The sequence below is a fragment of the Oncorhynchus nerka genome, linkage group LG22, assembly GCF_034236695.1.
Source record: "Oncorhynchus nerka isolate Pitt River linkage group LG22, Oner_Uvic_2.0, whole genome shotgun sequence".
Lineage (NCBI taxonomy): Eukaryota > Metazoa > Chordata > Actinopteri > Salmoniformes > Salmonidae > Oncorhynchus > Oncorhynchus nerka.
The window spans coordinates 43,687,164-43,831,342 of NC_088417.1; the positions used below are offsets into that span (position 1 = coordinate 43,687,164).

Here is a 144,179-nt window from a genome sequence, read left to right on the forward strand (position 1 = left end):
CAGTCCCTGGCTGAATCACATCTGGCAGTGATTGGGAGTCCCATAGGACGGTACACAATTGTTTGGCTGGGGTAGGCTGTCATTGTAAATAAGAATGTGTTCTTAATTGACTTGCCTAGTTAAATTTAAAAAGGGGGGAGGGTGTGCAATTATTAAAAAAATTACAGTAGAAGGGGAGTTTCATGTGAAAATATGTTTTAAGGTGGGGAGGTGTTTTTTTTTAATGACACCTGGAGTTGGACCTTATAGATAGAACCTGTTCCCATCTCAGTTACACTATGCTGAGTGGTTTCCCAGAGTCTTCTCCCTTTTGTCCTCCCCTCTCACCCGCCCATTCCTTACCTATATTTCTCCCTTTCTCAGTCCCCCTCTTTTCTTCATGAGAAGCAGTCACCTTGTGATGTGTGCTCACTCCGCCTCTTCCCAGCGGATGCTCGCTCCCTGTCAATTTATTTTCTGAGATGAAGAGTTGAGGAAGGGGGAAAAGAAAACAAGAGAGGGTCTGCGGGGGTAGCGCAGTTAAAACATCCATGGGTGGTTGTGCGGGCAGTCACCATGATTCTTCAGGCAGTCTAAACGAAAACTCTGACGGAACTGGAGGTAGGAAATAAGTTACATAACGTCGGGGTGGTATTTGGTCTGTAGTCTGTGCTTTTTGGTACATGCCAATTTCATGCGTCTTGCCTCCGGGTGTCTTCCTTTATTACAGCCGCCTAGAACATCGTGCGCGCCACGACTTTTCAGCTCGATAGCCCATCTGGCCCCGTGCTAATAGCTTCATAGCTAGGCAACATTTTATGATCTTGAAGATACCTACTGTTCGGTGTTAAATGACTGCCTTTGTCTGCTTTGAATGAAGGCGTTTGATGTTGTAGTTAGCCAGCCGGTTAGCATGCTAGCTAGCTATCTTGCTACATAATACGTCAAATGTGGGTCACCGTTTGGCTCAAGAATGTATAAAATCATAATGGTCAACACAAACAACAATAGTGCTTTGTTGTGTTCTCAGATGCATTTTTTTGCAATCCTGTAGCCTAATTCTGTTTCAATTTCATGCGTCTTTTCTTGGGGGTCGACATTCTAAAGTGGGGGAGCGTACAATTTTTATTCTCAACTAACTGCAGGACTCAAGAGGATGGGGGAGTTGCACCAAAAACACCGGTGGTGGTGGGTCTAGATTTCGAGAGAACGCCACCGCTTGGCCCGTTCACGTCTCCATTAACTGTACTTTATCTCTGTATTCAACATTAACCAATATCTGCATATCTAAGTGACGCATAGTTAATGTTTTTTTTTGTTGCCACGGTGTTCATTCGTGTAGCACACTGTATCCAAGGCTTTGTGAATGAGAGGCTGGTATTAATCTGCTGGTTGGTCTCCTATGACCCTCGGGTCCCTACTTCACGTTGTTGTTTCCTCACCTAGTCGGGATTTCCGGTGTCTAATGTTGCATATGTTGTTATTGTTATGATTGTAACGTGGTTTGATTGAGCTTGGGGTTGCGGGGATGAGGCTTGTACCGGCACACAAAGAAGAAGTGTAAAGGTTGTCTCCTTGCATAGATAACCGGTATCTAATTCATGTTTGCATGGCACACCGAGGCAATACACTTGTCCCTGAGGTGGGCCTCCCAATGCAACAGTGTCTTGGGATCACTGTGTTACCACATGTTATTAGGCCCACACTGTTATATTGCTATAACTTGGAAGCAAAGTTTTAGCCTGGGTACCTGTTAGTTTAGCTAACATTCCACTCCTTGCCATGAGGAGTTGGCAAGAGCACAGAAACAGACTGGCATGCACCCAGGCTAGTGATGTTTGTGTTGTAACCAAATGTACACTGCTGAACATTTGTGGAGCTAATGTAACTTGCAACTGTCAAGATTCTACATAATAATGTAGAGCGAGATGAGGAGAGCAAGATAGGGCTTCATCCAGGAAAAGGCTTAACTCAGGGGGGTTGTTCTATATGAATTCAATCACATTCTGACTGCACCCCTTTTGATTTGACAGAACCTTCCATACATGTTTGTCCATGGTAGAAGTGGTCAGAAAGTGACTTTTTGTACCTGAATGCCAAAACATTCAGGAGATAGAGGTGCTCAAAGTTGACCTATTTTCCATATCCCACCCTACCATGAGACATCTGTCTTAGTCACTGAAAAATATAAACAGTTGAGTTTTATTTCAATTGAAAGTTTACAGACAGGGTTGTCAAAATATTCTATGATTTTTTTTTTTTTTTTTACCAAGTTTTTAAATAAATGTCGTGTTTTTTTTTTATTTAAAGGGCCAATCCAGAGTTCGAACAACAACAAAGCCATCACTCCACCACTAGTTTTGGTAAATAGCTGAGGGAGGGACTTGAGAAATAAAACCACTCTCAAATTCATAGACAGAGTAATGGATGTAAGGACTGACCATCCATGAGATCAAAATTATAGTTTTAACCATGTAGCAGAATGAGCTCTATTTTAGTGGTACATTCTAATGCCTTGATTCCATCCGAAATACACAGCTAAATGATTGAATACTACTTTAACGACTTTATCTCCCAGATTGGTAAAAAAACTATTGAGTAGGAAGATGTGATTTTTAAAATGACTGAATTCAGTGTGGTGTTTTGGATATCGTCTAGGCCTATTTGATAATATCATTTTTTAACATTAAACCTGTCTTCTCTTGAGATTAAAGCCATATTTAGAGTTTTACTGCAAGATATGAATTGTCACAATGATGTTTGTTCTTCAAATTATGTATTTTATTGACTCTGTGGCTGTGGACACTTAGGGTAAGGCAACCAATTTGTAATTTGGGTGAACTATCCCTTTTAACACTTTGGCCTGTCAATCAATCACTGTGGGTGGGATTGTCAGTGAGGGGGCAGGATGTTTGAGTCAAAGTGGCAGGTCTGAAACCCTACCAAATCAATCACTTAATCTAGCCAGAAAAACTAGTCCAATCTATTCTTTGAATTTAATTTATTGTGGCAAAAACCTAAGAAAAAAGGTTGTGTTCTGTCAGTACACATGGATTCCCTGTTGAGAACAATATAGAATTGCAGGAAAATGGTTTTAAAATTGCTAGAACAAGTCACTTTAGCAATCACTAGCAAGTCTCGACGTGGGCTTAGAATCCTAGGACAATACAAACAAGATATTTGGTTTACTTGTCCCTATGCGATACAGTAACGGAGAAGGGCGACATCTTACGAGTTCCAACTTTGCTATATAGTTACTTTTGTGTTTATCGTTACTTTTTTTGTACAGTTCATACTATTATCACATATGACCGCCAAGCACTTCTCGACATCAGATCAACAGTTACTAACCTCAATTTCTACTTCCACTACAACTCGGCCTCAGCTGTTCCACTGTTCGTACCGGACCCTATTCCTTTGTTCCATGGGCTACCAAAACGCTACAGGGGTGGAGTCCTGGTGAAATTGAGGAGAAGAGAGAATCAAATGGCATTCCCCTCAGTTATATCGGCAAATGTCCAGTCACTCGAGAATAAGATGGGAGACTCTCGACCGACGCTTGTCATCATCAGCGAGACTTGAAAAGTTGCAATATTATGTCTTACTGAGACGTGGCTGGTTGATAACGCTATGCACGTAGTACTCAGTAGATTCTTCATGCAGCGACAGAAGCGAACGTCCCGGCTTCAGGGAAGTTAAAAGGAGGTAGTGTTTTTTTTCTCTTTTTTTCCCCTCATAAATAACAACTGGTGTTCTGCTTCAATTGTGAAGGAAATCTTGAGCTTTTGCTCACCTGATATAGAATACCTCATGGTAAGCTGCAGACCTTTTTTTTATCTACCAAGAGAGTTCTCATCTGTAATTATCACTGTTGTCTACATCCCTCCACAAGCCAACACCACGCTGGCACTCAACAAACTGTATGGAGCCATAAACAAACAAGAAACCGCTCACCCGGAGGCAATGTTTTGGTGGGAGGAGACTTTAACACAGGGAGACTTAAAACCGCCCTACCTCACTTCTATCAACAAGTCTCCTGCGCCACTAGGGGCGCTAAATACCACTTTTATTCTACCGACAGAAGCGCATACAAGGTCTCTCTCCTCGTTCTCTCTTTGGAACATTTGACCATGACTCCATTTTCCTGCTTCCTGTTTACAAACAAAAGCTCAAACAGGAAGTACCAGTGATATGCTCAATACGGAAGTGGTCGGATGAAGCAGTCAAGACTGTTTTGCTAGTACAGACTGGGATATGTTCCGGGACTCATCCGATTGCATTGAGGAGTTTACCACAATAGTCACAGGCTTCATCAAAAAGTGCATAGACAATGTCATCCCCGCAGTGACTATAAGAACGTATCCAATCCAAAAACCATGGATTACAGGCAATATCCACACGGGGCTAAAGGCTAGAGCTACCGCTTACAAGGAATGGGACAAGGACGTATTCAAGACCTCTGACCTCCGAGACATCAAACGTGCAAAAGGACAATATAGGAGGAAGGTCAAATCCTATTACACCGGTTCCGACGTTCGTCGTATGTGGCTGGGCTTGCATTCGATAACTGATTACAAAGGGAAACCCAGCCACGAGTTCTGCTTCACTGGGCAACTCCTAAATTCTTTTTATGCTCGCTTCGAGGAATATAATAGTCTGCTCTGCGTGGAATGCCCCTGTTTTTCCCGGATGACTATGAGCTCTCTCTCTGTGGCCGATTTGTGAGCAAACCGTTTACACAGGTTAACACACAAGGCTGAGACTGAATACCACAAGGCTGAGACTGAATACCACTGAGACTGAATACCACAGGGCCGAGACTGAATACCACAGGGCCGAGACTGAATACCACAGGGCCGAGACTGAATACCACAGGGCCGAGACTGAATACCACAGGGCCGAGACTGAATACCACAGGGCCGAGACTGAATACCAAGGCCCTTTCTCAAAACATGCGCAGACCAGCTGGCAGGCGTCTTCATAGACATTTTCAATCTCTCCTTGTCTCAGTCTGGAATCCCAACGTTTCAAGCTGACCACCCTGTTCCCAAGAGGTCTAACTTAACCTGCTTAAAGGACTATCGCCCTGTTGCACTCACATATGTAATGATGAAGTGCTTTGAAAGGCTGGTCATGACACACATCAACACCATCATCCCAGACACCCTGGACCCACTCCAATTAGCATACCGTCCCAACAGATCCACAGATGACGCAATCTCAATTGCACTTCACACCACCCTCTCCCACCTGGACAAGAGAGGAAATAACTATGTGAGAATACTGTTCATAGACTACAGCTCAGCGTTCAACACCATACTCCCCACAAGCTCATCACCAAGCTAGGGACCCTGGGACTGAACTAACAGGCTCCGAGACTCTACCTCAACCCATAAGACTACTAAATAGCCAGACTACTAAATAGTCTATTAATGGTACCCAAACTATCTTGCACTGACCCTACACACACTCTCACTAGACTATATACATATACTGTACACACACTACATTGACACTGCCACACAACCCACACACATTCACTACATACGCAAGCACACACACACGCATACCAACACAAACACACATGCATACACCATTTTTTAAATTTAACAAGGCAAGTCAGTCAAGAACAAATTGTCATTTACAATGACGGCCTACCAAAAGGCAAAAGACCTCCTACGGGGGCTGGGATTTAAAAAATTATAAAAAGACAAAACACACATCACGACAAGAGACAACACAACACTACATAAAGAGAGACCTAAGACAACAACACACCAAGGCTGCAACACATGTCAACGCGGTAGTAGCACAAAACATCCCACAAACATTATTGGGCACAGACAACAGCACAAAGGGCAAGAAGGTATAGACAACAATGCATCACACAAAGCAGCCACAACTGTCAGTGAGTATCCATGATTGTGTCTTTTGAATGAAGAGATTGAGATAAAACTGTCCAGTTTGAGTGTTTGTTGCAGCTCGTTCCAGTCGCTAGCTGCAGCGAAATGAAAAGACGAGCAACCCAGGGACCTGGGTGTGACTGGCAGAACGGGTGTCTCTGTAATCTAGCATGGGTAGGATGATCATTTGAATCAGGGTTAGTTTGGCAGCTGGGGTGAAAGAGGAGCTACTACGAGGAAACCAAGTCTAGATTTAACTTTAGCCTGCAGCTTTGATATGTGCTGAGAGGACAGTGTACTGTCTGGCCATACTCCCAAGTACTTATCTGAGGTGACTACCTCAAGCTCTAAACCCTCAGAGGTAATAATCACACCTGTGGGGAGAGGGGCATTCTTCTTACCGTTCTTACCAAAATGTCTATATATATTTATTAAACAATAGCACATTTTACATAAGTATTCAGACCCCCTTTTTTCTCCCCAATTTCTATCTTGTCACATCACTGCAACACCCCAACGGGCTTGGGAGAGGCGAAGGTGGAGTCATGCAACCTCTGAAACATGACCAGCTAACTGCGCTCCTTAAAACCTGCCAGCTTAACCCGGAAGCCAGCCGCACCAATGTGTCGGAGGAAACACCGTTCAACTGGCTCCCTGGTCAGCCTGCAGGCACCTGGCCCACCACAAGGAGTCGCTAGGGCACGACGAGCCAAGTAAGGCCCAAACTCTCCCTTAACCCGGACGATGCTGGGCGAATTGTGCTCTGTCCTATGGGAGTCATGGCACAGTCCGGGAATGAACCCAGGTCTGTAGTAATGCCTCTAGCACTGCTATGCTGTGCCTTAGACCGCTGCGCCACTCGGGAGGCCCTGATGCTGCAAGCTTGGCACACCTGTATATGGAGAGTTTCTCCCATTCTCTGCAGATCTTCTCAAGCTCTGTCAAGGTGGATGGGGAGCACCGCTATTTTCAGGTCTCTCCAGATGTTTGATGTTTGATCGGGCTCAAGTCCAGACTCTGGCTGGGCCACTCAATGACATTCAGAGACCTGTCCCGAAGCCACTCCTGTGTTGTCTTGGCTGTGTGCTTAGGGTCGTTGTCCTGTTGGAAGGTGAACCTTCACCCCAGTCTGAGGTCCTGAGCACTCTGTAGCAGGTGTTCATCAAGGATCTCTCTGTACTTTGCTCCGTTCATTTTTCTCTCTCCCAGTCGATGCCTCTGAAAAACATCCCCACAGGCTCATTATCCACCCTCCATCCCAGAAGCCCGGAAGGGATGACAGAGCCAAGCCAATGGGTTCGTAGCTGCTGAACTCCGCAGCACACACACTGCTGAATGTATATATTTTTTTCTCTTGCTTTGTTTTCTCTTTTCCATATTATGTCTATCTCTGATAAGCTACCCAGGAAAGGGCTTAAAATAGCCCATATGTAGCCTTAGAAATAAGGTTAATGAAATCAATAACTTTTTAACATCAGATACATTAATATATTAGCCATTTCTGAGACTTGGTTAGATGCTTGGTTTGATACTACAGAAGTAGCAATATAACATCTATATAAGAGACATAAATGCTTATGGGGGAGGTGTTGCTGTATATATTCAGAGCCACATCCCTGTAATGCTTAGAGAAGATCATGTGTTATTAAAGTGTCGTGGTTGCAGGTTCACTTGGCACATCTAAAGCCTTTTCTTTTGGAGTGTTGCTATAGGCCACCAAGTGCTAACAGTCAGTATCTAAGTAAATGTGTGAAATGCATGATAGTATGTGATGTAAACCAAGGGATCTACTTTCTTGGGAGCCTGAATATTGACTGGTTTTCATCAAGCTGTCTGCTCAAGAGGAAGCTTCTCACTGTAACCAGTGCTTGTAATCTGGTTCAGGTTATTAATAAAAGTACCAGGGTGTTTACAAACACTACAGGAACAAGATCATCCACATGTATCGATCACATTTGTAGAACTTTGTTCTAAAGCTGTACCCGTACCCATTGGATGCAGTTATCACAATCTAGTGACTATATCCAGGAAAGCCAAAGATAATACAAAATATTTTTGCCGTGACTTTTATGTGGATGATGTTAAAAATATTTGTTGCTCTGATGTGATTAATCAGGAGAATCCAGATGCAGCACTTGAGGAATTTATGAAATTCTTCTTCCAATTATTGAGAAACATGCACCTGTTAGGAAACTGATTGTTAGAACTGGGTTGATGAGAAATTGAAAAACTGTTTGGTTAAAAGAGATGGGGCAAAAGGAGTGGCTGAGTCTGGCTGGCACTCTGACTGGCTGACTTACTGCAAATTGAGAAATGATGTGACTAAACTGTATTATGACTCCAAGATGAGTGATAGATAAACAACTTTGGAGTACTTTAAATGAAATTATTTGAAAATTCAAATTGAACTCATCGAATCAGATGGCTTATTCATCACCAAACCATTTGTTGTTGCCAATTATTTGAATGATTGCGTCATTGGCAAAGTGGGCAAACATTGAGCTTTCGTATTCATGCATAAAAAGGAAAAGCATTGCAAGTTTTAAAGTTAGTGTGGGAGAAGTGGAAAAAGTGTTATCAATCAATAATAACAAACCTCCTGGCATTGACAACTTCGATGGAAAGCTACTGAGGATGGTAGGAATGGCTATAGAGTCTTATTCCTCGGGAATGGAGGGAAGCCAAAGTAATTCCGCTACCCAAGAGTGGTAAAGCGGCCTTTATTGGTTCTAACAGCAGACCTATAAGCTTGATGCCAGCTCTTGAAAAAGTTGTTTGTCCAAATACAATGCTATTTCTCTGTAAACAAATTAACAGACTTTCAGCATGCTTCTAGAGAATGGCACTCAACATGTACTGCACTGGCACAAATGACTGATGATTGGTTGAAATACATTTTTAAAAAGAAGATTGTGGGAGCTGTGTTGTTAGATTTCAGTGCAACCTTTGATATTATTGACTGTAACCTGTTGTTGAAAAAACATGTGTTATGGCTTTTCAACTTCTGCCATATCTTGGATTCAGAGCTATCCATCTAATAGAACTGAGGGTTTTCTTTAATGGATGCTTCTCTAATATCAAACATGTAAAGTGTGGTGTACTGCAGGGCAGCTCTCTAGGCCTTCCACTCTCTTTTTTTCTATTTTTACCAATGACCTGCCGCTGGCATTAAACAAAGCATGTGTTTCTATGTATGCTGATGATTCAAGCATATACCCATCATATACCCAACCACAGCTAATGAAGTCACTGAAACCCTTATCAAAGAGTTGCAGTCTGTTTTGTAATGGGTGGCCAGTAATATACTGCGCCTGACCATCTCTAAAACTAAGAGCATTGTATTTGGTACAATCATTCCTTAAGTTCTAGGCCTCCGCTGAATCTGGTAATGAATGTTGTGGCTGTTGAACAAGTTGAGGAGACTAAATTACTTGGCGTTACCTTTAGATTGTAAACTGTCATGGTCCAAACATATAGATTCAACGGTTGTAAAGATGTGGAGAGGTCTGTCCGTAATAAAGAGATGCTCTGCTTTTTTGACACTACACTCCAAAAAGCAAGTCCAGCAGGCTCTAGTTTTGTCTTATCTTGATTATTGTCCAGTCATGTGGTCGAGTGCTGCAAGGAAAGACCTAGTTAAGCTGCAGCTGGCCCAGAACAGAGCGGAACGTTTTGCTCTTCATTGTAATCAGAGGGCTGAGTATAAATACTATGCATGCCAATCTCTCTTCTTTAAGAGTTGAGGAGTTGTTTGCATAGTCAACTTACACACAGCTCTGACACACACACACTTACCCCACCAGACATGCCACCAGAGGTCTTTTCATAGTCCCCAAATCTAGATCAAATTCAAGGAAGCATATAGTATTGGAAATTAATGCATGGAACTCCATTCCATCTCATATTGGTCAAGTAAACAGCAAACTTGGTTTAAAAAAACAGATAAAGCAACACCTCGTGGCACAATGCCTCACGGTAGACTGTGTGCCTTTTTGGAAGAAAAAAATGTAGTTCTGTCCTTGAACTGTTGTCTAGTAATGTTTTGTGTGGACCCCAGGAAGAGTAGCTGCTACTCCAACAGCTAATGGGGATCCTAATAAAATACCAAAATACAGCATGATGTTGCCACCACCGTGCTTCACCGTAGGGATGGTGCCAGGTGTCCTCCAGACGTGACGCTTGGCATTCAGGCCAAAGAGCTCATTCTGGTTTCATCAGACCAGAGAATCTTGTTTCTCATGGTCTGCGAGTCCGTTAGGTGCCTTTTGGCAAACTCCAAGCGGGCTGTCATGTGCCTTTTACTGAGGTGAGTGTGGTGTCTGTGACGATTATTAAAATGTGTGGACTGTTATTTGTATCATATCAGTTCTTTAGGTCTAATTATTACGTGATTAATCATGTAAACTTGAAGTCGACCGATTTTTAATTAGGGCCGATTTCAAGTTTTCATAGCAATCGGAAATCTGTATTTTTGGACACCGATTTGGCCAGTTTATTAGAATTTTTTACACCTTTTATTTGATCTTTATTTAACTAGGCAAGTCAGTTAAGAGACTGCCTGTTATGCAAATGCAGTAAGCCAAGGTACGTTGCCAGCTCGCTTTAAACTTATCTTATATAAACAATAAATCATTATCACTAGTTAACTACACATGGTTGATGATATTACTAGATATTATCTAGCGTGTCCTGCGTTGCATATAATCGATGCGGTGCGTATCGTTACTCCAATGTGTACCTAACTATAAGTATCAATGCCTTTCTTAAAATCAATACACAGAAGTATATATTTTTATACCTGCATATTTAACTAAAAGAAATCCAGGTTAGCAGGCAATATTAACCAGGTGAAATTGTGTCACTTCTCTTGTGTTCATTGTACGCAGTGACAGTGTATATGCAACAGTTTTTAGCCACCTAACTTGCCAGAATTTTACGAAATTATGACATAACATTGAAGGTTGTGCAATGTAAAAGGAATATTTAGACTTATGGATGCCACCCGTTAGATAAAATACGGAACGGTTCCGTAATTCACTGAAATAATAAACGTCTTGTTTTCGAGATGATAGTTTCCGGATTCGACCATATTAATGACCTAAGGCTCGTATTTCTGTGTGTTATCATGTTATAACTAAGTCTATGGTTTGATAGAGCAGTCCGACTGAACGATGGTAGGCAGCAGCATTCATTCAAACAGCACTTTAGTGCGTTTGCCAGCAGCTGTTTATGACTTCAAGCCTATCATCTCCCGAGATTAGGCTGGTGTAACCGATGTGAAATGGCTAGCTAGTTAGCGGGGTGCGCGCTAATAGCGTTTCAAAAGTCACCCGCTCTGAGACTTTGAGTGGTTGTTCCACTTGCTCTGCATGGGTAACGCTGCTTCGAGGGTGGCTGCTGTCGATGTGTTCCTGGTTTGAGCCCAGGTAGGAGCGAGGAGAGGGATGGAAGCTATACTGTTACACTGGCAATACTAAAGTGCCTATAAGAACATCCAATAGTCAAAGGTAAATGGTATAGAGAGAAGTAGTTATGATAGGAATTATAGGACTATAACCTAAAACTTCTTACCTGGGAATATTGAAGATTCATGTTAAAAGGAACCACCAGCTTTCATATGTTCTGAGCAAGGAACTTAAACGTTAGCTTTCTTACATGGCACATATTGCACTTTTACTTTCTTCTCCAACACTTTGTTTTTGCATTATTTAATCCAAATTGAACGTTTTATTTATTTGAGGCTAAATTTGATTTTATTGATGTATAATATTAAGTTAAAATAAGTGTTCATTCAGTATTGTTGTAATTGTCATTATTACAAGTAAATTAAAAAAATCGTCCGTTTAATCGGCATCGGCTTTTTTTGGGGGTCCTCCAATAATCGGTATCAGTATCGTTGAAAAATCATAGTCGGTCGACCTCTAATGTAAATATTCGTTAACTAGGCACTCGGGGCACCACGGAAAATGTTAAGATTAACGTTATAATTTTCCGAATATAACTCTTCATATACTTTAATATCTGATCAATGAGTCTTCTATTAATTAATTATTAATTGTTACCTCATTAGTCTCATTCCAAACGTCATAAAATGATTGGTTATCTGCACAAACCCTAGTTTCCATAATGAATCAGCAATAGACAAATTGGCTTATTTACTAACTAAAAAATCACAGAAATACATCACAAACAAACTGTAGATATTGGTTACTAACAATGATAAAGTCCCTAGTGGGCTAAGCCGATATGATGGCTTGGTAGACAAAGGAAAGGGGTGGGGACTGCGAGACAGTGGGAAAGACAAAATGGAAGCCCTACACACAGTCTATAATTCTATTAATTGAAATGCTAATCCTTTGCACATGAATGGCCACTCAATCTGAAAGAAATTGCAATGTACATATTTATGCCTGGATGTCGTTGGTGTCTCTCCGCTAAACACTTGATCGTACTGTAGATTTCATCAGAGTCTGGTTAACTTTCCAAGAAGTCACAATGTCTTTCGTGGTTGTAGGTGGTTAGAATGAATACTTCAGAGTACCATTCGGAAATATTCTCATAAAATAGGTGCTTCGGTGGATGTTGGTATTCTCGTTCTAGACTTACGTAATTTCTTTCTGCAGACTAGTAATTATACGTCTAAGATTTGCTCTTATTCTGTAGTGATCGAGTCTCAGAGTTTAACCATTTCCAGCTGTATGGTCTCCGTGGCCTATAGAATTGTAGCCATTCCAACGTGGGGACTCTGGTGAGTAAGGTGGTGAGGGTAGATAACAACATCTCCACTCCGCTGATCCTCAACACTGGGGCCCCACAAAGATGCGTTCTGAGCCCTCTCCTGTACTCCCTTTTCACTCACGACCGCGTGGCCATGCACGCCTCCAACTCAATCATCAAGTTTGCGGACGACACTACAGTGGTAGGCTTGATTACCAACAATGACGAGACGGCCTACAGGGAGGATGTGAGGGCCCCCGGAGTGTGGTGTCAGGAAAATAACCTCACACTCAACGTCAACAAAACAAAGGAGATGATTGTGGGCTTCAGGAAACAGCAGAGGGAGCACCCCCCTATCCACATCGATGGGACAGTAGTGGAGAGGGTAGTAAGTTTTAAGTTCCTCGGCGTACACATCACAGACAAACTGAATTGGTCCACCCACACAGACAGCGTCGTGAAGAAGGCGCAGCAGGAGGAGGCTGAAGAAATTTGGCTTGTCACCAAAAGCACTCACAAACTTCTACAGATGCACAATCGAGAGCATCCTGTCGGGCTGTATCACCGCCTGGTACGGCAACTGCTCCGCCCACAACCGTAAGGCTCTCCAGAGGGTAGTGAGGTCTGCACAACGCATCACCGGGGGCAAACTACCTGCCCTCCAGGACACCTACACCGCCGATGTCACAGGAAGGCCATAAAGATCATCAAGGACAACAACCACCCGAGCCACTGCCTGTTCACCCTGTTACCATACAGAAGGCGAGGTCAGTACAGGTGCATCAAAGAAGGGACAGAGAGACTTAAAAACAGCTTCTATCTCAAGGCCAGCAGACTGTTAAACAGCTACCACTAACATTGAGTGGCTGCTGCCAACATACTGACTCAACTCCAGCCACTTTAGTAATGGGAATTGATGGAATTTGATGTAAAATATATCACTAGCCACTTTAAACAATGCTACTTATTACTCATCTCATATGTATATGTATATATACTGTACTCTATCATCTACTTATTTTCCACCATAATTTGCATATAAATTCATTAAAAATCCTACAATGTGATTTTCTGGATTTTTTTTCTCATTTTGTCTGTCATAGTTGAAGTGTACCTATGATGAAAATTACAGGCCTCATCTTTTTAAGTGGGAGAACTTGCACAATTGGTGGCTGACTAAATACTTTTTTGTCCCACTGTATATACTGTACTCGATACCATCTACTGCATCTTGCCTATGCCGTTCTGTACCATCACTCATTCATATATCTTTATGTACATATTCTTTATCCCTTTTTTAGGTAGTAGTTTTGGAATTGTTAGGTTAGATTACTCGTTGGTTATTACTGCATTGTCGGAACTAGAAGCACTAGCATTTTGCTACACTCGCATTAACATCTGCTAACCACGTGTATGTGACAAATACATTTGATTTGATTTGTCCCGGTGTTCTTTGACTTCTTAACCATTCAAAACGTCCGGCTTACCGTGGGTCTCTTTGGCATGAAATGTATATTTCATCACGGGTGGTTACTTCAGAGTAGAGAAGGGCGGTTCCATGACCCTGACTTTATGTCTATGCTCACGTGGGCTTGGCCATTGATTTGGTTAACTTTATATGAAAACCTTCTAAATGAGAGTATGGGTTAACATCACATGACATCTTTTCACAAATGGGTTCATGTTTAATCACATACGTTTCACAATATTTAGATGTAAACCTGACAGCTGGGAAATACAGAGATACAGTTGTCTGTTTCCTGTCCTTCATGAGATCACCAAATGAAACACACTTGTCGTAACTGTCCCTTAAGTCCTTAAGTGTCCACAGACCATTCTCACATTCTCAAAAGTAGGAGTATTGTTTAGTTCTCCCATTTTGGGGATTAGGAGTTTTGAACAAAATAAGGTCTTTGTTCTGGTAGACTCTCTCAGCACTGCATGGCAGTTTCTACCAAGTAGAAATGATCCTCCCTGCCAGGGCACGTCATGACATGAGGCTTCCGTCTGGCCACTCTACCATAAAGGCCTGATTGGTGGAGTGCTGCAGAGATGGGTTAACCTTCCAGAAGGACAACCATCTCCACAGAGGAACTCTGGAGCTAGGTCAGAGGGACCATCGGGTTTCTGGTCACCTCCCTCGACCAAGGCCCTTCTCCACTGATTCCTCAGTTTGGCTAGGCGGCCAGCTCTACGAAGAAAGAGTCTTGGTGGTTCCAAACTTCTTCCATTTAAGAATGATGGAGGCCACAGTGTTCTTGGGGACCTTCAATGCTTTAAACATTTGTTGGTACCCTTCCCCAAATCTGTGCCTCGACACAATCCTGTCTCTGAGTTCTACGGACAATTCCTTTTACCTCATGGCTTGGTTTTTGCTCTGACATACACTGTCAACAGTGGCACCTTTTTATATAGTTGAGATGGAGAAATAAAAAATAGCTATTTTTAATTGTGGCCCAAAACAGTTTTGACTGCACAAAAGCAGGTTTCACTCAAGTGAGGAGCTGCTCTCGCGCTGACTGACATTTAATAGGACATTCCTCTCCTCAAACTAGGCTCTGTATGCTGTGTGCGTGTGATAAATAGGATACATGAAGACTAACGAAAATTAGCACGCGCCAATTTAATTCCTCTAAATTATGCAAATTTACCGATTGACCAGTCAAATGTATTTTCGGCGACTAACCGATTTAACCTGTTGCTTCTACTCGGGACGCTTGCGTCCCAACTAGAGCTCTGGAAATGCGCTACGCTAAATGCTAATAGTATTAGTTAAAACTCAAAAGTTCATTAAAATACACATGCAGGGTATCGAATTAAAGCTACACTCGTTGTGAATCCAGGCAACAAGTCAGATTTTTAAAATGCTTTTCGGCGAAAGCATGAGAAGCTATTATCTGATAGCATGCAACACCCCAAAAGACCCACAGGGGACGTAAACAAAATAATTAGCATTTCGGCGTTACACAAACCGCACAATAAAATAGAAAACATTCATTACCTTTCACCATCTTCTTTGTTGGCACTCCTAGATGTCCCATAAACATTATTTGGGTCTTTATTTCGATTAAATCGGTCCATATAAAGCCTAGATATCGTTATATGTAGACTGTGTGATAAACGGAAAAAACATCGTTTCAAAACGTAACGTCATTTTTTAAAATTCAAAAAGTCGACGATAAACTTTCACAAAACACTTCGAAATACGTTTGTAATGCAACTTTAGGTATTAGTAAACGTTAATAAGCGATAAAATTCATCAGGAGGCGATGTAAAGATCATTAGCTGTCCGTCTGGAAAAATGTCCGGCTAGAAACTCAACGAAAATATCCGGTCCTAGACCAGAGGAGATACGGTGCCCTGCATGTGTCTGACCAAGAAAAAACTCGAAGGGAAATGACAAGACTCTAGACACCGTGTGGAAGCTGTAGGTACTGCAACCTCAGTCAATTAATTGTGGTTCACCTTTATCAATGGGTTCAAGTAGCGCATGGATATATTTTCCCATTTTCAGTGATCAGTTTTTCCTGTGCTTTTCGATGTAAATGCCGTTCTGGTAAAGCCACACCAGTGATTTAACCAGTTTTTTTAAACGTCTGAGTGTTTTCTATCCACACAGACTAAGCAAATGCATATACTATATTCCTGGCATGAGTAGCAGGGCGCTGAAATGTTGCGCGATTTTTAACAGAATGTTCAAAAAAGTAGAGGGTCGACTTAAGAGGTTAACCGTTAACTTTTAGTCACCCATGTTTAGGGATGTTAACTCAATCTTTAAAAAACATTTTTTTGCAGGAACTTAAGTGTTTTTAAGGTAGTGTGATAGATGTCCAGACTTTTTTTTTTTACACAATAAATATTATAATTGAATGTAAATAACTATACTGAACAAAAAGATAAACGCAACATGGAAAATGTTGGTCCCATGTTTCATGAGCTGAAATAAAAGGTCCCAAAACATGTTCAATACTCACAAAAAGCTTATTTCTTTCAAATTTTGTGCATACATTTATTTATATCCCTGTTAGTGAGTATTTCTCCATTGCCAAGATAATCCATCCACCTGACAGGTGTGGCATATCATGATCATTACACAGGTCCACCTTGTGCTGAGGACAATAAAAGGCCACTAAAATGTGCAGTTTTGTCACACAGCACAATGCCACAGATTTCTCAAGTTTTGAGTGAGCATGGAATTGCTGCTGACTGCATGAATGCATGCTGACTGCAGGAATGTCCACCAGAGATGTTGCCAGATAATTTTATGTTAATTTCTCTACCATAAGCCGCCTCCAACGTTTTTAGGGAATTTGGTAGTACGTCCAACCGGCCTCACAACCGCAGACCACGTGTAACTATGCCAGTCCAGGACCTCCACATCCGGCTTCTTCACCTGCGGGATCGTCTGAGACCAGGCACCCGGACAGCTGATGAAACTGAGAAGTATTTCTGTCTGTAAGAACTCTCCTTTGTGGGGAAAAAAATAATATGATTGGCTGGGTCTGGCTCCCCAGTGGGTGGACCTATGGCTTTCCATGCCCACCAATGCCTACACCCCTGCCCAGTCATGTGAAATCCATAGATTACGGCCTAATTTCCTTATATGAACCGTAACTCAGTAAAATCAATTAAATTGTTGCATGTTTTATTTTGTTTAGTATAGATTGTGATTATCCTCACACACACACAGGAGCTGGGATTTAATTCGAGCTTATTCCAGATGCTTCTCAATTGGAATTTGCATGTTCTAATCCTGCAAAAACATGTCTAATTCAGTGGGTCATGGCACAGTAACTATACAGCATATTCTTTAGTACTTTGTGTGTTTCAGTAATGATACATCCATTGCATATGTTCAGAAGCTGTTCTGTTGTTCAGGGTTTAGATGTCTGTGGTAGTGTCGGCATTCCTACTATTGAGCTGGCCATCTTGCATCCTCTAGGAGGCTGTTCATTCCGTCCATGCTAGGGGGCACAGATGTTGGCCGCGTCTATTTTAAGTGGAACACAATGTATTTGGTCTAAACCACATGCTTTTATCTCCATGACACACTGGTGTCTAACAGTAATTGCTCCTTACTCCTGCCAGGCCCAATGTGAATGGTGGTTTACCCCATCTCTCTGATCTCTACAGCTCCCTTAGCCCTAGTACCTCCTTCACTACACCTCCGCCAGTCAGTCAGTCTTACATCCCGTGGCCTCAGATACTCTTTACAGGGATGTTACGTCAGGGCCCTCTTAAGGTCACAGACTGTTCCCATATGGACCCCTGCTGTGTATTAGAGGTGTTGTTAACCTGTGTTTATTGAGTCCAGCCCATGCAGCTGTATCTCTGTCCATACTGTTGAGATCTTTCTGTTGTGATCGGTACTCTATGTTCCAGCCTGGTGATCCGGGGAGGAGGGCTATGCCTGCTTTGCCCAGGGTGACTAACAGCTAGGGTTGCACATTTTGGGCAATATTCAGAGGTGGAAACTTTCTGTGGGAAATAACGGGAACACATGGGAATTAATGTAAATATATGCAAATTAATAATAATACCATTTAAATGTAGATGTTTTTTTGCATTGGATATATTTACCATATCATATGGAGACAATCATAAACCTTTTACCTTATCATAAGTAGACATAATTGCAAATGATTAAATCCTTCCAATAGAAATTTAAAAAAGAATTAAATGAGTTGACTCTTCACATGGGATGATTTCACTGAACAACAAAAGAAAGAGAATATTGAATGATCCCCAATGATCCATCGCATCTCCCCCAAAAAATGTTTTCAACATACATTTGTGAAATGATAGTCTAGAAACTAATATGCTGACCAGACAGGACACGTCGCGTGCGCGAGCGTCGCAAATAAAATTTAGAAATCTATGTTATTCAATTATTGCACCCACACTGCTTGCGCGGGCCAACGAGCGTCTGCGACACCAAGAGTAAAATAGAACTCATTCCTATTTCTGACGCAGATCGCGCTGAAAGTCCTGCCTCTCCCATCTCCTCATTGGTTTATAGAAGCAGGTACCCACGTGCCATCTCCTCATTGGAAGCAGGTACCCACGTGGGTGACTGAAAGACTAACTGTTTTGCCGGTAGTCTGGTAATACAATGAAAGTTTAGATGCGATCACCATATAAGTTAAACGATGAAAAAGCCTGGAAAGAGGAGAGATGACTAGAAACGATTCGGTTGGCCGTTTTATGTGTGGAGTAATTGTCGGAGTAGACAAGTCGGAGTTGTCGGAGTTTCATTTCAGGTGAAATAACAACTCAATGTTTATATCCCAGGACAAATTAGCTAGCAACAGCAAGCTAGCTAAATAGGACAAATTAACGTTAGCTAGCAAGTGCAAGCTGACTAGCTAAATTGCCATACATGTTTAATGATTTTCGACCTATCCCCAAATTAATGTCATTGGTTCAGAGTTTGTTTTGATATTTTAACCTTCGTGATCGCGTTTGGTGTGGGGGGGGGCGCATGCCACCAATTTTTCAACCCTTGTATTGGTCAGCCTGTTTGTGTGTGTGTTTGTTTGTTTGTTTGTTTCCAAACAAGGACCAGTTGCGCTCTGAGGTGGCTGATGTTGGTGGGATTTGGAGGATGATTGAGGCAACGGGGGAAAGCGCCTCAGATCCACAAAGTCCCATCCACCAGGTGGCTGATGAGATATGTTTGCACGACTGCCATATTGCATCTCCATCCCAAAGCCCTTGCTTGGAATTGTACTTCGCCAGACAGCCAAGAACCTTGCCCTCATCCAGGCCAAGGTGGCGAGACACAGTAGTGATGACACCATAGGCCTTGTTGATCTCTGAACCAGACAGAATGCTCTTGCCAGCATATTTGGGGTCCAAAATGTACGCTGTGGCGTGTATGGGCTTCAGGCAGAAATCTGCGCGATTTTGATGTATTTCAGAACAGCAGTTTCCTCTGCATGGAGCAACAGTGAAGTGTGCAGGGCAGTATGGATTTCTTATTTTACATTTGCAAGCAGAGTCTGAACATCAGACAGGATGGCATTGTCTCCCTCAATCCGTGCAATGGCTACTGCTATAGGTTTCAGGCTGCTTACCACTCTCTCCCAAAATACATCATCCAGGAGGATCCTCTTGATAGGGCTGTTGGCAGACTGTGCTCGGCAGACTGATATGGCCATTTCTTGGAGAGACTCCTTCCCCTCCAGGAGACTGTCACACATGATAATAACAACACTCCAACGGGTGTTGCTGGGCAACTTCAATGTGGCTTCTCACTTTGCTTGGTGAGGTAGATTGCTGCTGTAACTTGATGACCCTTCACATACCTAACCATTTCCTTGGCTCTCTTGTAGTGTGTATCCATTGTTTTCAGTGCCATGATGTCCGTGAGGAGCAAATGCAATGCATGAGCAGCACAGCCGATGGTTGTGATGTGAGGGTAGGACTCCTCAACTTAAGACCAAGCAGCCTTCATGTTCGCAGCATTGTCTGTCACCAGTGCAAATACCTTCTGTGATCCAAGGTCACTGACTGCCTTCAGCTCATCTGCAATGTAGAGACCGGTGTGTCTGTTGTCCCTCGTGTCTGCTCTTGTAGAATACTGGTTGAGGGGTGGAGATGATGTAGTTAATTATTCCTTGCCCACGAACGTTTGACCACCCATCCGGGATGATTTCAATAGTCTGCTTTCACATCATTTGCTTGACCTTCACTTGAACTCTGTTGAACTCTGCATCCAGCAAATGAGTAGATAAAGCATGTCTGGTTGGAGGGGTGTATGCTGGGCGAAGAACATTCAGAAATCTCTTCCAATACACATTGCCTATGAGCATCAGAGGTGAACCAGTTGCATACACAGCTCGAGTAAGACATTCATCATCATTTCTCTGGCTACATTGCTACATTGCTTCATTGAGTCAAAACTTCTGATTCCAGACTGATATCGATAAGGTGTCTGATTCATAATTTTCTCCTCGAATAGAAGTAGAGGGACTTTTGTCAGATGTTTCTTGTTGTGAGTGCTGAGGGAACTTTATGCACTTGGCCAGATGATTCTGCATCTTTGTTGCATTCTTCACACAGATTTGGAACATGATTTGCAAATGTACACATGCAGTGAAATGTCTCCACACATCAGATGGTGCCCGTGGCATTTTCCTGTAAAGATTAGGAACATTTCGTAAAAAACCCCAACTACAATTACATGTACAGATTATTAGTTAAGCAGTTATATTAAACAACTCCTTTGTAAGATAAATGTTTTCAAATGAAACGCGTATGGAAACGGGGGAATAAACACTCCGTAGTTAGTTTTAGCTTGCCTGAGCCTGCTAACTAGCAGAAATTGTTAAGTTAGAAATGATTTAAACACACTTTGCTGTAGGATACTATTTACTAGTTAACAAAAAAATCATGTATGTCATGTAAAAAATATTCACCCCACCCAGTATTGTAATCAAAACCAGAAATCATGTATAGTTGAAGTCGCAAGTTTCCATGCTTAGGTTGGAGTCATTTAACTCATTTTCAACCACTCCACACATTTCTTGTTAACAAACTATAGTTTTGGCAAGTCGGATAGGACATCTACTTTGCATGACACAAGTCATTTTTCCAACAATTGTTTACAGACAGATTATTTCACTTATAATTCACTGCATCACAATTCCATTGGGTTAGAAGTTTACATACACTATGTTGACTGTGCCTTTAAACAGCTTGGAAAATTCCAGAAAATATTATGGCTTTAGAAGCTTTTGATAGGCTAATTGACATCATTTGAGTCAATTGGAAGTGTACCAATGGAAGTATTTGAAGGCCTACCTTCAAACTCAATGCCTCTTTGCTTGACAGCATCATGTTGCCACCCCAAATTATGTGGATATATTGAAGCAACATCTCAAGACATCAAGACATCAGTCAGGAAGATAAAGCTTGGTCGCAAATGAGTCTCCCAAATGGACAATGACCCCAAGCATACTTCCAAGGTTGTGGCAAAATGGCTTAAGGACAACAAAGTCAAGGTATTGGAGTGACCATCACAACGCCGTGACCTCAATCCTATAGAAAATGTGTGGGCAGAACGGAAAAAGTGTGTGCGAGCAAGGAGGCCTACAAACCTGACTTCGTTACACCAGCTCTGTCAGGAGGAATGGGCCAAAATTGTGAAACCGAGTTTAAATGTATTTGGCTAAGGTGTATGTAAACTTCTTACTTCAACTGTAGTCCTTGGCTCAGACAGTGTAGTAGTGTGGGCTCAATAGCATCTCATTAGTGTGCAAGATCTTGAGAATCAGCTGTAGATGTGATGGAAGAATGCACATGGGTATGCAGAGGGTAGCAATTCCATTGACTTGGGGATAGTTTAACCAAAATATGCTACAAGACCTGAAATTGCCTTGTGTATCCCACAAAAAAGGTTCACTGTTATAAGCTAACTTTTTTTGATGAATTCATGCAAAATTCCACAAATTCCCGGCTTAACTACCCATGGAATTTACCAGAAAGTTTCACTACCCTTTGCAACCCTACTAACAGCACTTGTAAATGCAACCGTGGCTCTGATAAATTAGATTAATGTGCCCGCCCATCTTATTTCAGTTCCAGTACATTAGTCACTGAACAGGAAATACGCCTGTGATGCTAATCAGAGCATGGATTTTGTGTCTGCAGCTGGAGTGTAAACCTGGCCTCTGTTTCGAATGAGGAATCACTTATCTACTGTTTTCATCTTAAAGCCCCGGTAGGCAGGGAACACAGCAGGCAGGCTCTCTCACACAACAAAGGAACTAATATTGAATGAGGAACTGGAGCAAAAGGTAGTGGTAGTAGTCATGGTCTTAGTAGTTATTGTAGTGGTGGTGGTATTAGTTGTTATGATCGTGGTGGTAGTAGGGTCATTCCATGAAATGAGTCCCTTTTGCACCCATTTAATACATATAGTTTTGTTTTTTCTCCCCAATTTCAATCTTGTCTCATCTCCCCAACGGGCTCGGGAGAGGCGAAGGTGGAGTCATGTGTCCTCTGAAACATGACCCGCCTAGTCGCGCTCCTTATTAACACCAGCCAACTTAACCCGGAAGCCAGCCGCACCAATGTGTCGGAGGAAACAATATGTCAGCCGCAGCCACCCAGCCCGCCACAAGGAGTCGCTAGAGAGCGATGAGCCAAGTAAAGTCCCACCGGCCAAACCTTCCCCTAACCTGTACTATGCTGGGCTAATGAGTGTGCCGTCCTAAGGGATTCCTGGCCACGGCCAGTTGTGGCACAGCCCAGGAATTAACCAGGGTTTGTAGTAGTGCCTCTAGCATTGCCTTAGACCACTGCGCCACTCGGGAGGCCCTCATTTTTTATATTTCAATTAGAAATTGTGCACCAATATTTTAAAAGCCTGTTATATTAAAGTGATCTAATAATTAAGTGAACTAATAATATAGTCAGACCCTTTACTTAGTACTTGGCAGATCTGTATTTGGAGAGTTTCTCCCATTCTTCTCTGCAGATCTACTCAAGCTCTCTCAGGTTGGAAGGGGAGCGTCGCTGCACAGCTATTTTCAGGTCTCTCCAGAAATGTTTGTCCGGGGTCTGTCTGGATCATTCAAGGACATTTGTCACAAAGCCACTTCTGCATTGTCTGTGTTCAGGATCATTGTCCTGTTGGAGGGTGAATCTTCTCCCCGGTCTGAGGTCCTGAGTGCTCTGGAGCAGGGTTTCATCGAGGATCTCTCAGCACTTTGCTCTGGTTATCTTTCCCTCAATCCTGACTATTCTCCCAGTCCCTGCCATTGAAAAACGTCCCCACAGCATGATGCTGCCACCACCATGCTTCACATTAGGGATTCTTCACACCAGGCTTCTTCCAGATGTCATGGTTGGCAAAATCAAAAAAGGCCAAAGAGTTCAATCTTGTTTCTCATGGTCTGAGTGTTTAGGTGCCTTTTTGGCAAACTCCCAAGTGGGATTTCACTTTTTATTGATCAGTGGCTTCCGACTGGCCAATCTACCATAAAGGCCTGGTTTGTTGGAGTAGAGATGGTTGTCCTTCTGGAAGTTTCTTCTCTCCGCCTGCAACAGAGCCTGGACTCGAACCAGGATCTCTCGTGGTGCCTTAGACCACTGCCCCAATCAGGGGGTCTCTAGGGGACCTTCAACGCTGCAGACATTTTGGTAACCTTCCCCAGAACTGTGCCTTGACACAATCCTGTCTCGGCGCTCTACGCACAATTCCTTCGCCCCCATGGCTTGGTTTTTGCTCTGACATGCTCTGTCAACTGTGGGACTGTTGTGTGCCTTTCCAAATCATGTCCAATTTAATTTACCACAGGTGGACTCCAAATCAAGTTGTAGAAACGTCTCAAGGATGATCAATCAAAACCGGATGCAGCTGAGCTCAATTGAGTCTCATAGCAAAGGGTCTGAATACTTAAGTAAATAAGCTATTTCTGTTTTATTTTTCATACATTTTCAAAAATGTAAATCTATTTTCGCTTCGATATTATCGAGTAATTGTGTGTCGATTGAGGATTTTTAAGGCTGTAACGTAACAAAATGTGAAAAAAGATCAGGGGTATGAAAACCGATGTCTGTGTACTGGGGTATTTGGAAATAGCCACTGGATGGTTTTTCAATACCGTTTTAAACTACATATTTGAAGTTTTTAAATATTTTTATTTGTAACTACATTTTAAGTAAACGCCTGCAGTCAACTTGTGCAATACGTTAGGAGATACAGTAGATCACATTCTTCATTTCACCTTTCACATTATGAAGCTTACCATAGTTTGTAAGCAGCACACTGGGTGAAAGTGGGAGCAGGTCCATCTGTGTATTGACAGGGGTTGCATTTTATATTGAAAGCCAAGTGTTTATTTAATTTTTTTGCTTCAATAGGGTGAACAGGCACATAAAGAAAATGCATTAGCGCAACACATCCAGCAGAAAATAGCTTAATTGTCATCCGATGAAAACTGAAGTGCTACGCTATTTGGCCAGCAGCCACACAAGTAAATGAGTTTACAATGAAAAAGCAGTAATTTTTTGCAAAAACGATGCATGACCATCGTATTTTGAATGTTTATCATATAAATAATGTCGCCAGCTACGTTTCATAATCTTTTGCTTAAAGTGAATCTTGAATTTTACAGGAGAAAAGTAGGTTGGCTACGCTGAGGAAAAGTCCGAGCACTGTCTGCTGATAAATGCCCATTTGTGAATTCTCATCTGAGTGGAGAAGTTCAACTGAAGCACAAAATGAGTCTGATGCAGAGCAGAAATTACAATGAGAAGCATTTTAGATCTGCATTTACCAAACGCAGCAAGAGATTTCTTAGTATGTGTTTTTATATTTTTTTCTGCACAACCCCTAATTTTAACTTGCTAGTAAATGGTGCCAGAGGAGATGGGTGACGTTTTTACGGGCTCCTAACCAATTGTGCTATTGTGTGTTTTTTTTCCCCCACGTTATTTGTAACTTATATTGTACATAATGTTTCTGCCACTTTCTCTTACGACCGAAAAGAGCGCCTGGATATCAGGAAAGCGATGACTCACCTCGGTAAGACATGGGCTCTCGGTCTATTTGTAAATAACAGCTGCTGCAGAATTTAAAAAATATATATTTTTTTTTTATCTAGGCAAGTCAGTTAAGAACAAATTTGTATTTTACAATGACTGCCAAACTCTCCCCTAACCCTGACGACGCTGAGCCAATGACTGCCAAACTCTCCCCTAACCCTGACGACGCTGAGCCAATGACTGCCAAACTCTCCCCTAACCCTGACGACGCTGAGCCAATGACTGCCAAACTCTCCCCTAACCCTGACGACGCTGAGCCAATGACTGACAAACTCTCCCCTAACCCTGACGACGCTGAGCCAATGACTGACAAACTCTCCCCTAACCCTGACGACGCTGAGCCAATGACCGACAAACTCTCCCCTAACCCTGACGACGCTGAGCCAATGACTGCCAAACTCTCCCCTAACCCTGACGACGCTGAGCCAATGACTGCCAAACTCTCCCCTAACCCTGACGACGCTGAGCCAATTGTGCGCCACCCTATGGAAGTCTCAAGGTTTTGCTCGCGGTAGAGTATCTAATGATAAGCTGTAGACAACACTATTTGCCAAGAGTTTATCTATATTTTTCGTAGCTGTCTTTTTACCGCCACAAACCCGATGCTGGCACTAAGACCATACTCAACGAGCTGTAAAACGCCATAAGCAAACAAGACAATACTAATCCAGAGGCGGCACTCCTAGTGGCCGGAGACTTAAATCCATTTTACCTCATTTCTACCAGCATGTTAAATGTGCAACCAGAGGGGAAGAAAACTCAAGACCACCTATACTCCACACACAGATATGTGTACAAAGCTCGCCCTCCATTTGGCAAATCTGACCATAACTCTATCCTCCTGATTCCTGCTTACAAGCAAAAACTAAAGCAGGAAGTACCAGTGACTCGCTTAATACGGAAGTGGTCAGGTGACGCAGATGCTAAACTACAGGACTGTTTTTCTAGCACAGGCTGGAATATGTTCCGGGATTCTTCAGATGGCATTGAGGAGTTCACCATATCAGTCACTGGCTTCATCAATAAGTGCATCGATAACGTTGTCCCCACATTGACCGTACGTACAAGAATCGTACTACACCGACTCCGATGCTCGTCGGATGTGGCAGGGCTTGCAAGCTTTTACAAACTACAAATGGAAGCACAGCCGTGAGCTTCCCAGTGACACAAGCCTACCAGACGAGCTAAATAACTTCTATGCGCGCTTTGAGAAAAGATCGGTTTCCACCTAATTTTGTGGGCAGCATGCACACAGCCTGCCAGGTCTGGCTATGGTGGCCTCTCAATAGCAAGGCTATGCTCAGAGTCTGTACATAGTCAAAGCTTTGCTTAATTTTGTCAGGTGTTCTGCCACTGTGTACTCTCTGTTTAGGGCCAAATAGCATTATAGATTGCTCTGTTTTTTTGTTAATTATTTCTAGTATGTCAAGTAATTATATTTTAGTTTTCTCATGATTTGGTTGGGTCTAATTGTGTTGCTGTCCTCTCTCTCTCTGTCAATGTATAGACTAGTTGTTTCTGTGTCATCTAGGAGTAAGGGCAGAAAGGTGCATCGCCCATGGCTGAATTATTGATACACAGCATGTGGAGTGGCCTGACAATGTATGACCCGGTGTCTCTGTCACTCACTCACTCACTCACTCACTCACTCACTCACTCACTCACTCACTCACTCACTCACTCACTCACTCACTCACTCACTCACTCACTCACTCACTCACTCTCTCACTGGGAATGCTGCAAACTGTATTCAGACTGAGGGATACCCACCAACTCTCATATTAGCACAGCAAAGTGTGTGTGTGTGTGTGTGTGTGTTGTGTGTGTGTGTGTGCGCACACACTGTGCGTGCAGACGACTGTCTCCCAGCTCTAACCTCAGAGGCTGTGTGTTTTTGAGACCCTAAACCTATGGAGGCTGCTCTCTGATAATACCATAAGCTAAGTCCCCGTTAAACAACTCACATCAGCCTGCCTCTGTCTGTGGCTAGGTGCCCATGGTAACGGTTATGGAACACATGTCTGCTGTGCTGTGAGGGAGACTATGTGAGACGATGTGCTGTTGGTACATGTGGCTGGAAGCAGCAGCACCCAAGGAGAGCAGGTCTCTCTCTCTGTCTCTGTGTCAGGGCAGGGCTCTAGCTATTGTTTGTCAGTCCCAGAGCCGAGCTGTTGAATAATAGCAGACAGATGGTTTCCCCAGTATACCTTCCTCTCCCGACCTTCCCTCTATTTTCCACATGCTCTGGGGCGGGTCAGGCGCAGCAGCCCGCTGATGTAAGGTTGCCTAAGATCTTGGCTTGGATGGCAACCCTGTCTGTCTGTGGAACAGGCCTAAAACCAGCCGTTTTTAAGATGAAGTTCAATTTATTCATCAGTTGTACATAAGGTCCAACCAAAATGTTACTTCTGCTTTATCCCAACCCCTCTAAAAGACACACATACAGTACACATACAGGTAGGAGAGGTTGGAGCAGGGGGCTGCCACAACCCTCCGGTTGCCAGCTCACTTCCCATCATATTTTTCCGGTCAGACCCAAGATTGAACTGGCAACCCTCCTGTTTCTGGTTGGTCTCTCTAACCGGTAGGCTACCTGCCACCTTATTCACCCCCAGGGCTCTCACGCGTTCCATGTTTGACGAGGGCTCAGGCTCAGCCAGTGTGTGGGTCTGCTGATAGCACAGTGCTTAAGGGTGATCATGACTATTGGGATGGAGCTCTGTGTTTACAGTGTGCCTCCATGCATGAACATGTTGCAGGGGCTGAGCTGTGGGCTCTGACTGTTGACACACTGGCAGGTGAGCGCACGTGTGTGACCACGTGTGTGTGTGTGTGTGTGCGTCTCCCAGCTCTAACTTCAGACAAACAGGCAGAGCAGCGTGAGGGGGAGGGGAGGGATGGAATTATTTAAGTTCAGTCAGTCTCCAAAACCGGAGGGAGGGACAGAGTGTCTCTGTCTGTCTCTACCCTCTTTGTTCTCTCTCACACAGCTTTACATGAATGCAAACAGCCAGGCAGGAGTTGTGCAACACAGTAGCCCACTCACTTTATGTGCACCAGATGCCTACTTCAGCAACATGATTGTAAAGTTATTATGGATATAAATAGTCGTTTTTATAAACCATTAAATCGTGCTTTAGCTGACCTCAGTGGAATTTAAGCAACATTGTAAAACAGGCAAAGTTGTAAATAGGCTGCAATTGCTATACTGAATGTTTCCAGAATGTTATGATGTCCAATTGTTACTACAATTTTCTTGTCACTACCATTTGTCTTTCTCGATTTCTCTCGCTCTCTTTTTCTCTTTTTTTTTCTTTCTCTCCCTTTCTCAAATTCAAGTGTTAAAATTCATATAGCTTTATTGCCAAAGCAGTATAGTGGTACAGTATTTCAGTAAATACAGTACAATGCAATGAAGTTAATGAAATACAGTTCCTTTCAGTAGTAGTAATAATAGTACATATATAATCATGTATACAGGTACAACACTACTGCTGTTGTACTGTGTAGTCTTCTATTGACACATTCAATGAAGAAAAAAGAAAAGAATGGCTAACAAATAAATAAACTGTACATGGATGATGGTTACACTATGTATTACTTGTAAGTTATATAAAATGTAAATACTTCAGTGAATTAATGGTCAAGGGATGTCCCTCAGGCTATGGCAATCATATACAGTCGGGCAAAAAAAGTATTTAGTCAGCCACCAATTGTGCAAGTTCTCCCACTTAAAAAGATGAGAGGCCTGTAATTTCCATCATATGTACACTTCAACTATGACAGACAAAATGAGGGGGAAAAATCCAGAAAATCACATTGTAGGATTTTTAATGAATTTATTTGCAAATGATGGTGGAAAATAAGTATTTCTGGCTCTCACAGACCTGTAACTTCTTTAAGTGGCTCCTCTGTCCTCCAGTCGTTACCTGTATTAATGGCACCTGTTTGAACTTGTTATCAGTATAAAAGACACCTGTCCACAACCTCAAACAGTCACACTCCAAACTCCACTATGGCCAAGACCAAAGAGCTGTCAAAGGACACCAGAAACAAAATTGTAGACCTGCACCAGGCTGGGAAGACTGAATCTGCAATAGGTAAGCAGCTTGGTTTGAAGAAATCAACTGTGGGAGCAATTATTAGGAAATGGAAGACATACAAGACCACTGATAATCTCCCTCGATCTGGGGCTCCACGCAAGATTTCACCCCGTGGGGTCAAAATGATCACAAGAATGGTGAGCAAAATCCCAGAACCACACGGGGGGACCTAGTGAATGACCTGCAGAGAGCTGGGACCAAAGTAACAAAGCCTACCATCAGTAACACACTACGCCACCAGGGACTCAAATCCTGCAGTGCCAGACGTGTCCCCCTACTTAAGCCAGTACATGTCCAGGCCCGTCTGAAGTTTGCTAGAGAGCATTTGGATGATCCAGAAGAAGATTGGGAGAATGTCATATGGTCAGATGAAACCAAAATAGAACTTTTTGGTAAAAACTCAACTCGTTGTGTTTGGAGGACAAAGAATGCTGAGTTGCATCCAAAGAACACAATACCTACTGTGAAGCATGGGGGTGGAAACATCATGCTTTGGGGCTGTTTTTCTGCAAAGGGACGACTGATCCGTGTAAAGGAAAGAATGAATGGGGCCATGTATCGTGAGATTTTGAGTGAAAACCTCCTTCCATCAGCAAGGGCATTGAAGATGAAATGTGGCATTGAAGATGAAACGTGGCTGGGTCTTTCAGCATGACAATGATCCCAAACACACCGCCCGGGCAACGAAGTGGTGGCTTCGTAAGAAGCATTTCAAGGTGCTGGAGTGGCCTAGCCAGTCTCCAGATCTCAACCCCATAGAAAAACTTTGGAGGGAGTTGAAAGTCTGTGTTGCCCAGCAAAATACTTATTTTCCACCATAATTTGCAAATAAATTCATTAAAATTCCTACAATGTGATTTTCTGGATTTTTTTTCTTCTCATTTTGTCTGTCATAGTTGAAGTGTACCTATGATGAAAATAAAAAAAAACAGGCCTTTCTCATCTTCTTAAGTGGGAGAACTTGCACAATTGGTGGCTGACTAAATACTTTTTTGCCCCACCGTATTTCAGTGAAATATGGAACCGTTCGGTATTTTATCTAACGGGTGGCATCCCTAAGTCTAAATATTCTTGTTACGTTGCACAACCTTCAATGTTATGTCATAATTACGTAAAATTCTGGCTAATTACTTCGCATTGAACCAGTCAGCCCAAACTGTTGCATATACCCTGACTCTGCATGCAATGAGCGCAAGAGAAATGACACAATTTCACCTGGTTAATATTGCCTGCTAAACTGGATTAGTAGTTATAACTATTGATTATGATTGATTGTTTTTTATATGATAAGTTTAATGCTAGCTAGCGATTTTATCTTTGGCTTCTACTGCATTCGCGTAACAGGCAGGCTACTCGTGGAGTGCAATGGTTAGAGCGTTGGACTAGTTAACTGTACGGTTGCAAGATTGGAACCCCTGAGCTGACAAGGTCGTTCTGCCCCTGAACAAGGCAGTTAACCCACCGTTCCTAGGCCGTCATTGAAAATAAGAATGTGTTCTTAACTGACTTTCCTAGTTAAATAAATGTATAAAAATAAATAATAATAATAATCGGATATCGGCGCCCAAAAAATACAGATTTCCGATTGTTATGAAAACTTGAAATCTGTCCTAATTAATCGGCCATTCCGATTAATAGGTCGACCTCTAGTATGTTTAGCAGCATGAGTGAAGGAGGCTTTGTTGCGAAATAGGAAGCCGATTCTAGATTTAATTTTGGATTGGAGATGCTTAATGTCAGTCTGGAAGGAGAGTTTACAGTCTAACCAGACACCTAGGTATTTGTAGTTGTCCACATATTCTGTGGGCAGCGATCGGTCGAAGAGCATGCATTTAGTTTTACTAGCATTTAAGAGCAGTTGGAGGCCAGGGAAGGAGTGTTGTATGGTATTGAAGCTCGTCTGGAGGTTTGATAACACGGTGTCCAAAGAAGGGCCATAAGTATACAGAATGGTGTTGTCTGCGTAGAGGTGGATCAGATTATCACCAGCAGCAAGAGCAACATCATTGATGTATACAGAGAAGAATTGAACCACGTGGCTCCCCCCCCATAGAGACTGCCAGAGGTCCTGACAACAGGCCCTCCTATATGACACACTGAACTCTATCTGAGAAGTAGTTGGTGAACCAGGCGAGGCAGTCATTTGAGAAACCAAGGCCGTTGAGTCTGCCGATTTAAGAATGTGGTGATTGACAGAGTCGAAATCCTTGGCCAGGTCGATGAAGACTGCTGCACAGTACTGTCTTTTATCGATTGTGGTTATGATATCATTTAGGACCTTGAGCGTGGCTGACGTGCACCCATGACTAGCTCGGAAACCAGATTGCAAAGCGGAGAAGGTACGGTGGAATTCGAGTTGCTGCGGAGGGTGCAGAGCTGTTGGCCAGGGTAGGGGTTTTTGAAGGCCAAATAGCAATTGAGTTTATTCTGTGATTTTGTGTAATTTTCCCAATTTGTCAAATAGGTTTTTATTTCTGTAACAATGTGATTTGATTTCCCTGTGTATGAAAAATAGGTTTGTTTAGTGTTTTTAACAGCTGACATAGGGGACTCTTTTCAGGGTTCAGGTCTTGGGTTTCTAGTGCTTTGAATTGGAAGGATGTTTTGGGGCTTCATTTCAAATGGTGCCAAAATGTTAGTCCTTTTCTTTATATTTACAATTATAAAGGGAATCTTCCGAATTCCGCTCTGCATGCATTATCTGGTATTTTCTTTTTGATATTTGAGATTATTCTCCAGATGTCTGTATGTAGATTTTCTTTAGGGTTTTTCTCCCAATGCTTATAATCGTAATTAGCGGTTGAACCCCCAAACCTCGCTTCCATTATAGTGCAAAAGTTAAAATTACACTTGAATATTTTGCACCAAAATTGGATAGGATTATTGAGAATTTTTTTTATTTTATTGAGTACAATGCTTTGCGGGCTGTCTCAACTTCCGGGTTGGAGCGAGCGGTCGCATTCGCACTTCGGTCCGCAGGTAGTATAACTCTTCTTTACATTTCATTACATTTCATTATAGTACAACGGTTTGATTCGTCTAATCTTAGCAATTTCTTCTTAGCTAGCTACATAGCCGTCGTTGTATCAAAGATAATTGCGTAATTATCGTATTTCGTCGTCCTAACGTAGTCTAGCCAGCTAGCAAACGTCCACTGTCTACCGAATAGCAGCACTGTAAAAACTATTACACTCAACTGAACGACTTGATTAGTGTAGTGTTAGCTAGCTACATAGTTGTCTTTGCTGTCTTCGTATCCAAGATAATTGTGTAGTTTAGAGTGTGTAGTCTTAGAGTGATTATCTTAATTTACCGAGGTTAGCTAGCCAGCTATTTGTCGTCCTTAACGTAGGAGACACTGCTAGCTAGCCAACAGCTAGCCAACGTCTACCGAATAGAACTTCCTCACTCAACAACCCGGTCGCATTCCGCTTCGCTCCACAGGTAGTATCACATTTTCATTTCATTTCATTACAGTACAACGGTTTGATTTGTTTGATCGTAGCTAGCTACATAGCTAGCTACATAGCCGTCTTTGTATCAAAGATAATTGTGTAGTCTAGAGCGATTTTCTAGGTTAGCTAGCCAGATTTGTCGTTCTTTTAACGCAACGTAACGTAAATCAACACTGCTAGCTAGCCAGCTAGCCCCGAATAGCAGCACAGTAGAAACCATTACACTCAACGGAACGACTTGATTAGTGTAGTGTCAACAACGCAGACACTGCCAGCTAGCCTACATAGTCAACAACGCAGCCTCTGCCAGCTAGCCTACTTCAGCAGTACTGTATCATTTTAATCATTTTAGTCAATAAGATTCTTGCTACGTAAGCTTAACTTTCTGAACACTCGAGACGTGTAGTCCACTTGTCATTCCAATCTCCTTTGCATTAGCGTAGCCTCTTGTGTAGCCTGTCAACTATGTGTCTGTCTATCCCTGTTCTCTCCTCTCTGCACAGACCATACAAACGCTCCACACCGTGTGGCCGCGGCCACCCTAATCTGGTGGTCCCAGCGCGCACGACCCACGTGGAGTTCCAGGTCTCCGGTAGCCTCTGGAACTGCCGATCTGCGGCCAACAAGGCAGAGTTCATCTCAGCCTATGCCTCCCTCCAGTCCCTCGACTTCTTGGCACTGACGGAAACATGGATCACCACAGACAACACTGCTACTCCTACTGCTCTCTCTTCGTCTGCCCACGTGTTCTCGCACACCCGAGAGCTTCTGGTCAGCGGGGTGGTGGCACCGGGATCCTCATCTCTCCCAAGTGGTCATTCTCTCTTTCTCCCCTTACCCATCTGTCTATCGCCTCCTTTGAATTCCATGCTGTCACAGTTACCAGCCCTTTCAAGCTTAACATCCTTATCATTTATCGCCCTCCAGGTTCCCTCGGAGAGTTCATCAATGAGCTTGATGCCTTGATAAGCTCCTTTCCTGAGGACGGCTCACCTCTCACAGTTCTGGGCGACTTTAACCTCCCCACGTCTACCTTTGACTCATTCCTCTCTGCCTCCTTCTTTCCACTCCTCTCCTCTTTTGACCTCACCCTCTCACCTTCCCCCCCTACTCACAAGGCAGGCAATACGCTCGACCTCATCTTTACTAGATGCTGTTCTTCCACTAACCTCATTGCAACTCCCCTCCAAGTCTCCGACCACTACCTTGTATCCTTCTCCCTCTCGCTCTCATCCAACACTTCCCACACTGCCCCTACTCGGATGGTATCGCGCCGTCCCAACCTTCGGTCTCTCTCCCCCGTTACTCTCTCCTCTTCCATCCTATCATCTCTTCCCTCTGCTCAAACATTCTCCAACCTATCTCCTGATTCTGCCTCCTCAACCCTCCTCTCCTCCCTTTCTGCATCCTTTGACTCTCTATGTCCCCTATCCTCCAGGCCGGCTCGGTCCTCCCCTCCCGCTCCGTGGCTCGACGACTCATTGCGAGCTCACAGAACAGGGCTCCGGGCAGCCGAGCGGAAATGGAGGAAAACTCGCCTCCCTGCGGACCTGGCATCCTTTCACTCCCTCCTCTCTACATTTTCCTCTCCTGTCTCTGCTGCTAAAGCCACTTTCTACCACTCTAAATTCCAAGCATCTGCCTCTAACCCTAGGAAGCTCTTTGCCACCTTCTCCTCCCTCCTGAATCCTCCTCCCCCCTCCCCCTCCTCCCTCTCTGCAGATGACTTCGTCAACCATTTTGAAAAGAAGGTCGACGACATCCGATCCTCGTTTGCTAAGTCAAACGACACCGCTGGTTCTGCTCACACTGCCCTACCCTGTGCTCTGACCTCTTTCTCCCCTCTCTCTCCAGATGAAATCTCGCGTCTTGTGACGGCCGGCCGCCCAACAACCTGCCCGCTTGACCCTATCCCCTCCTCACTTCTCCAGACCATTTCCGGAGACCTTCTCCCTTACCTCACCTCGCTCATCAACTCATCCCTGACCGCTGGCTACGTCCCTTCCGTCTTCAAGAGATCGAGAGTTGCACCCCTTCTGAAAAAACCTACACTCGATCCCTCCGATGTCAACAACTACAGACCAGTATCCCTTCTTTCTTTTCTCTCCAAAACTCTTGAACGTGCCGTCCTTGGCCAGCTCTCCCGCTATCTCTCTCAGAATGACCTTCTTGATCCAAATCAGTCAGGTTTCAAGACTAGTCATTCAACTGAGACTGCTCTTCTCTGTATCACGGAGGCGCTCCGCACTGCTAAAGCTAACTCTCTCTCCTCTGCTCTCATCCTTCTAGACCTATCGGCTGCCTTCGATACTGTGAACCATCAGATCCTCCTCTCCACCCTCTCCGAGTTGGGCATCTCCGGCGCGGCCCACGCTTGGATTGCGTCCTACCTGACAGGTCGCTCCTACCAGGTGGCGTGGCGAGAATCTGTCTCCTCACCACGCGCTCTCACCACTGGCGTCCCCCAGGGCTCTGTTCTAGGCCCTCTCCTATTCTCGCTATACACCAAGTCACTTGGCTCTGTCATAACCTCACATGGTCTCTCCTATCATTGCTATGCAGACGACACACAATTAATCTTCTCCTTTCCCCCTTCTGATGACCAGGTGGCGAATCGCATCTCTGCATGTCTGGCAGACATATCAGCGTGGATGACGGATCACCACCTCAAGCTGAACCTCGGCAAGACGGAGCTGCTCTTCCTCCCGGGGAAGGACTGCCCGTTCCATGATCTCGCCATCACGGTTGACAACTCCACTGTGTCCTCCTCCCAGAGCCCTAAGAACCTTGGCGTGATCCTGGACAACACCCTGTCGTTCTCAACTAACATCAAGGCGGTGGCCCGTTCCTGTAGGTTCATGCTCTACAACATCCACAGAGTACGACCCTGCCTCACACAGGAAGCGGCGCAGGTCCTAATCCAGGCACTTGTCATCTCCCGTCTGGATTACTGCAACTCGCTGTTGGCTGGGCTCCCTGCCTGTGCCATTAAACCCCTACAACTCATCCAGAACGCCGCAGCCCGTCTGGTGTTCAACCTTCCCAAGTTCTCTCACGTCACCCCGCTCCTCCGCTCTCTCCACTGGCTTCCAGTTGAAGCTCGCATCCGCTACAAGACCATGGTGCTTGCCTACGGAGCTGTGAGGGGAACGGCACCTCAGTACCTCCAGGCTCTGATCAGGCCCTGCACCCAAACAAGGGCACTGCGTTCATCCACCTCTGGCCTGCTCGCCTCCCTACCACTGAGGAAGTACAGTTCCCGCTCAGCCCAGTCAAAACTGTTCGCTGCTCTGGCCCCCCAATGGTGGAACAAACTCCCTCACGACGCCAGGACAGCGGAGTCAATCACCACCTTCCGGAGACACCTGAAACCCCACCTCTTTAAGGAATACCTAGGATAGGATAAAGTAATCCTTCTCACCCCCCCTTAAAAGATTTAGATGCACTATTGTAAAGTGGCTGTTCCACTGGATGTCATAAGGTGAACGCACCAATCTGTAAGTCGCTCTGGATAAGAGCGTCTGCTAAATGACTTAAATGTAAAATGTTTCTTTTAGTGCATTCACTGCCAGACCAAATCCACCAGAGGCACAGATTTTTAGTCCAAGGTAGTTGGGCATGTTCAACCATGGTATTTCCTCATTTGAAGGAGTGTCTGCTGCTCTGAATCCTGGCCTTTTACTTTTTTTTACTTTTACTGTTTCCTGAATGTTGATATGTTGATTGCCCAGTTGATGCTGTATTCCCAAAGAGTGTTAAGTTGTTCCTGTAGACATTGCTCTATTGGTGACAGTAGGACGAGGTCATCTGCGTAGAGGGTGAGTCCAGGGGCTACAGATCATTCCAACAACACTGCTAGTTCATTGATGTAGACGTTGAACAACGTCGGACTTAAACTGCACCCTTGTTTCACCCTTCGCCCTTGTGCAACAAAAACTGTTATTTTATTGTTCAATACTACATGTGTTTGTTTAATACTATATGTGTTTGAGTAAATTGATTTTGATGTTGTATACTTTCCCCTTTTTGGAGAGTTTTGTAGTATAATCCAGAATGCCATATGGAATCAAAAGCATACTTAAAATCAACAAAACATGCAAATTATTTTCCTCTTCTTTTCTGATGAACATGCTTTGTGTGTGTGTGTGGTCTGTTCTGTGTTTGGGTAGAGCCTATAATTTTTTTGCTGAGAGCATTGTTGTGTAAGGAAGGTCTGTATTTGGTTATTGAGAATACAGAAGAACAGTTTCCCCATGTTACTAGTGACACATAGCATCTATAGTTATTAGGGTCTAGTTTGTCACCTTTTTTTTTATACATGTGGGTTACGAGCCCCTGGTTCCAAATATCAGGGAAGCAGCCACTCTCCAAAACCAGGTTGAATAGTTTTAATAAGGCATCCTGCAGCTCAGTAGTACTGTGTTGAAGCATTCCATTCCTGATGTTGTCAGGACCACATGCCTTTCCAGGCTTTGTATTTTCTTTGACAGTTCAGCCTGTGTAATTTGGTGTTCAATTTGGGTTCTTGATTTTTTAAAATTGTGTGTTCAAAGGAGCTGAGATTTTCTCGCATATTTTTGGGGTCGTCTGATTGTATTATTCCATAGAGACTTTCAAAAATAAATCTTCCAAATGTTGCCATTTTGAATGGCTAGGTCATTCCTCTGTTTTCCATTTAGACCATTTAATTCAGAACTGGTTTCCATCAATGGGGTCTTCATTCTCTTTCAGAGTTCTCAAAATACTCAGAACGTCTCTATCCTGTGGTTGGTGACGTATTCTATTTGATCAAGGTCTGTTTTTTTCCCTTTATGAGATTACATTCAGCATCAAATCATTTTTCTTTTTTGAGGTTTCCAATTAGAACAGTTTAAAAACAATTTTTTTTAATGTTGCTTAAATGTGGTTTTGTGGCTGCTTTATGATAATCTAATTACATTTATTTACAGCCAAAGTTATGTTGGAAGTTTGGGCTGAATATAGTTGAATGGAAATCATTGATACAGGTTGTAATTTCTATGCAGCACAATGCTGTGTTTTAAGTGTGTTGAACTGTCAGGGGCCCATATGTATGTTTTATTTGCATGAATCAGTGTACGGGGCACTGTTAGTGTGGTCTTTGGGTGGAGAAGTCTTTTCAAAAAGACTAGCAGTGGTCAGACAATAGTGTCAGTGGTCCGACAGTGGATGCCCTAACGGAGGAGGGGTCCAAGTCTGATATTGCTTAGTCAACAACACTGGTCCGAAAAGCTGAGCAGTAGCTGAACCTTCCCAAACAATCCCCTCTAATCATGCCATTAATAAAATACAGGACTAAGGCTCGACATACTGTAGATGCACCAACTCCTTTCCATTTTTGTTCACTACCTGGTCAGGGCTATTTCTATTACTAGGGATGGGTATGTAGAGGGATGTCCAAATATATGTCTATAACCCTCAGGGTCTACACATTCAAGTTCAGAACCGGTTTTAGTATTCAAATATCTACACAAAAGCACATTTCACTCAGCTTGAAAGGGGTTGTTCTCTCTTTGGACATGATCAGAGAAGCATACACTGCACCTATATAGAAATCATTGTCACTAAGGAATGTGCATTTGAGTTTTAACCAACATTTTCCCTTTTTTGATTTGGCTCAGCGAAAGGACCTGTTAATACCATAAGATCATTCCTCCCGAGACCCTGTTCGGTTTTATATTTTACTGGTGGAAGTAGAATTTCCCTATAGCCTGAAGGACATTGAGTATCTATACTGAACAAAAATATAAACTCAACATGCAACAATTTCAAAGATTTCACGGTGTTACAGTTTATATTCGGTCAATTGAGAAATTAATTAGACCCTAATCTATGGATTTCACAGATACCCCAAAAAAAAGTAGGGGCGTGGATCAGAAAACCAGTGAGTATCTGGTGAGCCCACCATTTGCCTCATGCAGTGCGACACATCTCATTCGCTTAGAGTTCATCAGGCTGTTGATTGTGGCCAGTGGAATGTTGTCCCACTCCTGATCAATGCCTGTGCGAAGATGCTGGATATTGGCTAAAACTAGAACACGCTGTTGCACACTTCGATCCAGAGCATCGCAAACATGCTCAAAGGGTGAGCACCACCATGGGGCACTCTGACGTGACGCCATACACGTGGTCTGCGATTGTGAGGCCGGTTTGACGTTGGAGGCGGCTTATGGTAGAGAGATTAACATTAAATTCACTGGCAACAGCGCTGGTAGACTTTATTGCAGTCAGCATGCCAATTGCACGCTCCCTCAACTTGAGATCTGTGGCATTGTGTTGTGACAACTGCACATTTTAGTGGCCTTTAATTGTCCCCGGCACAAGGTGCACCTGTGTAATGATCATGCTGTTAAATCAACTTCTTGATATACCACAACTGTCAGGTGGATGGAGAAATACTAACAGGGATGTGAACAAATTTGTGCAAAAACATTTGAGAGAAATAAGCTTTTTGTGCATATGGAACGTTTCTGGGATCTTTTATTTTATCTCATGAAACATGGGACCAACACTTTACATGTTGCGTTAAAATTTTTGTTCAGTGTATGACACCATGTTTCTAGAAGTGTTATTATGTCTTAACCTTTGGTGTTAAGAAACTGGAATTGTGGTCGTAGGTCTTAAGGTCGAGAAGTACAAGCCCAGGATATTCCAATAGTTAATGATCTCATTTCATATCCGTGTATATATAGCCATATATCACATGGTTAGAGTTAAAGTACAGATGAAGTTGGAAGTTTACATACACTTAGGTTGGAGTCATTAACTTGTTTTTCAACCACTCCACAAATGTTTTGTTAAACAAACTATAGTTTTGGCAAGTCGGTTAGGACATCTACTTTGTGCATGACACAATACATTTTCCCAACAATTGTTTACAGACATTTTCCTTTTATAATTCATTGTATCACAACTCCATTGGGTCAGAAGTTTACATACACCAAGTTGACTGAGCCTTTAAACGGCTTGGAAAATTCCAGAAAATGATGTCATTGCTTTAGAAGCTTCTGATAGGCTAATTGACATCATTGGAGTCAATTGGAGATGTACCTGTGGAGGTATTTTGCCTCTTTGCTTGACATCATGGGAAAATCAAAAGAAATCAGCCAAGACCTCAGAAAAAAATGATAGACAAGTCTGGTTCGTCCTTGGGAGCAATTTCCAAACGCCTGAAGGTACCACGTTCATCTGTACAAACAATAGTACGCAAGTCTAAACACCATGGGACCACGCAGCTGTCATACCACTCAGGAAGGAGACGCGTTCTGTATCCTAGAGATTAATGTACTTTGATGCGAAAAGTGCAAATCAATCCCAGAAGAGCAGCAAAGGACCTTGTGAAGATGCTGGAGGAAACGGGTACAAGTATCTATATCCACAGTAAAGAGTCCTATATCGACATAACCTGAAAGGCTGCTCAGCAAGAAAGAAGCCACTGCTCCAAAACCGCCATAAAATAGCCAGACTACGGTTTGCAACTGCACATGGGGACAAAGATCATACTTTTTGGAGAAATGTCCTCTGGTCTGATGAGGCAACAATTGTTATGTTTGGAGGAAAAAGGGGCTTGCAAGCTGAAGAACATCATCCCAACCGTGAAGCACCGGGGTGGCAGCATCATGTTGTGGGGGTGCTTTGCTGCCAGAGGGACTGGTGCACTTCACAAAGATGGCATCATGAGAAGGAAAAATGATGTGGATATATTGAAGCAACATCTCAATACATCAGTCAAAGTTCAAGCTTGGTCACAAATGGGTCTTCCAAATGGACAATGACCCCAAGCATACTTCCAAGGTTGTGGCAAAATAGCTTAAGGACAACAAAGTCAAGGTATTGGAGTGGCCATCACAGAGCCCTGACCTCAATCCTATAGAAACATTTCTGGGCAGAAGTGAAAAAGTGTGTGCAAGCAAAGAGGCCTACAAACCTGACTCAGTTACACCAGCTCTGTCAGGAGGAATGGGCCAAAATGTACCTAACTTATTGTGGGATGCTTGTGGAAGGCTACCCGAAACGTTTGACCCAAGTTAAACAATTTAAAGGCAATACACTCAATTAGTATTTGATAGCATGTAAACTTCTGACCCACTAGGAATGTGATGAAAGAAGGGTTGAAATAAATAATTTCACTTTCTTAAAAATAAAGTGGTGATCTTAACTGACCTAAGACGGGGAATTTTTACTAGGATTAAATGTCAGAAATGGTGAAATACTGAGTTTAAATGTATTTGGCTAAGGTGTATGTAAACTTCCGACTTCAACTGTACATAAGAAATGAATACACAAACAAATGTAGAACTCTCTTTCTTTCTCAGTGGCTCTTGGGCGTAACCAGGCCTTGAAGAGAGAGAAGCCCAAATGGAAGAGTGACTATCCAATGACGGACGGCCAGCTGCGCAGTAAGCGGGATGAGTTCTGGGACACTGCGCCCGCCTTCGAGGGCCGCAAGGAGATCTGGGACGCGCTCAGGGCCGCCGCCCAGGCCTTCGAGAGCAACGACCATGAACTGGCCCAGGCCATCATCGACGGGGCCAGCATAACATTGCCACACGGTACGACACACACCAAACATATCTACTCCTTTATCAGCTCTGTCTATCTGCCCCCTCTCTTTGTTAGCCTGTAACATAACACTGCCACACGATACGTCACACATTCCATAGACCCCTTCCCTCTTTCAACTGTTATAGCATAACACTGCCTCACGTTATGAAACACACACACCATCTCTCTACAGCAGACATGACCCATCTATCAGCTCTCGCCCTCTGTGTTCTACGTCTGTCATGATGATTCAACACACACACACACACACAGCCCTCTTTTTCTGCACACCATCTGTGTCATACTTTTCTGACTATTTTGAGGTAGTGTATACTGGCTACAGCTTCTCAAAATGGACAAACTGTACTATTGCTCCTTTTTTATCTCGTTTTTCAAGTGAAGGCCCTTTCAGGGAATATGTAAGCACACTTGTTCGGCTAGCTGAAGCATGCTGACGGCTTAACACACCTAGCTGATTCGTGGTGTCCATTTTGGAGAGAGAAATGCCGTGGGATCTTTTGTGACCACAGGACCTCGGTTTAACATCTCATCCTAAGGACTCTGCAGGGCAGGGTCCCTGTCACTCCCCTGGGGCATTGGACTCTCCTTAGAGCAGAGGAAAGAGTGTCCCCTACTGGTTCTCCAACCTTACTGTGTCTTCACGGGTGGTCTCTCGACCAGACCCAATCCTGTTTAACTTCAGAGGAAAGCTGGCTGGGTGGTATGCCGGTTGGCTTTCCTGAGTCTTTTTGAGGCCTTCCTTTCTCTTATCTCGTCACACCATTACGTTGTCTCTGTTTTGCTTCAGTCAGTTCTGTCATCCAATTTCTCTGCATGCGAGGCAGCAGGCCCCCGCTTCCATATACTTCCCTACCAGCTGAAGCTGTCAGTCCGTGGTCTGTGGAGAGGAATATTACATCATCTCTTTAATCCCTCCTCCCAGACACACAGACAGACAGACCAACACATCCATCCGCCCCCCTGCAGCCTTGCTGATTGTGAGGCCGGCTGTTGAACAGAACCAATTAGCTCTATGAAGATAGTCCAACTGTCCTGCTCTGAAGTTACACTGCCGCAAAGGGCCAGAGGCCGGCCGGCAGGCTGAGATACTGTAGAATAGATGGAATGAGCCATCAAGGTTGTCAGCCTTGTGTTTGCCCATATTAGCCTGCCCTCTGCTCTCCTTCTCTTTTGACTTCTGCTTTGAAGTCAGGTTCCCCACCCTCTACTCATCTTTTTTGGTCTCTCACCAAAAACACTGCTAAAAGGTTTGTGTGGTGCCTGCCTTGGCGCTGCTCTAGGAGTGGTTTGAATCTGAGCCATAGAGACAGCAGGGGAGAGTGGTTTGATCTGTACAGTGGCAGACAGGGTGAGCTCACCTTTAAAAGTCCATGCACCAACACAGAGCCCAGAGAGAAAGAGAAGGAGAGTGAGAAAGAGTGCCTGTATCTCAAGAATAAAGTTTTTAATTTTTATTGTCCGTTTGTGGGAACAGCATATGTGGGAACTCCTTCAAGACTATTGGAAAAGCATTCCAGTTGAAGTTGATTGAGCAAATGCCAAGAGTGTGCAAAGCTGTCAAGGCCAAGGGTGGCTTCTTTGAAGAATCCCAAATATAAAATATGGTTTGATTTGTTTAACACATTTGGTTACTACTGTACATGATCCCATATGTGTTATTTCATAGTTTTGATGTATTTCACTATTATTTTACAATGTAGAAAATAGTAAAAATAAAGAAAAACCCTGGAATGAGTAGGTGTGTCAACTTTTGACTGGCACTGTAAGTATTCAGACCCTTTGCTATGTGAATTGAAAATGAGCTCAGGTCCATCCTGTTTCCATTGATCATCCTTGTGATGTTTCTACAACTTGATTGGAGTCCACCTGTGGTAAATCAAATTGATTGGACATGATTTGGAAAGGCACACACCTGTCTATATAAGGTCCCACAGTTGACAGTGCATGTTAGAGCAAAAACAAAGACAGGATTGTCTTGAGGCACAGATCTGGGGAAGGGTACAACAAAAATTCTGCAGTAGTAAAGGGCCCCAAGAACACAGTGGCCATCATTCTTAAATGGAAGAAGTTTGGAACCACAAAGACTCTTCTTAGAGCTGTCCACCTGTCCAAACTGAGCAATCAGGGGAGAAGGGCTTTGGTCAGGGAGATGACCAAGAACCTGAAGGTCACACTAACATCTGTGGAGGTGGGAGAACCTTCCAGAAGGACAACCATCTCTGCAGCACTCCACCAATCAGGCCTTTATGGTAGAGTGGCCAGACATGCCAAGCGTCACGTCTGGAGGAAACCAGACTAGGAAACCTGGGTGACTAGTCAGGATCGAGGCAAAGTACAGAGAGATCCTTGATTTAAAAAACCTGCTCAAGACTTCAGACTGGGGCAAAGGTTCACCTTCCAACAGGACAACAACCCTAATCGCACAGTCAAGACAGTGCAGGAGTGGCTTCAGGACAAGTCTCTGAATGTCCTTGAGTGGCCCAGCCAGAGCCCGAACTTGAACCCAGTTGAACATCTCTGGAGAGACCTGAAAATAGCTGTGCAGCGATGCTCCTCATCCATCCTGACAGAGCTTGAGAGGATATGCAGAGAAGAATGGGAGAACTCCCAAAATACAGGTGTGCCAAGCATACCCAAGAAGACTCGAGGCTGTAATCTTTTCCAAAGGTCATTCAACAAAGTACTGAGTATAGGGTCTGAATATTTATGTAAATGTGATATTCCTCTTCTTTATGTTTTAATACATTTGCAAACATTTCTGAAAAACCTATTTTTGCTTTGTCATAATGGGGTATTGTGTGTAGATTAGGGATTTTTTGGTGTGGGGAATAAGTCTAACGTAACAAAATGTGTAAAAAGTTAAGTGGTCTGAATACTTTCCGAATGCACAGTATTGTGAATTGCTCATAAATTAGAAAACTTTGATTTTTAGGCCTTATCGCCCAGCCCTAATAAACACATACGCCCCTTCATGAGGTGGAAAAACACTGCCCCCGCTTTGCCTGTTCTAAATGTCCGGTTATATGACCAGTGACATGACATGGTTGAAGCTGTTAGATGGTGTCTGGGAAGCTCTCAGCAAGGTTACCAACAGAACAAAGTACCAGAGTGCTGCCTCATCAGAACATGGATTTGGCCTGAGTTATTGTAAGACCTCTCCTGAGCCCATTCTCTCTCACGGCCCCCGGTCGCTCCATAATACACTGAGACATCCTTATCTCCCCCGCCAATCGTCTGCCATTTTGTCTCAGACCGGGTGTCACTGGGTTGGTGTAAATTAGCCTTGTGTATCCCCCCCGCCCCTGTCCAGATTAGAGGTAGATTAGCTGGGCTGGCTGGCTGCTTTAATGCGGTGCTGTGGAGCTGCAGCTGTGGATTCCTGAGGCCTGCGGTCAATGTCTCCTGAGAGAGCAGGGGAAAACACACCCCTCTAGTACATTGCAATCACTGGCAGACAGGCAGGGAGGGAGGAATCTCACAAACAGGCCTCTCTCCCTCTCGCTCTCCTCTCTCTCGGTCTCTCACACACAAAGAAAAATCAATCACCAGGGTTCAGTCAATATAGAATCTCTCCCTATCAGCACTCCACTGGCATTGCTGTCCGACTGCCAGGTTCATAGATTCAGGCCTCCTTTGTCTTGTCAACATACTTCTATTACTACAGTAGCTATCAACATTTCTGACTGCTAGTTCATGAACATAATACGGGCGATGTGATCAGTTTGAGATATGGGTTACATGTTTGGTTATGAGAGGGTCAGTTGGCAGTGTTCCAGTGTCAGTTTTCCGCTACTGTGCATTCCTTTTAGACATGCCAGTCTTGGGCCTGTATCCACAAAGCGTCTCAGAGTAGGAGTAGGAGTGCGGCCTGACGGGCCGCCCCCAGGTGGTGAGGGTAGGCAACAACATCTCCACCCCGCTGATCCTCAACATTGGGGCCCCACAAGGGTGCGTTCTGAGCCCTCTCCTGTACTCCCTGTTCACCCACGACTGCGTGGCCACGCACGCCTCCAACTCAATCATCAAGTTTGCGGACGACACAACAGTGGTAGGCTTGATTACCAACAACGACGAGACGGCCTACAGGGAGGAGGTGAGGGCCCTCGGAGTGTGGTGTCAGGAAAATAACCTCACACTCAACGTCAACAAAACGAAGGAGATGATTGTGGACTTCAGGAAACAGCAGAGGGAACACCCCCCTATCCACATCGATGGAACAGTAGTGGAGAGAGTAGTAAGTTTTAAGTTCCTCGGCGTACACATCACAGACAAACTGAATTGGTCCACTCACACAGACAGCATCGTGAAGAAGGCGCAGCCTCAGAAGGCTGAAGAAATTTGGCTTGTCACCAAAAGCACTCACAAACTTCTACAGATGCACAATCGAGAGCATCCTGGCAGGCTGTATCACCGCCTGGTACGGCAACTGCTCCGCCCACAACCGTAAGGCTCTCCAGAGGGTAGTGAGGTCTGCACAACGCATCACCGGGGGCAAACTACCTGCCCTCCAGGACACCTACACCACCCGATGTTACAGGAAGGCCATAAAGATCATCAAGGACAACAACCACCCGAGCCACTGCCTGTTCACCCCGCTATCATCCAGAAGGCGAGGTCAGTACAGGTGCATCAAAGCTGGGACCGAGAGGCTGAAAAACAGCTTCTATCTCAAGGCCATCAGACTGTTAAACAGCCACCACTAACATTGAGTGGCTGCTGCCAACACACTGACACTGACTCAACTCCAGCCACTTTAATAATGGGAATTGATGGGAAATGATGTAAAATATATCACTAGCCACTTTAAACAATGCTACCTAATATAATGTTACATACCCTACATTATTCATCTCATATGCATACGTATATACTGTACTCTATATCATCTACTGCATCCTTAGGTAATACATGTATCACTAGCCACTTTAACTATGCCACTTTGTTTACATACTCATCTCATATGTATATACTGTACTCGATACCATCTACTGTATCTTGCCTATGATGCTCTGTACCATCACTCATTCATATATCTTTATGTACATATTCTTTATCCCCTTACACTGTGTATAAGACAGCAGTTTTGGAATTGTTAGTTAGATTACTTGTTGGTTATTACTGCATTGTCGGAACTAGAAGCACAAGCATTTCGCTACACTCGCATTAACATCTGCTAACCATGTGTATGTGACAAATAAAATTTGATTTGATTTAGATCATAATGAATTAGACCTATTGACAGGTGGGGACCTGATCCTAGATCAGCACTCCTACTCTGAGAGGCTTTATTGGTACGGACTCTGATCTACAATGAGTGGATGGATCTCAGCTGGAACTACAAAGTCTTGTGATATTATATGCCGGCCATGATTCTGAGTTACACCTGAGCAACCCCCCCTCCCCCCTCCGTCCCTGCTGTCTGACACTGGTGCCGAAAGGAGGCCTAGCTATTTAGGGCATGCTCATGACTCCCAGAGAGAGAGACATGGTTATTTTGAAAGAGACTTCTCATGTGTCCTAGCAGGGAGACAGACGGCCAGACCGCTAGCTGTGTGTCATGTACAGTTGAAGTTGGAAGTTTACATACACTTAGGTTGAAGTCATTAGAACTTGTTTTGGTAAGTCGGTTAGGACATCTACTTTGTGCATGACACAAGTCATTTTTCCAACAATTGTTTACAGACAGATTATTTAACTTATTCGCTGTATCACAATTCCAGTGGGTCAGAAGTTTTACATACACTAAGTTGACTGTGCCATTAAACAGCTTGGAAAATTCCAGAAAGTGATATCATGGCTTTAGAAGCTTCTGATAATTTTAGTCTGTCAATTAGCCTATTGGAGGTGTACCTCTGGATGTATTTCAAGACCTACCCTCAAACTCAGTGCATCTTTGCTTGACATCATGGGAAAATCTAAAGAAATCAGACAAGCCCTCATAAAAAAAAATTGTAGACCTCCACAAGTCTGGTTCTTCCTTGGGAGCAATTTCCAAAAGCCTGAAGGTTCCACGTTCATCTGTACAAACAATAGTACGCAAGTATAAACACCATGGGATCACTCAGACTTCACACTGCTCAGGAAGGAGATGCGTTCTGTCTCCTAGAGATATCCCAGAACAACAGCAAAGGACCTTGTGAAGGTGGTGGAGCAAACCGGTACAGAAGTATCTATATCCACAGTAAAACAAGTCCTATATTGACATAACCTGAAACGCTGCTCAGCATGAAGGAAGCCACTGCTCCAAAACCGTCATAAAAAAGCCAGACTACGGTTTGCAACTCCACATGGGGACAAAGATTGTATTTTTTTGAGAAATGTCCTCTGGTCTGATGAAGCAGAAATATAACTTTTTGGCCATAATGACCATCGTTATGTTTGGAGGATAAGGGGGAGGCTTGTATGGCGAAGAACACCATCCCAACCGTGAAGCACGGGGGTGGCAGCATCATGTTGTGGGGGTGCTTTGCAGCAGGAGGGACTGGTGCACTTCACAAAATAGATGGCATCATGAGAAGGAAAATGATGTGGATATATTGAAGCAACATCTCAAGACATCAGTCAGGAAGTTAAAGCTTGGTCGCAAATGTGTTTTCCAAATGGACAATGACACCAAGCATACTTCCAAAGTTGTGGCAAAATGGCTTAAGGACAACAAAGTCAAGGTACTGGAGTGTCCATCACAAAGCCCTGACCTCAATCCTATAGAAAATCTGTGGGCAGAACTGAAAAAGTGTGTGCAAGCAAGGAGGCCTATAAACCAGTTGCACCAGTTCTGTCAGGAGGAATGGGCCAAAATTCACCGAACTTATTGTGGGAAGCTTGTGGAATGCTACCCAAAATGTTTGACCCAAGTTAAACAATTGAAAGGCAATGCTACAAAATACTAATTGACTGTATGTAAACTTCTGACCCACTGGGAATGTGATGTGATGAAAGAAATAAAAGCTGAAATAAATCATTATCTGTACTATTATTCTGACATTTCACATTCTTAAAATAAAGTGGTGATCCTAACTGACTTAAGACAGGGAATTTTTACCGGGATTAAATGTCAGGAATTGTGAAAAACTGAGTTTAAATGTATTTGGCTATGGTGTATGTAAACAACACCGGAAACTTTTCCCACACTGCAACAGTCCTCCCTTTCTGTGGAGTCTTATCGCATTGTGATACAATAAACATACCAGCACTGCAGTGCAGGGAGCATATCACACTGCATCACAAGACATATTCTACCTCCAGGATAAGACAAATAACAAGCTGGCACTTAATGGACTGTACAAGACTATAAACAAGCAAGGAAACCTACATCCAGAGGCTGCTGTTCTGGTTGCCTGGCGATTTTAATTCTGCGTCACTAAGACACATGATGCCCAACTTACTATACCTGTACTCAGCCAATCTGTAAATAGCACACTCAACTACCTCATCCCCATATTGTTATTTATCTTCTTGCTCTTTTGCTCCCCAGTATCTCTACTTGCACATCATCATCTGCACATCTATCACTCCAGTGTTAATGCTAAATTGTCATTATTTCGCCTCTGGCCTATTTATTGCCTTAACTCCCTGATCTTCTACATTTGCACACACTGTACATAGATTTTTCTATTGTGTTATTGTTTATGTGTAACTTTGTTTTTGTCGCACTGCTTTGCTTTTTATCTTGGCAGGTCGCAGTTGTAAATGAGAACTTGTTCTCAACTGGCCTACCTGGTTAAATAAATGTTAAAATGTCTTAAGGACAGCAAAGTCAAGGTACTGGAGTGGCCATCACAAAGCCCTGACCTCAAACCTATAGAAAATTTGTGGGCAGAATTGAAAAAGCGTGTGCAAGCAAGGAGGCCTATAAACCTGACTCAGTTACATCAGCTCTGTCAGGAGGAATGTACTAAAATTCACCCAACTTATTGTGGGAAGCTTGTGGAAAGCTACCCAAAATGTTTGACCCAAGTTAAACAATTTAAAGGCAATGCTACCAAATACTAATTGAGTGTATGTAAACTTCTGACCCACTGGGAATGTGATGAAAGAAGTTAAAGCTGAAATAAATAATTCTCTCTACTATTATTCTGACATTTCACATTCTTAAAATAAAGTGCTGATCCTAACTGACCTAAGACAGGGAATTTTTTACTAGGATTAAATGTCAGGAATTGTGAAAAACTGAGTTTAAATGTATTTGGCTAAGGTGTATGTAAACTCCGACTTCAACTGTACATAAATACAAATGAGTCTTAAGAAGACAGTGATAGTAATTGCAATGAGGCCAAATATTGACATAAATACAGTCGTGTATAGGAGTCTATAGTGTTTCTCCTGTTGGAACACTTACAACCAAGTCGACGTCTGCAGGATTTTAAATGAACAAAATATGTTGGGTGGGTGACTAAACTCCATAACTTGTTATCATGTGCAATAGAGTCTGCAGACTAGAGGTCGACCGATAATGATTTTTCAACGCCCATACCGATACCGATTATTGGAGGACTAAAAGAAGCCCATACCGATTTAAAAAAATAAATACAAAATACTAAAAATATTTGTAATAATGACAATTACAACAATACTGAATGAACAATACTGAATGAAATATAATACATCAATAAAATCAATTTAGCCTCAAGTAAATAATGAAACATGTTCAATTTGGTCTAAATAATGCAAAAACAAAGTGTTGGAGAAGAAAGTAAAAGTGCAATATGTGCCATGTACGAAAGCTAAACGTTTAAATTCCTTGCTCAGAACATGAGAACATATGAAAGCTAGTGGTTCTTCAATATTCCCAGGTAAGAAGTTTTAGGTTGTAGTTATTATAGGAATTATAGGACTATTTCTCTCTATATCATTTGTATTTCATTAACCTTTGACTATTGGATGTTCTCATAGCCACTTTAGTATTGCCAGTGTAACAGTATAGCTTCCGTCCCTCTCCTCGCCGCTACCTGGGCTCGAACCAGGAACACATCGACAACAGCCACCCTCGAAGCAGCGTTACCCATGCAGAGCAAGGGGAACAACTACTCCAAGTCTCAGAGCGAGTGACGTTTGAAATGCTATTAGCGCGCACCCCGCTAACTAGCTAGCCATTTCACATCGGTTACACCAGCCCAATCTCGGGAGTTGATAGGCTTGAAGTCATAAACAGAGCAATGCTTGAAGCATGGCGAAGAGCTGCTGTCAAACGCACAAAAGTGCTGTTTGAATGAATGCTTACGAGCCTGCTGGTGCCTACCACCGCAAAGTCAGACTGCTCTATCAAATCATAGACTTAATTATAACATAACACACAGAAATACGAGCCGTAGGTCATTATTATGGTTGAATCTAAAAACTAATTTCGAAAACAAAACATTTATTATTTCAGTGAAATACAGAACCGTTTTGTATTTTATCTAACGGGTGGCATTCATAAGTCTAAATATTCCTGTTACATTGCATAACCTTCAATGTTATGTCATAATTATGTAAAATTCTGGCAAATTAGTTTGCAACGAGCCAGGAGGCCCAAACTGTTGCATATACCCTGACTCTGCGTGCAATGAACGCAAGAGAACTGACACAATTTCACCTGGTTAATATTGCCTGCTAACCTGGATTTCTTTTAGCTAAATATGCATGTTTAAAAATATATACGTCTGTATATTGATTTTAAGAAAGGCATTGATGTTTATGGTTAGGTACAGTCGTGCAACGATTGTTTTTTTTTCTCGCAAATGCGCTTTTGTTAAATCATCCCCCGTTTGGCGAAGTTGGCTGTCTTTTGTTAGGAAGAAATAGTCTTTGCAATGAGCTAGGTGGCCCAAACTGCTGCATGTACCCTGACTCTGTTGCAAGAGAAGTGACACCATTTTTTCTAGTTAAAAGAAATTCATGTTAGCAGGCAATATTAACTAAATATGCAGGTTTAAAAATATATACTTGTGTATGGATTTTAAGAAAGGCATTGCTGTTTATGGTTAGGTACACGTTGGAGCAACGACGGTCCTTTTTCCGCGAATCGATTTATATGCAACGCAGGACACGCTAGATAACTACACATGGTTGATATTACTAGTTTATCTAGTGATTATAATTGATTGATTGATTGTTTTTTTAAAAGATAAGTTTAATGCTAGTTAGCAACTTACCTTGGCTTCTTACTGCATTCGCGTAACAGGCAGACTCCTCGTGGAGTGCAATGTAATCAGGTGGTTAGAGCGTTGGACTAGTTAACCGTAAGGTTGCAAGATTCAATCCCGAGCTGAAAAATCGTTCGATCTGCCCCTGAACAAGGTAGTTAACCCACTGTTCCTAGGCCGTCATTGAAAATAAGAATGTGTTCTTAACTGACTTGCCTAGTTAAATAAAGGTGTAAAAAAAAAAAAGTTAAATCGGTGTCAGAAAATACCGATTTCCGATTGTTATGAAAACTTGATTTCGGCCCTAATTAATCGGCCATTCCGATGAATCGGTCGACCTCTACTGCAGACACACAATGCATACAGCAGCAGAACGTGTAGTGTTTTTACAAGAGTAGGGAACACTGAAAGGTTCAGTTTACATATTTGACAAGCTATTAGCAAGTTAGACAGACAAACCATGACATTTTCCCCCATTCTGAAGTCCCCACATCAGGTATTGTGCTAAAAGTTAACTTTACCTTACATTCGCTATAAAGTAGTGCGTGGCGGTCACGAAGATGACTCGAGATTTGAAGTGTTGCCCCCTTTCGCAGTGACTTTTTTTTTTTTGGCATGTTCTGCAGACAGTGGGACCATCTTCAGTTATGTTTCCCTCAGCACTCTTGAAAAAAACCAAAATATGACCACACTTCAGATTTGGTCCTTTTGGAAGGCTGAAAAATCTCCCGATCGCTGTCACTGCCTTCCGCCATGTTTTCACACAAAACAAAACCCAGGTTGCATGCTGCGTCTGCGTCAGACTGTTGCTAACTTTGGTTGATGCTGGACAGTATTTACAGTGAGTTTTTCAAACCGTGATGATAATTAAAATTTGAAACTGTAATATTAACCGTTGGGAATTTTACCGTGGTTTATCGTGAATCTGGTAACCGTGTCTTCCCTAAGCACTACCCTCTAGTAAACTTGCAGTCGGAGGCTGAGCAGTTGCCATACCAGGCAGTGATGCAACCCGTCAGGATGCTCTCTGGTGCAGCTGTAAAACCTTTTGAGGATCTGAGGACCCATGCCAAATCTCCTGAGGGGGAATATGTTTTGTCGTACCCTCTTCACGGCTGTCTTGGTGTGCTTGGACCATGTTAGTTTGCTGGTGATATGGACGCCTAGGAACTTAAAGCTCTCAACCTGCTCCACTACAGCCCCGTCGATGAGAATGGGGGCGTGCTCGGTCCTCTTCCTGTAGTCCACAATCATCTCCTTTGTCTTGATCACGTTGAGGGATAGGTTGTTGTCCTGGCACCACACGGTCAGGTCTCTGACCACCTCCCTATAGGCTGCTTCATTGTTGTGATCAGGCCTACCACTGTTGTGTCATCAGCAAACTTAATGATGGTGTTGGAGCCGTGCAGTCATGAGTGAACAGGGAGTACAGAGGGGACTGAACACGCAACCCTGAGGGGGCCCCCCGTGTTGAGGATCAGCGTGGCAGATGTGTGGTTACCTACCCTTACCACCCAGCAGTGGCCCATCAGGAAGTCCAGGATCCATTTGCAGAGGGTGGTGTTTAGTCCCAGGGTCCTTAGCTAAATGATGAGCTTTGAGGGCACTATGGTGTTGAACGCTGAGCTGTAATCAATGAACAGCATTCTCACATAGGTGTTCCTTTTGTCCAGGTGTGAAAGAGCAGTGTGGAGTGCAATAGAGTGTTGCATCATCTGTGGATCTGTTGGTGCGGTATGCAAATTGGAGTGGGTCTAGGGATTCTGGGATAATGGTGTTGATGTGAGCCATGACCAGCCTTTTAAAATTATTTCATGGCTACAGACGTGAGTACTACAGGTCGGTAGTCATTTAGGCAAGTTACCTTAGTGTTATTGGGCACAGGGACTATTGTGGTCTGCTTGAAACATGTTGGTATTACAGACTAAGACAGGGAGAGGTTGAAAATGTCAGTGAAGACATTTTCCAGGTGGTCAGTGCATGCTCGGAGTACATCTCCTGGTATTCCGTATGGTCCTGCAGCCTTGTGAATGTTGATCTGTTTAAATGTCTTACTCACATCGACTGCGGAGAGCGTGATCACACAGTCGTCCGAAACAGCTGATTCTCTCGTATGTTTCAGTGTTACATTTGTCATTTAGCGAGCTTATAGATGACTTACAAATTTAGCTCATCTGGTCCAGTGGAACAGTAGTGCATCTAAATCTGTGCAGGGCTCCTATCCTAGGTATTTGGTGGGGTTTTGTAGTCTGTAAGGTAGTTTGACTCCGCTGCCCGTCGAGGGAGTTTGTTCCACCTCCAACGAACAGTTTTGACTGGGCGGAGCGGTGTACTTCCTCAGTACAATTCTATCTTAGTCCTGTATTGACGCTTTGCCTGTTTGATGGTTCGTCAGAGGGCATAGCGGGATTTCTGATAAGCTTCTGGGTTAGAGTCCAGCTCTTTGAAAGCGGCAGCTCTACCTTTTAGCTCAGTGTGAATGTTGCCTGTTATCCATGTCTTCTGGTTGGGGTATGTACGTGCAGTCACTGTGGGGGACGACGTCATCGATGGACTTATTGATGAAGCCAGTGACTGATGTAGTGACCTCCTCAATGCCATCGGGAGAGTCCCAGAACATATTCCAGTCTGTGCAAAACAGTCCTGTAGTTTAGTATATGCTTCATCTGACCACTTTTTTTTTATAGACCGAGTCACTGGTCCTTCCTGCTTTAATTTTTGCTTGTTAGCAGGAATCAGGAGGATAGAGTTATGGTCAGATTTGCCAAATGGAGGGAGAGCTTTGTACGCGTCTCTGTGTGTGGAGTAAAGGTGGTCTAGAATTTCTTTCCCTCTGGTTGCACATTTAACATGCTGATAGAAATTAGGTGAAACTGATTTAAGTTTCCCAGCATTAAAGTCCCCAGACTTTAGGAGTGCCGCCTCTGGATAAGCGTTTTCCTGTTTGCTTATGGTGCTATACAGCTCATTGAGTGCAGTTTCAGTGCCAGCATCGGTCTGTGGTGGTATGTAGACAGCTACGAAAAAAATACAGATGAAAACTCTAGGTAGGTAGTGTGGTCTACAGCTTATCATGAGATACTCTACTTCAGATGAGCAAAACCTTGAGACTTCCTTAGATATCTTGCACCAGCTGTTGTTTACATGTATGCATAGGCCCCCGCCCCGTGTCTTACCAGAGGTTGCGGTTCTATCCTGCCGATAGTGTATAACCCGCCAGCTGTATGTTCTTAATGTCGTCATTCAGCCAGGACTCTGTGAAACATACGATATTACAGTTTTTAATGTCCCGTTGATAGGATATACTTTCTTTTAGTTCATCCCTTTTATTAGCTAACAGGATGGAAGGCAAAGGCAGATTAGCCACTCACAAGGCACCCTGATCTTTTTCTGCGAAATCTCTGTATCTGGGCCTGGTCGGGCATCTGTAGTATCTCCCTCCCGTCTGACTCATTGAAGAAAAACTCTTTGTCTAATCTGAGGTGAGTAATTGCAGTTCTGATGTCCAGATGCTCTTTTTGGTCACAAGAGACGGTAGCAGCAACATTATGTACAAAACAAGTTACGAACAATGTGGAAAAACAAACAAAATAGCATGGTTGGTTAAGAGCCGATAAGACGGCAGCCATTCCCTCCGGCGCCATCTTCATGTCCAAGGGCGCGTTCTGAGAGCAGGCGCAGAACAGCTGGCTGGCATATTCACAGTAATTTTCAACCTCTCCTGGTCCCAGTCTGTAATCCCCACATGTTTTAATATGACCACAATCATTCTTGTCCCCAAGAACTCTTAAGGCTTCGTGACACAATGACTGCCGTCCTGTAGCTCTCACTTCTGTAATCATGAAGTGCTTTGAGAGGCTGGTTATGGCACACATTAACTCCACAATCCCAGACACCCTAGACCCACTCCAATTTGCATACCACACCATCATATCCATAGACGATGCGATCTCAATTGCTCTCCACACTGTCCTCACCCACCTAGATAAGAGTGAATAAAACAGTAAATAAATACCGCACAAAACATTTTCTGATAGGGATTTATTGATACAAGTGATGCGTGCCGGCAGTCAGTCACGTAACCCCTCTCTCCCAATCTGAGCCATTCGGTGTTGTTGTTTATGTATGTAGCTAGTGAGCTAAGCGGTAGCATTAGCAATGTCTTTCAAAGGGAGACGACTCACAAATGTGGAAATTCTAGAGATTTTTATAAATGAGTATAAAAGTCCGGAATCAGATTCTGACAGTGAGGAGCTGCCCCACCAACCTTGTAGCCATTGAGAACCCTGAATCTGAGGACCCCTTGTCCACTGACGAAGTCCCAGGTCCCTTCTGAAGATGGTGGTGGAGGCTATTTCACCCCTCCTGGCCCTGCAGTTTGCTTTGAGTCCCAGTCTGGAGTGCAAAGCCCCTTCCCATTTCCCTCTGAGGCAGAGGGCTTCAAGCTATTTCGGACAGAGGAGCTGGTGGGAGACATAGTAGAGGAGACCAATCGCTATGCCTTGCAGCTACATGAGAAGAGGGATCCAGGAGTGAGGGGGAAACTCGCTAAATGGGTGACAACCACAATTGGTGAAATGTATATCTTCCTGGTGACAGAAAGAAGTACTCCCTAAGGGAATACTGGAGCACAGATCCTATGTTTGCAGCTCCCTTCTTTGCCACCCTCTTTTCCCAAGACCGCTTCCTAGTTCTGCTGCAATACCTGCATCTCGTCAACGATGCTACTGCCGACCTAAATGACCCGTTACACAAAATAAGAAATATTCTTACCAGCCTGACATCAGAATTTTGTTGGGTCTTTGTGCCATACAAGGACCTATGGGTTGATGAGTCCCTGATGTTATGGAAGGGTAGGCTGGTGTTCCGTCAATATATTCCCTCCAAAAGGCACAGGTTTGGGGTCAAGTTCTTTGTCATGTGTTACGTGAAGACCGGATTAGTCCAGGACATTATAGTTTACACAGGGTCCACCACTGACATCCAACATTATGAGGGGCTTGGGGTGTCCAGGTCTGTGATGACCACGCCGGCTCCACATCTCGGCAAGGGACACACTTTGTATGTGAACAATTGGTACAGCAGTCTCACACTCTTCCAGAATCTGCTCTCCAACAGCACGGGGGCCGGTCAACAGGAAGGGGATGCCGGCATTCGGATGCAGAGAGGGGAGGTGGAGTTCAAGAAGAACGGTTGGCAGTAAAGTGGCATGACAAATGAGACGTCCATGTCCTCTCCACTGTCCATACAGCAACCATGTCGGCCACAGGGAAGGTGGACCACCTGACAGGAGAGAGAGATTAAACCAGACTGTGTGCTTGACTATAACCTCAACACGGGGGCAGTGGATAAGGCGGTATAAACAGCTTTGTGGAATGCGCTCGGAAAACTACCAAGTGGTATAAGAAGTTGTTGCAGTTGTTGTTCAGTCACTGCATGAATATGAAATATGGGTTATGCATATTCATAAGTTGCCAGTCTCTTCTTGCTGTTTTTTTTTCCCTCTAGTAAAACAAGTTTTTGTTGTTCAACCACCACCCAATACTTCAATAAAATTGATGACAATTCCATATAGTCCTGTGTGTTAAGAAACAGTAACTGTTAAGCTCCACAAGGGGGCAGGGCAGAGCTATGCTAAACAGGCAAAATGAAAACATAAGGCCAATGTAGCGTCAAAAGACAACACAAGATAATACCTCTCTAATGCAATTAGCATTGTTTTACAGCGCTAATGGAAGAATGTAGCTAGCTACATAAGCACGATTGAGTATAACATAAAGGATATGAAATTAGTGATGTTACCTTGCGCGTCTGCGGTTATCAATCAAATTCAAATTTATATAAATAGCCCTTCTTACATCAGCTGATGTCACAAAGTGCTGTACAGAAACCCAGCCTAAAACCCCAAACCGCAAGCAATACAGGTGTAGAAGCACGGTGGCTAGGAAAAACTCCCTAGAAAGGCCACAACCTAGGAAGAAACCTAGAGAGGAACCAGGCTATGAGGGGTGGCCAGTCCTCTTCTGGCTGTGCCGGGTGGAGATTATAACAGAACATGGCCAAGATGTTCAAATGTTCAAAGATAACGAGCAGGGTGCAACAGGTCAGCACCGCATGAATAAATGTCAGTTGGCTTTTCATAGCCAATCATCTCTACCGTTCCTGCTGTCTCTAGAGAGTTGAAAACAGCAGGTCTGGGACAGGTAGCACGTCCGGTGAACAGGTCAGGGTTCCATAGCCGCAGGCAGAACAATTGAAACTGGAGCAGTAGCACGGCCAGGTGGACTGGGGACAGCAAGGAGTCATCAGGCCAGGTAGTCCTGACGCATGGTCCTAGGGTTCAGGTTCTCCAAAAGAAAGAAAGAGAGAGAGAATTAGAGAGAGCATACTTAAATTCACACAGGACACCGGATAAGACAGGAGAAATACTCCAGATATAACAGACTGACCCTAGCCCCCCGACACATAAACTACTGCAGCACATATATTGGAGACTGAGACGGGAGGGGTCGGGAGACACTGTGGCCCCGTCCGACAATACCCCCGGACAGGGCCAACCAGGCAGGATATAACCCCACCCACTTTGGGAATACACACACATATTATGCTCCATACATACAGTGGGCACTTACTTTGATAGAAACTCACCCATGTCCAAAGTTATTATCATGTAGTAATGAAAACAACAATGAAGGCAACGCGAGCACCAGCCAGAAAATGTGAAAAAGTTTATGCAGGTCTTTTTCTAACTGTTTGGGGTCTTGCTGTCAAGTTGCAGTCTATAATTACTTGTAATTATCTTCCGGCACCCCGCCCATCCACTCAAGATAAAACTGTCCCGTGGCTGAATCTAGTTGATGATCCCTGCTCTGATGGGCCCTAGTGCACTAAATAGGGAATAGGTTGTCATTTGAGACATGGAGCTGGGTGGGAATGAGAAGGGTCAGTGCTGCTATAGCTATAGCATAACCAGTCCATGGAGACTTCATTGCTTTACAGTACTGTAGCAACATGCAGCCATTAGGCCTGTACAAGCTGAACACTCCATTCAATAGCTCTGAAATATCACACATTACACTTGGCAAGGGCCAGTTTCCCTGCGTCATTTCATAAGCAGCGCCAATGTGTCTCTAAAGGGGGTTAATGTAACTCCTGTTCTGTCAGAGCTGATCTTGTTAAGTCAGTGGGCCTGTGCGAGAGAGAGAACACACTTTACCGTGGGCATCGTGTGCCCCTGAACACTGCTCCTTTACACTCAGGTGAACATTAAAGGGGCATCTCAAAGACATGCCAGCACTGCCTCTATGTCTGATGCATGGTGGTAATTGAGTGGGCCTGTCGTCTGGCCTTGGCTGGCGTTTTGATGGTCCAATTGTTCCCAGCCATCTGGTGTCATTGAGGAGCTGTTGTAGCGCTGAGTGTAATGGCTCTGGTGGGAGGCCAGACCCATCGCTCTTTAGGATGCTTTCGGGGGGGGGGGGGTGTATTAAAGAGAGAAGTGTGCGTTTGTTTACCAACTCGCAGAAGAAGAAAAAATGACATGGAGATGGCCTCAATGGTGCTGGCCATGCTCTCACAGATGCCATAATGGGACAGATACAATGTTGCATCCTCTAACTAGATATTGACTACTATTCTCGCTCTGCCTTTTCATCTTCATCTATCTATTCTCCATCTTTCTATACTGAACTAAAAATACAAAACACAACATGTAAATCGTCAGTCCCCTGTTACATGAGCTGAAATAATAAATCACAGAAGTGTTCCATACATACTTATTTCTCTCAATTTGTGTACATTTGTTTTTTGCCAAGATAATCCATCCACCTGACAAGTGTGGCATAACAAGAAGCTGATTAAACAACATGCTCATTACACAAGTGCACCTTGTAATGGGGCCCTTAAAAGGCCCCTCTAAAATGTGCAGTTTTGTCACACAACACAATGCCACAGAAGTCTCCACTTTTGAGGGAGCGTGGAATTGGCATGCTGACTACAGGAATGTCCACCAGAGCTGTTGCCAGATAATTTAATGTTCATTTCTCTACCATAAGCCACCTCCAATGTCATTTTAGAGAATTTGGCAGTACGTCCAACCGACCTCATAACCGTAGACCACGTGTAACCATGCTAGCCCAGGACCTCCACATCCGGCTTCTTCACTTGCGGGATTGTCTGAGACCAGCCACCCGGACCGCTGATTAAATTGAGTATTTCTTTTATAATAAAGCCCTTTTGTGGGGAAAAACTAATTATGATTGACTGGGCCTGGCTCCCCAGTGGGTGTGCCTATGCCCACCCATGGCTGCGTCCCTGCCTTGTCATGTGAAATCAATAGATTAGGCCTAATTTATTTATTTCAATTGACTGATTTCATGCTTACTGTCCTCCCATTACTACTGCCTTCCTTTAGAAGGATAAATTGTTTCTCTTCACTGGCCACTGTACATTACCACCTCTGCTCCTCCAATCATCACTCATTTTCTCTCAATGGGAAATCGAGAGAGAGAGAGCTACCAAACATTGGAAAGAGACCACTTTAGCTGAATAGTTAACCAGTGTAAAATACACCCAAACAAATAAAAACCTTAACCAAATACAGAATTAGTGATCATAGCCTGGCAATTGAAACCGGACACCATCAAAATACATGGTTGGCCAGAGAGGACAGACTCATCACTGTGGGTCAGGAGAGATACAAAGTGGAGAACATCACCTGGCTCAAATATATATGAATTAAAGTTTCCTTCTTCGCAAATTCAAAATGAAAAGTTCTACATTCACAAAACAATCAAACAATGATAAACGTTGTATACTTTTGGGGAAAATTCCACAAGGAAGGAAACAAAGTGTACTATTTTCTCCATATATTATAAGTAAGGCAATAGAAGTACCAGCAGTCATTTGACATTTTATTTGTTGAATTACATTCTAAATGTTGACCATTATTATATTTCTGTATTGGATACTTATTTGCGATGTATATACAGTACCAGTCAAAAGTTGACACACCTACTCATTCCAGGGTATTTCTTTATTTTTACTATTTTCTACATTGTAGAATAATAGTGAAGACAAAACTATGAAATAACACATATGGAATCATGTACTAATCAAAAAAAGAGATTCTTCAAAGTAGCCACCCATTGCCTTGATGACAATCTATATGCGACTGCTCTCAGCTGAACAACAGCCTATCGACTAAATAATCCACCAGTCAAATAAAATGGGGTCAGCGCTAATATAATACACACATATATAGTATACACTCAAGGACATTCAGAGACTTGTCCCGAAGCCACTCCTGCGTTGTCTTGCCTGTGTGCTTAGGGTCGTTGTCCTGTAGGAAGGTGAACCTTCGCCCCCAGTCTGAGGTACTTAGCGCTCTGGAGCAGATTTTCATCAAGGATCTTTTCTCCAATCATCTTTCCCTCGATCCTGACTAGTCTCCCAGTCCCTGCCGCTGAAAAACATCTCCACAGCATGATGCTGCCACCACTATGCCTCACTGTAGCGATGGTGCCCAGTTTCCTCCAGACATGACGCTTGGCATTCAGGCCAAAGAGTTCAATCTTGGTTTCATCAGACCAGAGGTCAGAGTCTTTAGGTGCCTTTTGGCAAATTCCAAGCAGGCTGTCATGTACCTTTTACTGAGGAGTGGCTTCTGTCTGGCCACTCTACCATAAAGGCCTGATTGGTGAAGTGCTGTAGAAATGGTTGTCCTTCTGGAAGGCTCTCCCATCTCCACAGAGGAACTCTGGAGCTCTGACTGAGTGACCACAGGGTTCCTGGTCACCTCCCTGACCAAGGCCCTTCTCCCCTGATTGCTCAGTTTGGCTGGGTGGACAGCTCTTGGTGGTCCCAAACTTCTTCCATCTAAGAATGATGGAGGTTAATGTGCTCTTGGAGACCTTCAATGCTGAAGACATTTTTTGGTTCCCTCCGGATCTGTGCCTCAACACAATCCTGTCTCGGAGCTCTGACATGCACTGTCAACTGTGGGACCTTGTATAGACAGGTGTGTGCCTTTCCATATCATGTCCAATCAATTTAATTTACCGCAGGTGGACTCCAAGTTGTAGAAATATCAAGTATGATGGAAACAGGATGCACCTGAGCGCAGTTTTGAGTCTCATAGCAAAGGGTCTGAATACTTATGTAAAAACAACATTTTTTGAAAATATTTTCTCTTTGTCATTATGGGGTATTGTGTGTAGGTTGAATAATAATTTAATCAATTTTAGAATAAGGCTGTAACGTAACGAAATGTGGAAAAGGTCAAGGGGTCCGAATACTTTCCGAATACACTGTATATTCCAAAAAAACAAACGCAACATGCAACAATTAACAATTTGACTGAGTTACAGTTCATAGGAGGAGATGAATGGAGAGAATTAGTCTCCAGTCCCGCCTAGTCTCAGCACGCACCGCACCGCCATGTCCTTCACAATCACTTACCTCATTCTCCCCGAGAACGCATTACATTTATACATAGGAAAGAAAAATGGTCTTACCACATCCTGTTATGTTGTGCACATAGAACATGTCCAGGAGTAAAACAGAGAAAGATGTTTGGCTGGCTCTACACTACCGTTAAAAAGTTTGGGGTCACTTAGAAATGCCCTTGTTTTTGAAAGAAAGCAACTTTTTTGTCCATTTTAAAATAACATCAAATTCATCAGAAATACAGTGTGGACATTGTTAATGTTGTAAATGACTATTGTAGCTGGAAATGGCAGATTTTTTAATGGAATATCTACATAGGCGTACAGAGGCCCATTATCAGCAACCATCACTCCTGTGTTCCAATGGCACGTTGTGTTAGCTAATCCAAGTTTATCATTTTAAAAGGCTATTTGATCACTAGAAAACCCTTTTGCAATTATGTTAGCACAGCTGAAAACTGTTGTTCTGATTGAAGAAGCAATAAAACTGTCCGCCTTTAGACTTGTTTAGTATCTGGAGTATCAGCATTTGTGGGTTCGATTACAGGCTCAAAATGGCCAGAAACTAAGATCTTTCTTCTGAAACTCGTCAGTCTATTCTTGTTCTGAGAAATGAAGGTTATTCCATGCAAGAAATTGGCAAGAAACTAAAGATCTCGTACAGCGCTGTGTAATACTCCCTTCACAGAACAGCGCAAACTGGCTCTAATAGAAAAAGGAGTGGGAGGCACATTTGAGCAAGAGGACAAGTACATTAGAGTGTCTAGTTTGAGAAACAAATGCCTCACAAGTCCTCAACTGGCAGCTCCATTAAATATTACCCACAAAACACCAGTCTCAACGTCAACAGTGAAGAGGTGACCCCGGGATGCTGGCCTTCTAGGCAGAGTTGCAAAGACAAAGCCATATCTCTGTCCAGTGTTTGTGTTCTTTTGCACATCTTAATCTTTTGTTTTTATTGGCCAGTCTGAGATATGGCTTTTTGGCGTTTCTGTGACATCAGGTTCTGTAGCGGCAGGTAGCCTAGTGGTTAAAGCGTTGGACTCTAACCACTTGGACTTGCAAGTTCGAATCCCTGAGCTGACAGGGTAAATATCTGTTGTTCTGCTCCTGAACAAGGCCCACTGTTCCTAGACCGTCATTGAAAATAAGAATGTGTTCTTAACTTGCCTAGTCAAATAAATGTTTTTTAAAAAATGTAAAAAATAATAATAATATTGTCATGGAGGGCAGGTAGTTTGCATCCGGTGATGTGTTGTGCAGACCGCACCACCCTGTTGTGTCATCTGCAAACTTGATGATTGAGTTGGAGGCGTGCATGGCCATGCAGTCATGGATGAACAGGGAGTACAGGAGGGGGCTGAGCATGCACCCTTGTGGGGCCCCAGTGTTAAGGATCAGCGATGTGGAGGTTTCCTACCTTCACCACCTGGGGGTGGCCTGTTAGGAAGTCCAGGACCCAATTGCACAGGGCGGGGTTCAGTCCCAGGGCCTTGGGCTTAATGATAGCTCGGAGGGTACTATGGTGTTAACTGCTGAGCTATAGTCAACGAACAGCATTCTTACATAGGTATTCATCTTGTCCCGATGGTTGTGGCCTTCAAGCTAAACTGATGTGATTTGATTGATGCCTGACAGTGAAGAGGCTGTAGTTAATCTCCATAACTGAACAGTAGCATACTACACACTCTGCATAGTGAAAAGGATCGCCTTTTTTTACCCAATAAATTATTTGAAATAAATTATATGTAGGTCTCTCCCCACTACCTGCTGGCTGTGTGGGACTGACTGACTGCACTGCAGTGACTGGTCTGGTCTAGAGAGGCTGACTGGGGCCAGATGTACTGTTTGCTGAGCCTCGGTAAAGACAGGGAGACTGAGTAATAATGATGGTAGTGTCTCCAGAGGCCAGACATCGCTCACTCTCCTTTTTATACCATTACTACCATGTTGACATAGATCAAATAAGTCTTATATGTATGAGGTGGATGGGCTTTATAGTTTTCAACAGAGAGAAACGCTTAGCTGTTTTTAAATGATACTCAAGGTAAAATCAAGCCTTTTTTCTAATTGGCTGAGGAGAAATAGACTTGGGGGGATGTTGTACGAAAAAAAGCAATCAGCGATTGAATCGTCTTTAACCAGTCAGAGTATCAAAGCCAATGACACATTTTCATTTTCACATTTTACCCACGTGCGTTCTGGCTCGGGTCTAATCCATCGGTTTCTGGACTAAGGGTCGGAAAGATACTCCGATTCAGACTCACTGCTGAGAAGGAACTAATGTCCGTAGCCGTGGGTTAGCGTTTGGCCGGAGCATGGAGTCTGGGTAGCATGTAGGTAAACGGATAGTATTTTTCTAACCTGTCTGTATCTCCATTTTCAACCCCCTGAAGACTACAGTATATCAGTGACACCATTTGACTACCGTATGTTTTCTCTTCACACAGTGATGCTGCAGCCCTACAACATAGGCTACAGTCCAGTCATCATCTGTTCCACAGCCCAGGCTTTCTATAATGTAAGACCCTTGGTCGTGTCTTGAAGGTCGTGTCTACAATTGACACTTACGTACGACTTCTGCTATCAGAAAAACAAGATCGCGTTGAAAAGACGGGTCTGGGGCCTCCCAGGTGGCGCAGTGGTTAAGGGCGCTGTACTGCAGCGCCAGCTGTGCCACCAGAGACTCTGGGTTCGCGCCCAGACTCTGTCGTAACCGGCCGTGACCGGGAGATCCGTGGGGTGACGCACAATTGGCCTTGCGTCGTCTGGGTTAGGGAGGGTTTGGCCGGTAGAACGCACGTGGGTAAAATGTGAAAATGAAAACTTGTCTCATCGCGCACCAGCGACTCCTGTGGCGGGCCGGGCGCAGTGCGCGCTAACCAAGGTTGCCAGGTGCACGGTGTTTCCTCCGACACATGATGTGGCTGGCTTCCGAGTTGGATGCGCGCTGTGTTAAGAAGCAGTGCGGCTTGGTTGGGTTGTGTATCGGAGCATGACTTTCAACCTTCGTCTCTCCCCGTACGGGAGTTGTAGCGATGAGACAAGATAGTAGCTACTAAAAACAATTGGATACCACGAAATTGGAGAGAAAAGGGGGTACAATTCTACCAAAAAAAAGACTGGTCTGGACTAGAGGTTGACCAATTATGATTTTTCAACGGCGATACCGATTATTGGAGGACCAAAAAAGCCAATTAATCGGCCAATTTAAAAAAAAAATTGTAATAATGAAAATTACAACAATACTGAATTAACACTTATTTTAACTTAATATAAAACATCAAAATCAAATTTAGCCTCAAATAAATAATGAAACATGTTCAATTTGGTTTAAATAATGCAAAAACAAAGTGTTGAAAAAAGTAATATGTGCCATGTAAAAATGTGTGCCATGTAAAATATGTGCCATGTAAAAAAGCTAACGTTTAAGTTATTTGCTCAGAACATGAGAACATATGAAAGTTGGTGGTTCATTTTAACATGAGACTTCAATATTCCAAGGTAAGAGGTTTTAGGTTGTAGTTAATATAGTATTAATAGGACTATTTATCTCTATACCATTTGTATTTCATATACCTTTGACTATTGGATGTTCTAGTTAAATAAAAGGTATATATTTTTTTTTAACAAATTTAAGAAATAAAAAAAATATTCAGATATCGGCGCCCAAAAATACAGATTTCCGATTGTTATGAAAACTTGAAATCGGCCCTAATTAATCGGCCATTCTGATTAATCGGTCGACCTCTAGTCTGGACGCACAAAAGTCATCTTGTGGTCTGATTGTGTTCAGGTCTGGCTGACCACTTCAGGAGGTGGTCAGGAATGCATTGTGTTTGGATTTCTGCTCAGTCTGGACGCAATCAGGCTACCGAAAGCGCATACAGTTGGCGACGTCATCAGCACTCCTCCCACAAGTTTCCAGAGAACTTCTGATTTGGGACCAAGAGGCACCTTTTCATTATAATGTTGGAGGAATGCAGTTGCTGGCCTCATAAATGCTAGCCAGCTAGCTAATATTTAGAAAAACAATGTTTTATTTGGCTAGAGTTATGCTAACCTGTTTGCAATCCCTTTTGCGTTGCTTTCTAGCTTGCAGGCTAGATACAGCCTGCTAGTTAGCTACAGTAGTTAGATACTGCCATCAGTTGTTGTGTTATTATATTCTGCCTATTCCACCGTTTGTAGAATGCATACTCAAAATTTGGGGACGCATACCAGCAAAGCCACTACACAACACTAAACAATACATTAATTGCACTTTAACTGTGACAAGCGGTGTCCACAAACTGTTAGGGCCTCCATAAAGCTGTCCCAACAGCAGAGCTTTCTTTTCAGCACCATGGAGTGAATCCTTACCACTGCTACACCTGGCTGCCAGCAGAGCCTTGTCTGGCAGCGAAACAGTTAATTCAGCCTCATTTACTGCCTTTTTGAAAAACATAGCTGATATGGCTGACTTGCTTAAACAAATGTGGTTTCTACTGACAATTGAGATGCACAAACTATGCTCCCGTGTAGCTCAGTTGGTAGAGCATGGTGCTTGCAATGCTAGGGGTTGTGGGTTTGATTTCAGTAATAGTCTGCGAAATGACTCAAATGTAAAAAATGCATAAGAGAACAATGAGGGGAAAAAAGTCAAACTGTCATTTCGATTAAGACATTAATGAGCAAACAAAGACGGACATAGTCAATATAACTATTTATTTAGCACTTTTGAAATGTACAGGGACAGAATTCAGAACATGGGCCATTCTTACATTATTCTCCCCGTAGGATAAATAAATGCGGCATATAAGCATACAATGAAAGCTCTTACAATATTTGATGATGACATTTCTCTAAAACAGGCTATAGGCTACATAGTAGGCTAAGTTATGGGGGAGAAAGTGACCAAATGATTACAGTGAGGCACATGGGCTACTAACAGCTAACTCCACAACATACACTTAGTATTACTTTCTTAGCTACAATCTGCATATCTCCCTGGCATATTACATCATTTATGCAGCAGCATACAATACATTGATGTTGACATGATCAGTCTAATCAAAGCCACGGTAGATATAACGTGAATTGACGTCATTTTATCTGTGGCCAATGACCTTGAGCCTTCAAATGTAAATCTGTGAACTTTCTAGCTTTCCCTGTAGATTTTGCGGTGACGTCGTGTCCCCATGAGTGACAGAACACTGAGCCAATCACGGCGCAACTAGAGAGAATTGCCAACCCATTTCTCTGTATTTTCCACTGTCTGCTCCTCCACCACAGAAAGCACTGAGCTAGGCTGAAACACCTGCATTTTGAGCTGCCTTACACAAGAAAGCAAAAAAGAGACCATGTTTATATGCAGATTTATTAACTCTGTTTATTTATTTTTACATTGTTTGCAAACTGATATGTGACAAAATGCCAAAATAACATGCAAAGCAGGCAACAACACTTTATTTTTAAAGCTAAACAGGTGGGGTTCAAAACAGGTGGGGCTCTGCCACTGCACAGCACAGAGACAGAGGCAGGCTGTTTGAATGGGATTTGCATCTAGAGTGAAAAGTGTTGTCAAAAAATCAGACGGCGTGATAAAGAAACTGCTGAAAGCTGTATTGTTGTGCTTCTGCCTGTCATTGACTGCTCGCTGAGGAGAAAGCCATGCGTCACTCAATGCCCCCTCACTCAGCCACTCGCACAATCTTGAGTGACAGAACTGGGGTGCTAACTGTAACACACCCTCTCCAATCACTGCGAACACAACTCCTTACAGACACCCTTCACCCTCCTCAAGATTGCTCTTTCCTTATCAATCCTTTTTCCTTTCATTCGTTCTCTCTCTTTCTCTTTCTACCTCTCTCCCCTCTCTGTCTCTCCCCTCTCTGTCTCTCCCTCTCTCTCATTCATATGAAGTACTCCTGTGATAAGAGCCGTTGAGAGTAGAAAGCCAGTACTTAATGATCCTCGTCAAATCAACATGCTTGCAGAGAGTCTCGTGGTGCTTCTGAAGTGCTGTTTCCATTGTTTATTCTGGTGACATTATTGAGTGTGTCGTATTGTCAAGTAGCCTCTGTATGATGAGTGGTGACTGGAGTATTGACATGGTCTGTCCCAACATAAAACAATGATCAACTGAGACCCTGCTTGACACCGTTGAGTCTTTGTTATTCATTTGGTATTTTCTTTATAGTCCTGTGTGCTGATGTGACAGAAAAGTGTGTGACATAAAAAGAGACCTCCAGATAATCCCAGCTTTGATCGAGGGGATTGGGAAATAAAGGTGAATCATATAATATTATGCCATTTTAGTAGACACCTTTATCCAAACAGAACTGGCTTTTATCTCTAAATGTACACTGTCTGCGAGACATCTGTGAATCACCTCACCTCCACCACACAGTTTATCATTTTATCACGACAGTGCTGTTTCTCAGCCTTTGCACTAAACCAGATTCTACGTGTGCCTGTGTGTGCTATTGAAAGGGGTGTGTGGAGGGTTGGGCTGTTTGTAGGGCTGGCAAATATGGCCCAAATATCATCGTTTCTTTCCAATTTTGACGGTATTTTATGTTGTTTTGAATAATACAAGTTCTACATTTGCTTTGAGTAGCTTTTGGAATCGTTAGCTTAGCGCATCCAACTTTCTCTGACATCACACTAATATTAGATTGACCTGATATCGTCGGATGGCTAACATTCGATGTCTGCGGATGCGTTGTCTTCTAGCCAAGATATGAAATGCGATCATAATTGACTGTAGTGCATATAAAGCACACAATAGCTACCGGTGGTTCCACGATGACTGAAAACACAACCGTGGGACGAACGAGTGACACATTTCTGGGCAAGGGCTATCCATTTAAAATGAATTCATTCATTCTTCCCTTGCCCTGCAAGTGTCAACTCATCATACGTCATCAGAAGTGTCCACCATATTTGAGGGCTGAGGGGAGAGGATGTCTTTTTATGTTTGGAATGCAGCCAGTGTCGTTTGACATGAAAAAGAATGAAAATGCCAGGGAGGAGTTATTGTGACAGGGGTAGGAACCAAAAGTGTTGGTCAGTGTTTCCTACGGGAACCTACAATCTTGAGCTACATTAAAAAAATATATTTTAATGTATTAAAACGTTAAATGTTTTCTTTTTTAGAACGAACGCCAAAAAATGTATGCTAGGCTGTTTTCTGGCAATTGTGCCCGATGTTAAGACTACAAACCGTTATAAATGGCCCATTTGCGAGATTGACTTGTCATTTCAATAGGCACAGGCTACAGACTAAAATCTGGGTTTATGATTGCAACTATGCCATGGTTCGCTTATATAAACCTAGGTAGCCTATAGCCCCTGATAGGCCTAAATCTAATTTCAGATAGTCTACAGTAGCCTAGGCAATATGTAGGTAATATTTAAACCAAACAATTTAGCAGCTTGCTTAGTTCCAATTAACAGACTAAGTTATTCAACATGAATAGTGAGTCAATTTCGAGATAAGAAGTGCTTGTGTTTCCCAATAGCCTGCTGGATTAGGCTACTGAGGAGTGGGTGATAATTTCAATCACTGAATTAAATATGAAGAATATTCAATTCATATAAATGTTATTGTCAACAACAGCCAGTGTTTAATAAAAAAACATTTGTTTTACCTGTAACCTCTAATCTGACTAGTTTACCGTCAATCTAATACGTTCTAATCGACAATTGCGATAGAGCTTTGATAACTTCCAATTGAATGAACTAAACATGGCCATTAAGAATTGCATAATAACACAAGGTGACAACAATAAACTGAAGTCATGGGCTATTTATTTCATCCCTTTGCCATCTCCCGGTAGGCTACACAAGTGGCACAAATGGATTTGCAATGACTCCAGAGATATCTTCATTCAACATATTTATTGTATCAGTAGCCTACAATGGCATATAAATGAATAGGCTACATTATGCCCATTAGAAACAAATGTATCATTCTTCACATTTAATGTCAGTTTCATTGAAGACTTTAACCCCACCCACCTATAAAAAGAACCACGCGGGGGAATTCCTGAACTTCCCTTTCAAATTTCCCAAGAACTGAGCATGCGTTTTTCTTCTTTCAGCTAAGTCTACATTGGAATGCAGTTTAAACCAAAATCGTTTTCCATTTGCATTGTCTCCTTTATTTCTTGATGTGCATCAGTTATAGCATGTTAATGTTTTATGGAAAGAGGGTTGGAAATAGGTTCCATAATGACAATCTACAGCGCAGTTGGAAAGTATTCAGACCCCTTGACTTTTTCAACATTTTGTTACCTTACAGCCTTATTCTAAAATGGATTAAATAAAAATAATGTACTCACCAATCTACACATAATACCCCATAATGACAACGCGAAAATTGTAGAAATGTTTTCATATGTCTTACAAATAAAAAACAGATACATTATTTACATAAGTATTCAGACCCTTTGCTATGAGACTCGAAATTGAGCTCAGGTGCATCCTGTTTCCATTGATCATCCTTGAGATGTTTCTACAAATTCAATTGATTGGACATGGTTTGGAAAGACACACCTGTCTATATAAGGTCCCACAGTTGACAGTGCATGTCAGAGCAAAAACCAAGCCATGCGGTCAAATGAACTGTCCATAGAGCTCCAAGACAGGATTAAAGAGATCTGGGAAGGGTACCAAAACATGTATGCAGCATTGAAGGTCCCCAAGAACACAGTGTGGCCTTCATCATTCTTAAAAGGAAGAAGTTTGGAACAACCAAGACTCTTACTAGATGTGGCCGCCCGGCCAAACTGAGCAATCAGGGAACAAGGGCCTTGGTCAAGGAGGTGACCAAGTTTCTCTGTGGAGATGGGAGAACCTTCCAGAAGGACAACCATCTCTGCAGCACTCCACCAATCAGGCCTTTAAGGTAGAGTGGCCAGACGGAAGCCACTCCTCAGTAAAAGACAGCCCACCTGGAGTTTGCCAAAAGGCACCTACAAACTCTATGAGAAACAAGATTCTCTGGTCTGATGAAACCAAGATTGAACTCTTTGGCCTGAATGCCAAGCATCACATCTGGAGGAAACCTGGCACCATCCCTATGATGAAGCATTGGTGGTGGCAGCATCATGCTGTGGGGATGTTTTTCAGTGGCAGGCACTGGGAGACTAGTCAGGCTGGAGGGAAAGATGAACGGAGCAAAGTACAGAGAGATCCTTGATGAAAACATGCTCCAGAGCGCTCATGACCTCAGACTGGGGCGAAGGTTCACCTTCCATCAGGACAACACCCCTAAGCACACAGCCAAGACAATGCAGGACTGACTTTGGGACAAGTGGCCCAGGCAGAGCCCGGACTTGTACCCGATCGAACATCTCTGGAAAGACCTGAAAATAACTGAGCGACACTCCCCATCCAACCTGACAGAGCTTGAGAGGATCTGCAGAGAAGAATGGGAGAAACTCTCCAAATACAGGTGTGCCAAGCTTGTAGCATCATACCCAAGAAGACTCGGGCTGTAATCGCTGCCAAAGGTGCTTCAACAAAGTACTTAGTAAAGGGTCTGAATACTTATGTAAATGTGATGTTTCAGTTTTTTTTTATATACATTAGCAAAAATCTCATCTGTTTTTGCTTTGTCATTATAGGGTATTGTGTGTGTGTGTGGATTGAGAGGAGAGAAAAAAACGATTGAATCTGCACTGTAATATAATAATATGAATATGTACTGTATTTATGAAGTGTGTAAATAGTATTTTTGTCGTCTTTCCATTATGTAACTCTATAGAATTTATTTAGAATGTTATGTATGTCGTGTTTTTCTTGTCTATCTATAACTGTTCTGTACTTTGTTGGGTATTTGTACGTTTCGTGTGGTCCCAAGGAAGAGTAGCTACTGCATCTGCATTAACTAATGGGGATCCTAAACTAAACTCTAATTTCTCTCCATTCTCCCTCTCTCAAACTCTCACTCGCCACTCTCACTTCCCATGACAGGCCATTCACAAGGAGGAGCAGCCACAGTATCACTACTACAGTTGACTGAGGGATACTTGTCTGTCTGTTTAGGCTGTATAGTCTTCCACTGGGTCACTCTGTCACATTCATCTATTTTGTCAAACTCAACATTCCATCATGATCATCATGACATTAAAAAAAACACCCATATGGCATAATTGATCAAAACGAGCAGAGGGCGAGAGATTGAGAGTACGGGAAACATAATTTCACTAGAAATGCAATAGCTAGAACGTTATCGAGCAAAACGGATGAAAAGACAATATTCACAGTCCTCTGAATATGAGGGAAGGATTTTGAACTGACTAAGTCAGACTGAGTGAATAATCAGAAGTCAATGGTCTGTCCTGTTCCTTGAGTGACTTTGTTCCTCTGTCCTTCTGTGTCCCCCTGCAGGCGCGCTGACTGAGTGCTATGACGAGCTGGGGAACCGCTACCAGCTGCCAGTCTACTGCCTGTCTCCACCTGTCAACATGATCGAGGAGAAGAGTGACCTGGAGAGTCTGGAGGTCAGCGAGCCGCCACCCAGCGAGGGCCAGGAGTGCCAGCTGCGCCTGCGCTTGTCTACAGGCCGGGACCTGCGCCTGGCGGTGAGGACCACGGACACGGTGCAGCACATGAAGCGCCGGCTGCAGACGGTGGAGGGCGTGGCGGCGGCCACCCAGCGCTGGTTCTTCTCGGGCCGGCCACTTACGGACAAGATGAAGCTGGAGGAGTTGAAGATCTCCAGGGACTACGTGGTGCAGGTGATCGTCAGCCAGCCGCCCGCCCCCCTGCCCACCCAGGCACCGCCCACCCCCATACCAGCCACACCCGCCACACTACCCCAGGACCCCACACCCGTGGAAAACTAGTGCCTGGCACCCGGAGAGGGCATGCAGGAGGAGAGAGGACCACAATGGGAGGACCAGCTTGTGTCTAAGAGAGCGAGCGAGAGAGGGGTGTGTGTGTGTGTGTGTGTGTGTGTGTGTGTGAAGGAGCTAAGCAGGTAGAAGATTAAATACGTGTCTGCAAATGGGCTGAAACAGGACTAGAGAGCCATTGAAAGGGTTTATTTACAGTTGAGTGTTTGTTAAGCTGTGTTACCTCCCTCCCTCTTCTCCCTCCTCGACGGGACGGCGAGGTTATTCTGCAAGGCATGCTAGGATAGCAGCAGGGGTGTGTCTGTGTCTCAGCCGGAACAGGAAGACTCCGCCTCCTCGATTGAAGACAACCAACCAGAAGCAGGAAGAGACTCAACCACAAGTCAGGACCACCTGCCAACCTGACTTTTAACAAATCAACCTTTTATAAAAACTATTTTTAAAAACTTGTCTTGCTTTTAGTGGAAACTGAACAACCAAAAAAATTTAGATCTGGGGAAACTATAAGGAACGGGGAAGAATATACAGTAACAACTTTTTCATTTTGCATTGTTTTTACTCTTGTTTTGATTTCACTGCTGTTGCATTTTAGTCCTTGTCTTTGTCAAGGATGATTCTGTATTGATTTGGAGGACTGGGTCAATGTTCCAGAACCTCTTACCTGCCTGCCTGCTCTCCATCTCCTCTATAGCTTCTAGTCAGTCAGCTGTCTGTCCTTCTATTGCTCTCTTTGTTATGCATCCTACCTGTAACAGTCTTGACCTGTAGCTTCTTTCTGCAGACATTACATGTAGCTCTGCCAGTCAACTCTTAAGCAGACGAATCACATGCTCTGGACTATACCTTTTTAATTCCTGTCTTGGTTTGTGAAGTTAGTAGGCCGTCACTGCGTCAGATTAGTTCCCTTCTCATTCTCCAGTGTACATCCCATCGTGTAAACTTGACACTCTCACTCTACAGTTGTCTGTGTGCACCTGATATTTGCTTGAGATGGAAATACAGTAGGTTTCCAGTTATTACAGGTGCAGAACTTTAAAAAAAAGGAAAGGAAAACATGCAAACTGAATGTGCTGGGATGAGGTGTCAGTCATCGCAGTGTTACTAGCACTGTGTATAGAAATTCTGCTTCACTATACTTTAAGATACTTATCAGCGCAGTGTGTATTCAATTTGTGTGTGTGTGTGCGATAGAGAGCGAGAGTAAATGCATGTTTGAGAGGTTGTCGAGGGAAAGTGTTGGATGTGCAGCTATGTTCACGTTCACAATATCTTCTGGTGACAAGAGCCAGACCTCAGAACATACCAAGAAGAGGTTACGACCTTAGCAGGTCTCTAGGGGTTGTACTGTGGAGTGTGGACATAAGTCACACCAGAGGTCTTGTCCTGTACTCCTGTAGCTGTTAAGACTTTGAGTAACATGTTTCTGCTTCTCTCTTTGTGTGTATGAGTGTGCTAAGGCACATCAAGACTTATTCATGAAAAATGCATTTCAGAAACCTAGTTGCATATTTTGAAATAGAATGTTTTTAATTAAATTGACCAACATTTGTACTCCACAATCTCTCTCTCATTTCATTGGACCATTTGTTGGAAATAGAAGAGCCTCTGGGGGTTTCAGTTAGAACGCAGAACTAAATGGAATTAGAGCCATGTTTGAAGAACAGAACCAGCCTATTTGGAATATGACCTATCCTGTATAGAAGACTAGCTGTGGGTTCTACTTCACACAGGTGTGAAGAATAGGGTTGCAAAGGGAGGGTATATTACTGGAAATCGTCTTAGGTTTATCAGTAAACTACCAGAATCATGGTATCTTTCAAGGATTTGATGTAATCTATCACAAGACATCTAGTGGCTCTTTAGGGTACTTCAGATTATCACGTGTCCGTAATAATCCTGGCCCTCAGTGGGGCCTTATCACCAAAAAATATATGAAATATTAACATGATTTTAAAATAGAAAATAGAATGAGCTGTAAAATGTAGGTTTCTCCCATTTCGTGCCTAATGACCCCGATAAGAGGTTCAGAGTTTGAGTACACTGACGTTTTGTTGTGGGTTTAGAGGATGTTGACCTACGTCTGCAGCTGTGGAGGAAGAAATGTCCTCCACTTCCTCTGTGGGATTACACCTATTGGAAAGACAATGAAAAACAGGGAAGCAGCTTTGTGATCGTGGTTCCATATTTCTTTTAATCTGCTGACAGAGAGTAAATCACTTGGTTTTATCACAGTGGAGAGAGAGAGATGAGACCTTATGGCCATGTTAGGAAGACTAGATATTCTGTGCATATACTCATTTGCCTGGCCACCCATGGCACGCAAACCACCATCCACTCCTGTCCATAAGGCAGCCCATGGTCCTAATCCTGTTTTATCCTGCTAGAGGAAAGTCTGCTGTCAGCCATAAATTATGAGTTGTTTAGCTTGTGGACCTTTGCCCTTGTAATATTTTCATACATTTACTACAAATGATTTGTCAGATAAACAGCATGGGGAATTTCCCCTGCCCATGTGAAAGCCTGGTATGATGTATTTAGGGGAGGGAAACCCAGAGCTGATGTAGGAACATCAAAGATTTGTCTTTGCTTTTCACGTTATACAGCTAGCTACTTATATTCAGGGGTGTGGGGCTCACAATAATGCATTTGTCTACTTCTCAGCCGACCCAAAACAGCACGTGCCATGACACATTCACCCTACGATATGATACAATCCTCTGCGACAATAATGTCCCTGAATCCAACTACAGGAAGCCAAACAATGTAACCCGTTATTATGAATTCATCAAATGTGACATTAATTGTAGTGTATGACATTGAGAGAGGCCCTCTGACAGCTACAGCGCCACCCAAGAGGAAGTCATTGGGAAAGACTCTAATGCTCTCAGCTCGCCTCTCCTTTGCAATTAGTCTGATGGTGTAATCCACTCCTCTGTAAACAGGTGCCGTATCTAATCAACATTCCAACGCTCGGCTAATTAGTAGGCCATCTTATCTGGGGGAGGATGCTGCTGCTGCTAATGAACTCTACCATGCATCCCAATGGTACGAACATATGAAGACCCTGTCTTTCAAAAATAATTCATAAAAATCCCAATAACTTCACAGATCTTCATTGTAAAGGGTTTAAACACTGTTTCCTATGCTTGAACCATAATTAATGAACATGCACCTGTGGAACGGTCGTTAAGACACTAACAGCATACAGACGGTAGGCATTTAAGGTCACAATTATGAAAACTTAGGACACTAAAGAGGACTTTCTACTGACTCTGAAAAACACCAACAGAAAGATGCCCAGGGTCCCTGCTCATCTGTGTGAACATGCCTTGGGCATGCTGCAAGGAGGCATGAGGACTGCAGATGTGGCCAGGGCAATAAATTGCAATGTCCATACTGTGAGACGCCTAAGACAGCGCTACAAGGAGACAGGACGGACAGCTGATCGTCCTCGCAGTGGCAGACCACTGCACAGGATCGGGACATCGGAAACTTCACACCTGCGGGACAAGTACAAGATGGCAACAACAACTGCCCAAGTTACACCAGGAAAGCACAATCCCTCCAAAAAGTGCTCTTCACTGACAAGTCGCTGTTTTGTCTCACCAGGGGTGATGGTCAGATTCACGTTTATCGCCGAAGGAATGAGCGTTACACTGAGGCCTGTACTCTGGAGCGGGATCAATTTGGAGGTGGAGGGTCCGTCAGCGGTGTGTCACAGCATCATCGGACTGAGCTTTGCAGTCAATCTCAATGCTGTGCATTACAGGGAAGATATCCTCCCTCATGTGATACCCTTCCTGCAGGCTCATCCTGACATGACCCTCCAGCATGACAATGCCACCAGCCATACTGCTCGTTCTGTGCATGATTTCCTGCAAGACAGGACTGTCAGTGTTCTGCCACGGCCAGCGAAGAGTGCGGATCTCAATCCCATTGAGCATGTCTGGGACCTGTTGGATCAGAGGGTGAGGGCTAGGGTCATTCCCCCCAGAAATGTCCGGGAACTTGCAGGTGCCTTGGTGGAAGAGTGGGGTAACATCTCACAGCAAGAACTGTCAAATCTGGTGCTGTCCATGAGGAGATGCACTGCAGTAGATAATGCAGCTGGTGGCCACACCAGCTACTGACTGTTACTTTTCATTTGGACCCACCCCCACCCCCTTTGTTCAGGGACACATTATTCAATTTCTGTTGTTCAGTTTACACATGTTAAGTTTGCTGAAAATAAATGCAGTTGACAGTGAGAGGATGTTTCTTTTTTTATTCAGTACATAGCTATTAAGTACACATTCAGGAACCCTCTGGAACCCTCAGAAACTTTCATATGTTTTACATCACAATGAACTTGAGGCGCTATGCTTGAACCTCAGACACAGTTCCCTGTTCCAGTTCCTTGATGACACGTCTCGAGCGTGGTTAGATACTAGGTAGGCAGTGTTACGTGATTCCCACCTCAGCCCAACTATTTCCAGTTCCCCTTCATCGCTGTGTCATCTTTAGTCTCAGCCTCCTACTGCACGTCCAGGATTCCTGTCCTCACGTCACTTCACACAAATGTCATCTAAAGTCTGAGTGCAAACCTGACTTGTCATATGATAGCACAGCCAGGATGGAGCCCACACAAAGTTAGAACAAAGTCATGCCCCTGCAAAAAAGAGAAACCAGTATGGGATCTTGAGATGCCTGGTCATTCGCTCTCATGGCAGATGAATGGATTGCATCACTGCTACGTCCCTCTCAGATAGTGACATCAGTCACCATACCACAGAAGTTGCAAAAATAGAGCCCCCATCCATTCAGTAGTCGAGTTCTTAATTAAAGGCCCAGTGCAGTCAAAAACATGATTTTACTGTGTTTTATATATATTTACACAATATGAGTTTGTAAAATGTGAAACTTCGAGTGGATAGCTTGTCTAAGATTGGTAGACTTTAGAAAAGCAAGAGATTACTAAATAAGACACATAGAAGCATATTTAGTTTCATAAAAAAATAACCACCAGTCAGGAGGACAGAGGTATGCTTAGATATGCAGAAAAATAAACTTCTTTTTTTTACATAGAATTAATCATAATGATTATGGCTCTAGATTGCAGGAAAAAATTGTTTCAGGTGTTTGAGAAATGCAAAATTCTCCAACTTCCGGACGGAGGGGCCTACCCCCTACGGACCACCCTCCAGCCATCCTCATGCATTTTGTGCCCCCTCAGATTTTGCGGGTGCATGACGCCCCTGCTCCCAGACAGCCCTTTCAAAATGATTGCTTGAGAAAAAGCTATTTTGCCGGGAAGCTATTTTTGTTTCTTTTTGACCATTTTAATTGAAAACGATCACAGTAAGGTACTTAATTATTGCCCAGAAGTGATTTGATATAGAGATACAAACAGCTCCATTGGACCTTTCAACTGACCACACCTTCTCAAATCCCATTTAAATAAATACCAATAGGTCAGTTCCTCTAACCTGACAGGCTGGACTTTTTTATTTTGAGCGTGTCTGTCTTTACTCCTTGTTCCACTGATATATAAATACTGTCTGGGTCCACATGACAGCACGACACTCCAGCCAGGCTCACACTGCTTATATCTCATTATCAAGGTAAGATATGCACATACTACTACAGTATAGCTTATTGATTGGAGTATACTGACTTTTGTCTGTTTCAGGAGAACGTCCTTAGCATTTCGATCCAATAGATATCAATAGACTTGAAAGTGCTCTTGATTTTCTTTCTGCCAGATGACCGTGTTACTACTCAACGTCCTGTATCTCATCCTACATATGGCATCGAGCAGCCAACATGAGACCATTGTGACTCTCATGCCAAATGGTGACTGTTTTATCTGTTTATCTCTACCTATGTCTACTTCTCTTTACAGATACACTATCTACTTCTGATTATATAACTTCTGCTGTCATAATATTCATATTTCGGAGACACCAAAGCAATGCAAACGTTTGTATAAAAGGTGTTTTAACATGGAGGCTATACTAAAACATTGGTGGTCATGTGGTTCCCAGTACTTGTCGTCAAGGTGGATGGAAAGGTCTTCACTGAGACGCAGGTCCCTCTGCGATGTGGGGACTACCAGGACACAGAGGTGATCTGGAGGAATGGCAAGGAGCGTCTAGAAAACAAAGGGAACCAGATAAATGTGGAAGTGGTGGAGATGATGGGAGGGAACTACAGCTGCCACAACGCTGCTGGAGATTACCTCAACCACACTCTGGTGTTGGTGCAGGACATACCATCACCCAACAGAATGAGACGCGTCCTCCAGAAGTCACATGACACAGATGGTGTGTGTGTGTGTGTGTGTGTGTGAGAAAGATAGAATCAGATAATCATTTTTTTCATTGGGTTAACTTTTTTACACAGAGTACATCAGATGTTTGGCGAAAAATTATAGTGGAATATTTCATTGCTCTTGGAAGAAGACCGAATATCGGATGTCAGCAGCTGTTGTTTTTGTCCAAGTAGGACGGTAAGTCTTCAAACACACGCAGTGGATAGTAAATAGAAACAATAGTCTGCTTTCATGTACTTGTGTTTACATCGTTTGATCTTGTCGCATGAAGTTGAAACGCAGCACAGATGCTCTCTTCATTGACTCCCTGTGAAGAGCTTATGATTTGTTGTTAGGTTTGGACCTGAGGCTTCTCTCAGAGAGAGGGCTCCAAGGCTAACCAGGAGATTTGTGTTCCTCATCTAGCACCATCTCTTGCTCCGAAGACAGTGATGGTGAAGGCCTGACCTGTCAGGACCAGGACAGCTGCCCCTTTGCTGAGGAGTTGTCCCGCATCAAACTCACTGTATACTTCAGGACTAACTACCTCCTAGAGGACTACACCATCACACCCTTCTACATCCGAGAAATAGGTACAGTAAGGCCAGGATTCACGTGCTCCACACTCATTCACTGGAAACAGCAACATCACATCATACAGGAATGAGTTAACATACAGTACATCTCATTTCATCCTTGCTGTATGTTGCTCAGTACATCATAGGATTCACAAGGCCCCCACTTCATCCAATTGAACCCTTCAGAAATATTGTGTCTGGTCTCCCTCCTCAGTGAAACCAGACAAGATCGACATCACCAAGGTGGAGGGGAACACATTTCAGTGGGGGTACCCAGCGACATGGAGCCGCCCCTGCCCTTACTTCCCCCTCACGTTCCGAGTCAAAGTGGTCCAACACGAGGCAAGCTGTGACTCTAAGGAAAAGGTATACGCACCTTCTTTTTTTTTTGTACAATGATTTTATCCTTGGAATCCCCAATGTCTTGATTTACACTCTAGTCTGTGATACATGGCCGGTCTGTCTAAGGTAGGGCGGCAGGTAGCCTAGCGGTTAAGAGCGTTGAGCCAGTAACTGAAAGGTCGCTGACTAGGTGAAATGTGCGATGTTCCCTTGAGAAAGGCACTTAACTTGAATTGCTCCTCTAAGTCGCTCTGGATAAGAGCATCTGCTAAATGATGTAAATATAAGGTGATGGTACCATCTCTCCTCTTTGATAGGTGTTTATAAGTGAAACCAACATAAATGCAACAGAATTCACTGTTCGTTCCAGCTACAAAAAATATTGTTTCTGCCTCGGGGCAAAGGATGACCTGGTTGACTCCCAATGGAGCCAGTGGACACGTTATGAGTGAGTCTAGACTTGTTCACTGTGTCCTGCCCTCTAATACACAACTTCATTAGTAGTTAAGAGTGTAAAAAAATTTAACAGCACTAAACTGTGCAAAGATGAAAGATTTGTGACTGGCGTGTCTTTGTACAACAGGGTGAAGAATAAACCTAACAAACACTGACAGGTTTGATGGCTTCTTATCACCCATATATCAAAACATTCCAATACTTTAATTCAATTGTCATTTGTAGAAAAATGTCTCATTTCTGTCTCTTTATTGTAAAAAGGTAAGGAAACCCAGATTAAGACCGACAACATACCATCACTCAGCTTCAACCAAAACATCCAAAATATGGAATAGGCTGGTCATTGTACAGGAAATAATATTTGACATTATACTGAAGACAAGTTATGAAATGTAGCTAGTATACCATGTTTGTTGGGATTTTTATTTATTTGTAAAAATTCTGAAATGTAATTACACCATTTATTTATGTTACTCATCTCTTTTCCAAGACGGTTTTCATTGCTGTAGCACGAAGATGTTTGCTTAAATAGACGCAAAAATAAAAAGCTACTGCACACTGATTCACGCTCATGTTCATTTGTTTGCATCGGAATCAACAAAAGCAAATCATATTTAGATGACTAAGAAACGTGGAACAGGTGAGTATTTACAACGGGTACACTAATTAAAAACTGACGAGACGACTGGGTGTAAAAATCTGACTACAAAAGTTTATTTTCTAAAAAGTGTCATCTTTTATTTACAGTCGGGATATGTTCACAACAGGAATCCGGTGTCCGCTTGTTAAAAACATGTTCACGCTGTCCGACACCCCCCTACGTACTTGGACAGTGAAACTTGAACTTCTAATTTGGCACTATACTGAAGCATATTGTATTTCAGATCAAATGTTTTACATGAGGTGACAGTACAGAATGTCACCTTTTATTTGAAGGTGTTCTCTGTTTTACCATTTAGGAATGAATGCACTTTATGCATCTAGTCCCCCAATTTGAAGTATTTGGACAAATTCAATTAGTGTATTAAATTGTCAAAAGTGTAGTATTTGGTGTACATTCCTAGCGTGCCATGACTACATCAAGCTTGACTGTAGAGACGTTTTGGATGAATTTGATTCATTTCTATTGTGCACAACATAACCAAAACAACATAACCAAAACAACCAAAAGCATCCAACAGGTTTGTAGAGTCACAAGCTTGATGTAGTCATCGCGTGCAAGGAATATGGGACCAAATACTACACAAGTGAATTTGTCCTTACTTATGACACCTTCAAATGGGTGGGTGGGGGGGGGGGGGGTAGAGGGCTAGATACATAAAGTGCTTTCATTTCTAAAAAGTAAAACAGATGTATAAAAATACCACAAAATAAAAAAGGTGACATTACAGACTGTTGCATCATATAAAACATGATCTTAAATCCTAAATTCTAGAGTATAGAGCCAAATGAAACATTTTAGTTTCACTGTCCAAATATATACATAGGGGAGTGTACAACAGTCTGCAAATGACATCTCACAGGACAACAAATGTGATGGTTTCCTCATCTTTTACAAACCATGTGATTGTGAAGCAAACTTAACTGGAGGTAACAAATATGACAAGCTGAGAACTAAACAAATAATAGTTTGACAAGTGCTGCTTCAGCGACAGACATGAGTTACCATACATACTGAAGGTCGGTTATACAAGTGCTGCTTCAGCGACAGACATGAGTTACCATACATACTGAATGTCGGTTATCCAAGTGCTGCTTCAGCAACAGACATGAGTTACCATACATACTGAATGTCGGTTATCCAAGTGCTGCTTCAGCGACAGACATGAGTTACCATACATACTGAATGTCGGTTATCCAAGTGCTGCTTCAGCGACAGACATGAGTTACCATACATACTGAATGTCGGTTATCCAAGTGCTGCTTCAGCGACAGACATGAGTTACCATACATACTGAATGTCGGTTATCCAAGTGCTGCTTCAGCAACAGACATGAGTTACCATACATACTGAATGTCGGTTATACAAGTGCTGCTTCAGCAACAGACATGAGTTACCATACATACTGAATGTCGGTTATCCAAGTGCTGCTTCAGCAACAGACATAAGTTACCATACATACTGAATGTCGGTTATCCAAGTGCTGCTTCAGCGACAGACATGAGTTACCATACATGCTGAATGTCGGTTATCCAAGTGTGTATTCAGTGCCTAAGATGCATGTAGACAGAGTACACACAGCTTGGTAAATGATAGTACCAAAGACAGTACAGTATGAAGACAGGCTAAAACAGCTTATCCAACAGAAATCCCCAATCACACCCGTAGATGATGTCACAACGACGTTGGCTAGCTAAGCTCGTTTAGAAACACGTCATCGGGTCTAAAGGCCATCAAATCAAAGGCACTCCTTTGATATAAAGTTTTGGACGAAAATGTAAAATGTGTCAGTTTGTCACAAGGTTGCAGTAATAGCATGTTCAACTACCTAAGACATTGGCTCGAATCTAGGTTGTGCCTTTAGATTGAGAAAACATTATTATAATAATTATTTCACTTCTCCCATTAACGTCTCAAACACCTAGTCTGTTTGGTCTGTTTCGCAAGCGTTTTCCGGAAGCTCGCGATGTTGCGCCTCTGGGTTTAGAAACTCTGTGAGAGTACCTTAATTTAACAACTGAAATGCTTATTTAAATTGACCTTTGCCACCTGACATGAAGGCGGCAAAACATGTCCTTTACAAGAAAACAAGAAGTTAGTCTGTAAAATAAATATTTGACAATCCAAAACAGAAAATAACAGAGTAAACCCCGACGTGTTCGTATCCTCTGATAGCAGTTGATCTTTAGATTATTGCATAACTTTGCGGGATGACGTGAGAGCATTGATGCTCTAGTGTTAGAGCCAATAAAGCAAAATGTTGGCAAATATTGAATTAACCTAAATACTGTTAAAGACTGTTCAATTGCCTCTTAAAGAGAATACTAGTAACAGATACAAATGGGTTCGATTCCATGTTCAGAACCATATCCATTCTTCGAACTATCCAACTGAAAACAATACAATTCTATTTCCAAATAAACCTCATACAAAATCTGAGAACTTTAGTCTGAGAAGTTTAGTGTCTAGTGCTTGTGCTGAGTCTAACACAATGCCTTTCAAATTTCCCCACCCACCTTCAAAAACATCATAGGTGCCTTTTTCCAACTTATTTTCAATCATTCTACAGCAAGTATAGTTTGGTTCATTAACTTCAGTGGCCTTAACATTTGCCTGAGAATATGACAAAAGTGTTCAGCTCAAATCAAAATTCGGTCAAATGCATAATAATAATTAAAAAATACTGTTTAGCCACACGCAAAGATACAGTGCCTTCAGAAAGTATTCACACCCTTAGACTTCCACATTTTGTTGTTACAAAATGGGATGAAAAATGTATTTAATTGTCATTTATTTTGTCAATGATCGACACAAGATACTCTGTAATGTCAAAGTGGAAGACAAATTGTAACATTTGAAGAAAAAGAAATATATATATATATTTTATTTTTTATTCTACATCAATTATATATATATAGTGATTACATAAGTATTCAACCCGTTGAGTCAATACATCCACACCTGGATCGTTCTTTTTAAAATTCTTCAATCTCTGCCAAGTTGGTTGTTGACAGTCATTTTCAAGTCTTGCCATAGATTTTGAAGCAGATTTAAAGTCAAAACTGTAACTAGGCCACTCAGGAACATGCAATGTCATCTTGGTAAGCAACTCCAGTGTATATTTGGCCTTGTGTTTGAGGTAATTGTCCTAATTTGTCTCCATATGTCAGTTGAAAAGCAGACAGTCAGGGTTTCCTCTAGGATTTTTCCTGTGCTTAGCTCTATTCAGTTTCTTTTTATCTTAAAAAAAACTCCATAATCATTGCTGATGACAAGCATACCCATAACATGATGAAGCCACCACCATGCTTGGATTTGCCCCAAATATAACATTTTATATGCAGGACAGAGTTCATTTCTTTGCCACATTTTGTGCAGTTTTATTTTTGCAATGCCTTACTGCAAACAGGACGCATGTTTTTGAATATTTTTATTCTGTACAGGCTTCTTTCTTTTGACTCTGTCATTCAGGTTAGTATTGTAGATAACTACAATGTTGATCCATCCTCAGTTCTATCACAGCCATTAAACTCAAACTGTTTTAAAGTCACCTTTGGCCTCATGGTGAAATCCCTGAGTGGTTTCCTTCCTCTCTGGCAACTAAGTTATAAAAGACACCTGTATCTTAGTGACTGGGTGTATTGATACACCATCAAAAGTGAAATTAATAACTTCGCCATGCTCAAAGGGAAATTCAATGTCTGCTTTTTTTTTACCCATCTACCAATCTTTGTGAGGCATTGGAAAACCTCCCTGGTCTTTGTGGTTGAATCTGTGTTTGAAATTCACTGCTCGACTGAGGGACCTTATAGATAATTGTATGTGTGGGCTACAGCGATGAGGTAGTCATTCAAAAATAATGTTAAACACAGTCCATGCAACTTGTTAAGAACATTTTTTACTCCTGAACTTTAGGCTTGCCATAAAAGGGGTTGAATACTTACTAATTCAAGACATTTCAGATTTTCATTTTTATTTTTTTTAAATTAAAATTTAAATAAGATTTCCACTCAGACATTATCAGGTAATGTGTGTCGGCCAGTGACAAAATCTTTACGTAAATCCATTTTAAATTCAGACTGTAACAACAAAATGTGAAGGGTGTGAAGACTTTCTGAAGGCACTGTAGATGTTATTTCCAGGCAGGCATATAGCTGATGTCAGTACACAATGACATAAACTAAACTGCCTGTTGGACAACATCTTCCCTCTCCTTCTGAAATGACCTCTGTGACAAGCAGCAGCATATGGACATCATCCAAATAGAGGCCTAATCCACCTCACTGGTTAGTTAAGTCTGATCAACTCTACCTCAGTGTCAGGTGCACTCAGTAAAAGTCAGTTCCTGTGCTAGCTTCACCATCTCTACTTGGTATGGTGCCATAAGGGAGAGAGCCGGGGGGGAGAGAAAGAGAATATGCAACGGTATCAGTATAGAACATGTTCATATAGCTACAGATGATAAGAGTCACTACTCTGAAAGAGCAATTGGATGAAACCTAACAAAAACCATTGAATGTAAACTGTGTACCGGTATGTGTACAGTACTTACCGTGTGTCTCTCGGTTTATGGATAGGTGACAGAACTGTTATACTGAAGGTAACAAAGGATTTCAGAGATGAGGGGGGGAAGAACAGAAATCAAAAGAACAAGCCATACAATGGGAAACAGGCAGTAGTAGTTTGGTGAGGGCTTCAGTGTCCAGCACTGTTCCTGGTTGAGGAATGACCATCCCTTCACATATCCACAACAATGCGCTCACTGGCTCTGTTTCTTTGACAGATACCTGCAGACATACACCACGACAATGGTCACAAAGCTATCTTCATCTACCAACGACTCACTCAGATAACATTTGAAAAAGTCAGTAAAAAACAGGAAACTGAATTAGCTACAGAACAATATTTCAGTGACGTTACCTCTCCCAATGCTTATGGTTGAGAAAAGAGAAGTCCTCCAGTTTGGCAATCTCTTTAAGATACTGAGACAGTTTGAAGAGCTCTTTGTCTTTCTCACGGTTTAAGTGCGCTTTCATGAATGGACGAATCTAAAAGGGGGGGAAAAAAACAAACATTGACAATGGCTTCTATAAGAATTAACGCCATAATAACTGTCAACTCAAAAGCCTCAAGTAGGCTTCGGTTGGGTAACTTACCGTAATACTGAGTCTCAAACAAACGCTGGTCTCTTATAAATGGGCCGGCCATCACATTTGAGCAAATAAAACGCCAGTCTCTAATAAGCGTCGGGTCCAATGAAGTGTAATTACGCTTTGCAATGCCATTTTGTTTGAAATTCTACCGGAACAGTCCAAGCATCAAATCCAATTTCATTAGTACACGTTTAGCAGATGTTATTTCGGGTGTAGGGAAATGCTTGTATCTCTACCATGTGCCGAATGATTGAGCTCTGCATGTCAAAACGCAATTCTGTTTATGTAACAGCAAGGAGAACTGATTAGTTCACCCCTTTCGTAACATTTACAATGCACTCTAAAGCCAAAACAGTGTTATTCAGTTGTGACGTAATAGATTTTTTCTTTTCTTTTACAAAATCGATGAGAAATATCGGGATATATCGTTTTGACAATATTGCAAAATTATTTTTGCACTAGTTGACTGTTCCTGCACCACAAATGTTTGCTAATTTATAAATTGAAATATTACATTTACATAAGTATTCAGACACTTTACTCAGTACTTTGTTGAAGCACCTTTGGCAGCGATTACAGCATCGATTCTGGCACACGTGTATTTGGGGAGTTTCTCCCATTCTTCTCTGCAGATCTTCTCAAGCTGTCAGGTTGGATGGAGAACATTGCTGCACACCAGAGATGTCCGTTCGGTTCAAGTCTGCGCCCTGGCTGGGGTAGTCAAGGACATTCAGAGACTGCATCGTCTTGGCTGTGTGTTTGGGGTCGTTGTCCTGTTGGAAGGTGAACCGTTGCTCCAGTCTGAGGTACTGAACGCTCTGGAGGTTTTCATCAAGGGTATCTGTACTTTTCTCCATTCAGCTTCGACTCGTCTCCCAATCCCTGCCGCTGAAAAACATCCCCACAGCATGATGCCACCACCACCATGCTTCACTGTAGGGATGGTGCCGGGTTTCATCCAGATGTGACGCTTGGCATTCAGGCCAAAGAGTTCAATCTTGGTTTCATCAGACAAGAGAATCTTGTTTTTCGCTGCCTTTTGGCAAACTCCAAGCGAGCTGCCATGTGCCTTTTACTGAGGAGTGGCTTCCGTCTGGCAATTCTACCATAAAGGCCTGATTTGTGGAGCGCTGCAGAGATGGTTGTCTTTCTGGAAGGTTCTCCCATCTCTACATAGGAACTCTAGAGCTCTGTCAGAGTGACCATCGGGTTCTTGGTCACCTCCCTGACCAAGGCCCTTCTCCCCCGATTGATCAGTTTGGCCGGGCAGCCAACTTTAGGAAGAGTCTTGATAGTTCCAAACTTTTTCCATTTAAGAATGATGGAGACCACGGTGTTCTTGGGGACCTTCAAAGCTGCAGACATGTTTTGGTACCCTTCCCCAAATCTGTGCCTCGACACAATGCTGTCTCTGAGCTCTATGGACAATTTCTTCGACCTCATGGCTTGGTTTTTACTCTGAGATGCACTTTCCAAATCCTGTCCAATCAATTGAATTGACCACAGGTAGACTCCAATCAAGTTGTAGAAACATCTCAAGGATGATCAATGGAAACAGGATGCACTCAATTTTGAATCTCATAATAAAGGGTCTGAATACTTATGTAAATAAGGTATATAATTGTATTATTATTAATACATTTGCACAAATTTCTAAAAGCCGTTTATTGGTTTCTCATTATGGGGTATTGTGTGTAGATTTTTTAGTTTTATTCAATCCATTTTATAAGGCTGTAACATAACAAAATGTGGAAAAAGTCAAGGGGTCTGAATTCTTTACGAAGGCACTGTAGAATCGTAAGAATCCCAACACATGTTCTATCTAGAGGTCGACTGATTATGATATTTCAACGCCGATACCGATAATAGGAGGACCAAAAAAGCCGATACCGATTAATCGGACGATTTTCTTAAAAATGTATTTGTAATAATGACAATTACAACAATACTGAATGAACACTTACTTAATATAATACATCAATAAAATCAATTTAGCCTCAAATAAATAATGAAACATGTTCAATTTGGTTTAAATAATGCAAAAACAAAGTGTTGGAGAAGAAAGTAAAAGTGCAATATGTGCCATGTAAGAATGTAAGTGCCATTTAAGTTCCTTGCTCAGAAGATAAGAACATATGAAAGCTGGTGGTTCCTTTGAACATGAGTCTTCAATATTCCCAGGTAAGAAGTTTTAGGTTGTAGTTATTATAGGAATTATAGGACTATTTCTCTCTATACCATTTGTATTTCATATACCTTTGACTATTGGATGTTCTTATAGGCACTTTAGTATTGCCAATGTAACAGTATAGCTTCCGTCCCTCTCCTCGCCCCTTCCTGGGCTCGAACCAGGAACACACCAACAACAGCCACACTCGAAGCAGCGTTACCCATGCAGAGCAAGGGGAACAACTACTCCAAGTCTCAGAGCGAGTGACGTTTGAAATGCTATTAGCGCGCACCCCGCTAACTAGCTAGCCATTTCACATCGGTTACACCAGCCCAATCTCGGGAGTTGATAGGCTTGAAGTCATAAACAGAGCAATGCTTGAAGCATGGCGAAGAGCTGCTGTCAAACGCACGAAAGTGCTGTTTGAATGAATGCTTACGAGCCTGCTGGTGCCTACCACCACGAAGTCAGAATGCTCTATCAAATCATAGACTTAATTATAACATAATAGCACACAGAAATACGAGCCTTTGGTCATTAATATGGTCGAATCCGGAAACTATCATCTCGAAAACAAGGTTTATTCTTTCAGTGAAATACGGAACAGTTCCGTATTTTATCTAACAGGTGGCTACCATAAGTCTAAATATTCCTGTTACATTGCATAACCTTCAATGTTATGTCATAATTACGTACAATTCTGGCAAATTAGGCGGCCCAAACTGTTGCGTATACACTGACTCAGCGTGCAATGAACGCAAGAGAAGTGACACAATTATACCTGGTTAATATTGCCTGCTAACCTGGATTTCTTTTCGCTAAATATGCAGGTTTAAAAATATATACTTCTGTGTATTGATTTTAAGAAAGGAATTGATGTTTATGGTTAGGTACAGTCGTGCAACAATTGTGATTTTTTCGCAAATGAGCTTTTGTTAAATCATCCCCCGTTTGGTGAAGTTGGCTGTCTTTGTTAGGAAGAAATAGTCTTCACAGTTCGCAATGAGTCATGTTAGCAGGCAATATTAACTAAATATGCAGGTTTAAAAATATATACTTGTGTATTGATTTTAAGACATTTGCATAAACAGGCAGTCTCCTCATGGAGTGCAATGTAATCAAGTGGTTAGAGCGTTGGACTAGTTAACTGTAAGGTTGCAAGATTGAATCTCAGAGCTGACAAGGTAAAAATCTGTCATTCTGCCCCTGAACAAGGCAGTTAACCCACCGTTCCTAGGCAGTCATTGAAAATAAGAATGTGTTCTTAACTGACTTGCCTAGTTAAATAAACGTATATAAAAAAATTGTCAAATCAGTGTCCAAAAATACAGATTTCCGATTGTTATGAAAACTTGAAATCGGCCCTAATTAATCGGCCATTCCAATTAATCGGTCGACCTCTAATTCTATCGGCACCTAAGTATTGTGATAATATTGTATCATGAGGTCCCTGGCAAGTCCCAGCCCTATTATTCAGTATTTTTTGACATTTTTGTAACAGAGGGGTGCAGAACCCCCTTCCACCCTCCCGCTCGGGGGATCCGGGGGTAATTTTATTGTAGAACGACTGAAACAGTCAGCTCTGGTGACTTTCAGATAGCATATTAAACACATAAGCCATGCCAAAATGTTGAATGTTTAGAATTATTGTAGATTTGCTTTAAAACGGCAACATTTTCTCTCAGCCTCATGGGGGGAAAAAATATAGAATAACATGAGCTTAGCTATAAAACGTCCCTCTCTGCCCCATGGCAAAATATGTAGAAATACTAGAAGTTAACAGTTTTGTCTGACCTTTCGGAGGGGGGGGACTTGACTAGTGCAGTACTGAGACTTGACTAGGTGAGGTCTGAGGAGGAATGATGAAGTTCATAATATGTATTCCGTACCAGTGACTGGCGTTGTCTTGAGAACAGGTGCATTGTGTTTTGTGTGCAGGCATGTTTGGCTGCTACAGTGGCACATTTATTTATTTGTTATTTTTCCAGGTAAGTTGACAGAGCACATTCTCATTTACAGCAACGACCTGGGGAATAGTTACAGGGGAGAGGAGGAGGATGAATGAGCCAATTGGAAACTGGGGATTATTAGGTGACCATGATGGTTTGAGGGCCAGATTGGGAATTTAGCCAGGACACCGGGGTTAACACCCCTACTCTTACGATAAGTGCCATGGAATCTTTAATGACCTCAGAGAATCAGGACACCCGTTTAACGTCCCATCCGAAAGACGGCACCCTACACAGGGCAGTGTCCTGGGGCATTGCGATATGTTTTAGACCAGAAAGAGTGCCTCCTACCAACACCACTTCCAGCAGCATCTGGTTTCCCATCCAGGGACTGACCAGGACCAACCCTGCTTAGCTTCAGAAGCAAGCCAGCAGTAGTATTGCAGGGTGGTATGCTGCTGGCATACAGCTAAATAACCTTTAGAACGGTGTTCAAAGTAGTGAGCAATGATTTTGCCATGGCGCACCGCCACAGCTAAATGAATGCAGCGGATACACTCATTTTAAACTGGCTATAGAACTGATTGATGACAATAGCTGGTTCTTAGAAACATGTAGAGCTAAGAAAAGCAAATCATAATGCAGTGGGCTGTACTTTCCATACTTCGAATGGTGATAAATGCCAGTCTCCAATACGTGTCCGTCTCCAACAACCGCGGTTGAAGAAAACAAACACCCGGTCTATTAAATTAGTGAACGTTTTACCATAACTTACCTTCAGTCCGTTCTGTGGGTTCATGAGGAAATTTCTGCCAATGTCGTCGAACATGATGGTGTTCCTCTTGCTGTAGAACTCACTGTACTTGCCCCATATCACCCCGAGAGGCTTCACCTGAAACACACCCAACATGACAGACTAACTGGAGACACAGTTACATCAGGCGTATGGGACATGAATCAGTGGGATTTATGAGGTTGCATGCTCCAATGTAGGACAACTCACCTCCACTACACCCCTCTTAGGTGTGTGCACGGTGATCATGGCTGCACTGTCCAGCATGAAGGTGATCTTGTAGTTAGGGTTGTCTGTCACTCCTAGCTCCTGAGAAACCAAAGGGTACAGTGAGACAGTCACATACACAACAGGAAGGCAACATCTGATCTGATGCTCTACACTACAGGTCAACACAGGCTATTAAATCACTGATCCTCAATTTGTATAGTCTTGCTGTGAAAACATGCGGTGAAAACTATTTTGGAGAAACATTGCCCTCTTCTGGCCAAGAAAAGTGTCAACAAGCTAAAGGGAATTTTCAAAAATGTTCTGCTTCATTTTCATCATCTTCAGCACCACGTGAAAATTACACATGTCTATGTTTTGTAGTAAAAAATATGTTAACATTTATCTTCCTCGATTTTTTTTTACTACAAAACATAGAAATGTGCCATTTTCACATATGGTGATGTTGGGGTGATGCTGGAGCTGAACATGAAGTTGAACATTTTGGAAAATTCCCTTTCACTGAGAAAGATACAAAAATCAAAATTTCAGAAGGGAATACATACTTTCATTTTAGCATCAATCCACTTCATACTCGTGGCAGCTAGAACAAGAAAACTAATTAGGGCGAGTTAACTTGAACTTTCCATTTACTTTTCCAAAATCAAAAAACAAGGAGTTTGGTACTTACACCAAATTACAATGTCATAGTCTTCGAACGCAGAGGTCAAGAACTCATGGAGAAAAGGCCTCATGAGCTCTTGACCTGTCTCTGCACATGACTTGTGATCTGGAATGAAACAAATCAGAGGAAAACAGTCAAAAGTTTGAAGAACAGCAGGAAAAGAGCAACATCTTTCAATAATAATCAGAATTCTTAAACAAAATCAACAACAAAAAATGCACATTTTGAAATTGTGTAATTATGCATTTAACCAGGAAAAAAACGGAATTTCCCAGGACAGTTTTGATAGTCTTCCTACACACCAAACAATGTGTAGTCCACATCTAGTACTAGCAGCCTCTTTCCTTCCCTGGGTGGGTTCATCTCCTCCACTTTGTAGTCTTTGACACGGCGGGCTATCTTGGCCAAGTTCTCCTCTCTAAAGGAGCAAAGTGCATGGCATAAAGTTAAAACAAGACCTTGAACCGACTATGAGACATCTTAGAAAACTTTCCATAGTGTCAAGCGAAGTTTGAGCCAAATCAATTACTTGTATTACTGGAGCTACAGTATAAATTCGTTGTCTCTGCCATGTCCTACTATACCTGTTCTCTACTTCAATCACCTCTTCTTCAATGTCAAAGTCATTGACAACGTCATCATTCTCTGGGGGAGGTGCTAAAACGTCTTCCTTCGCAAAACAAAACACAGTGATTGAGTGTTACGAGGTCTTTGACATGCTAAATATAGGACGACATTGCTTCTGGTATACTTCTGTCTGGAGTGGATGGAAGAGGAACCCACCAGACTCTCCTCTCTGCTGCCCATCATCATGATCTTGGTCTTGGGTTTGAGCTTCAGTGAGCCCAGCTTCATGTTATCCTCTGCTGGTTTACCTGGGATAGAGAGAGAAATATTAACACACAATGACTCAGCTGTCAAGACAACGCAGACAGGCGCAGAGGTCCACAATGAAAAAAAAAATCACACGTTCCACTTGCAACTAGCGATGGGAGTTTAGGCGACACGGGTGTCTTCCAAGTCGAGAATGAATAAGGTATTGCCGTGCTTACGGCGAAATAGCAGCCTGTTATCGACGGCTATCACAGCGAATGACAAGACGTTTTGAGTCCATCAGCTAGGTCTTACCTTTGACTTTTAATCCTAGGAGTTTCTGTCTCTCTGGAAGAACCCCAGTCAGGGACTTGATAGACTGCTTGAGGTCCAGCACAGTGTCCTCTTCAGAGAGTGTACTGATGGAGTACTCCTGTCCACCCCATTTAATGATCACAGACACAGACATGCTGGCGCAAACCTCAGACACCTACACGAGAGCAGAATGAAATCCATCAGCTAGCTAGCTACCTACCTACATCTAGACACCATGACAGGATAGCAATCTAATGGAAATCGAATGCTTCCTTTACTTTGCAATGAAAATAAGTGATACATGAAGTTTAATAAAGCTCCCATGTGTTAGCTAGCTATATTTGGCCATCCCTAACCTAAATAGCGTACTAGATTATCTAGCAGAAATTAATCAGTGCAGTACCTTTGTAGTTGCAACATTCAGCCCATTCCATGCAGTAAGTAGGCTAGACGTTAGCTAGGTAGCTTGCAATTATCCGCAACTAATCAATCACTCAGACAAAATCGGATTAAATGATTATTGTATAAACGCACATACTGTCTGGCATGACTAACAAGCAGGCAGTAGTAACAAAACACAGCATTCGTGTCTCTCATTCATCCAACTCCAGCTAGCCACTCAAGCTAGCTAAGCAAGCTAATTCAAGGGCCTGCCATACATGGACTGTTGTTAGCTAGGCTATTTGTAGAATAGCAAAGACAATCCGATGCGTATTCATACCTAAACAATTGCGCTGTGTCACAAAACCCTTCGTTTATGTGGTGTACAGGAACACGTACTAGCTACGATGGGGAATAAATTAATAAAGTAGGTGATTTCTGAAAACTCATTCAGCGTTGATTAATCAGCAATTCTTCCTTTCTCCCAATGATGCCCGGCCCGGTTTGTGACCAAGCACGCTTGGTTTGCGCCTTCCTGTGAGTGTTGTACTACTAAAATACCGACAGATGGAGACAACTAGCAAGGAATATTCTTCTGCTTCGGTGGGGTTTTAACAGCGGGTAGAATCGAGTATCATGTTGCATTACCGCCACCAAATGGACTGGAGTATAAATCACTATACTTTGAAATAAAAATTAAAGGAAACAAATGACGCTGCTAACTAACCCTACACTCAAAACCCAAAACACATTCTACTATTTTAACCCTATCTGATCCTACATCAGGCCAACGGCCTGGGAGGACAGGACACTACCTCTTCTGCAGTATAATCTCAAGTATTTGCAGCTACCACCACGACACATATTTTCTGTGATTTATGTTCCATTCCTGTAGTACAGTTGATAACCTCACTGAAGCACATTTCATTTGTAGGCCTATCACTCTGTACTGGAAAAAGTCTACTAATCACATAAGCATTTTAGGATCCCTCACCCTTCATCCATATTCCTCTACTTTCTTCACTGCCTCAGCACATGACACCTTCTGTACAACTCTGACCCTGTCAACCTCAACCTGCCTCTCTGGCACCGGACACTTCCGATCCCCAGCAAGATGGGCACCCCTACAGCTGACACAAATACCACTTCTTTCACTGATTCTACACATCCCTTTGTCCCATGCCCTCCTGCACACTACTCACATTTTGGAATCTCCCTGCTGCATTGTGATCAGGAATTTGGCATCTGAAACATCGTAGTGGATTCGGCACAAAATATTGTACGGGATAACTGATATATCCTATCATTACTTTGTCGGGTAACGACTGCATCAAAACTCAAAAGAACAGACGATGACTCTTCTGTTTCACCACTCTCGCCACCGGGTACGCTGTGCACCAAACAGCGGGCGTCACAGACACCGGGAGGTAACAGGAGTTTCACCCCATTGTCATGATCAGTGGTTCCAAGTTTGTATCATAAACTCTTTGACAAGCTGATCATAGCGAAAAAGAAAATACATTGCAAATAGGCTTGCGATAACTCCTGATAAAGTTGGGTAGCTACTAGCTGATATTCAGAGCTTAAATAGCCAAATTAATAAGTCACAGGAATCAAGTCTAATAAAGCCAATGCAATGGCCTTTTTTTTCTTTTTTTTAAACAAACGGTGGGCCTACCACATGGATCAGCATTCATAAATTAACATTTCAGGCACCACTGTTGGCTACACCTCAGTAAGCACAGATCGACGCAGACTCCTTTTGTATGTCTTTTTTTGATCCAGTTCCGTACCGGCCTTGATTTCCACATCCACGGATATTGGTTTTTGGTCCGGTCCCGACCAAATCTGAACCAATCAGATTTTGTCCAGTCTGGACCCGCCTTGATTTTGCACAAACATAGATGACATAAGTGACTTATTTTCAACTTTTATTCAGAACCCAAAATTTGCCTGATTTCAAAATCTGTAAAATACATATTTCAAACGTCTCTAAAACAGCAGCAGGAAAATACGTTTTTTTCAACTTTCATTCAGAACCGAAAACAAACCTGATTTCAACATCTGGGAAATCCTTATTTTAAACATATGGTAAATAGATTTTCACCTTTCATTCAAAATCTGTCATGCTGACTCCCACTCCCCCGCTCTACTAACCACCGGCCCTGGCAACCATCATTACGCACACCTGGACATCATTATTTCCGTATTACTCTCCCTTTATTTAGCCCTCAGTAGCCATCAGTCACTCGGTAGTATTGTTTCCATTCACATTCTGTACACTTCTCATGTTTTGTTTATCTGTATTTCTCATTATTAAACTCATCTTCTGCACCTGCTTTCCGACTCCCGGCGTATACATAACTGAACCTAAAACAGAACCTAACTCCAACGTCTGGAAAAAATATATATTTTCGACATCTTTTCTACGTAAGTTTTGTGCGGGGTGCGTCATTTTCTGGTCTCGCCAATAGCGGCAGAACGGCAAGGACCTGTATTAACTAGATCACTAACTCTAAATATAATACCCACTGCTAGTAGCCATGTATTCATCAAACAGTAAATATAATGTGAAAAAAACTGTTGCAGTTGTAGGCTAATACCTATGAGACCTATGGGCCTATTCCCTCCATACTCAACTCCATATCTCAAAGCCATACCAAATATCTTGGTTGTATAGTTGCTATTGAGCTGAATATTGAGAGTTGTGAAATTTAAATTATACCTACAGAATGCTGAGACCCTCACCTCTTTGACAGGGATGAGGGGACTAAGCTTCCAATGTTGTGTTCTTCCCACAATTGCATTTTGAAATGTTATACGATCAGAATGCATTTTTCACTCAAGTGACGCACCAGTGACTCAGACCCCGTAATAGGGTAAGAGAATCCAGAAAATCCCAGTGGAGAGAGGGGAACCTGCCAGGCAGAGACAGCAATGGTGGTTCGTCCCTCCAGTGCCTTTCCGTTCACCTTGACATCCCTGGGCCAGACTACACTCAATCGTAGGACCTGAGAGATGAGTCTTCAATAAAGACTTAAAGGTCAAGACCTACTCTGCGTCTCTCACATGGATAGGCAGACCATTCCATAAAAACTGATCTCTATAGGAGAAAGCCCTGCATCCAGCTGTTTGCTTAGAAGTTCTAGGGCCAATAAGGAGGCCTGCATCTTGTGACCATAGCGTACTTGTAAGCATGTACGGCCGGACCAAATTGGATGTAATGCTAATGCTTTTTGTAATGCTAATGCCATGTAAATGCTTTGTAGGTTAGCAGTAAAACCTTGAAATCAGCCCTAGCCTTAGCAGGAAACCAGCGTAGAGAGACTAGCACTGGAGTAATATGATCAAATGTTATGGTTCTAGTCAAGATTCTAGCAGCCGTGTTTAGCACTAACTGAATTTTATTTAGTGCTTTATCTGAGAAGCCGGAAAGTAGAGCATTGCAATAGTCTAATCTAGAAGTGACAAAAGACAAAATTGATACATTTTTCCACATCATTTTTGGACATAAAGTTTCAGATTTTTGTAACATTATGTAGATGGAAAAAATCTGTCCTTGAAACAGTCTTGATATGTTCGTCAAAAGAGAGATCAGGGTCCAGAGTAACGCCGAGGTCGTTCACAGTTTTATTTGAGATGACTGTACAATCATCAAGATTAATTGTCAGATCCAACAGAAGATCTCTTTGTTTCTTCGGACCTAGCACAAACATCCCAGTTTTGTCCGAGTTTAAAAGTAAACAATTTGCCGCCATCCAATTCCTTATGTCTGAAACAGAGGCTTCCAGCGAGGGCAATTTTGGGGCTTCACCATGTTTCATCAAAATGTACAGCATAGCAGTGAAAGTTAACATTATGTTTCCGAATGACATCACCAAGAAGTAAAATATATAGTGAAAACAATAGTAGTCCTAAAACGGAACCTTGAGGAACTTCGAAATGTTTTCCTCTGTGGACAAACCATCCACAGAGACAAACTGATATCTTTCCGACAGATAAGATCTAAACCAGAACTTGTCCGTGTAGACCAATTTGGGTTTCCAATCTCTCCAAAAGACTGTGGTGATCGATGGTATCAAAAGCAGCACTAAGGTTTAAGAGCATGAGGACAGATGCAGAGCCTTGGTCTGACGCCATTAAAAGGTCATTTACCACCTTCACAAGTGCAGTCTCAGTGTTATGACGGGGTCTAAAACCAGACTGAAGCGCTTCGTATACATGGTTTGTCTTCAGGAAGGTAGTGAGTTGCTGGGCAACAGCTTTTTCAAAAATTTTGAGAGGAATGGGAGATTCGATATAGGCAAATAGTTTTTAATATTTTCTGGGTCAAGGTTTGGCTTTTTCAAGAGAGGCTTTATTACTGCCACTTTTAGTGAGTTCGGTACACATCCGGTGCATAGGGAGCCTTTTATTATGTTCAACATAGGAGGGCCAAGCACAGGAAACAGCTCTTTCAGTAGTTTTGTTGGAATAGTGTCCAGTATGCAGCTTGAAGGTTTTGAGGCCATGACTATTTTCATCATTGTGTCAAGAGATATACTGTAGTATTAAAAAACGTGAGTGTCTCCCTTTATCCTGGGTCCTGGCAGGGTTGTGCAGACTCAGGACAACTGAGCTTTGGAGAAATACGCAGACTCAAAGAGGAGTCCATAATTAGCTTTCTAATGATCATGATCTTTCGTTAAAGAAGTTCATGAATTTATCACTGCTTCTTAAGTTAAAGCCATCCTCTCTTGGGGCATGCAGCTTTTTAGTTAGCTTGCAACAGTATCAAAAATACGTTTTCGATTGTTCTTATTCTCCCCAATTAAGTTGGAAAAATAGGATGTTCGATACTGCACGGAAGACTTCCAGTTTGGTGTAGCACCATTTCCGTTCCAATTTTCTGGAAGCTTGCTTCAGGGCTCGGGTATTTTCTGTGTACCAGGGAGCTAGTTTCTTATGACAAATGTTTTTTGTTTTTAGGGGTGCGACTGTATCTAGGGTATTACGCAAGGTTCAATTTAGTTCCGCAGTTAGGTGGTTAACCGATTGTTGTACTCTGGTAGTCCTATGGTAGGTGGAGGAAGTCTGGAAGGGCATCTAGGAATCTTTGGGTTGTCTGAGAATTTATAGCACGGCTTTTGATGATCGTTGGTTAGGGTCTGAGCAGATAATTATTTGCGATTGCAAACGTAATAAAATGGTGGTCTGATAGTCCAGGATTATGAGGAAAAACAGTAAGATCCACAACATTTATTCCATTGTACAAAACTAGGTCCAGAGTATGACTGTGGCAGTGAGTATGTCCGGAGACATGTTGGACAAAACCCACTGAGTCGATGATGGCTCCGAAAGCCTTTTGGAGTGGGTCTGTGGACTTTTCCATGTGAATATTAAAGTCACCAAAAATTTGAATATTATCTGGCAAGGTCCGATAGGAATTCAGGGAACTCGGTGAGGAACGCTGTATATGGCCTAGGAGGCCTGTAAACAGTAGCTATAAAAAGTGATTGAGTAGGCTGCATAGATTTCATGACTAGAATCTCAAAATATGAAAACTCAGTCTTTGGGGGGGCAAATTGAAATTTGGTATGGTAAATGTTAGCAGCACCTCCGCCTTTATGTGATGCTCACGGTATATGGTCACTAGTGTAACCAGGAGGAGAGGCCTCATTTAACACAGTAAATTAATCTGGTTTAAACCATGTTTCAGTCAGGCCAATCACATCAAGATTATGATCAGTGATTAGTTCATTAACTATAACTGCCTGGAAGTGAGGGATCTAACATTAAGTAGCCCTATTTTGAGATGTGAGATATCACAATTTCTTTCAATAATGACAAGAATGGAGAATTCCTAAAGCAAACACAACATCTAGTGGCAGACCCCACTAAGCTGGCAAGCTGGCTAACAGCCTGCTGCCTGGCCTGCACCCTATTCTCATTGTGGAGCTAGAGGAGTTAGAGCCCTGTCTATGTTCAAAGATAAAATGAGAGCACCCCTCCAGCTAGGATGGAGTCCGTCACTCCTCAGCAGGCCAGGCTTGGTCCTGTTTGTGGGTGAGTCCCAGAAGGATGGCCAATTATCTACAAATTCTATATTTTGGGAGGGGCAGAAAACAGTTTTCAACCAGCGATTGAGTTGTGAGACTGCTGTAGAGCTCATCACTCCTCCTAACTGGGAGGGGGCCAGAGACAATTACTCGATGCCGACACATCTTTCTAGCTGATTTACAGCTGAAGCTGTGTTTCGTTTGGGGACCTCTGACTGTTTCATCTAACATCATTGGTGCCCACGTGGATAACAATATCCCTATACTCGCTACAGTCGACAGTTTTAGCCATAGCCTTAGCTAAAACTGGTAAACAGTGTATGATCGCTGGATGATTATTTTTAAGTCTAATACTGCGGGTAATGGAATCGTCAGTGACTAGGGTTTTCAATTTGTCAGAGCTAATGGTGGGCGGCTTCGGGCGTCTCAGACCCCGTAACGGGTGGAGAAACCTGAGAAGGCTCGGCCTCAGACTCATTACTTAATGGGGACAACCGGTTGAAAGTTTATGTCGGCTGAATGAGCGACACCGGTTGAGCATTCCTACAGCATTTCCTTCCAGAAGCCATGAGAAAATGGTCCAGCTGAGGGTATTGTGCGATGGGATTTATAATACTATCTGTACTTATTGGTGACACAGATGCAGTTTCATAATTTCCAACACTTAAATGACCCTTGCCTAACGATTGCGTCTGAAGCTGGGCTTGCAGCACGGTTATCCTCACCATAAGGCGATCGTTTTCCTGTATATTATGAGTACAGCTACTACAATTAAAAGGCATAATGTTTGGGCACGAATGCACTTACAGGGTATTTCACAAATCCCAAATACATTTGAGAAGGGAGAGACTCTTCTTTAAAAAACGATATAATGGAAGGAGGGGGATTATTCTCTCCGTCGACCATGCGGGTCAGTCGTGTAATATTTGTGTTGTGGAGAAATGACCAGGCAGGAGACGGGAGTACAGTTAGTTTTTGTTTAGTCAAAACCCCTCGTGCTCTACAGTTCCCGGCACCCCAGTGCGCATGTGCATTTCCTATTAGGTGTAGTAACGTAACACTGCCGTAATGCATTACTGCTTAGTAACAGCACAGTAACTAATATAAACAGATGTAGATCCCAGATACTACACTCCTCCCCCATAGTGTTTAACTCCCAGAGAACAAGGTAAATATGTTAGGTAACTACTAATGCAATATCTGAACAATGCATTCTTAAACATTTTTCAATTACTGGGTTGAAGCAGACTTTTCAGAGCCCAGCACAAATCCAGGGGATTATTCTGCCCCGAAGATGGAGTTTGTGTCCTAATAACTAACCCAGGTAATGTCATTTTTCTTTCCTTTTATCTAGGACATATTAAAGTGTTTGTTTTACTGTCCATTACCTCCTTAACCAGCTCAACTCACAGGTCAAGCTTTTGAGGTGCCCTTCGCTGTCGAATAGGATATCTCCGCTCCTCCTGGGCTTCCTGTGGTGGGCCAGGTTCGGGTGGAAGGTCAGGCTCTGTCTCGCCCGTACGTCCACAGTCAGGGGAATAGTCCTGGGGGTCGTTATTGTTCTTGTTCTCTCGGCATGTCTCTGCTGGGGCGTTGGACCGTAGCAGATGATCCACATGAACGTTGACCTGGCGATGTCAAGTCAAAGGTCCTCTGCATTGCAAGATCACACCTGAGTTCCACAGGCGCTTGGGGTGTCTGAAATCACGTACCATCACCCTCTCTTCCTCTTTGAATTCTCTGAAAGTCTTAGAGTGTCTGTCATGAGCTTTCTTCTGCTGTAGCTGGTGCTTTGCCACAGTGCTTGACAAGTCTGGTTTCAACAATGTCAGGCGGGTACGTGGTTGGCGTTTCAGAAACAGTTCAGCTGGTGTACATTCCGTTACTGTGTGTGGTGTGTTACGATAAGTAAACAGGAACCGCGGAATCCTTTGGTGGATGGGCACAGACTGAACCTCGAGTCTAGTCCAGGCCTTCTTAAAGGTTTGCACGGCTCTCTCCGCTGCTCCGTTTGATGCCGGATGGTAAGGTGGTGACAGGATGTGCCTTACTCCGTTGTTCTTGAGAAACATTTCAAAATTGTTTGACGTGAACGGAGGGCCATTGTCCGATACGAGCTCCTTGACTAGTCCAAAGGATGCAAACAGGTGTCTGAGAAGATTGATGGTCTTCTCAGCTGTGGTCAGTTGAGTAGGGAACACTTCCATCCACTTGGAATGGACATCAACGACAACAAGGAAATGTTGCTTGTCAATTTCGGTGTAATCCACATGGATGCGTTCCCAAGGTGTAGCAGCCCAGGACCATGGATGAAGAGGTGCAGCAGCAGGCTTGTTGCGAACAGCTTCACAAGGTGAGCAGTGGCCTACATGCTGTTGAATGTCCTGATCCAGTCCAGGCCACCACAGATAACTGCGAGCGAGTGCTTTCATTCGAGTGATCCCTGGATGTCCCTCATGCAGGTCAGATAGCAGTCTCCTCTGGAATTTGTGAGGTACCACCACCCTTGATCCCCACAGAACACACCCTTGATCAGTGAACAACTGGTCTTTCTTGTCGATGAATGGACGAAGGTTATCGTCATTTACGAAGGTTGGCCAACCGCCTAATGTTAAATCCAAGACTTTGGAAAGCACTGGGTCTTTCCTTGTTTCCTCTGCTATGTCTGAAGCAGATATGGGCAATTCGCCAATGAGAGAGATCTGGAAGACTGCTCTATCATCTTCACTGTCGGAGTCACTATTGCACGGTAGTCTTGATAGTGCATCGGCATTTGCGTGATCACTGGATCGTCTGTACTCAATCTCGTAGTCGTAGGCTAACAATATCAGAGCCCAACGTTGCATTCGAAGTGCCGCAAGGGTTGGTATAGCTGATTTTGGTCCAAGGATGGCCACCAGAGGCTTGTGATCTGTTAGCAGTTGGAACTTCCTTCCGTAGAGGTATTTGTGAAACTTCTTCACTCCAAATATTATGCTCAGGGCTTCCTTCTCAATTTGAGTTTTTCTCACTTGGTGACAGAGTCCGTGATGCAAATGCAATAGGGTGTTCTTCACCTGACGGTAGAACATGTGAGATGACGGCTCCTACTCCGTATGGAGATTTATCACACGCGAGTCTCAGCTTCATCTCTGTGTGGTAGTGGGCAAGCCACTTGCTCTTTAGCAGACGCTGTTTGCATGTCTTGAATGCTTCTTCGCATTGTGGGGACCAATTCCACTTTGTATCGGCCTGCAGCAGTTGGTGAAGCGGATGCAACAATGTGGACAAGTTTGCCACAAACTTTCCGTAATAGTTCAGGAGCCCCAAAAATGACCTCAGCTCTGAGATATTTGTGGGTGCTGGAGCGTTTACGATTGCTTCCACCTTGCTGTTGGTTGGGTGCAGGCCTTGTGCATCAATCTTGTATCCGAGATACTCCACTGAGTCCTGGAGGAACTCACACTTGCTGCGTTTCATTCTCACTCCGTACTTCTCCAGTCTTGACATCACTTTGTCCAGCACTACAAGGTGCTCTCCAATGGTTGGTGCTGACACGAGGATGTCGTCCATGAAGCACACAACATGGTCTATACCGTCCAAGATCTGATCCATTGTTTGTTGGAATATCGCTGGAGCTGTCGAGATTCCATAGGCCAAGCGATTGAATCTGACTAGCCCCTTGTGTGTATTGATGGTCAGATACTGTTCTGACTCCGGATCCAGCTTCAGTTGCTGATAAGCGAATGCCAGGTCCAGCTTACTGAAAACCTTCCCACCAGCTAGAGTGGCAAACAGATCTTCAGCGTTTGGTAGTGGATATTCCTCTGGTAGTATGCAGCGATTTACTGTGACCTTGTAGTCACCGCACATTCTGATGGTCTTGTCTTTCTTTGGGACTACAACAATCGGAGCGGCCCAGTTGCTCCTCGCTACTTTCGTGATTATGTTATTCTTCTGTAGGCGGTCCAGTTCCTTCTCTACTGCTTCCTTAAGAGCATAGGGAACTGGACGTGGTTTGTGAAAGATAGGCTTGGTTCCTTCTTGCACTCTGACTTTTGCTGTGAAGTCTTGTATTTCACCGTAGCCATCTTTGAAAAGTTCTTTGTGCTTCTCCAGCATGTTAGTGAGTGTAGCCTGACTCATTGGTTTGTCATTTCTCAGACTGAAGATTTCTCCCCAGTTCAACTTGATCTTTTGTAGCCAGTTTCTGCCTAGCAAGGCTGATTTTTCTCCTTTAACAATGACAAGTGGTAGCGTCCACTCCTTCCCCTCATACCGGACTGGTACCTGGATCTGCCCTAACACAGGAATAGTGTCACCAGTGTATGAAGAAAGGCGGATGGACGCTGGAATCTCCCTGGAACCAGAGATACAGACGGTGTCCAGCTGCATTTTAACTGGTTTTCCCGCTAACTCCATGTTGAGATAGATTCCATCTTTTAGTTGTTGAGCTGTGTACACTGTGAACAGTTCCACTACTGTTTCAGTTGTACCTTCCTCTTCTTGTGCTGCGTCTGACACTTTGTGCACTCTTGCTGTGTGTTTTGAGGCCTTACACACTCTCTGTAAATGTCCAACCTTTCCACAATTGTGGCACTTTTCATTTTGTAATCGACATTCACTGTGCTGATGATTATCTCCCCCACATCTGTAGCAACTTGGCTTAGATGTGGGCTGCTTTGTTCTTGTGTAACCTTGAGGACGGGACTGAAAAAAGTGTGACTTTTGTGAGCTTTTTCCACCACGTGCATCACTGACCTTGTGAACACCTTTCTGACGTTCTGCATGTCCCGATAGCTCAATAGTATCCCTGTGGGCAAGCTCGAGTCCAAGTGCTATATCACAGGCTTTCTTAAAGGTCAGGTCCCCTTCTCTGACAGGAGCCTTCTGTGATATGCTTCACCTGTGAGACCACATACAAACTTGTCTCGGGGAGCATCGTCAAGAAATCGTGCAAACTCACATGTACTTGCCAGCCTTTTCAAAGCAAGGATGTAGTCAGCCACGGTTTCCCCTTGACTCTGGTGACGTTGGTAAAATCTGAAACGTTCTGCAATGAGAATTGGCTTAGGCTTGAAATACCTTGAAAGAGTTTCAGTCAGTTCTGCATAGTTCAACTCCACTGCTTTCATTGGTTCAATGAGACCTTTCAGCAATCCATACTCAGTTGGACCCAAAACACTGAGAAATAGCTGACATTAAAAATAAAATAAAAATTCCACTCTTAAAACTAGCAATGTATCTATTTGCCACACAGCCAAGCATCCCAACTTGTACATCACAAACCACTTGATCCATTTCATCAACAGTAAAAAGTTTGGACACGCCTACTCACTCAAGGGTTTTGCAGCCAGTCAACGGCGTGTTAAAAGGTGGATTTGGGGGTTTTCGTTGCCACAGATATAAATGGTATGGTTCAAGTGTAAAATAAACTACATTATTGTGCTTGCGGCAGAAATGCTTTTGGGACTCCAGGAGTTTACAATCGGAAGACTTGCAAAGGGTACGGCACCATAAGAATGCTCGCCCTCCCAGACTCTCCAGATCTGTTTAACTTTTTTTTAAACAGAAAAGTAGTTTGATTTAGCTTATTTATTTACACACACACACAGGCTCCGTTTTCATCCTGTTTTCATCCCTCACAGTAGGTGGCGGCATGCACACTAAATTGTGCGAACGCCAATATACCATAGAATAAGGAAAAGAAGCGGCGGCAGCAGAAGACTCGATCCATGGTGGAAATCCCATCGTTTCAACCGTTAACTCGGGAGAAGCCGAGTTAAAATGGTTGATATTCGCCCGGAGAAGCATCCTCAAACTCACTTTAACGTCGTCAACGTCGCTCTTGCAATGTAGGTTCTTTGTTTTTCCGTGGGGCAATGTTGATAACGCGAACTTGGCTACTCAGCTAGCTTGCTAGCTAACCTCGATTGTTTTGACTCTCGAGGGGCTATCTAGCTAGCACCTAGCATTACCTATTTAGCTGGCTGGTTAGCGACACAATACATGCAGTTCTGCGATAAGGCGTAGTTAGCTAGCAATGTTTCTAGCCAGCTGTTGCTAGATTAATTTAAATCGTGAGCAGCTGTTGATCTCGTGCTTTATTTTTTAGCTAGCTAAACTATGCATGGTGGTCGTTTCCATTATTAAAAACGTTATTGCTAACGTTACATTGATATAGGCGGGTCATCAATGCAGTTTTTCGCCCGTCCCGACTCTGCTCATCTGCGTTTACTAACATATGTGATGCATAGCTAGTTAGCTTAACCACTGATTTTTAGCATATTGTCTCGTTTTACGACCCTGTAAATGTACTTAGTTGTAGTTTGGTACATTTTGGAATATGAGATTGAGAGTATGTGACAATTCATCGCCCTTCTTGCAGGGCACAACTAATTACGGTTAGCTAGCCGCTGCCAACGTTGGTTTGGCGAGGTTATTAAAGTTCATGTCATGAACGCCTGGAGCCCAACAAACCGTTAATATAGTGTAACTAGCTTGATGTCGGGCTAGACTTGAATAGCTGTGCTAACTTAACCCTCAACATAACGTAATTCGGTGTTCACACCATTTCGGTTATGTAATCATAATGCGAATTGGTCTTGTTAGCTATCGTTACGTTTCCAGTCATCGTGGGCATTGCAAGATGGATGTGAATTACTAAGTGATGCAGCTAGAAAATTGTACGCTTGGTACAGTGGACCTGTATGTTTCATAATTGCATGTTCAAAAGGCCATCTGAAAATGAGGGCCAGGGGGATGGGATCTCAGAGCTCGTATGAATCAGTTCTATATGTAATTCAATGGATGGGATATCCACTCCGTCAGTGTCTGCCTGCAAATGGAGGACCGCACAGCCTCTCTCAGACCCATAGCAGGAAATTACTCTAAATCAAAACTATCCTCGCTGTCAAGAGGGGAGAAAACACATTTTTAACTTTGGGCTCGCAAAAGACTAAGACTGGCTCTTACTTCATAAACCACTGTGGCCTGCTCGAGTTCAGATTTCGTGTGTCCCCCACCCTCATCAAAGTTTCCCATCCCTCTTATAGGGTGTCCACCTACTCTGCCCAGAGTGGGTGAAAACACACATTGGTGATAACATTTCACCTTATGTTATAAAATACATTTTTACCAAGACATGATTATTCGTGTTCTGAATCGTTCAGTGGGGTCTCTATAACATTTCGTTCTATCCAAGAAGTTTGATTTCATAACCAAATCCATCCGACAAACTCCGATGTAGCAGTGCAGGTTTCTCGTAACAACTTTTTGAGTATTTTACATTTTGTGGCCATCGTCTTCAAAGCAAAATTACCATGACTAGCTGTATTAAATGTAAAAGGTTTGGGAAAATAAAAAGCTTGGTATACGCCAGTGGAGGCTGCTGAGGGGAGGACGGCTGGAACGTATCGAATGCCATCAAACCCATAAAACCATGTGTTTGATGTCGATACCGTTCCACTTATTCCTTTTCATCCATTACCAAGTGCCCGTCCTCTCAAATTAAGGTGCTACTGTTGACATTTCAGAGATATGCTTGTTTTTGTGAGAAATCTTTAAAAATTACATTTAAAAACAAAATTATATGAAAAGACGGCATGTCTCAAAATATCAATCTTACCGCTTAAGATATCAATCTTACCGCTTTATTGTTTAATGTCCTGCGATTCGAGAAGAAATATGAGTTCAACGGGAAAGTGAATATGTTAGGTAGCCAGTAACCTTAATTCTTGCGCAGAATCCAGCCTAGCTGGTGTGATTTATTTAATATTTTCCACTTTTTCTCTGGCCTCTTGATTTAGTCACCCTAATACCGTCTATCCTACAAGGGTCAAATCACCAATAGTTTTTGAACGGATTATGATAGAGACATGAGGTTTGAACCTTTGGTTTTCTTTATAGGATTATCTACACAATTAACATTTTACCCAATGGTCAAAAGCTGCATTTTTGATTGGACGCTAGTTATTAGCATGTTTTTCACATGGTAGGTTAAATATAACCAACCTGTCTTACAGATCATGTGAAAGGGCAAAGGCAAGCATCATGATCATACACCACTTAACTAACTCCTCAATATGACATGAATGCTTACAGTATTTCAGGTCGATGCATGTACAAGTTGGGATGCTTGGCTGTGTGGCAAATAGATACATTGCTAGTTTTAAGAGTGGAATTGTATTTTTTTTTTTTTATGTCAGCGAATTACTTTTACTACGTCTTCGATCGGAATAAGTTTTTGCCCTAGAAATACCGATCCAGAGATCATTTTATTGCTATTTTGCATGTCTGTAACTCTTTTACCATGTAACTGTTACTGGACGTCTGTTTCCATTATCTCTATTTCCATTATGAAATATTGCATCAAATGATATATGGATGTTAATGGGTATCCATTAATCGGTTAGCTGCCGAAAATACATTTGACCGGTCATGCTGTCGTTCTATAGGTTAATTTGCATAATGTAGTGGAATTAAATTAAGCGGAATAGCCTGTCAGACAGCGTGAGAGAACCTCAGAAAGCTGCTACTGGAGTGAAACGTGCTTTTATAAGCCCAGTCATGGACGCAAAAAAGAGGTCAGTGGTGCGCAAACAGTAGGGCATAGATGGATGAGGTATTTTTATTTTATTTAATTAGGCAAGTCAATTAAGAACAAATTCTTATTTACAATGACGGATTGGCTCACATTCAACAAATTTGATCTAACAAAGTGAATATTTGGCAAATCCGTCATGATTCATGTATTGTAATAGGCCCACAATGTGGTTAATAAAGTTCGATTTCGAAATATATTTGGCTGTTTTCAATGCATTACATTTAGAAGCATTCCGGTTTCAGTGACTGCTAAATGCCGTTCGTATAAGCTGGTTAGTTAGCATATAGAAATCGGTGGTGTGGTAGTCAGTCATTTTTAACTGTAATGCAGTTGATTGATGACGAAAACGTCAACATTTATTGTGGTTGACATCCATACAAGCATTATACTTAAGGCACGAGTGGGTGTGGTATATTGGCCATAAACCACAAACCCATGACGTGCCTTATAGCTATTATAAACCAGTTACGTTTATTAAAACATTAAAAGCAATTGTTTCATCATACCTGTGGTATACAGTCTGGCTGAAAGCTGTGCTATATCAATCAGAATTCAGGGCTCGAACCACCCAGTTTATAATCCTATTTTTTTTACCTCAACATATACTGAACAAAAATATAAACGCAACAATTTCAACAATTTTACTGAGTTACAGTTCATATAAGGAAGTCAGTCAATTGAAATGAATTTGTTAGGCCCTAATCTATGGATTTCACATGACTGGGCAGGGATGCAGCCATGTGTGGGCCTGGGAGGGAATAGGTCCACCCACTGGAGAGCAAAGCCCAGCCAATCGGAATATGTTTTTCCCCACAAAATGGCTTTATTACAAACAGAATTACTCATCAGCACCCCCCCAGACGATGCCGCAGGTGAAGAAGCCAGATGTGAAGATCTTGGGATGGCGTGGTTACGCGTGATCTGCGGTTGTGAGGCCGGTTAGCTGTACTGCCGAATTCTCTAAAATGACGGTGGTTTATGGTAGAGAAATTAACATGACATTTTCTGGCAACAGCTCTGGTGTACATTCCTACAGTCTGCATGCCAATTGCACACTCCCTCAACTTGAGATATCTGTGGTGTTGTCAAAACTGCACATTTTAGTGACCTTTTGTCCCCATCACAAGGTGCACCTGGGTAATCATGCTGTTTAATCTGCTTCTTGATATGCCACACCTGTCATGTGTATGGATTATCTTGGCAAAGGAGAAATGGTCACTAACAGGGATATAACCAAAATTGTGCTCCAAATTTTGAGAGAGAAGCTTTTTGTGCATATGGAACATTTCTGGGATATTTTATTTCAGTTCATGAAACACATGGGAGCAACACTTTAAAAGGTTGCATTTTATATTTTTTTCAGTATAGTTTGAAATACACAAACAATAGCCAAAATTTGGCAAATTATGTCGGGGGGGGCAACAAGGACCCTCGTGATCTTTCCCCCACGGAATCTTTTTCCCATGCGTTTCCATGGTATTTCCATTGTTTTGGTTGAGTTCCATTGACCTCTTTGCCTAATCTATTGCGCAACAAATAACAATTCTAAATGCAATGTTGTGTTAACTGTTTTTATGGCCACAATTTTAAAAAGTTATCAGTCTTGCCATAGATTTTCCAGTAGATTTAAGTCAAAACTGTAACTCGGGAACATTCACTGTCTTCTTGGTAAACAACTCCAGTGTAGATTGGGCCTTGTGTTTTAGGTTATTGTCCTGCTGAAAGGGGAATTCATCTCCCAGTGTCTGGTGGAAAGCAGACTGAACCAGGTTTTCCTCTAGGCTTTTGCCAGTGGTTAGCTCTATTCTGTATTATTATTTTTTTTATCCTGAAAAAATCCACAGTCCTGAATGATTGCAAGGATACCCATAACATGGTATAGCCACCACTAGCTTGAACATTTTGGAGCGTGGTACTCTGTAATGTGTTTGGAGCTAATCCAATACAACATTTTTTCTTTTCAGTACAAAAAGTGAATTGCTTTGCCACATTTTAAGCATTTTTACCTTAGTGCCTTGTTGCAAACAGTATGCATGTTTTGGAATATTTGTATTCTGTATAAGCATTATTCTTTTCACTCCGTTATTAAGGTTAGTATTGTGGAGTAACTACAATGCTGTTGCTGCATCCTCAGTTTTCTCCTATCACAGCCATTAAACTCTGTAACTGTTTTAAAGTCACCAATGACCTCATGGGGAAATCCCTGAGCACTTTCCTTCCTCTCTGTCAACTGAGTTAGGATGGAAGCCTGTATCTTTAGTGACGACTGGGTGTATTGATACACCATCCAAAGTGTAATGAATAACTTCACCATACACAAAGGGATATTCAATGTCTGCTTAGATTGTGAGGCATTGGAAAACCTCCCTGGTCTTTGTGGTTGAATCTTCGTTTGAAATTCACTGCTCAACTGAGGAACCTTACAGATATTTTTATGTGGAGATGTAGTCATTCAAAAATGACTGTTAAACACTTATTGCACACAGTGAGTCCATGCAGATATTAATTTTATTTAACCTTTATTTAACTAGTTAATCCAGTTACAAACACATTCTTATTTACAATGATGGCCTACCCCGGACAATGCTGGGCCAATTATAAGCCGCTCTATGGGACTCCCAATCAAAGCCGGTTGTGATACAGCCTGAAATCGAACCAGGGTCTGTAGTGACACCTCTGTGCCTTAGACCGCTGTGCCACTTGGGAGCCCATGTGACTTGGCAAAGTTTTACTCCTGAACTTATTTTATGCTTGCCATAACAAAGGGGTTGAATACTTATTGACTCAAGACATTTCAGCTTTTCATTTTTTAAATTAATTTGTAAAAACAAATCAAAGCATCATTCCACTTTGTCATTATGCCGGAGTGGCAGGTAGCCTAGTGGTTAGAGCGTTGGACTAGTAACCGAAAGGTTGCAAGATCAAATCCCTCTGCTGGCAAGGTAAAAATCTGTCGTTCCACCCCTGAACAAGACAGTTAACCCACTGTTCCTAGGCCGTCATTGAAAATAAGTATTTGTTCTTAACTGACTTGCCTAGTTAAATTGTGTGTTGGCCAGTGACTCTACATTTAATCCATTTTAAGTTCAGGCTGTAACGCAACAAAATGTGGGAGAAGTCAAGAGTGAGTACTTTCTGAAGACACCGTATATTAGTAGGCTATATGTAAAGGCCACATTAAATTGAGAATAGTCTGATGGGTGAGAATATTATCAAGTGCTTGTCAAATTATAGATCAGAGATTGATGAAGTGTGTGCAGCCTGCGCAAAGAAACAGCAGAGCGCATGGATTTCGTGCAACTTTTTTTCAAATCCTCATTTCTTGTTCATGCAGCCTTAGCCTAAATGTATTGATTTATAATAGATTCTACGGTTTGTATCACAACCAAAGTTGCATAAATAACTCTAAATTAACCATATAGGAGGACCTGTTTCAAATGGTCACTTTGTTAACCACTAAACACAGAATAGCCACATGAATGCACTCCCTTCTAAATCGTTTGGGGGAAAATATCAATTGTATTCTTACTAGAACTCTTGTCTGCTAAATGAACTAGTGTAGCCCACAGCTGTATGGCATAGCCAGATCAGGGCCTAACAAGGAAGACCCAGAATATGCTATTATGTTCTTCTGAAACAGGCTACATTTTCTTCATATAATGTTTGTGTGCATTTTACATTTACTGTACTTTTCACTGCATTTGATACATTCAACAACATGATAAGAATATTCCTTAAATGTGAGACAAATAAATGGGTTGAGTGAGAGGACTAACTGGTGTCTCCAAGTGTGCACAGTTCCTACGTAATTTCAATGCACATTTGACTTAAAGACGAGTCTTCAACTATACAGTGCTTTTTTTTTTTTTAGCTCTCCTTAGCTGTGCCGTTAAGGAACTAGAGTAATCACACTTTTAGTTGTTTTGTTTGGAACACAGCCCTGCATCCCCGCCATCAAGCAATTACTGTTGTTTACACAATCAAAAAATGTGGCCATTTTAAATCGCTTTCTGAGTCACTTGGGCATCATTTGAAAGCTTGTTCTATTCCCAACATGACTAGCTAAGTTATAAAATGCGATCGTACGGTGTTAGACTTTCACAAGTCTATTCAGAGAAACGGGATTTTAATTTGTGCATTCAGGTGTGTGTTCTGTTGTGAATTTTCATCACACTAGACAAACCGGGCTCATTTAGTTCAAAACAACCCCGGGTATGACGCCATGTCATCTTGTAAATGTACATCAACAACGTTGACACTGTATATGACATGCGTTTTATGATATGAAAATGTGAAGTACACATTTGGACTCTCGGGTGTTTGGCTGCTTGTATGACATCAAAGCGGTATTTATTATAATCCTCAACTTCTTATCCTTCAAAATACGTAGTCCTCTTAATTTACAGCATTTCCCTAACTCGGGACAACAAAAAGTGACGAAGTTGCCCAATTAGCAGGAACGATGGGGGCAACTTCTTGTCGCGTGCGGTGCTCATGTTCAGCACGGCTATCCGTTTTAGCATGTTACTGTACAGCCACCGCGTTCCAATTACACAACTGTAACCAGTATCACTTTCATTGATTGGTATGGATATTGACCTTTATATTAGGGCTTGGGAATTGCCAGGGACCTCACGATACAATATTATCACGATGCGCCCAATATGTATTCCGATTCTCACTATTCTTTATGTATTGCAATTTGATATTACAATTAGATTTTCCAAGCATTTTGCTCACTATGTCTGCTGCAGAGAGCATGAGAAAATTAGTTTTGATCAGTCATGGAAATTAAAAGCACTGAACATGTTGGCTCACTATTTAAAAAGGAGAACAAGCTATAAGGATGAAAAATACCAGCGTTTTGTCGCAGGTACAGCCCATTTGGCACTAGCTAACGCTATGTAGCAACAACAAAAAATGTCAAAGTATCTATATAATATAGTCCAAAAATAATATCACTTAGTGTATCGATTCCCCCTTCCCATCACTATTGTATATAATCTAGTGTATATTCTTGTGTATTTATTTTATTCTCATGTACTTTTTTATTTCTCGTGTATTTATTTTATGACTGATTTGATTTAACCTATGAAGCTCTGAAAAAACAGCTAGTTGCATAAAAAAAATGTATATTTTGCCAGTTTTCTTTGTCTGCGTGCTATAATTTTATAGCACCTCAGGCTCACTTTTTGCTCCCTCTCTTCTCCCTATCTTTCTGTCCCCCTGTCCAGTCATATTAGTTTGTATCTTGCCGCGTCGGAGCCATGTTGGTGAAAGACAAGCTGGAGGCGGTGCTGAACGTGGGGCTGCGTGTCCCCAGCATCATGCTGCTGGAGGTACTTTACCGCTGGGATGTCAGCTCCTTCTTCCAGAAGATCCAGAGAAGCAGTCTCAACAACAACCCCCTCTTTCAGTACAAGTACCTGGCTCTCTACCTGCACTATGTTGGTCAGTACCACCCCGCTCCAGTGCTGCTCTTTGAGTGGTCATTTATAGCATTTGTACTTTTCAACAGCATATTTTGACAAAAGCACCCATCCACTTCTGAAAAATGTGAAAATTCATTTTTAAAAGCTGGCGTTTCTTTCTATATTAGCCCATATAACATTTAAAGTCGCCTCTTCATTGTTGACGTTGAGACTGGTGTTTTGCGGGTACTATTTAATGAAGCTGCCAGTTGAGGACTTGTTTCTCAAACTATACACACTAATGTACTTGTCCTCTTGCTCAGTTGTGCACCGGGGCCTCCCACTCCTCTTTCTGTTCTGGTTAGAGCCAGATTGCGCTGTTCTGTGAAGGGAGTAGTTCACAGCGCTGTACGTGATCTTCAGTTTCTTGAAGGACAGTTTTATTGCTTCTTCAATCAGAACAACCGTTTTCAGCTGTGCTAACATAATTGCAAAAGGGTTTTCTAATGATCAATTTGCCTTTTAAAATGATTAGCTAACACAATTTGCCATTGGAACACAGGAGTGATGGTGGATTGTAATGGGCCTCTGTACGCCTATGTAGATATTCCATTAAAAAAAAGGTTTCCACATACAATAGTCATTGACAACATTAACAATGTCTGCACTGTATTTCTGATCAATTTGATGTTATTTTAAAGGACAAAAACAAGGACAAGGGCTAACACGCCCACTCCTCTAAAGCTCTCTCCACCATCCTGCGCACAGACTGTGTGTGTTTGTGGGGAGAGATTATTTTGTTTTACCCTTCCATCTTTCCCCTAATCGGAGTAAACTAATTTACGACATCTCTTAGGCTTCTGCTTCCAGTTTATCTGTACTATATAAATTTTACAGACACAGTGTACTTTACAATAGTTATCTGTTTGTTTGTTTTTAGTCCCATCCATCAGCTCCACTCAACCACTCCCATCTATCTCTGAACACCATCTATTTGCCATATATTTTTCAACTGTGCTGTGATGTTTCACAAAGGTTCCAAACTTTTGTACATATTGTAACTTAAATAAATATTTTTGCTAAGAGTTATTATTATATTATTAATCGATTGACTATCGATTAAAATCACTCAGCCATGCTATTTGCAGTAAATAGCCCATCTTTAATGATGTTGTAATCGTCAGATTAGTTCTGTTTGCACTTTCCGTTTTGGAGTGGCCAAGAAAAGCTAGAAATGTTGTCAGCCAATAAGTTGTTTGGGCTGTAGTGCTGCAGTATCACTCGTGTGCCCTGACCAGGAAAAACACTGCAGTCAGTTTTTCATGGTTGGGTCTCATGCATATGAATGTAATTTATGGACTATTTAAGTGATAATCGAGGGGACTATGCGTTCTATGGAAAATAATATAACACGACGTGGAAAGTGTGTAGCGCGTCGTGACACTGAACTTTCACGATGTTGCATTGTTTTCCAGAGAACGCGTTGAGCTCCCGAGTTCATTATCCCGCTTTTACCATAGCTATAATTTGAAATGTGTTCATTTTTGCCGGTAAAAATGTGTTTGGCATCCACTGAAATAGATAGCTACTAGATAGTTACAGCTGGTAACCAGACAGACTTGCTAGCTTAGCTAACCAAACCACCAGTCCTCGCTTACTATGAAAATCAAATGAAACAATTAAACCTTTCATTTCAAAAGCAGCTCGAACATAGAACACGTGAGAATGAACTACAGCCATTGAATTTTACAGTGCTTTATGGGGAAATAATTCACGCGTTTGAATGCCCATTCAAGCCAATTAAAAACTAGTATTCAACAATGCCATGGTATAAATGCATATCGTTTTAAGTTCAGCTAAGCATTTTTAAACATACGACTGTCTTGAATGGCATTGGATTTGAAATGCGTTTAGGTTTGTCGTAGATTTAGCTCAGACAGGATAAAAGCAGTGACACGAGGATAAAGTCTGACAGTTTGTAGTCAGCGTTGACTGTAAGGGTGAACATGCTTCTGCTACGTTGTGTATTTCTAATGGCACGTCAACATGGTCACAGACAGTATATTTCTGATTCAGTATGTCTATGCTCTGCTTGAGAGTGGGCCTGGCCCACTAAGAGCTCAGTGAAGGCAGGGTGTTGGCTGAATGCTTGTTTCCTAATTAAAGCATGGCCTGACCTTAGACATCTGCTGCTGCAACTGTCTGCCTGCAGTCGGACACTTTAAAAAAAAAAATGTTGTCCTCATGGTGAAACTTTGGCTCAGACACATTTTCCTCTCCTTTGTAATTTACCTCTGCTTTTTTCCACCATCCGAGACCCAAGTATTTTAATGGGACTTTCCGTGATGCTCAAGGTGGTATAATTAACCTTGAAATGTGCACAGAAGAGTTAAAGGAAAGATTCACCCATTTTGAATGCATTCACCCATCGCTCCGAGATGCACAAATACGATATAACATTCAAAATGGGTGAATCTTTCCTTTAACCAATACCATGCACGAATTGTATACTGTTTTGCACGGGGGCCAGGTGGGCTGGCCCGTGCAGGGAGTAGGAGAACAAAGTCATCCCCTCCCCCCTCAAAGAAGCTGTTCTATTTCCAGGGGAAAGGAGGTAAAGGCCATGATAAGCAGCTCACAGGCCTAGACTATAATGCAGTCACTAGATATGCTAATTATCAATGGGAAGGAATTACATATTTTTTAAATATATATTTTTACTGTAATTTTTTTATAATTTTGTATGTATACTGTGTGTGTACAAACTTTCCTTGACCTCACCAGTGGTCTTTTTAGTGGCTTTGCATACTTGGCTGAAGTTTGTGGGTGTGACAATGAGGCTGGTATTTGCTGATGAACACACTGGGCAGCAGAGAACCGTGGACTGGACTGAACCTCAGTGTGTGTGCTGCTGATGTCTCTCTTGGAAAGAGGGAGAGCAGGATATTCTCAAATCTTTTAACTGTATTTCTAGGTTTCAGCAAATATTTCATATCTCATGAGGCCCTATCTCATTTTATTAGAATTTTTCATCATTTTGGCTCTTGCTGGAGACTGTTGCTGTAGCCTAGTGCTGTAGTCTTTCTCTAACTGTGTTGCTTATGGACGATTAGGGGCAGTGTATTTATACTGCCAGCACTGATGATTCTTTCACATCGGTCCACTCTTTGTCCTGTCTGCATGACTTTGCGTAGCAAATGGCTCTGGATCCATGGCTGTGGATTAACGGCTCTGTTTTATTGCTGTCTCTGCTGTTAAACAAGTCCTTCTCATCTGTGTTGTGTTGGCTTACCTAATGCAGGCCAAGGAACAGGATGTGCTATTCTTAATACACATTGCTGCACCTGACCATGGCTGGAAGGCTTTTCTATGAGCACTATACAGATACTGTCAGGCCCATCCCTCCCCTATGGACCCATGAGTCAGTAAGCCTAGCTAGGCCAATATCACCAGGACGGCTATATTCATTTTGTGAAATAGTTTGCCCCAGGCACAGGATACATTTTTTTATTTTAATGTACCTTTTTATAGTCAGACTTCATTATTTTCACTATCTGCACACAGGGCTTAATGTTCCCTCAGCAGTGAGCATGTCTGGAGGAGTGGCTGGGGAGCACGTGACTTGAGTTTGTCAGGTGGGCATAGGAACCTGTAAGTTGGGTCTGTTGGGAAACTGGGCCTCTACTTTTTCTATTCAGGCCCTGTTAAGATTTTTGGCCTGTACCAACGCAGCACACGTAAGGTGACAATGACTGACTGGTCTAAGGCTGTGTTCCTGACTGGCCGTAGCATCCCTCCCTCGGGGGCGTGGGTTCTGAGAGTGCAACTGCGAGCAGGAGCCTCTCCAACCAAAGCAGCCACACATTGTTAAATACACGGACTCATATTCACCACTGCAGGAAGGTGCTAGGCTACTAACCAAACACCAGGCTCTGTAAAGTAAGAGCTTGCACTCTTAAGATTACAGTATGGACTTCTTCTTTCAGTCAAGGTTTTATCTGGTTCTGATTGTGTTCAAGGCATGTCGTCAGCAGAGCTTCCTCTCCCGTTGTACCGCCACACTTCTCCGTTTTCTGCTTTGTGATGGTTGTGACTGAACATCCAGAACAGAGGCTCATAGATAAGCCTATTGACAGCAGTGACGTGACGGCCTGGCCGGCTTGTAGAATATAGCTCCATCTCCTCCTCTCAGGATTACATAAGCAGCATCCGGTGGTGGCCACAGGCCGAGGAGGGAGAGAGGGAGGGTAAAACTGCCCACACAAAGCTCTAATCTCCCGTCCCCGTCACCCTGGCTGCCTGTCACAGTGAGGCTGGCTCACCCTGACTTGGCCACACACACACCACTGGCTCGGAACACTGACTCCAGTCAGGGCCCGTGGCACTTAGACTGAGAGGATCATAATCGTTTTGGTTTTCATGGGAGGTAGAATCATATCAGTATGTGTCTGTGTAGTTGTTGTCATGCCAGAATGATTCAGTCCACTGACCACACTTTCAAGCCTCAATGGCTAACTAGCCTCCTATCCCCCACTGTTTCTGTCATGCTCCCTGCCCTTTATTGATTGTTTGACCAGGTTAATTTGCATGTTTGACACGCACACACACACACACACACACACTGTCTGTGCGCAGGATGGTGGAGAGAGCTTTAGAGGAGTGGGCATGTTAGCTGTCTGCTAATGGAATCCCCAGGATGGATTGGCTGGGTGGATATGTTGCACGCTGGGTCCAGGTCGGCCAATCGAGTCCCTGGCGTTTTGGTGCCTGTTGATTTGTCTGGAGGAGAATCTCAATGACATACTCCTTGTATCCTCTCCCATCGCTGCCGCCTCAAAAGGAGGGACCTCTGACTTTTCCCCCCCCATCTAATGGATTTTGAGAAGTAGGTGAAGAGAGCGAGGACGCAAGGAGTATGCAATTGAGATTTTCCTGAGGACCGTTTTCCGCTGACTCCACTAAACCAGGCAAGCCACGCTCAACCAAGATGGCGGAGGGCCTGCAGGGTTATTGGTTTCACTGTCCTCGTGATAATAGAACTCATCTGAGATGGTTGGAATAACAGTTAAGGATTATTCAAGAGGTGAATGCCAGTTAGACAGTAGTGGACGTCCGTGTTAATAAACTATTCCTTAATATGTGTGAGACCAACAGCAGCTGAAGCAGGCACATATATTTTTGTCCCTTTAAAAAAAGCCGTGTTTGTGCATTGTTCCACTTCATGGGTGTACTGTACAGACCCCTCCTTCCTTCTGTGATTCACTGTCCTGACTGTCTCTGCTCTGCTGTGTGTCAGGTTACATCCTCAGCCTGGTGCTCCTGACTCTGCCTCGTCAGCACCTGGTGAAGCTCTACCTGTACGTGCTCACTGCCCTGCTGCTCTTCGCCGGACACCAAGTCTCCAGGTGAGAGAGAGACACACACTACAGGAACTATAGCTAAAATAATCCTTGACACGTCAACTTGTTAGCTAGGAGCTACGTGTATTCAGAAAATCATTTAAAAGCCGTTAAGTGTTGCGATTTGAAGTTCTGTTTTGTAGTTGTTCCATAAAACTAGAGGTCGGCCGATTAATCGGAATGGCCGATTAATTAGGGCCGATTTCAAGTTTTCATAACAATCGGAAATCTGTATTTTTGGGCGCCGATTTGCCGATTTTTACAACAACAACAAAAAATGTTTTTATACCTTTTATTTAACTAGGCAGGTCAGTTAAGAACACATTCTTATTTTCAATGACTGCCTAGGAACGGTGGGTTAACTGCCTCGTTCAGGGGCAGAACGACAGATTTTCACCTTGTCAGCCCGGGGGATCCAGTCTTGCAACCTTATAGTTAACGTTCCAACACAATAACGACCTGCCTCTCTCTCGTTGCACTCCACAAGGAGACTGCCTGTTACGCGAATGCAGTAAGCCAAGGTAAGTTGCTAGCTAGCATTAAACTTATCTTATAAAAAACAATCAATCACAATCACTAGTTAACTACACATGGTTGATGATATTACTAGATATTATCTAGCTTGTCCTGCGTTGCATATAATCTGACTGAGCATACAAGTATCTAAGTATCTGACTGAGCGGTGGTAGGCAGAAGCAGGCGCGTAAACATTCATTCAAACAGCACTTTCGTGTGTTTCGCCAGCAGCTCTTCGTTATGCGTCAAGCATTGCACTGTTTATGACTTCAAGCCTATCAACTCCCGAGATGAGGCTGGTGTAACCAAGTGAAATTGCTAGCTAGTTAGCGCGCGCTAATAGCGTTTCAAACGTCACTCACTCTGAGCCTTCTAGTAGTTGTTCCCCTTGCTCTGCATGGGTAACGCTGCTTCGAGTGTAGCTGTTGTCGTTGTGTTCCTGGTTCGAGCCCAGGGAGGAGCGAGGAGAGGGACGGAAGCTATGCTGTTACACTGGCAATACTAAAGTGCCTATAAGAACATCTAATAGTCAAAGGTAAATGAAATATAAATGGTATAGAGATAAATAGTCCTATAATTCCTATAATAACTACAACCTAAAACTTCTTACCTGTTAAAAGGAACTATCAGCTTTCATATGTTCTCATGTTCTGAGCAAGGAACTGAAACGTTAGCTTTCTTACATAGCACATATTGCACTTGTACTTTCTTCTCCAACACTTTGTTTTTGCATTATTTAAACCAAATTGAACATGTTTCATTATTTACTTGAGGCTAAATTGATTTTATTGATGTATTATATTAAGTTAAAACAAGTGTTCATTCTGTATTGTAATTGTCATGATTACAAATACAGTTTTTTTTTTTTTATCGTCCGATTAATCGGTATCGTTTTTTTTTGGGTCCTCCAATAATCGGTATCGGCATTGAAAAATCATAATCGGTCGACTTCTACATAAAACAGTTACCGGTATTACAGTAGTGACTTTCTGACCATATTATGATTCTGGCTCCGGACTATTGGTGGCTTCTACTGGCCTTGATTGTGCTTTAACTCTTGTTGAATTCTCTGAGGCGTGGTTCTGTGTTTTAACCAGGGAGGACAGAAGACAGCAGGTGGGACTGCAAGAGCTGAGCTCTGACTGTGTTGTCTTCGTGTTTCAGGGATTATGTCCGCAGTGAGCTGGACTCCGGGTACGAGGGACCGCTCTACCTGGAGGCGCTGTCCATGAACCGTTTCTCCACCGCCCTCATAGGTAACTAAATAAACACAGTCCCACCTTCACCACCACCCTCATAGGTAACTAACTAAACACAGTCCCACCTTCACCACCACCCTCACAGGCAGCTACAGTGCCTTCAGAAAGTCTTCACACCCCTTTTTCCACATTTTGTTGTGTTACAGCATGGATTTAAAATGGATTCAATTGAGATTGTTTGTTTTTTGTCACTGGCCTAGACACACTATATCCCATAATGTCAAAGTGGAATTATGTTTTAGAAATGTTTACAAATGCATATGAAAAGCTGAAATGTCTTGAGTATGAGTATTCAACTCCTTTATGGCAAGGAGTTCAGAAGCCAAGTTCAGAAGTAAATATTTCCTTAACAAGTCACATAGTAAGTTGCATAGACTCACTCGTGTGCAATAATAGTGTTTAACATGATTTTTGAATGACTACCTCATCTCTAACCCACACATACAATTATCTGTAAGGTCCCTTACTACAAAGATACAGGTGTCCTTCCTAACTCAGTTGCCGTAGAAGGAGGAAACCGCTCAGGGAATTCTAAACAACAAATTGTCAGTGAAAAGGAAGGAAGGCTGTATAGAATAGAAATATTCTAAAACATGCATCCTGTTAGCAGCAAGGCATTAAAGTAATACTGCAAAAACATGTGGCAAAGCAATTCACTTTTTGTCCTGAATACAAAGTATTATGTTTGTGGTAAATCCAATACAACACTTTACTGAGTACCACTCTCCATATTTTCAAGCATAGTGGTGGCTGCATTATGTTATGGGTATGCTTGTAATCGTTAACGAATGGGGAGTTTTTCAGGATAAAAAATAAACGGAATAGAGCGAAGCACAGGCAAAATCCTAGAGGAGAATCTGGTTCTGCTTTCAACCAGACACTGGGAGATTAATTCAGATTTCAGCAGGACAACAACTTAAAACACAATGCCAAATCTAAACTGAAGTTGCTTACCAAGAAGACAGTGAATGTACCGGAGGGGCTGAGTTACAGTTTTGACTTAAATCTACTTGAAAATATATGACAAGACCTGAAAATGGATGTCTAGCAATGATCAAACACCAATTTGACAGCGCTTGAAGAATTGTGAAAAATAATGGGCAAATGTTGCACAATCCAGGTGTGGAAAGCTCTTATACAATTACCCAGAAAGAATCAGCTGTAATCACTGCCACAGGTGCTTCTACTTAGTATTAACTCAGGGGTGTGAATACTTCTGTAAATGAGATTTCTGTATTTCATATTCAATAAATTAGCTACAATTACTAAAAACATGTTTTTCACTTTGTCATTATGGGGTATTGTGTGTAGATAGGTGAGAAAATAATACATTTTATCCATTTTGAATTCAAGCTGTAAGACAACAAAATGTGGAATACTTCAATGGGTATGAGTACTGTATGAAGGCACTGTAATTAAACAGTCCCACCTTCACTACCAACCTCCTAGTTAAGTCACTAAATAGTCCCACTAGGCCACAGTCTCACAGGTCCCATACACTTCTCTTACCCCACTTTCTGAGAATCTATGAGTCACTTTGTCGTCGCCCTAAAGTCTGCTTTTACTCGATAACATGGTGATTGTACACTTCATCACTCACAGTATTTTATATATATTTTCTTCCACATCCTATTTTCTTCTACATCCTTTTATCAATCCAACAACTATCTTTGTCTCCGACTCTGCTCTGTTTTTCTTCTCCCTGTCTGGCCATTGTTCAATTCTAACGGTCTTCTGAGTGCTCGAGCTAGTTTTATTCGCCCTAGAACCTTTTCAGACAAAGGAAAAGGCCGTGTTCCTTTGCTTCATCCTGTCAGGCAGAAGGTAGGCGGCTGAGGAGCGAGGGGAGGAGAGTTCAGGAGGTTGGCAGCGGGTGCTGTATAATCTGCCGATCTGAGGTGCCGTTTGCCGCAGAGCTCCTCGCTCTCTCTCGCTGCCAAAGGTGCTTCTACAGAGTGAGAGAGGGAGTGACCACAGTCTCCCGTACAATGGGAGCGCACACAACTCAGACAGGCCTCTGTCTTTCCCCGCGCTCTTGCTCTCTCTTTCTTGCTCGCTCATTGACGTATTTCTTGTTGTGCTGCTTGTCGTAAGAGTGTCAGGTGTTCTGTAGTGCGACTAGTGTCTGTCAGGTTTTATGTTACCGAGGTGTGGGTTCTGCCTCTTCTGAAAATACAGCCGGCTCACAATAGTGTTAGCTTGAGAGCTCAGTGAAAACCGGAAAGCCCAAAAGGGGAAGAAGTGAGTGTCATCATGAATAGGAAGCCTTCCTGTGAAATGACTGGCAGTTACGCAATGATCTGTTTCTGATGCTGAGAAGATTCATCCTTCTCTGTTACTAAACACTGCTACTTGGACCATTTGAAAACAGGAGCACCCTTAGATGTCTTCCAGTGATTTTTTTTCAAATGTACTTTTACAGTTGAAAAGTAATATCCCAAGTATAAATACAGTAAAGTACAGTCAAATGCTTGTGCGTCTAGTTCCGACAGTGCAGCAATATCTAACAAGTAATCTAACAGTTCCCCAACACCTACCAAATGCACACAAGTCTAAAGGGGTGAATGAAAATATGTACATGTAAGTATATTGCTGAGCAATGGCCGAGCGGCATAGGCAAGGTGCGATAGATGGTATAAAATACAGTATATACACATGATATGAGTAATGTAAGATATGTAAACGTTATTAAAGTGGCATTATATCGAGTGTATTGTATAAAGTGACTAGTGATCCATTTATTTATAAGTGGTCAGTGATTGGGTCTCAATGCAGGCAGCAGCCTTTCTGAGTTGGTGATTGCTGTTTAGCAGTCTGATGGCCTTGAGATAGAAGCTTTTTTTCAGTCTCTTGGTCCCAGCTTTGATGCACCTGTACTGTCCCCGCCTTCTGGATGGTAAGCGTTGTGAACAGGCAGTGGCTCAGGTGGTTAATGTCCTTGATGATCTTTTTGGCCTTCCTGTGACAACGGGTGCTGTAGATGTCATGGAGGGCAGGTAGTTTACCCCCGGTGATGCGTTGTGCAGACCACACCACCCTCTGGAGAGCCTTGCAGTTGAGGGCGGTGCAGTTGCCGTACAAGGCTGTGATACAGCCTGTGTTTGTCAGGGTTTTGGGTGACAAGCCAAATTTCTTCAGCCTCCATAGCGCTGTTATGCCTTCACCACTGCCTTCATCTGTGTGAGTGGATCATTTCAGTTTGTCTGTGATGTGTACGCCAAGGAACTTAAAACTTTCCACCTTCTCCACTGCTGGCCCTCCAATGTGGATAGGGGGGTGCTCCCTCTGCTGTTTCCTGAAGTCCACGATCATCTCCTTTGTTTTGTTGATGTTGAGTGAGCGGTTGTTTTCCTGACACCACACTCCGAGTGCACTCACCTCTTTGTAGGCTGTCTAGTCGTTGTTGATAATCAAGCCCACTACTGTTGTGTCGTCTGCAAACTTGATGATTGGGTTGGAGGTGTGCGTGGCCACGCACGTGGGGCCCCAGTATTGAGGGTCAGCGAAGTGGAGATGTTGTTTCCTACCTTCACCACCTGGGGGTGGGATGTGTGTTTTGTTAAGTAAATCAGTTGTTAAATGAGGTGAAAATGAGACTGGTGTGCCACTCTAAGTAACCCTTTCCCTAACATTTTACATAGATGGAGGGACTGATCGATGATTCCCTTTGGCACAGTGTGCTGACTTGGCTTGGGACAGTTGTTGAACTTTGGCCTTTTTAGGTTCAATCACATAAGTACTTTGGGTAAGGCTACTCTCGATGCACATTCAGCCATGAGTCCTGACTGCTGTACTGCACAGTTGCTTTCTAGGGACACTCGAATCTTCACGCATGTTCTGCAGGCGGGTCGCAATGAGGGTTCATGTTTTCCCAGTAACACAGGAGAGCAGTAGGCAGGGACCTCTTGGCCTAGGCCCTAGAGCGTTAGGGAACATGCTGCCTCTCTGTGCCGTCGTCACCAGCCTCAGGAACGTCACACTCCAGCTCCTGGAGACGGACTGGATCTGACGTTATGGCTTCACTGTGTCTCATTCCGTCTCTCATTTCTCTCGCGCGTGATGACGAGTCTCTTAGCTTTCTAGTGCCGTCACATGCTTTAGCACTGTGTCATCAGAGTTAACTTGGGGCACGTAGCGGTCAAGATGCACGTGCTCCGGGCCTCAATGAACTCTTTGAGGTGCCCTTTTTTTTTGCCCTTATTTGTCCTCGAGGGCGTCGCACATTTTGACTCCGCAAGTCAGATCTTGGAACACTCACCCTTTTAAGATTCAGCTGTTCCATGTTACTACACAGTTCAGATACGGTGCGTGTTCCTATAGACTGGGCGTTCACCTGCAGTGTGTTAACCCCGTCCCTCCTGTCCCCCCGCCTCTCTCTCTAGCTCAGCTGGTGGTGTGCACCCTGTGCTCCTGCGTCATGCAGACCAAGAGGATCTGGTTGTTCTCTGCTCACCTGCTCCCCCTGGTGGCGCGCCTCTGCCTGGTCCCCCTGGAGACCATCGTGTTCATCAACCGCTTCGCCATGATCTTCACGGGCCTCGAGGTCATCTACTTCCTGGCCTCCAACCTGCTGGTGCCCTACAACCTGGCCAAGACAGCCTACAGGGAGCTGGTGCAGGTAAAATAGTCTGCGTGACACTGAATTATTTCCACGCCAGCTAAGTGTCTGCTGGCTCTAGACTGGAGGAGATTCAATGACTACTCGATCACCCGATTGTCACTTTTCTTTCACACACAAGACTGTAAATCTATCAGTTTGCTGCTGTCTCTGTGTTTTTATTTCTCATAGCTAACGATATCTGTGGCATCCTCTGTTCCATGTCCTCCTGTGCCCAGGTGGTGGAGGTGTATGGGCTGCTGGCTCTGGGAATGTCCCTGTGGAACCAGCTGGTTCTGCCCGTCCTCTTCATGTGCTTCTGGCTGGTGCTGTTTGCCCTGCAGATCTACACCTACTTCAGTAGCCGCGACAAGCCCACCTCCAGAGAGAGGTTGCTCTTCCTCTTCCTCACCAGGTGGGACAGGGCACTGCTTCCTAGAACACTAGAAACCCTTTTCCCTTCTCTCGTGGAATCCGGGAAGTTGGAAACCCAAGTCGACCTGTTTTTGACGGAACTTTTGCACGACATTATTTAATCTGAAGTTCTACAATTTCAGTCCTTTATTATGTCTGTCTGTCGTAATCAAAGAGAATGTGACGTGCCATCTATTACAAATACATACATGATCTCTGAATTGGTTTAGTGGGTTTTCTTACGGTCCCCTTCTCTCCCTGTCCCTTCAGTATTGCAGAGTGCTGCAGCACCCCCTACTCCCTGCTGGGCCTGGTCTTCACCGTGTCCTTTGTGGCGCTGGGCGTCCTCACCCTCTGCAAGTTCTACCTGCAGGGCTACCGGGCCTTCATGAATGACAACACCATGCATCGGTCAGTCAGCCGCATTCTCATTCAGCCCATTTTATGTTGTGTGTTTATGCCTGTTAAGTGTGTTATTTGACCCATAGCTTGAACAATGAGGAATCTTCTTCTTTTTTTGACTGACTGAAAGCACCACATTATTTATGAATCTCTCTTTCTCTCTCTCTGTCTCTCTTTTTTCCCCCCTGCTCTGTCTCTCACCATCTCAGGGGAATGACGGAGGGCATCACGCTACTGATCCTGGCTGTGCAGACGGGTCTGATTGAGCTGCAGGTCATCCACCGAGCCTTCCTCCTCAGTATCATCCTCTTCATCGTGGTGGCCTCCATCCTGCAGTCCATGCTGGAGATAGCTGACCCTATCGTACTGGCTCTGGGGGCCTCACGGGACAAGTAAGATACTCGAGGCTGAGTTGGAAATGTCTCACTACTATGACCAGGGCCTAGGGTTGTGCGATATCCAGATTCATAAGGTCCTTTAGTTTTTCTACCATACCGGGGTATACGGTATTACCAATATGCACATTTTTTTTAAATATATGTATATTTGACAAAAAATAAGCACAAAACCATTTAGGCAACGATCTTGATCCAGGAGGGGATTGAATGTCTCTGCTGTAACCAAGAAGCTTGATCTTGACAACTAGCCACTCAACTAGCAAGTTAGTAAACCAAATGCATAGCTGAAGACCTGCGCTGGATATAATAAATAGATTTCTTATAACTTATAAGCGGTGGCGCAGCATGCAACCCCCGCGAGGCTTTGAAAATCACACGGTATTGAAAATGATATACGGTATATCGCCCAAGCCTACCAGGGCTTGTCATCCACAGCGAGAATGAAAAGATCACTAGCATAATATAAAAAGGCCTCACTTTCACATGGAAGTCCATCCAAAATGCCACAACTACATGATTCAGTGCAACACAACTTTATTACGCCACTCAGAGGCGTTGTCCTAGTAAAAGCTCTGTCGGTTGTCGCTCTGTTCAGGAGCCTGTGGAAGCACTTCCGGGCCGTGAGCCTGTGCCTCTTCCTGCTGGTCTTCCCAGCCTACATGGCCTACATGATCTGCCAGTTCTTCCACATGGACTTCTGGCTCCTCATCATCATCTCCTCCAGCATCCTCACCTCACTGCAGGTACACACACACACACCTCAAGCTCTGTCGCCATGGACACACCCATACACACACATACACGCTGTAGTCTGTCCAATTCAAGAGTTCCTTTTAGCCGCTGGTGCACTGGATCCTTTGCCCGTTTGTTTGCAGTAATGACAGAACACGTCAACAATGTTTCATATGTAAGGTAAGATGGCTTTTCCATTAGTGCTGAGATATATTGCACAGGTCCGTGATGGGGATGTGACGGGCACGGTAAGGACTGTAAGCTCCCGTATCTGTGCCTGCTATTCCCTGGCCACCTGTGAGTATATATTCCCTGTGAAATATGGAAAACCCTGTGGGGCTTCAGGAACCCAACATATCAGATTGTTCTGAAATGGTTTCTGTAGTAGAAACCGATAAGATCAGCATTCCAGCAACTTTGTTTGTTAAAATGGGGTTCTGGTGCGTTGACCTTTAGAAGATTCCGGTGCGTTGACTATCTGTAATAGAAAAAAGGAAGGCCGCAGACCTTACTACTTTTGTTCTATATATTACCTGTGATTCTAACCCTTGACCCCTAACTGCTTGCCCCAACGTGAGAGTGACCTTTCGTGTCGAAACAAGTGAAACGAAGCACCCACACTCAATGTCCTTCTCCCCTAGGTGCTGGGCACCCTGCTAATCTACATCCTGTTCATGGTGGAGGAGGTCCGTAAGGAGCCCGTACAGAACATGGACGACGTCATTTACTACGTGAACGGGACCTACCGGCTGCTGGAGTTCCTGGTGGCGCTTGTGGTGGTGGCCTACGGCGTGTCTGAGACGGTGTTCGGGGAGTGGACGGTGATGGGCTCCACCATCATCTTCATTCACTCCTACTACAACGTGTGGCTGCGCGCCCAGCTGGGCTGGCAGAGCTTCCTGATGCGCAGAGACGCCGTCAACAAGATCAAGAGCCTGCCCACCGCTTCCGACCTGCAGCTGGAGCAGTACAATGACATCTGTGCTATCTGCTATCAGGTGACAGAGCGTGTCCGGTGTGTGTGTGCATGCTGTTTGATAGGTCACCAATATTGTTCTGATAAATGTGTTTTATAGCCCTCTTCTGGTACGAAGGGGTTCAATGCGACCTAATGTGAAATACTGGTAACTTCCTCAAAATTCCCAGGTTTTCCAGAAATCCTGGTGGAGTTATTCCAGATGTTTTTCTTATTCCCTGCTGATTCTGGCAATCCTCCAACTGGAATTTTAAGAAAGTTACCTAAACATTAAAAAAATGAAAATGATAGGTTCGTTTTAATGAGGATGTGTACTGTGATATATTTCCACAAAGCATCATCAGGCATTGTAGTGTGGACTCTTCTGTGGTTGTCCGTAGCCCTTCAGTAGTTAACCAGCATTCTGTCTCCCTTTCCAGGACATGAAGTCTGCCGTCATCACCCCCTGCAGTCACTTCTTCCACGCTGGCTGCCTCAAGAAGTGGCTCTACGTACAGGAGACCTGCCCCCTCTGCCACAAACAGCTGAAGAGCCAATCACAGCCCGCCAATGCCACCGCTGCCCCCGCCCAGGACATTCTTCCAGCCAATCCCAACCCAGCAGAGGCTGGGCAAGGAGAGCCAGTGGCCAGTGTGGCCGAAGAGAACAAAACAGTGACTCAGAACGGTGTTCCGGTTGAAGAGAGCCAAGCCAGATCCTCTTCCTCCCATGCTAACCCTGACCCAGAGCCTGAGGGCCATGCAGAGGAGGCAGGTCCGTCACAGGGCTCAGGAGAGTCATGTCTCAGGCATCGCCAGCCCCAGCAGTCTGCCACCTGCCCTGAAGCAGCATCATCCACAGCATCTGCAGCTGACCTCCAGTTAGAACTACAACGTTCTGCCAGCCCCTGCTGCCTCTGAGCCTCGCTCATGCACGCCTCCTCACACACAGCTAAAGACTATTCATCCTCAAGTGGCTAATACGTACGACTTCGCCATGACAGGTTAACTGTTGGACTTTCCCTAATGCCACTATCCAACACCTTCCCCTTAACAAACTCTTATCTATTTGTTGCCTGTTACTTAAAGTATGGTCTTAAATGTCATTCATTAACATTTCATGGTTAATTCATTTCATTCAAGTACATTTCATGGTTATTAATCCTATAGGATTTCATGTATGAAATCTGACGCAGACTTGAGTGATGCCATACTGAACCTCCATATAATTTCACTGAGAAATCTGCATCGATTTCTCTCACTTAGCATCAAAATAAGTCAGTAGCCGTGCATGAGCCTTGGCTTGTGCTAGCCGGAACGGCTCATAGGAGCAGGAGCCTATCTCCTGTTTCTGAAGCGTGAGGTAGGTCGATGTACAAGTACACCCCCTGGACAGGACGCTAGTCTATCGCAGGGCTTTACCCTCAATCGATCTCTTAAAATCTTGAGTGCCAAGCAGAGACTAATTGGTGTTCCCATTTTTTAATCTTTATCGTATGACTCGGCCGGGGATCAAACTCACAACCTTCCAATCTCAGGGCGGGCAATAACAACACGGCCACTGAGTTAGATGAACAACAAAATGCAGCTATTTGACAGTTGACAGTCATTATACTGTACATCTATCTAGTGAAAGGCAAACAGTCGAAATATAACATTTGAGATTTCATTAACTCTCGTTCAACATATTTCACACACCTTTTCCCCTTTTAGGTCACTTACGTTAGCTCACTATTTTGCCACTCCCAAGTGTTTTCCCTCCTTCCGACCCTGGTTGGGCCTCGGCCCACCCTCCCGCACCTTGATGATCTGTTGCACAACAACCTTACCAAGTAAGGGCACAGGGTGGGAAAGGCGCTATGTAGGTCGGAGACACAAACACACACCGGATGTGTGGTTGACATTCATATACTGAAGAGAACAGACATAGCACTTGACGTCGAAGCTTTATACGCACGCTTAGGCTTGCACGCTGTCACCACCTGGTAGCTGTAGGAACTTTTATTTTCATGATATGTAGCCCACGTGTTATGACATTTGCACTAATGTCATTTATAGCGACGTTCCAAAGTTGTTGTTTTTGTCAGGTACTAAATATTTTTGGTTTGTACGAGGAAAGACCTATAAATGTGTGTGTATATAACCGTTCATATATTATATGAAAAGGACTTTTGATATGCCTCTGCCATAAAGTGTTAAAGCTGCACCGCCCAAATATGAAGTGATCTGAGGCTTGTGTGAACACTTCAGTGTCCTCTATAGGTATAAGTGTGAAGGGTTGAAGGTCACAGATTGAGAGAGGTTGTCAGCACTGAATTTACCTTCAACAGTATTTTGTTGGGCATTTGTTACAGCTTTGAGAATGAATACATGTTATGTATGATCAAACTTGCAAATGCTCCATTTTAAATGAAGTTGTAGCGAGTTGGTGGCTTTAGCACATTTTCTTGAAGGTAAATTGTGAGAAGTGGCTAAGAGTGTGAATAGTATTTTACATACATCATGATGTTGGCATTTGAAGAGGACTTCTTTTAGCATTTGAAATGCTTTCCTGTTTGGGATTTTGTTTCTTTGTGTTGAAGACCTACAATTTAATTCTGTTTCGATTTTTGTTTTGTTTGTTTTTATACAAAAAGAACGACATGCTCTATGAATGCTGAATTCCAGTCAAGTTTCTGTATTGTTTGGTGAGAAATTTGCCTGGTGTCGCCTTTATTGTACAAAATTGAATGTCAAATAAATTCCACCATCCAATTTTAACCTGCAGTCTGAACTAGCTCTTAATGTTGTTCATTTGATTCTTCAACATGGGGATGAATAAGCCACAACCTTAAGCATCACCAGGCAAGCACTATCGTGGCTGGAACCTAATCTTGCATAGCTAGACCTTAATGATTGCGGAAGTAAGCAGTCTGCCTCGAGACTAGCTGGAACCAATCATTTATATATACACTAGATGACTGATAGGGGGTGCTATGCCGCTGTGCCTCCATCTTGAAACTCACCCACAAAATATAAATATATACGTATATATATATATATAAAAACTCAGCAAAGAAAGAAACGTCCCTTTTTCAGGACCCTGTCTTTCAAAGATGATTCTTAATAATCCAAATAACTTCACAGATCTTCATTGTAAAGGGTTTAAACACGGTTTCCCGTGCTTGTTCAGTGAACCATAAACAATTAATGAACATGCACCTGTGGAACGGTCGTTAAGACACTAACAGCTTACAGACGGTAGGCAATTAAGGTATCAGTTATGAAAATTTAGGACACTAAAGAGGCCTTTCTACTGACTGAAAAGCACCAAAAGAAAGATGCCCAAGGTCCCTGCTCATCTGTGTGAACGTGCCTTAGGCATACTGTAAAAGGAAGCATGAGGACTGCAGATGTGGCCAGGGCAATAAATTGCAATGTCCGTACTGCGAGGCGCCTAAGACGGCGCTACAGGGAGACAGGACGGACAGCTGATCGTCCTCGCAGTGGCAGACCACGTGTAACAACACCTGCACAGGATCGGTACATCGGAGCATCACATCTGCGGGACAGGTACAGGATGGCAACAACTGCCCGAGTTACACCAGGAACACAATCCCTCCATCAGTGCTCAGACTGTCCGCAATAGGCTGAGAGAGGCTGGACTGAGGGCTTGTAGGCCTGTTGTATAAGGCAGGTCCTCACCAGACATCACTGGCAACAACGTCGGCTATGGGCACAAACCCACCGTCGCTGGACCCGACAGTACTTGCAAAAAGTGCTCTTCACTGACCAGTCGCAATTTTGTCTCACCACGGGTGATGGTCGGATTCACATATATTGTCGAAGAATTGAGCGTTATACCGAGGCTTGTGCCTGCAGCAGGTTTGAGGTGGAGGGTCCGTCATGGTCTGGGGTGGTGTGTCACAGCATCATCGGACTGAGCTTGTTGTCATTGCAGGCAATCTCAATGCTGTGCATTACAGGGAAGACATCCTCCTCCTTCATGTGGTACCCTTCCTGCAGGCTCATCCTGACATGACCCTCCAGCATGACAATGCCACCAGCCATACTGCTCGTTCTGAGCATGATTTCCTGCAAGACAGGAATGTCAGTGTTCTGCCATGGCCAGCGAAGAGCCCGGATCTCTATCCCATTGAGCACGTCTGGGACCTGTTGGATCGGAGGGTGAGGGCTAGGGCCATTCCCCCCAGAAATGTCTCGGAAATTGCAGGTGCCTTGGTGGAAGAGTGGGGTAACATCTCACAGCAAGAACTGGCAAATCTGGTGCAGTACTTAGTATCTGGTGTGGCCACCAGCTGCATTGACTGTTACTTTTGATTTTTACCGCCCCTTTGTTCAGGGACACATTATTCAATTTCTGTTAGTCATGTATGTCTGTGGAACTTGTTCAGTTGTTGAATCTTGGTATGTTCATACAAATATTTACATGTTAAGATTCCTGAAAATAAATACCAGTTGACAGTGAGAGGAACTTTATATATATATACAGTGGGGAGAACAAGTATTTGATACACTGCCGATTTTGCAGGTTTTCCTACTTACAAAACATGGAGAGGTCTGTATTTTTTCTCATAGGTACACTTCAACTGTGAGAGACGGAATCTAAAGAATCCAGAAAATCACATTGTATGATTTTTAAGTAATTAATTTGCATTTTATTGCATGACATAAGTATTTGATACATCGGAAAAGCAGAACTAATATTTGGTACAGAAACCTTTGTTTGCAATTACAGAGATCATACGTTTCCTGTAGTTCTTGACCAGGTTTGCACACACTGCAGCAGGGATTTTGGCCCACTCCTCCATACAGACCTTCTCCAGATCCTTCAGGTTTCGGGGCTGTCGCTGGGCAATACGGACTTTCAGCTCCCTCCAAAGATTTTCTATTGGGTTCAGGTCTGGAGACTGGCTAGGCCACTCCAGGACCTTGAGATGCTTCTTACGGAGCCACTCCTTAGTTGCCCTGGCTGTGTGTTTCGGGTCGTTGTCATGCTGGAAGACCCACCCATGACCCATCTTCAATGCTCTTACTGAGGGAAGGAGTTGTTGGCCAAGATCTCGCGATACATGGCCCCATCTATCCTCCCCTCAATACGGTGCAGTCGTCCTGTCCCTTTTGCAGAAAAGCATCCCCAAAGAATTTTTAAATTTTACCTTTATTTAACTAGGCAAGTCAGTTAAGAACAAATTCTTATTTTCAATGACGGCCTAGGAACAGTGGGTTAACTGCCTGTTCAGGGGCAGAACGACAGATTTGTACCTTGTCAGCTCGGGGGTTTGAACTTGCAACCTTCCGGTTACTAGTCCAACGCTCTAACCACTAGGCTACCCTGCCGCCCCCTAGATGTTTCCACCTCCATGCTTCATGGTTGGGATGGTGTTCTTGGGGTTGTACTCATCCTTCTTCCTCCAAACAGGGCGAGTGGAATTTACACCAAAAAGCTCTATTTTTGTCTCATCAGACCACATGACCTTCTCCCATTCCTCCTCTGGATCATCCAGATCGTCATTGGCAAACTTAAGACGGGCCTGGACATGCGCTGGCTTGAGCAGGGGGACCTTATGTGCGCCGCAGGATTTTAATCAAATCAAATCTAATTTTATTTGTCACATACACATGGTTAGCAGATGTTAATGCGAGTGTAGCGAAATGCTTGTGCTTCTAGTTCCGACAATGCAGGAATAACCAACAAGTAATCTAACTAACAATTCCTAATCTACTGTCTTATACACAGTGTAAGGGGATAAAGAATATGTACATAAGGATATATGAATGAGTGATGGTACAGAGCAGCATAGGCAAGATACAGTAGATGGTATCGAGTACAGTATATACATATGATATGAGTATGTAAACAAAGTGGCATAGTTAAAGTGGCTAGTGATACATGTATTACATAAGGATGCAGTCGATGATATAGAGTACAGTATATACGTATGCATATGAGATGAATAATGTAGGTTAAGTAACATTATATAAGGTAGCATTGTTTAAAGTGGCTAGTGATATATTTACATCATTTCCCATCAATTCCCATTATTAAAGTGGCTGGAGTTGAGTCAGTGTCAGTGTGTTGGCAGCAGCCACTCAATGTTAGTGGTGGCTGTTTAACAGTCTGATGGCCTTGAGATAGAAGCTGTTTTTCAGTCTCTCTGTCCCAGCTTTGATGCACCTGTACTGACCTCGCCTTCTGGATGATAGCGGGGTGAACAGGCAGTGGCTCGGGTGGTTGATGTCCTTGATGATCTTTATGGCCTTCCTGTAACATCGGGTGGTGTAGGTGTCCTGGAGGGCAGGTAGTTTGCCCCCGGTGATGCGTTGTGCAGACCTCACTACCCTCTGGAGAGCCTTACGGTTGAGGGCGGAGCAGTTGCCGTACCAGGCGGTGATACAGCCCGCCAGGATGCTCTCGATTGTGCATCTGTAGAAGTTTGTGAGTGCTTTTGGTGACAAGCCGAATTTCTTCAGCCTCCTGAGGTTGAAGAGGAGCTGTTGCGCCTTCTTCACGATGCTGTCTGTGTGAGTGGACCAATTCAGTTTGTCTGTGATGTGTATGCCGAGGAACTTAAAACTTGCTACCCTCTCCACTACTGTTCCATCGATGTGGATAGGGGGGTGTTCCCTCTGCTGTTTCCTGAAGTCCACAATCATCTCCTTAGTTTTGTTGACGTTGAGTGTGAGGTTATTTTCCTGACACCACACTCCGAGGGCCCTCACCTCCTCCCTGTAGGCCGTCTCGTCGTTGTTGGTAATCAAGCCTACCACTGTTGTGTCGTCCGCAAACTTGATGATTGAGTTGGAGGCGTGCGTGGCCACGCAGTCGTGGGTGAACAGGGAGTACAGGAGAGGGCTCAGAACGCACCCTTGTGGGGCCCCAGTGTTGAGGATCAGCAGGGAGGAGATGTTGTTGCCTACCCTCACCACCTGGGGCGGCCCGTCAGGAAGTCCAGTACCCAGTTGCACAGGGCGGGTCGAGACCCAGGGTCTCGAGCTTGATGACGAGCTTGGAGGGTACTATGGTGTTGAATGCCGAGCTGTAGTCGATGAACAGCATTCTCACATAGGTATTCCTCTTGTCCAGATGGGTTAGGGCAGTGTGCAGTGTGGTTGAGATTGCATCGTCTGTGGACCTATTTGGGCGGTAAGCAAATTGGAGTGGGTCTAGGGTGTCAGGTAAGGGTGGAGGTGATATGGTCCTTGACTAGTCTCTCAAAGCACTTCATGATGACGGAAGTGAGTGCTACGGGGCGGTAGTCGTTTAGCTCAGTTTCCTTAGCTTTCTTGGGAACAGGAACAATGGTGGCCCTCTTGAAGCATGTGGGAACAGCAGACTGGCATAGGGATTGATTGAATATGTCCGTAAACACACCGGCCAGCTGGTCTGCGCATGCTCTGAGGGCGCGGCTGGGGATGCCGTCTGGGCCTGCAGCCTTGCGAGGGTTAACACGTTTAAATGTCTTACTCACCTCGGCTGCAGTGAAGGAGAGACCGCATGTTTTCGTTGCAGGCCGTGTCAGTGGCACTGTATTGTCCTCAAAGCGGGCAAAAAAGTTATTTAGTCTGCCTGGGAGCAAGACATCCTGGTCCGTGACTGGGCTGGATTTCTTCCTGTAGTCCGTGATTGACTGTAGACCCTGCCACATGCCTCTTGTGTCTGAGCCGTTGAATTGAGATTCTACTTTGTCTCTGTACTGACGCTTAGCTTGTTTGATAGCCTTGCGGAGGGAATAGCTGCACTGTTTGTATTCGGTCATGTTACCAGACACCTTGCCCTGATTAAAAGCAGTGGTTCGCGCTTTCAGTTTCACGCGAATGCTGCCATCAATCCACGGTTTCTGGTTAGGGAATGTTTTAATCGTTGCTATGGGAACGACATCTTCAACGCACGTTCTAATGAACTCGCACACCGAATCAGCGTATTCGTCAATGTTGTTATCTGACGCAATACGAAACTTATCCCAGTCCACGTGATGGAAGCAGTCTTGGAGTGTGGAGTCAGCTTGGTCGGACCAGCATTGGACAGACCTCAGCGTGGGAGCCTCTTGTTTTAGTTTCTGTCTGTAGGCAGGGATCAACAAAATGGAGTCGTGGTCAGCTTTTCCGAAAGGGGGGCGGGGCAGGGCCTTATATGCGTCGCGGAAGTTAGAGTAACAATGATCCAAGGTTTTTCCACCCCTGGTTGCGCAATCGATATGCTGATACAATTTAGGGAGTCTTGTTTTCAGATTAGCCTTGTTAAAATCCCCAGCTACAATGAATGCAGCCTCCGGATAAATGGTTTCCAGTTTTCAAAGAGTTAAATAAAGTTCGTTCAGAGCCATCGATGTGTCTGCTTGGGGGGGGATATATACGGCTGTGATTATAATCGAAGAGAATTCTCTTGGTAGATAATGCGGTCTACATTTGATTGTGAGGAATTCTAAATCAGGTGAACAGAAGGATTTGAGTTCCATGACAGGGTAGTGTGTTACTCATGGTTTTCATGAGACTGTGGTCCCAGCTCTCTTCAGGTCATTGACCAGGTCCTGCCGTGTAGTTCTGGGCTGATCCCTCACCTTCCTCATGATCATTGATGCCCCACGAGGTGAGATCTTGCATGGAGCCCCAGACCGAGGATGATTGACTGTCATCTTGAACTTCTTCCATTTTCTAATAATTGCGCCAACAGTTGTTGCCTTCTCACCAAGCTGCTTGCCTATTGTCCTGTAGCCCATCCCAGACTTGTGCAGGTCTACAATTTTATCCCTGATGTCCTTACATAGCTGTCTGGTCTTGGCCATTGTGGAGAGGTTGGAGTCTGTTTGATTGAGTGTGTGGACAGGTGTCTTTTATACAGGTAATGAGTTCAAACAGGTGCAGTTAATACAGGTAATGAGTGGAGAACAGGAGGGCTTCTTAAAGAAAAACTAACAGGTCTGTGAGAGACGGAATTCTTACTGGTTGGTAGGTGATCAAATACTTATGTCATGCAATAAAATGCAAATTAATTACTTAAAAATCATACAATGTGATTTTCTGGATTTTTGTTTTAGATTCCGTCTCTCAAAGTTGAAGTGTACCTATGATAAAAAGTACCGACCTCTACATGCTTTGTAAGTTGGAAAACCTGCAAAATCGGGAGTGTATCAAATACTTGTTCTCCCCACTATATATATATATACATACACACTTCCGTTCAAAAGTTTGGGGTCACTTAGACATTTTGGGCCCATTAAAATAACATCAAATTGATCAGTAATACAGTGTAGACATTGTTAATGTTGTAAATGACTATCGTAGCTGGATGGAATATTTATGGAATATTTACATAGGCGTACAGAAGCCCATTATCAGCAACCATCACTCCTGTGTTCCAATGACACGTTGTGTTAGTTAATCCAAGTTTATAATTTTAAATGGCAAATTGATCATTAGAAAACCGTTTTGCAATTATGTTAGCACAGCTGAACACTGTTGTTCTGATTAAAGAAGCAATAAAACTGGCTTTCTTTAGACTAGTTGAGTATCTGGAGCATCAGCATTTGTGGGTTCGATTACAGGTTCAAAATGGCCAGAAACAAAGAACTTAATTCTGAAATTTGTCAGTCTATTCTTGTTCTGAGAAATGAAGGCTATTCCATGTGAGAAATTGCCAAGAAACTGAAGATCTCGTACAACGCTGCAAATCAATTTATAACATTTTTGACATGCGTTTTTCTGGATTTTAGTTGTTGTTATTCTGTCTCTCACTGTTCAAATAAACCTTCCATTAAAATTATAGACTGATCATTTCTTTGTCAGTGGGCAAACGTACAAAATCAGCAGGGGATCAAGTACTTTTTTCCCTCACTGTATAATGTCACACAGCTGACAGTTCATGTCAGAGCAAAATACCAAGCCATGAGGTCTAATGAATTGACCGTAGAGCTTCGAGATAGGATTGTGTCGAGGCACAGATCTGGGGAAAGGTACCAAAAAATATCTGCAACTTTGAAGGTCCCCAAGAACACAGTCAAATCAAATGTATTTATGAAGCCCTTTTTACATCAGCAGTTCTCACAAAGTGCAGATGGTTAAAGATGTAAAATAATTATGTTGGTCTTATGTGTATGAGAAAGTGAAACCAGATTCAGCATTGGAAGTATTTGTAAAATTATTCATGCCAATCGATGACAGTCATGCACCTGTTAAGAAATTAACTGTGATAACTGTTAGAGCCCTCTGGATTGATGATGGATTGATGCAAATGAGTTGGCAAACAAGTCAGGCTGCTCAGCTCTTTGGTTGACACACAGTACTGTAAACCGAGAAATGTGACCTAACAAAAATGTAAATAAACGACATTACCAAATCAAGAGAAATGACAAAACACAACGGGAAAATCATTTGGAGCACCCTAAATGATATATTGGGTAGAAAACCCAATTTAGGCTCCATTGTTTATTGAAGTTAATGGGTCATGTATAACAAAAACGTTTGATATTGCAAATAAACTATTTCAATGGTAAAGTGGAAAAACTCAGAAGTGAAATTACATTGAACAGTGAACCATCATATTTTTGTATAAAAGTAATAATGAAAGAGAAGGATTGCTGTTTTGAATTTGGTCATGTGTGTGGGAGAGGTGGAAAAACTGTTATCCATCAAAAATAATAAGCCATCAGGTATATACAACCGAGATGGGAAACTATTGAGAATGGTAGCAGACTGTATTGCCACCCCTATCTGCTATATCTTTAACCAAAGCCTAAAGGATTGTGTGTCCACAGGTGTGGAAGGAAGCTAAAGTAATTCCACTACCTAGACATTGTAAAGCACCCTTTGCTGGCTCTGACAGTCGCCCAATCAGTTTGCTGCCTGTTCTGAGTAAGATGATGGAGAGAATTGTGTTTGACCAAATACAATGCTATTTTTCAGAGAACAACAACTTCCAGCATGCGTACAGAGAAGGGCACTCAACTTGTACTGCACTGACTCAGATGACACATGATTGGTTAAAAGAAACGGATAATACGATGATAGTTGGAGCCTTCTTGTTAGATTTCAGTGCAGCCTTTGATGTTATTTACTTTGATGTCACCTTCCGGAGACACCTGAAACCTCACCTCTTTCAGGAATACCTAGGATAGGATAAAGTAATCCTTCTCACCCCCCCTTAAAAGATTTAGATGCACTATTGTAAAGTGGCTGTTCCACTGGATGTCTTAAGGTGAACGCACCAATTTGTAAGTCGCTCTGGATAAGAGCGTCTGCTAAATGACTTAAATGTAAATGTAAATGTTATTGATCATGAATTGTTATTGAAGAAACTCACTTGTGATGGCTTTACTTCACCTGCCATCACATGGTTGCAGAGTTACTTATCCAATAGAACCCAGAGATTTTTCTTCAATGGAAGCTTCTCTAACAACAAATATGTACAATGATGTGTCCCTCAGAGCCTTGGGTCATTACGCTTCTCTATTTTTACAAATGATTTGCCACTGGTCTTACACAAAGCTAGATTATTCCACACTCTACATGTCAGCGCCCTATTGTGGAAAACTCGATCCAAAGATAAGGCAGAGACTCATTTATAATGACAATATTACATCTTTAAAACATACGAGTAGCTGCAAGGTAGATCCCTCTCTGATCACAGTCAGGGAAGGAGCTCAAAGAGTAAATGGTTACATATATCTTATAGTAGTCAATTAGCTTATCAGAAGCTTCTAAAGCCATAACATACTTTTGTGGAGTGGTTGAAAAACGAGTTTTAATGACTCCAACCTAAGTGTATGTAAACTTCCGACTGTGTTACATTGAACGGTCAATTATCATGGTCAAATCATATTGACAAAGCTCTTGTGAGATGGGGAGGGGTATGTTATAAAAAAAATGTTCTGCGTTTTTTAAACGAAAACCTTGTCCCATCTTGATTACTGTCCGGTAATATGATCAGGTGCAGCAAAGAAAGACCTAACAAATCTGCAGCTGGAACCAAAACAGAGCAGCACGCCTGGCCCTTAACGTCACATACAGAGCTAACATCAACAACATGTATGCTAGTCTCTCCTGGAACCAAAACAGAGCAGCACGCCTGGCCCTTAACGTCACATGCAGAGCTAACATCAACAACATGGATGCTAGTCTCTCCTGGAACCAAAACAGAGCAGCACGCCTGGCCCTTAACGTCACATGCAGAGCTAACATCAACAACATGGATGCTAGTCTCTCCTGGAACCAAAACAGAGCAGCACGCCTGGCCCTTAACGTCACATACAGAGCTAACATCAACAACATGGATGCTAGTCTCTCCTGGAACCAAAACAGAGCAGCACGCCTGGCCCTTAACGTCACATACAGAGCTAACATCAACAACATGGATGCTAGTCTCTCCTGGAACCAAAACAGAGCAGCACGCCTGGCCCTTAACGTCACATACAGAGCTAACATCAACAACATGGATGCTAGTCTCTCCTGGAACCAAAACAGAGCAGAACGCCTGGCCCTTAACATCACATGCAGAGCTAACATCAACAACATGGATGCTAGTCTCTCCTGGAACCAAAACAGAGCAGCACGCCTGGCCCTTAACATCACATGCAGAGCTAACATCAACAACATGGATGCTAGTCTCTCCTGGAACCAAAACAGAGCAGCACGCCTGGCCCTTAACGTCACATACAGAGCTAACATCAACAACATGGATGCTAGTCTCTCCTGGAACCAAAACAGAGCAGCACGCCTGGCCCTTAACGTCACATACAGAGCTAACATCAACAACATGGATGCTAGTCTCTCCTGGAACCAAAACAGAGCAGAACGCCTGGCCCTTAATGTCACATACAGAGCTAACATCAACAACATGGATGCTAGTCTCTCCTGCAACCAAAACAGAGCAGCACGCCTGGCTCTTAACGTCACATACAGAGCTAACATCAACAACATGGATGCTAGTCTCTCCTGGAACCAAAACAGAGCAGCACGCCTGGCCCTTAACGTCACATACAGAGCTAACATCAACAACATGGATGCTAGTCTCTCCTGGAACCAAAACAGAGCAGCACGCCTGGCCCTTAACGTCACATAAACATCAACAACATGGATGCTAGTCTCTCCTGGTTGAGAGTTGACAATAGATGAACTGCTTCTCTTCTCATTTTTATCAGAAGTATTACTGTAATGAAAATGTCAGATTGTCTGCATAATCAAATCACACTCAACTCAGACACCCATAAATAACCCACAAGACATGCCATCAGGGGTCTCTTCACAGTACCCAAGTCCAGAACAAAGCCACGTTATCACACATTATACAGAACCATGACATCAAACTGAAAAATTACCTTTAACAAAAGACATTACCTTTAAAAACAACATTTCATGGAACGGTGACTGTGAGAGGACACACATAAACACACTAACACACACATCATTTTGTGTTGTTGTATTGTTGGTACAGTTATTATTGAATTTGTTGTTGTATTGTTTTTTTATGTCATTGTATATGAAATGTCCATGTCTATCAGTGTATCAGTGTTTTGTGTTTCTGTGGACCCCAGGTAGAATAGCTGCTGCTTCGGGCAAAAGCTCATGGGAATCCGAATAAGCCAATAAACCAGAGATACTGGAATATATTGACCTCCTTGGTGAAACTTAGCTAATGACGTTAGAATCTGTTATTGCTGGTTGTGTAGGTAGCTATCTTTTGATAAAGTGAGGCAGGCTAGCTAAAGTTTTAAGAAACGTTGGCGTAGCTAGATAGATAGACAGCTAGCTACCTCATTACAACTTAGTTGGGTCAAAATTCAAACACATTTCTTGTGTATTGTCTAGTGTACAAGTCAGATTTGAAAGTTAGTTTAGTGCTCATACGAGTGTATTCTGTATTGTCGAGGGCTAAACTAAGTAATGTCTGCAGCATTGTGGTAACTACTCTGAGTCTGTCTGAGTCTGACTAATACAGTGAACTGGGAGCAACAAACCATAATGGCTTTACCAGCCTGAATCTAATCCAGCTACAGTCAGTCTACATCTGTAAAGCACATAATTAGTGTTTCCACTAGTTACCACAGCCACAAAGTCAATAATGACTTTTTGGGCATTAGGTTAGCAGTGTGGTTGAGGTTAGAGTTCAGTTTAAAATCATATTTTAACCCCCTAGAGTCGATGTCCGCGTGACAGTGGAAATCTAATTGGCATAATACAAAAATCCTTATAAAAATCCATTCAGTTTAAGCTAAAGATGTCTTTTTTTTTGTGCATTTTATGCAACTCAATCCACCAATGTTCCGCATCTGAGGTTAAAGCTGACATAGCTAGAGTGGTGTTCGTCAGACAATGAGACATCCCGAAAATCGGTCTTCTCACCAAATCGCCTAAAGCATCCGTTTTACTCTACGACCCCCACAATGGTCTTGGTGCTCATCTGGAGTCAGTACAGCCGATCTGCCAACTTCTGTCTGTAGCGTCCACAAAGTTCGGGCTACACACTAATATGAGGTCAGAACACGTACAGTAGATGTCAGTTGCTTTGCTCTAGGATGCCCACAGGCCTCACAAGACTCGTCTGAAGGTCCCCAGGTACCAGTTGAAAAAATGTACGGAAGTATACAGTGAGTATACAAAACATTTAGAAACACCTGCTCTTTCTATGTCACACTGTAGACTGATCAGGTAACTCCAGGTGAAAGCTATAACCTTATTGATGTCACTTGTTAAATCAATTTCAATCAGTATAGATGAAGGGGAGGAGACAGGTAAAAGAAGGATTTTTAAGCCTTGAGACAATTGAGACATGGATTGTGTATGTGTGCCATTCAGAGGGTGAATGGGCAAGACAAAATATTTAAGGGTTTGGCAGTAGGTGCCAGGTACACCGGTTTGTGTCAAGAACTGCAATGCTGCTAGGTTTTTTAAGTGTATCAAGAATGGTAAACCACCCAAAGGACATCCAGTCAACTTGACACAACTGTGCGAAGCATTGGAGTCTCCATGTGCCAGCAAAACTGTGGAACTCTTTGGACACCTTGTTGCGTCCATGCCCCAACCAATTTAGTCTGTTCTGAGGGCAAAAGTGGGGGGGGGCTCAATAGTAGGAAGGTGTTCCTAATGTTTGTTATACTCAGTGTATATGGAGACTGTTTAGTGCCAAAATAAGGGGCTCAATACATGTATAAATATATATATATACATATAGAGCCCCCCAAAACAATAACCCCCCCAAAACAATACCCAGTTTGATAAACTAGTAGGTTATTTTACCAGCTAAGCAGATACAAGTAGTAGAGTCATTTCAGTTGTGTAGTGCATTATCAAAAGCTTTGTCCTTTCTTTATAACAAAATGCAATTTACCACTTGGCTGTCTATTGTATCACCCTGTTACAGGCCCTATTCTGGTTAGAGCCAGTTAGCGCTGTTCTGTGAAGGGAGTAGTACACAGCGTTGTACGAGATCTTCAGTTTCTTGCCAATTTCTCGCATGGAATAGCCTTCATTTCTCAAAATAAGAATAGACTGATGAGTTTCAGAAGAAAGTGCTTTGTTTCTGGCCATTTCGAGCATGTAATCGAACCCACAAATGCTCCAGATACTCAACTAGTCTAAAGAAGGCCAATTGTATTGCTTCTTTAATTAGAACAACAGTTTTCAGCTTTGCTAACATAATTGCAAAAGGGTTTTCTAATGATCAATTAGCCTTTTAAAATTATAAACTTGGATTAGTTAACACAATGTGCCATTGGAACACAGGAGTGATGGTTGCTGATAATGGGCCTCTGTACGCCTATGTAAATATTCCATAGAAAACGTTTCCAGCTACGATAGTCATTTACAACATTAACAATTTGCTTTTCTTTCAAAAACAAGGATATTTCTAAGTGACCCAAACTTTTGAACGGTAGTGTACTTCCTCATCTTATGGGGTGGTGTTGACTGAGAGGAGTGGGAGGCCCCAGTGCACAACTGAGCAAGAGGACAAGTACATTAGAGTGTCTAGTTTGAGAA

The 144,179-nt window shown here is 43.1% G+C and overlaps 4 protein-coding genes across 5 annotated transcripts; 3 read left to right on the forward strand and 1 right to left on the reverse strand.

Annotated features, from left to right (window-relative positions):
* Positions 1 to 361: 361 nt before the first annotated feature.
* On the forward strand, positions 362 to 74,270 carry LOC115105228 (ubiquitin domain-containing protein 2). Its single transcript, XM_029626992.2, has 3 exons — positions 362 to 600; positions 41,046 to 41,282; positions 72,245 to 74,270. Exons 1-3 carry the CDS (start codon positions 531 to 533, stop codon positions 72,700 to 72,702), a joined length of 765 nt encoding a protein of 254 aa, XP_029482852.1. The 5' UTR covers positions 362 to 530; the 3' UTR covers positions 72,703 to 74,270.
* Positions 74,271 to 78,196: 3,926 nt separating this feature from the next.
* LOC115105225 (interleukin-12 subunit beta-like) lies at positions 78,197 to 80,938 on the forward strand. The gene is made up of 9 exons (XM_029626990.2): positions 78,197 to 78,311; positions 78,453 to 78,543; positions 78,735 to 79,013; positions 79,093 to 79,198; positions 79,427 to 79,593; positions 79,793 to 79,944; positions 80,238 to 80,368; positions 80,504 to 80,534; positions 80,638 to 80,938. The coding sequence occupies exons 2-8, from the start codon at positions 78,453 to 78,455 to the stop codon at positions 80,529 to 80,531; spliced, it is 954 nt and encodes a 317-aa protein (XP_029482850.1). The 5' UTR covers positions 78,197 to 78,311; the 3' UTR covers positions 80,532 to 80,534; positions 80,638 to 80,938.
* A 128-nt stretch (positions 80,939 to 81,066) lies between these two features.
* Positions 81,067 to 94,035, reverse strand: LOC115105223 (ubiquitin-like domain-containing CTD phosphatase 1). 2 transcript variants are annotated; one of them, XR_003859841.2, is made up of 12 exons: positions 93,844 to 94,035; positions 93,123 to 93,297; positions 92,778 to 92,869; positions 92,579 to 92,664; positions 92,297 to 92,412; positions 92,001 to 92,099; positions 91,876 to 91,913; positions 91,313 to 91,411; positions 91,085 to 91,201; positions 85,958 to 86,085; positions 85,590 to 85,824; positions 81,067 to 85,402 (listed from the first exon to the last, which is right to left on the reverse strand). XR_003859841.2 is itself a non-coding variant. In XM_029626986.2 (11 exons), the coding sequence occupies exons 2-11, from the start codon at positions 93,274 to 93,276 to the stop codon at positions 85,797 to 85,799; spliced, it is 957 nt and encodes a 318-aa protein (XP_029482846.1). In that variant the 5' UTR covers positions 93,277 to 93,297; positions 93,844 to 94,035; the 3' UTR covers positions 81,067 to 85,796. The 2 variants fall into 2 exon arrangements, 1 of the variants encoding a protein (XP_029482846.1); XM_029626986.2 differs by having other exon boundaries at positions 81,067 to 85,824.
* An 11,160-nt stretch (positions 94,036 to 105,195) lies between these two features.
* LOC115105209 (RING finger protein 145-like) lies at positions 105,196 to 130,967 on the forward strand. The gene is made up of 11 exons (XM_029626955.2): positions 105,196 to 105,375; positions 113,360 to 113,576; positions 118,833 to 118,941; positions 120,616 to 120,707; positions 125,093 to 125,328; positions 125,547 to 125,722; positions 125,992 to 126,132; positions 126,333 to 126,515; positions 127,117 to 127,264; positions 127,895 to 128,251; positions 128,649 to 130,967. The coding sequence occupies exons 2-11, from the start codon at positions 113,393 to 113,395 to the stop codon at positions 129,126 to 129,128; spliced, it is 2,106 nt and encodes a 701-aa protein (XP_029482815.2). The 5' UTR covers positions 105,196 to 105,375; positions 113,360 to 113,392; the 3' UTR covers positions 129,129 to 130,967.
* Positions 130,968 to 144,179: the final 13,212 nt, after the last annotated feature.

Bases quoted from the DNA above. Each gene is read 5' to 3' on its own strand.
- LOC115105228 (XM_029626992.2), top strand. From the start codon at position 531: ATGGGTGGTTGTGCGGGCAGTCACCATGATTCTTCAGGCAGTCTAAAC. The intron at 601-41,045 runs GTAGGAAATAAG...TTTCTTTCTCAG, and splicing joins AAACTCTGACGGAACTGGAG to TGGCTCTTGGGCGTAACCAG. The intron at 41,283-72,244 runs GTACGACACACA...GTCCCCCTGCAG, and splicing joins CAGCATAACATTGCCACACG to GCGCGCTGACTGAGTGCTAT.
- LOC115105225 (XM_029626990.2), top strand. From the start codon at position 78,453: ATGACCGTGTTACTACTCAACGTCCTGTATCTCATCCTACATATGGCA. The intron at 78,544-78,734 runs GTGACTGTTTTA...TGTGGTTCCCAG, and splicing joins TGTGACTCTCATGCCAAATG to TACTTGTCGTCAAGGTGGAT. The intron at 79,014-79,092 runs GTGTGTGTGTGT...TTTTTTACACAG, and splicing joins GAAGTCACATGACACAGATG to AGTACATCAGATGTTTGGCG.
- LOC115105223 (XM_029626986.2), bottom strand. From the start codon at position 93,276: ATGTCTGTGTCTGTGATCATTAAATGGGGTGGACAGGAGTACTCCATC. The intron at 92,870-93,122 runs GTAAGACCTAGC...TCTCTATCCCAG, and splicing joins CCTAGGATTAAAAGTCAAAG to GTAAACCAGCAGAGGATAAC. The intron at 86,086-91,084 runs GTAAGTTATGGT...CCCCCCTTTTAG, and splicing joins ACCCACAGAACGGACTGAAG to ATTCGTCCATTCATGAAAGC.
- LOC115105209 (XM_029626955.2), top strand. From the start codon at position 113,393: ATGTTGGTGAAAGACAAGCTGGAGGCGGTGCTGAACGTGGGGCTGCGT. The intron at 125,723-125,991 runs GTGGGACAGGGC...CTGTCCCTTCAG, and splicing joins CTCTTCCTCTTCCTCACCAG to TATTGCAGAGTGCTGCAGCA. The intron at 128,252-128,648 runs GTGACAGAGCGT...CTCCCTTTCCAG, and splicing joins TCTGTGCTATCTGCTATCAG to GACATGAAGTCTGCCGTCAT.